Raw genomic sequence first — 122,578 nt, 5'->3', positions numbered from 1 at the left:
CCTCACAAACTCAAGTCCAGGGGGAGCCGCACCCCAATGTCCCGGGCTACCGTGTCCCATGGCACCCCTGTGTCCTGACGCAGCATCCCCACCACGTCCCACTGATCCAGTCCGGGTCCGTGCCCCCCGCAGACCTTCTGTCCCCTGAGCTGTCTGCTCTGCCTGTAGTGTCCCCCCCCCCGGGGGTGGGGCTCACACCGCGCCCCCGTGGTGGGGCTCACACCGCGCCCCCGTGGTGGGGCTCTCACCGCGCCCCCGTGGTGGGGCTCACACCGCGCCCCCCGTGGTGGGGCTCACACCGCGCCGCCAGCTGCAGGGTCCTTCTTCCTGGCGGCCTGGCGACGGTGGCAACACACGGTCCCAATCTACACGGAGCGGCGTGGCTCCCCGTTCTGATGGGGAGTCCCTCCTGCGCCTCCCTTGCCCCCGGGACACCTCTGGGCTCTGCTTGTGTCTGGGGCTCCCAAAACCCCTCCTCGTGGAGCTCAGCCTGGTGCCCACCTCGTGGGTAAGCGCTCGGGCAGAGCGCACGTCCCGAGGATCGTCCCGAGGTTCAGCTCCAGTTCTGCCTGGTTTTATTTTGAACTATGTCTCCGAGTGTTGTCATGCCAGTTGCTGTGTCCCTGCAGGATTAACCCTTGATTTACCGTTGAGGGTGTGTCCTGTATACGTCCCGTCAGAAGAGACCTGCCAACTCCAAAAACACTATCGTAAGAATGTGACTCTCGGGGCGCCTGGGTGGCTGCATCAGTGAAGCGTCTGCCTTCAGCTCCGGTCGTGATCCCGGGGTCCTGGGACTGAGCCCCACATCGGGCTCCCTGCTCAGTGGGGAGTCTGCTGCTCCCCGCGCGTGTGCTCACTCGCTCTCTCTGATAAATAGATAAATAAATAAAATCTTTTAAAAAAAGTGACTCTGTGCGTGATTTTCCTGATTCCTTGGTTGAAGCATTTGGGGGCAAAGGGGAGGGAAGGGCTGGCGCCTGGTGAGCAGGGCAGGCCTGCCCGGTCTGGGGGCTCCGGACAGAGCGCTTGCGCCCTCCCGCGACTGTCCCAGAATGGGGGCCGCCCCGCTATGCTCTCAGGTGCAGAAGGTCCCTCCTGGCTGCTGCCGAGACAGAAGGGAACCAGGACTTGAGTTAAAAGCAAGACAAAACAAAGATTTTGGCTTATCTTTTTTGAAACAAAATTGTTGTCACCCAAAACAACAACACATAGAATTTCCCAAACCTTCATGGCTGTCCATGGCTTTGCGTGGCAAGGAGTAGTTTCCCCGAGTTTCTTTAGCTCACGTGAACAGGTGTTTCCTCTCGTTAAGATAATGAAATGTAAATACACTTTAAAAGATTGTGTAAAGACAAAATGAAAATTCTTTTCCTGGTGACATAGCGAATCAGTGCCCTAACTGTGGCCTCTAGTCCACTCTCCCTTATTGATGCGAAAGCCACTGGGCACCAGCCCGCACCCCGCCCCCCGACAGCACAGCCCGCCCCGTGTCACCCCTGCGGTGCGACCTCTCATCTTTGCGTCGCTGGGGCCCGCATTCTGCAGACCAGAACAAAGATAAAAGAAGACACCACGCAAGCATCATTAAAAGTTTATTATTTTATTTCGATGTCAACCGACGGTGTGTAGTTTCCACGAGGCCCCCACCATCACCGCGCTCGCTGTCTGGGGCGGCCGCGCACAGAGATCCCTCGGCCGACAGTCGGCTCGAAGACATAGAGCGTGTGTGTGTGTGCGTGTGTGTGCGTGTGTGTGTCATGAAATGTGGAGGTTTCGTTTCTGAAATTTTGTTCCTTGTTCCCCCGTAACCCTCTCATCATTGAGGCTGTGGGTTAATAGACATTATATTACGCCCACACCAGGCATCGGAATTAGGACGGGATTACGTGGGTGCGTTGACTACTCCTCATCTTCATTCTAAGGGAGGATGACGCCGGTGTGGCTCCTTGGAAGGCCTCTAAGACGTAGCTAAAATCAAACGGTGGGTCAGTGTATTATAAGGGGAGCACAGGAAAGGTGAGCTCAAGTTAGAAAAGACACGATTTAGAGGAGCCCCCGTCTCTGCTCGCAGGGCCAGCCAGGCCCGGCCCCCACGACGTCCGGCCCGTGACTCAGGACGCGGGCCCTCTGAAGCCCTTGGCCGTGCGCGTCCGTGTCGGGATGCCGGCTGGCGGAGGTTATATGTCCACCGAGGGTTAGTATCTGCCATGCGCACTGCCGTGAGGAGCACCGCCGGCCACCTCCCGCAGTGACCAGGGTGACGCCGCAAGGCCACTCAGAAAACTTCTCCAGTCCCGCTCTGAGACGAGCGTCTCCCTGGACCCTCCTGCTGGGCTCTGGGGGGAAACAGGCTGTTCACAGAAGCCGCTCTGGCTCCCGCCGCGCCATCACCTAATTTCCAAGAAGATCCCGTTTCCCGTTGGGGCCGTGGCCCAGCCCAGCTCTGCCTCCTCGTCCCCTCGCAACCGCGCCTGAGACCCGCCAACCAGGTGTGGTGGGCAGCCGCCGCCCGCAGGCGCCCTCTGCGCCCACCACATGGGACTCTCCCAGCTGCCCGCCCGCACTGCACGTACTGAAAGCCCCCTGTGCCGCTCCCGACTGCTCATCCTGGAGGGAGAGTGAGTGTGTGTTAGGAGGTGAGCCAGGGGCGGGGAGAGAAACCAAAGGAAACAAAGGATGCTCGGATCAGCAGTCCTCACCGCCCGCACGCGTCCCTGTGTCCACAGCGGTGTCGCACGGCAGCACCCGCGAAGCCAGGGGAAGCCGAGTCAGCAAAGCCGGTCCGAGGGCGGAGGGTGAGCTCGGAGGTGCGTCCGTGCCCCTGCGCCGCCAGCGTCCGGGCCACGCGGGCGGAGGGGGCTCTGGGCGCGCGCTCTCTTCGGACACAATGTCACTGCGGACGGTTCTGTCTGCGTCTCCTCCGCTCGGCCGATGGCCAGAACCGCAGGGCGCGGCGCGCCTGGCCCACCGTGTGCGCAGCTCAATGGGCATTAGGCAGGGGGTGTTTGCTACACGTGGGGAACGGATGTGGACGGTATTAAATTCGTAAGGCAGTTGGATTAAGAAGCTGAGGATAGGATTCGGGGACCCCGGGGGAGGGCTTCAGCGTCTCGCCATGGGGGATCCGGAACGACTGTCTCTTCCTCCCTGAGAAGAGGAAACGCACAGTTAGAGGATACGCGTGGGGCCGAGGCCTCTGCTCCCGGGCCAGGATCCCGCCGTGGGACCCCCGCTTGCGGACCATCTCGCCGGGCTCTGAGGCCAGGGCTCTGGTTCCACGTGTCCCAGCACCCTGAGCGCCTGCTCGCCCGGTGTGCCGGGACCCTCGGAGAAGCTCCCGGGTCGCCTGCCCAGGACCCAGAAAGCCGGCACCCACGTCACGCTGCGGGGGGCCGAGACCGAGAGGCCCCTGGAAGCAAGGTGCCTGTGAACACACACGTCACCAAATGCCGCCTGTGCCCTGGACACCGCCCCGGTCACGGCGCATCCGCCACCCTGTGCAGCGAGCTCGGTGACGGAAGCCTAGCGCCGGCGACGCCACCCCCCTTAGCCCCGTGCACAGAGGGAGACCACAGCTCGGATCTGTCAGGCTAGGGCTGTTTCCAGAAGCCCCTCTACATTGTTAAACAACTGCTTTGTGGGGTTTTAGTTTCCTCGGTGAGAACATTTACGGGACTCCAGCCCCTGGAGTACCTGGCCAGCCCCTGGGAGCGGCGGGGCCGTCCGCCCGGCTGGCCTTCCGTGAGCTGGCCCTCGGTGCTGCCCTCCGGGGGAGCCCAGCACAAGTCTGCACCAGCCTCCCGCTTTCTGAGCCCCCCCAAATTCACCTGCACAGTTCCCTGGCAAGTGCGGTCTCATTCTGAAAAGGGGCGGACCCCCTGCTCCCTAGAACAGAGGGCGTCTGCCCGCCATCCTGTGCAGTACAGTCCCGTGAGACAGCATTTCCCCTCCCGGGGCTCCGTCTGAGCGCAGGACAACGGTGGGCATCCGGTGTTATTTCTATGACTGTGCCTGCTCCTAGCAAGTCCCCACCGTGGTGGAAGGAGAAGCCAGCCCGGGAGGCGGGGTGCTTAGCGTCCCCGTTTTCCAGTCCGAGGAGCCAGAACACAGCCCGTTGAGTGACGCCCCATGGCCACTCGGCCTGCGGCGGAGTCAGGGTTCCAACCAGCAGCCCTGCCGGGCGGGTCTCACGCTCTCCTCCCTGCCGGGTTCTCCGCACATTCTAGCAGGTCGATGCCAGCAGTGGGTTGGCCCCGGGATCAGCCGAGTGGACGGGCTGGACCATGAGCAGGAGGTCGGCCTGAGGCCGCGTCTGGGGTAGGAAGGAAGGGAACCCACGAGAAGGCCGTGCGTTCCGTCCCTGCCTTCCCCACCCCCGTGCGGGAAACTCTCAGCTGTGCATTTGCAAAGAAGAAACTGATAATATATCGATGCAGTTCCCTAGTGATTCAGAGAAATGCAGGGTTTCCAAGCAGTTCCCAGCCCACGGGGATGGACCATCCGTGGCAGTGGCACCTCCTGGAATACTGGGAGACCCTCCGTCCCCAGTCACTGCCTGGGAGCCCTTCTCGCCTCTGGAGGGAGTTTTCAATCGACGGTGACCACACGTGTGGGCTCACTCAGCCCTGCGACCACGGCTGGCCAGTTCGTGGACATTTCGTGTAGTAAAATCTCATGAAAGCCACAGTCACTGAATTTGATAAACTGAAGCTTCCCTTGAACCCCACGGAACTCTACAATTTCTAAACTACTTTGTACAAACAGACATGTAGGAAAACACGGAACCGATTGAAGACAAACGGGCCTCACAGGCTTGTGTTCGTCGCCCACAACGAACGTGCTGGACAGGGACGTGGCTGGTCCGCTCGACCTGCAAGCTTCTCGCCCAGGCGAGGTGAGATCCGCACACATGACCCCATGAGTATTGGGGTCACAGACCCAACTATTCAACCATAAATGTGTTAGGGGGCCGATTAGAAAGCGCACTCGCGCAGATTAGAGACCTCCTGTCAAGGGTGACTGGGGCTGAGGGGCCTCGTGCGTGGCTGCCTGAGGCTGAGCCCGAACCGGGGGAGACCAGGAGCCTGTGGGAGGCACAGGTCCTGCCTTCCGGCGGCCCGATCTCCAGCATGATACCGCCAAGCCACGCACAGCAGAGCCTTTCAGTGTTAAATCAAGTTGTCTACTGTGACCCCAGCGCGTGGTCTGAGGACAGGGGGAGCCGAGGGGATGCTCCTGTTCTCATCGGTGACCCAGAACCCCTAGAACGTGCAATTTCCATGGAAACGCACGGCTCCCCCAGGATGTGCCCGCCGGCCTGAAGACAAGTGGTGACGAAGCTTTCACGGGGGCGGTAAGAATCCACGACGTGTCTGTCTGCGGGGCTGGGACACAGCTGACGGACAGGCGTGTGGCAGTGCCCGCGCTAACGTCCCCTCCTACTGGGGCGTCTCGTCTTTCTCCGCCTGCAGCGGTGTCCAACCCTCCCCCAGGAAGGACAAACAGGCGATCCCTCATGAGTTACTTTCTCCTGACAGGGGGCTGCGGGCACCCTGGGGCCTTACGCCTTCGCTGACGCCTTTCCTGCCCTAACCCAGGAACCCTGCCCTGTACGTGCTGGCGTCTGTCTTCCCGGTGACGCTTCTTGAGGTCGGAGAGGGAGCCAGTCCCGGGCACCTTGCAAGGAACCGTGGCTGTTGTTTAGTATCGGCTCTCTGGCCACGAGGCATGGAAGCCTGCAGCCTCGTGCGGATTCACGGGAAGGGGAAACAGCTGCTCGGCTGTCACTCTAACAAGGAAGTAGGTGGGAATGTGGACTCAGACAGCGGTGCCCATGGCCGTACCCCTGTGGGCGCCCTGTCCAGTGATGCACAGCACTCCCTCGAGCCTCAAGTCAGCCTGGGGACTGTCCTGGGCTGTGCAGAAGGTGCGATGTGTCCCCCTGGGGCGTGGGGCATCCCTGTCCCCTTCCAGCCATGAGCCCCGAGGTGTGGGCTCTTGCGGGGACCTCGGGTCCGCTGCCAAGACCCCAGATGGGGGGCTGCAGAAACCCCGGTCCCATCCGGGCTGGTTTCTGCCAGCAACTCACGGCTGGCCTTTCAGCGTGAACACCCAAGTTGTCAGGTGTCAGGGGACCCGAGTGATGCAACCCTCTGGGGGGTCCCAGGGCCTTCTGTGTGGGGGACCCCATCCCTGTCTGACCTGTCTCCTCCGGGGCCTCTGCTTCCTCCAGTCTGGGCTTGCCCCCAGCTGTGTGACCGGCTCCTCGACCCTGGCCCACGAGGCCTTATCTGGCCCCTCCCCGGAGCCGTGGGCAGCCATCCAGAGGCCCTGCCTTGTCCCAGGGGCACTCATTCCAACCACGTTCTGTCTCTCACCACGAGAACATGCTCTCTACACGCCCCCCCGCCCCAAAGAGCATGCGGTGATGTACGGCAAGCACCCGTCCTCGGAGCGAGCCCGACCGCAGACGGACAGGGCGCGGGGGCAGCCATGGGCCCCCAGCTGTGAGCACCGCCAGCCTGGGCTCTCAGCCCGCCAACGTGCCCCTGTGTCCATCTGAGGCCTGTGCTCCTGGGGACGGCGGCTGCTTGTGGGCGGTCCCGTGCCCGAGGCTGTCGGGCGTCCGGGGTCCAGGCAGTTACAGCCCCTGAGGACGGCGTCCTGCAGGCCCTACGCCGGAGCCGGGGCGGGGAGGCCTGGGATCCTTGTAGGCTCCCTAGCCCGCGAGTGTCCAGGAATGAACAGAGGCCAGCCAGCCCCTCGGCACACCGAGAAGCCAACCCTGGGCTCGACCAGAGCCGAGACGGGCGGCCGCAGGGCTCTCTGAGGCTCTGCTACACTTCAGGACCGTCTGCGTCCAGCCGGAAGCCAGAGGGCCCGCCCGCCTGCCGTCCTCACGCTGCCTTCTCACGCCCTGTCCAGGTGTCCGGGCCCTGCCAAGCTCACCCCTGACCATGGCCCCTGGGCCAGTGACCACAGTGTCCATATCAGGCAGCCCCCGTGGGTTCCCGGGACCTCTGGCCGCCTGATCACTGACCTCCCCCGGCCCCTCGGCTCCTGCTCCCTTTCTCGGGGGTCCAAGATCTGAGGCCTTGGCACCAAGGGCTTCCAGACAAGGTCAGCGCCCACCCCTCCTTCTGCAGGATGCGGCGGAGCCTCACGCGGGACCCTCATGTATCCTCGAGGTCCCCAAGGGAGCCTGGGCCACCCCTGCAGACACGTCCCGGTCCCTGGGCCAGCCTGGCAGGTGAACCGCAGAGGAACAGTGTGGAAAGTCTGGACCCTCCCCCCGCCCCCACCCCTCCCCGCCCCTGGCCCGCCGCCAGTGCATCCCTGACCATCAGAAGGGTCACAAGGGTTACGTTACCAGCTTGAAGATTTTGGAGAGCGTGCCCTGGGCGTCATGGGCCCCCTTGAGCCCCTTGTGAGCTGGAGCTCGGCGTCCGTAGCCAAATCCTGGCTTCTGCCCCTCGCCTCCCTGCAAGAGACCAGACAGCACTCAGGGCGGCTGTGCGGGGCAGGGATGGGCTGTGGGGCGGGGACGGCCACCGCTCAGCCGAGGCCCAGGGCCGAGCTCCGTGCTTCTGTGTCGGCCCAGCCCGGGCTGCCGTGTGTTGGGAGACGGGCGCCCAAACTCTCTCAAAGATCGGAGCCGGGACCCGCTCTACCGTGTGGTTCTCAAGACAAGAGCGGCAAGGTTGAGCTAACCCCAGTGAACAGCCTTTGCTCCCCTGCCCGCAGGAAGGGGGCACCCAGCCAGCTCTCGGCCCCAGGGGGCACTTTCCTGGGCCTAAGGCGGCAGGAGGCCAGGCGCCTGGGCTGGGGGGCTCCCTGGCTGCTTCTCCGCGCAGACCCCTCACGTCTGGCCCCTCCCGCAGGGGCCTGCGGGGTCCGGAGCCTTGGCCTTGGCACAATGTGAGGCCTTACTTTTCTAAAGCGGAAGGAGAAGCTTCGGATTGTCTGGCCCGGATGAGCTCTCCCCAGGAGGACCCGGCACCAGCTCCCCGGGCCATGGCTTCGGTGCCCTGAGAGCGGATGTGCGCACCCCCCTGGGGGCCCGGGATCTGGGATGGTGAAGGAGGGAAGGGGGCAGGTCCAGCCAGCAAGCCGTGTCCCTGCCACCGTACACCAGGGCACAGACCCAGGCACCCCGCGGGCTGGACGGAGCCCTAGCTCTCCGCTCCCTCGCCGTGTGACCTCTGGCAAGTGTCAAAGCCACCCTGAGCCTCAGTTTCCTCATCTATAAACTGGGGGTAATGGGTGACTGGGAGGGTTCTGCAAGGTCACAGACACGCTGCCCTGCCAACAGAGCCTGTAAGCTCGGGCATATGCTCGCAGTTGTTTCAGGAGGGGCCGTGCCCGGCCTCCTGGTGCCAGCAGCCCCCACGCACTGGGGGAAGGAAGAAATTCCCCGTGTGGCACAGAGCAGGGCTGGTGATTGCTGACGCGTCAGGACGTCCGCATCCCAGCCTCGCCTACTTTCAGAGCTGTTTTACTTTCAAATGGGATCCTCCCCCACGGATACAAGAAAGGAGTTGTGGGGCTCGGGCGGTGCCAACACAGGGAGGTTAATATTGGCAGAATGGGGATCCCCAGGCTCACACGCCATGTCACGCGGGTGCCAAGCAGGCTGGGGGGTTCTCAGATAAGGTTGCTGCCTGCCCCGTGGCTCTGTCTTCAGAGACAGGCTCTGGGAGTTCAGGTTCTGCCGGCAGGACATGGGGTCTCGCTCGGGTCTGCGCCCAACAATCTAGTCAACGAAATAAACCTGGTGGACCCTCTGCCCCGCCGAGGGTCCCCGCAGCACGCAGGTGTGTCCGGACCGGAGGGAACGGGGATCCGTGCAGTCCCCCATATCCTAAAGGGGGTGGAGGCGGCAGTAGGGAGGGGCGGCGGCAAGTGGAGGGTGGGCTGCCCTGGGGTCCAGAGGTTCCTGTGGACGCGCTCGCTCCGGGACCTCCCATGGAGGGACAGGCCACGGCCAAGCATGCAGGTGCCACATGCAGACACACTTCGCGGCAGGAGCCACGCCTCACACGCCAGCGCCACATCCTCCTGCCTCCCTGGCTTTTCTCCGAAACTAGGAGCTTCTGAGAACAAAATTCAAGGGTGGGTTTCCAGATTAAATAATCTGCTTGACTTTTCGTCCTTTCCAATTCTTGGTTGCTTCTATCTTTGGATAACCTGGAATTTACCAAGAAATGTTTGATATCGTTTAGAAGAAGCGCGGGCGACTTCCGCACCCTGCAAGCCGGAAGGCCGTCCTGTAGCTCGAGCAAATGGACACGCGTGCAAATGAATGAGCTGGGTTTGCTTTGGAAAAAAAGAGAAACTGAAGGAAGATTAGTGGGCTCCAAACGGAGACGCGGAGGGGAGCAAAGGTCCTTCCGGTGAGCTGCCGGGTGCAGCGGGCTTCAAGCGCCCTGTGGGGGAAGGGCCTCCTCCCGGCCCCGCGCGTGGTCCGGGACCGCTGACTCCTCACGCCGCCCAAGCGTGCAGGCCTAGAAAGTCAGGAGGCAGACAAGGGGTCACCAGAACAAGAGCTCCGTCTGCAGGTTCTCTTGGGCTCCTGCGGGCACAGAGAGTCAGACGTCAGTCGGGGTGAGGCCCAGCCCGCCTGCTGCGGCCGACACTCTCGGCGCTTTCGGCAGAGTCCTTCACTTCACTCAGAAAAGGCTCAAATACCCGTGCACGGAGCGTCCCGGCAGATTCCACGTAAGAACGTGCTGGGGCCACGCACGAGCCCTACAGACGCCCCGCCCCTGCTCGGCGGCTCCCCCCGCGCCCCTCCCCCCCCCCGCACCGTTCACGCTTCCCTCCTTTCTCTTTCTTTCAAACGTCACTCATCCGTGTGTGTGATGCCCATTAACTGAGCCCCACGGGTGTGCCCGCCCGGCACGAGGGACTCGGGCTGGGTGTCCAGGGCACACGAGGTCCGGGCCTATAGGTTGTGGTTATTCTTCCATTGTATCCCGCAATCGGCAGCCCGGGCCAAGGAAGAGCCGTATCTGGCCTTTACTCCTAACCCACGTCTGTAGGTCTGGTCAGCACACGCCGACAGGCATTTCCGGCTTAGCGGCCACCGCATGTCACCGGTGTCTAGAAAGCAAGCCGGCCGGCCTTTAAAATCGTGCTGGGCACTTGGTTCCCGGTGTTCCTCAGACGACGTTCCTGGATGCTGAGAGCTACGCTGTGGTTATTGCTACGCCTGGTCTCGTGGCTTCATTAGACCATGTGACGGGGGGTGGCATCGCCAAGGGTCAGCCTGGGGGCTGGGCTGGGGGTGTGGACAGCCCTCCGGCCACAGGCCTCCCTGGGCCTGCCCCATGGGGACCGGTATCCTCCCCCTGTGCTAGAAGGTCAAGAACTTTCTCAGGCACGGAGCCACCTGGTCCGGCATGGAAGCAGAGACCTGTGCCCCGTGGCGGGGTCGGCGGTGGGGGCCCCGGGTTCCCCTCGGGAGGAGAAGGTGGCCCTCGATGGCGTGGGCCCTGGCCTGATGAGGAAGAAAGGGAGCCTCGCGGAGCAGGACGCAGGTGCCGGGCAGCTGTGAGGAGCAGAAGGGAGGGGGAGCCGCGCGGACGTGCCGTGCCACCTACCCAGCTAAATCTGCTGAGAGACAGTCCTCGCCCCTGTGGGAGAGAGAGAGACAGTGATATTGTCATTGAGGCAGGAAGAAAGAAAGTCCTCTAAGAAACGAGCAGCACGGGTCAAGATGGTGCTGAGTGTGAGCAGCGCTGACACCTGCCGGATCCCAGGGCAAGGGCGGCCCAGGGCGGATTCGGGGCGAGGGTGGAAAGGGGAGAGCGAGCTGGGAGCCGGCCCCACTCTCCGTGCGGTTTGCCACAGCCTGTGCTACTCGGGGAAGTCAGGCAGCCGTGAGGGCCGCCCTCTTTTTGGTACATTTAGGGATTTCAGGGAAGGTCTCCAGGCAGAGTGACAATTAAGGACCATGTTCCAAGGTCTTACCTTTCCTTGCGACGGAGGAGGTGTGCGTGGTGTCACCTACAAAGACACACAGAGGCCAGTGAGCAGGGGTGGGAACCTCCCTCCCCCACGGAGCCTCCTGCCCTCACCTGCCAGCTCTCGACCAACCCGGGGTGGCCCGGGCAGTCACCCCGCCCCCTGCCTCCCGCCGCCCCGTTCTGTCCTCGTTCATGGAAACTGTAGGACCTGAGATGCCAAGGCCAGGCAGTTTGCAGAACACTCAGAGAGTGTTCAGACAAGGGCAGGAGGCTCCGTGAGCAGGATCGACCCATCCCACCGAGGTCCCTGCATGCGCGTGTTGCCCCGGGGGTGACGGTGACCCTCCCTTGGCTAAGGTCCTTTCTCAGGGTTGGAGGAAAAGCATTGCCAATACTCAGGAGTGTTCTTGGGCCTGGGGCTCACTTGTCAAACACTCACTCGTCAACACGCAAAACACCCTCTTAAAATGTCTGTGGCACAAAACGTTTAGGGTCAGAAGCTTGTGGTTTTGTTTTTGTCTTTCAGTCTTAGGTTTCTAGAAAGAATGCACAGAAATTAGAGCGTTGCCACGGCCGCCCTTGCGTCCTGCACGCTGTCCCCCGTCTGTTACCGGTTCGTGGGACACGAGCAGGAGCCAAGGTGGACGCACTTCCATGAAGCGAGTCAGAGCGCACAGCGAGGGTGTTCGTTGGGTGGGTCTGCACCAGTGTGTGAGGTCAGGTGTCTGCCACCGCCGTATCACACACAGTAGGTCCACTGCCCCATCTGTGCTCCCCCGTCCACCTCCCTGTCCACAAACCCTGACGACTGCTCCTCTTTGCATCTTGTTAATCTTTTTGTCTCCAGAGTTTTGCCAAGCCTGCGTTTTTAGAGTGCGCGTCTCATAGTACTTTAGTCTCAAAAGGAGTGAGTTCTTCGCTAGAACGCAAAATTCAGTAAGTGGCAGATGGAGTCCGGACCTTGTGACCAGGTTCTAGGGCTGAGCTCCCATGGCCAACCTCACCCTGAGGAGGAGGAGGCATCATGGGGGATATACTCACGTCCCTTTTGGGAATAGACTCAGGCCCCCATGGATTAGAGCTCGGGGACATCTGGAGATAGACTCAGTGTCATCTGGGAATAGACTCTGGTCCTCTCGTATTAGAATCAGTGTCATCTGGTGATAGACTCAGGCCCCCATGGATTAGAGCTCAGTGTCATTTGGGATAGACTCAGGTCTATTGTGGATTAGAGTTTAGGGTAATCTGGGGATATACTTGGGCCCTCAGAGATTATAGTTCAGAGTCATTTGGGGATATACTCTAATTCCATGGATTAGAGTTCAAGGTCATCTGGGGATAGACTCAGTCCCCCATGGATTAGAGTGCAGGGTCACCTGGGATATACTCAGGTCTATTGTGGATTAGAGCTCAGTGTCCTCTGGGGATAGATTTAGGCCCCCATGGATTAGAGCTCAGGGTCATCTGGGGACACACTCAGATCCCTGCGTGCTTAGAGCTCAAGGTCATCTGGGATATACTTAGGTGCCCATGGATTAGAGCCCAGGGTCATTTGGGATAGACTCAGGTACCCTCTGGATTACAGTCAGGGTCATCTGGGGATATACTTTCAGGTCCCTGCATGCTTAGAGCTCAAGGTCATCTGGGGATATACTCAGGTCACTTCATGATTAGAGTCAGGGTCATATGGGGATAGACTCTGGTCCCCTGTGTATTGAATTCAGGGTCATGTGGAGATAGACTCTGTCCCCCGTGGATGAGGCTGTGACTGGGCACCTGCTGTCCCCCCAGGCTTGATTCTCCCTGCCGCCTGCCGCTCCCAGTGGGGTGGGAGCACTTACAATGTTCTTGAAGAAGTGCACTACGGGGTTCTCATCCTGGGGCCGGCCGTGCTGCGGCTTCTGGGGCAGGGAGCCGTAGTGGGCAGTTCTTGCCGCGTGATGTCCATCCTGAAAGAGAGGGCATGGGGAGCTCGGGTCAGGTCCCACCCTCCGCTCTGGCCTCCCTGGGAGGCCTCTCTCCTCTCCTGGAAATGCACCTGGTTTCTTTAGGGTCGGGACCTTGTGCTGGGATGTGACTGCCATGACCCGGGATGCTCCTGGGGCCTGCAGGGGAACAGCAGCCTCTCTGACTGTACCAGGGGTGTCTCCACCATGGACCCGGCACTGGGTCCCCCAGAGTCACGGCACAGGGAAGGGAAGGGGATGTGGCCGTGAGTCCACTGGAGACAGACGTGGGGTGAGTGAGTGGTACGAGAAAGCTATCACTTCCCCGAGCTTCTGCTGTGGATAAAGGAGAACACGCAGGGATTAATGGCGAAAACCCCCACCACGAGCTCCGAAGGGGGTGCGTCCCGCGAACTAGCCTCCGTTCCGCAAAATCAGCGCCCGAGGTCAGAGCACTGGCACCGCCCCAGGTTGGGACGACTGCTTCCTCTTCTTGAGCCGAGGGAAGGCTGTGGGCAGCCGTGCCCGGCCCTTCCCAGCTGAGGAAGTGCTGCAGAGATGACACGGAACGTGGCGGAAGGAGCGAGGCCCACGGCACACCAGCCCCCACGTGCCCCTGCACCGTGGCCCGAGCGTGGCCCGAGCATGGCCCGCACACCAAGCGCTCAGGCAGGCGAGCTTGTGGGACGGACCCCGGGGCTTCCCTCCTGCTCGCCCAGTGACAGGCACGGGGAAGAACGTGAGGGAAATGAGGGCCACGGGAGCGTCTCTGGGGCCGGTCTGGCGTCGGACGCCCAGGGCCGTTTCCGTTCCACGGGCTGAGGTCCCTGCAGGTCCTCCCTTCCCTCCTCAGCTTTGTGCAGCCTGTGTGAGGCCAAGCCCCTCTTCGGGACACACTCCGCCTCTACGGAGTCTACGGCCTCCAGAATGTGAGGCCTTCGGTGGGCCTCACCTAACCAGTGACCGTTGTACCCTGGCTGGGCTGTGGCTGGAGTGACGGGTGCGTGCGCCCAGCACCCACTGTTGGGGACATGCCTGCTGACCCCAGATGCCTGTTTTCTTGCCTCGGACCCCCAGGTCTGCAACTCCGTGGTCATCCTTGCCTCCAGGAACGCGTCTTGTCTCTCTCCAATGTCCCGCTTGCACCCATCCCCCTTCCCAGGACTGACGCTAAACCAGAAGCTGGCTGAGCTCTTCCTCGGCTCGTTCCCTTTCCAGCCAGGACGCATCTGCAAACCCAGTGGTTCTCTCCCCGCTGCCTGCCCGACCACTCCCCGCTTTGGCTTTACAGAACGGAGCACGTTTTCTCTGGCTGGAGAAACCCACCCGCCGCGAACCCACCCGACTCCCAGCAACGCGGTATGTGTGCTGCTTCCTGAGTGCGGGTCTTTGCTCTGACGGCGCGGCCGCCTCGCTGTGCTGTGGACACGGCCCCCACGCCCGGCCGGCCTCTGGGTCATGGGGATCCCGCTCCCTGCCTCCGGGGAGGGCCGTGCGCACTCTCGGCCCGGGCCCTGCGCCGGCGCTCCTTCCTCGGCCCTCTGCCCCGGCCACTTGGCAGGGGTGTCCTGCGAGGAGCGGGCTCCAGCTCACCCTGCAGACCTGGGGGGTCGTTAGCCTCCCGCACTGCTAGCCCATGAGCACCCTGAGTGTGCAGTGCCAGCGGCTGGCCGGGAGCCCAGCCGCTCAGGGGAGGCCCCAGCACCTGTAGGGGAGGCCCAGGGAGCCCGGGGGCCCTGAACCTGGAGGTGTGGGCACAGCAGGGAGCCAGCCGGAGCGGTTCTGTTACTGCTGAAACCCCCGAGCCTTCCCGTTCTAACCAACCGCTCTCCGCTGATGCCACAGGAACCCCAGGAGCCCACTCCTCCTGCTGACCCTCGTTGTCCTGCAGCCCGTCTCCGCGTCTGACTTCGCCGGCCGGTCACATTCAACGCGCACGCCGACCTCGTACGCTCCCCTCCAAGGAAAGAGTGAGCGTGAAATCAAGAATTAAAAAGCAAAACAGATGAGCCAGAAATGATTTAAATTAGTTACTTTAAGACAAATATCTTTTCAGCGTCTCACACATCCAGCAGGTGGTCATTTACAAGGTACCGTCCTAACGGCCTGTGCTAAGGCAGTCAGCCCCCCCCCGCGCACCCTGCTCTTCTCTGCGTTCACACACTGTTCTCCTGCACACCCAGGACTGGATATTGGGTCACAGACGCATCTCACACCTGTAATGGACACGCCTGTGGTTAAACTAGAGAAACGCCTCAAACTTTACACAGAGGTTTTCACAGACGGGACTGGTAAGTCCTGTGACGCGGCTCTCGGACGATTCAGATGTGCTCCTGCTGTGAGCTAGACACGGAGGCGTTCCATAGGTGATGACACTTCTCACGTGAGTTACGCACACCTGCTCTGAATGCTGCAAGACAAATGATGTATTTTGTGATTTTTGCGACGAAGATATTCGTCGCCCATCTTCTGAGGGAAGCATAATTTAAAGGAGGCATGAAGCCGGTACATGGCATTTGGGCTCTGGGAGCTACAGCCATCGGGGGTCAGTGCCGCTCACGGAAACGGTGGTGGGTGTTTATTCAGAATCCGCGGCACAGAACTGAGCACGTGGCACGCGTGAACCGTGTGTTGGACGGATGTGCCAACGTGCAGAGCACTAGTACAGAGCCTCACACACAGCGTCCAGCTGGAACCACGCTTCTCCCGTCACATGCGCGGTGAAGCCCCGCCCCCTGAGCACGGACTTGACCTGGACACCTGGTCGCAAACTGACGGCCACGCAGGGGACCTGAGGTCGTCCCCTGATTCCAACTGCATCATTCTATCTGTCGTGCCCTGGCAGTAAAAATGACATGTAACTAATCACATTTCTACACACTATGCGACGAAGAGTCAGAAGAAACAGCAAAATGTGAAAACGCTACCGTGCACAACAGCATCAGAGAAAGAAACTGTTAGTATAAATGTAGGGAACACAGACGGGGTCTCTACGCGAAACACCAGGAGGTGCTGGGGAAGAGAGCAGAGACCTGAGCCAGCAGGCGGACGTCCGTGTTCGTGGACGGGAAGGCTCAGCGCGGCAAAGGCGTCCGCTCTCCCCAGACAGCCGTCTTTGGGGCCCTTCCAAAGTCCCAGCGGGGTTTTGTTGAGATACAGACAAGCTGTTTCTAAGACTGTAATAGAAATGCCAAGGGACCAAAATGGCCCAGTGATTGTGGAAAAGAAGAATAAAGCTCGAGGACACCCCTTGATTTCCAGGTTTCTATATAGTGCACGTAACGAAGGGAGTGTGGGACGGGGACAGACGCGGATTGACCAGCCCTGTGTCCAGAAACCGGCTCAACAAATGTGACCCGCCGGTTTCTGAGGAAGGTGAAGGTGCAAAGACCGTTCAGGAATCTTTTCAAAAAATGGTTTTGGGACAACCATGTCTCCATATTAAAAAAACAAAAAACAAAAAAACCCTCAACCCAATGACGCACCTTATCCAAAAAGAACTCAAAATGGACTATAGATCTTTATCAACAACGTAAAACTGCACAAATTTAGAAGAAAGCATAGTCCTTAGACATGACATCCAAGGAATGGCCCATAAAATTTAAAAACTCTGGTTTTGCAAAAGACACTGTTTCGAGAATGAAAAGTCAGACTACAGCCTAGAGAAAATATGTGCAAAACACACATCTGACAAAGCACCTGAAACCAGAATATGGAAGGAGCTCTCAAAACTCAACGGTTGAAAAACAACCCGGTTCAAAACGACGGCCCAGACACGGAGTCCATGCGGCGTGGGCCAGGACTGGGACAGTGAGAGGCTGCTCGGCATCGTCAGCCACTAGGAAAATGCAGCTCAAAGCCACAAGAAGGTGTCACAGTGGACGAAATTTAAAATACGGACGATACTAGGTGTTGGCAAGGGTGTGGGGCACCGCGAGCTCTCTCGCCCTGCTGGTAAGAACGAAAAATGGAACAGGCCTCTGTCAAGCAATCCGGCAGCTTCTTCTAAAGTGAACCATTTCCTTCCCGTGGGACCCAGCAACCCTACTCCCTGCTTTGAAGGGTAGAAAGCAAACAATATTTCCGGAAGTCTTTTTTTTTTTTTTTGTAATGAATATATTGGCCAAGAATTTCTTGAGGGAAAAAGTAATTTCAATCTTAAATGAAAACTTATGTTCATTAAAAACAAACAAACAAACCTGCCCACGAGTGTTTATCAGCAGCTCAATTCCTGAACATCACTAATCGGCCCAAACAACCCACATGCTCCTCAGTGGGAGGAAAGGCAGTCGGAGCGGCAGCAGGAAGACGGGACAAGCGCGGTACCCGTGGAGACCCAGAGGCTTCTCCACGGTGTCAGGCTGAGTGGAAGAAGCCACTCCGAGATTTCCTACCTCGTGGACTCATTTACGGGACGTTCTTCTAACGGTTCGACCACGAGGGAGAGCAGAGCGGCAGCCGCCAGGGCGCAGGGATGGGCGAGGGGAGGCTGTGGTGTGGGTACGACGGGAGCGCAGGGGGCACGGCTCTGGGCTGAAGCGTCCTCCCTGTGCTGGCAGCTACACAGAAGGCCACAGGCGTTAAAATTCACAGAACTGCACACAGAAAGCGCATCTGTGTCTCTGTAGATTAGTACCTAAACTGGACCACCGCCATGAGCGGGGTCTGTCCTTATGAAGCCCAGTGTTGAAGAAGACACTGTGTCATCCCCAGGACCGCCCAGCCGGAGGCCTGTGTCCGTGAGTCTGGCCGTCCCTCCAGATGCACCAAGCCCTCGTTTCCCTGCCCCTGGCCCCTGGTGCCCACCACCCCCTCGGCGTCTCCGTGGACGTAACTGTTCCAGGCACCTCGCAGGGGCGGGCTGGTGGGTCCTGCCGTGTCTGGCTGCTTGCAGCCATACCCTCTGAGGCTCGCCCGTGTGGGGGCAGCCGCCACAATTCCCTTCCTAGATCACTCAGGCTGGGTGACGTTCTGTCGCATGGACACACCCCTCCGGTTTGCCCGTTCCTCCATCGAGGGCACCTGGGGGGCTCCCCCCTTCTGGCTTCTGTGCCGAGCCCCTGGCTTGCCCACATCTGGCAATGCCTCTGACGACCGGCAGAAGGGGTGCCCGGACCCCCAGCAGCTCGGAGGGAAGCTGTCGGGCAGGGAGAACGCGTAAGGTGGCCGAGTACGAGGCTAGCGCCCTGCGAAGGCCCGTCTGCCCTGCTGAAAGGAGCGGCCCAGCCACGGCTGGAGGGGCCGCAGGGCCCTCCCCTGGGGAAGTGTCTGGGGCTGACGGTCGGGTCAGGTCAGAGCAGGGCCGGCGTCCGCCCATGCGGCAGCAGGAGCCCCTGGCGGGCCTGGGGAGGCACTTCCCAAACACTGGGGTTTTGGTTACGTGTTAAAGTTTACAGTTCATGGGACGTGGGTACTTAGCCTTTTCTCATGCAGCACTGGAAGGAAGGGGCTCATGTGCTGGGACAGGAGAGACGGGGAGGACGCTGTGTCGGAGGCAGCACTGGCAGGAGGGAAGGGGGGCAGGTCCCGGGGCACGAGGTGACCTGTCGACCCCGCGGACCAGCTGCGGCCAGGCCAGGCGGACGGGCGCGAGGGTCGCGGGCTGGTCACTTGTGGGGTTTCCCCCTCCGTCCCTCCTCGGTCTTCAGCCTCTGCCCCACAAATACTGGTGGCGGATGGAGTCCCCTGGCAGAGGTCCACTGGACGGGGCCCCTGACAGAAGAAGGGGTCTTCTCCCTTAGTTCGTTGTTGTTTTTCCTTTTTCCTTTTTTTTTTTTAGCTCTCAACACGGGCTCAATCCCGCGACCCTGAGATCAAGACGTGAGCAGAGACCAAAAGCCAGACGCTTCCTGGACTGAGCCACCAGGCGCCCGAACGCTTAGTTTTCAGGTCACAGAGTTAGTAATTCTCTGATGAAGCTTTTGTGGACTTTTTTTTGTGAACTTTTGTGTTCACTAAGGTTGAAAAAAGAGGCAAATGGTTAACAGTTAACCCTAATTTGTCAAGACTGGTGTGTCTTGCCCACGTCTATCCCATTCCTGGCGGCTCATTCCCTGCAGGAGGTTAGGAGGCGGAGGGGGCGTCCTCAGGTCAGCCGGGATGATCTGGGACGAGGGGCAGCCCCCTGCGGGGCCGAGAGCTGTCAGAGCCCGGGAGCCCCCGGTCCACGCCCGAGGCGAGGCCGTCTCCACACGTACAGCTGAACATTTTTGCAAGCGAGATTTGAAAAAATTAATCTGCTTATTTCTTAATGAAAGCTTTTGGGCCAATGAGAAAAATAACACAAACTTGTCATACAGAAACGTCAAGATCTGAAAGGTTGTAGAAGAAATTCTATCACCTAGGGATGGCCCTTGTGTCTCGATTTGGTGAAACAGTGTCTGGACCCAGCTCTGCGCACACATAAACAGACAAATGGGCGGGTGCCTTGAAACAGGCTCTCGGTTTGCACAATACTTATGGCACTACCGGGTTACTCTTTCTTTTGGCATCATGACCAATAAAATGACAACTCCTTGATGACAAATCAGGTCTTACCCGCCGTGGGAGGGAAGCCAAGGCACAAAGGGCAACCATTTCGTTAATTTTTAGGGAAGCTGCTCTTTCCTTTAAGCGGTGTCCTTGCACGGCTTTTTTGAAACATTTTTCCTCCGCTTGAGATAATGTCCGTCGCCGGCAGGGGGAGCCCGTGCACCGGCTTCCCGGCCACCGCCGCGACCCATCCAGGCCTCAGGAAGGGATTTTCAACTGCTCCTGATTGATTTGCTGGAGAGCTGGGCGTCCTAACAGGAGATTAGTTTTCACCCGACGCACCTGCAGATCCGCGGCCACCAGACGGAGGAAGGATTCGTGCCTCCGAGTACCACGGCTGCCGCGTGAACACACGAGCGCTTCCCCACGGGCTCGCATTCGGATCTGACCAGAGACAAACTGATGGGCGCCTTCCCTCTCCGAAGAAAATGCTGTTCCCATGAAAACGATGAATATTCACCGTGCCCGGGGTTTGTGCTTAGCGGGAAGAACGATCGTGGCTCCTACTTTACCGCTTACCTTTCCAGAGCCGTCAGAATGTCAGCGAATGAAATCACAGCGAACTCCCAGCCCTCTGTGCGCGCCGCCCGCGGGCGCTGGGCTCCGAGGTGCACCTGGGTGCTCTCCGTTGCACGAGCACAGCCCAGTGAGCCTTGGGGTCCCTGCCCTCCCACGGCCCAGGCCTCACTGTGCTCACTTTTCTCTTCTGGTGAATGCTATTGCCTGAGTGCAGGGCAGGGGCGGGAGAGCGGTCATACACCCCTGCACACGCAGCACAGAGGCAGGAGCTGGGTGACTGGCAAGTGCAGGCCACTAGCTGAGAGCGGTTACGTGGCAGACCGCGGCCGTGTTAGCGCCAGTCCTCTCCGGGGGTTTAAACCCAAACTTCAAAATCGCGTGCATCTAGCCCTTTGTCCCTAATGGTTAAGAGTCGTCCTAATGGGGTGAGGGCCTCAGATACGTCATAATATTAGAATCTCTCTTAAATATCACGAAGGATGCTCCAGCTTGCTTCCAATAACACACAGGAACAACACGTATGTTCCATCCCTCCGCCTCTCTACGGTGCACTTTGGGGGTCACTGATCCTTCCAACCCAGAGTGCGGGCTGGTATCTGCTCCGTCTTTCCTATGGGATGGAGAAAGAAAGGAGCTCAGGGAGCAGTTCCTACGTGGGCCCTGCCCGTTCTTGAGCTCGAAGTCGAGGCTCCTTGGGGAGCTCAGCGCGGCCGGCGCTCGTCACACCAACCCGTGCTCCCGCTCTGGCCGCTCAGCCTGGGCATGGGTCCTCAGCAAGGATCTGATCCCAGCACGGAACTCTGGCCGCTGGAGGCCCCACGCAGCCACCTCACTCTGTCCCGTGGCCCCGACGCCCCCAGGACTCGTTTGTCACCCTGTCTTGGAGAGTCCAGACACGGGGCGCCCAGGGCTAACCCCAGTGATGGTTTTCCTACTGGTGCCATCCTATGTAGCTAAACCACCCAAGTTCTAGGAATTTCTCTCTGTGTCCCCAAAGGATTCCATTCAAAAAGGAAATAAAGCGATTCCACTGACTTTTAAAATACAGGGTGTGTGATTCTCACGCTCACCTGCATCGTTGGTGGGGCAAGAAACGCCCCTCCACTTAACAGGTGCGGCAGCTGATACTCGAGAGCGGATGGGGAGGGGTCGCTGGCTCTCCTGACTTTTGGTCCAGGACCCGGGGCTGCGGCCACCACCCCGAGCCAGATTCTTGTGGGTTCCACGTGGGACAGAGGCTGATGTTCCAAACCTAACCCTTGGAAGCAGATGAAGAAATCGCAGCCTAGCCACACGACAGAAGGAAAGGGTAGGAAGGGAGAACGGGTTTTTTAAAAGTGTAGGATTATTTTATTCTTTAAAAATGTGTAGATTTACCTTACGTTACCTTGTGAAGGTGTGACGGGCTAGAACTAAAAATGTTCCTGTATATAAGGAAAAGTAGTATCTATTGACGGAGTCAGAAGGGCCCGTTAGTGCCCGGAGAGCTGGGCACGTTGTGGCCGCCACTCTTCCCGGGAAGATTAGTTCCGACTCATTTTTGGTAAACACGGAGAGCTGGGGACAGTGAATGCAAAACAGCAGTTGATGAGGTGAGATTTTCCAGTTTGGTGATCGTTTTGAAGGATGCATTTCCGCGTCATTAAGGCTAGGGGCCACTCAGCTCCCACCGAGCCCGGAGGCGCCACGGCTCCCCACGAGCAGCCCGTAAGGGCTGCGCCATCCCGCTCTGTTCGTGGGACTGAAAGCGGCCCCCGCCGGCCAGGTGGGAGACAGACACGTGCCGGGGCTTCCGCCTGTAACCGAAGGGCGGAGCGCCACGGGACAGCCCTGTGTCCTGCCCCACCGTCCACGCAGACGGCTTCACCAGGGGTCCTGAGAGCGACCGAGTAAAGGAAGGTGCATTTTGCTTTGTCGTGCCAGAGAAGTCTTTGACTGTGGGGCAGTCCTGGGAGATTCCTTTCCAGGGAGCCACGTGGTGAATCCACGTAACCTGTTTGGGGCCACGGACCCCAAGGCGCGGCGAGCGGGACGGGATCGCTGCGATGTCTGTCTCCTGGCGCTAAGCCCCAGCATGCTCGTGCGTGACGTTCCTCATGTTTACTGACCACGAACAGCACACGAAGGAACCCACATACCTTCCCTGCCCCCCTCCCGCTTCACGCGCCTTCCATGGCGGGTAGAGGCCCTTCGCGGCCGCGGGCGATCTGCTTTCGGCGGCTTATCCTCCTCAAGGACTCCCTGGAGGCCGCGGCGGGAGCAGCCTCCTCCTTTCCATCCAACGCTCTCCTCACCCCCTGCCAGCCATGCCTGTCCCCACCACAGAACCGCCCTGCCTGCCCCGGGTGCTGAGCCCGGGCCCCCGGGGAAGCGCTTCCGAACCGGCAAGTGCACAAGGGTTACAAGTGTGGGGATAAAAGACGAGGCTGGCAGTGAGGCGTCTGAGCTGCGACCTCGCTCCCTTTCCGGTCCGGGTGTGTCGGGGAGAGAGCCGGGGCAGGGGCGCTCCCCTCGCGCCCCACAAACCCCGTGACTCCCGGGTGTCCCCAGACACCACGGGTGGCCAGACGAGGCTCTCCCGCGGCCTTGGGCCACGCTCCTACTTTCGCTCGTGTCTGTTTCTCAGACGAAGCCGTGACGCCGGATTTGCTCAGACTTCCAACGTGCCTCAGGAGACAGCGTCAGGGCTGTGTTTGGGGCAAAGTCAAGACGTCCCAGATGTCCCAGATGGGGGAGAATTCTTCCCTGTCCGAACAGCACGTGCCGTGTGCCCTGTGCGTTTGTTCCCTGCAAGTTGGAGGATATTTTCGTTTCTGAATTGTTGACTCGAGTGAGGTTAATTAGAGCTGTGAGTTTCTTTCTTCAGAGAGAGCTGTGCGGGGCCAACGGCAGTCTTTTCTCTATTTCTGGAGGAATTTACAGGCAGACCTTTGATTTAGAGGGAAATTTTAGGTTACCTGTCGCCTGGCCCGACAGTCGGTCTCTTCTCCGATCCCGGAAAGGGAGGCCGCGGGCAGGCTGTGCAGTCTGTGGGCACGGCGGCTCGTGGGCACGCGGCTGCCCCTGGCGGTCAGCTCGGCAGGGACTGGCGCCAAGGCCCAGGGCTTTGCCATTAGCAGACGGTGAAGACGAGGGTGACGGCGAAGGCTGCCGTCTGCGGGGCCGCGGGGGAGCGGCGGGGCTCTGACTCCCTCCAGCAAATCGGGAGACGACCACCCTCTGCACCGCAGGGATGGCTCTGCCCGCCTCGGGGGCCACGCAGGGGTCGGAATGACAAGAGGCTGTCCCCCTAGGCACAGAAAGAGACAGCAAGCCCCGTGTCGTGGCCTGATGCCCGGGGTCCAGCTCCGTCATCCTGGGAGGTGGGCGCGGCAGAGAGGAAGGCCACGGAGGGGGACGGGGGTGCCTGTCGGCCTGGAAGTGGCCCTGAGAGGCTCCCAAAGCCACAAGCATGGTGCTGTTTCCAGCCGCCCGCCCTCCGTCTTCTCGGTCAGGCACCGGTGACCTGGCGAGGGCCCCCCTCTTAACGGGCCCTTCTGCCGAGGCGTCCCTGCGGAGGAGCGTGGCTGTGGTGACCAGTGACTGGTGACCCGGGGCTCCAGAGATGCCGCAGCGTCCCTGCCCCTCCCCCGGGGAAACCGGCAGCGCCCCCTGAAAGGAAAGCGGCGTCTTCCCCGCGGGGAAGCTCTGCTCCCCCAGAGTCAGGGTGGCTGGCGCAGGGTCCACAGCCTTCTGGAATGCGGCTTTCCTGATGCTTCCTTGCCGTCTCCAGGGAGGTGGGAGGCAGAACCGGACGTCGGCCCACGCCGCTCTGGTCGGGTGTGCGGCTTCAGGCACCCGGTTTGCAGAAACCTCAGTGAGTCCAATGGGCACGGGAGGCTCTTTGAGCATAAATGTCCAGCGAATGTCACGATGGGCCTAGACACCAAAACGATGACCCCAGTGTCTTTTCTAGGAACCAGTCATCTCTGCGTAGAAGGCGAGTGAGCAGGTCAGGGCTATGGGGTCTGGAACGTTCTCTTTGGAAGGAAAAGACAAGTTGCAATGGGTTTTGCAGTAAGTGAGGGCCTTGGGCCCCCAGTTCAGCTGTGGCGGGAAGTAGCCCTCAGGGGCAGAGCAGAGCGCTGGGCCCCGGGGGGAGAGGCCAGGCCACCCGTCTCCGCCGGCACGCTCCCCGAGGAGCCTGGTCTCTCGGGGTGTCCGTGGCCAGACCGACGGCGTCCACCAGCTGTGTGGCCACGGGGCTCATCCACCTTTGGCCAGAGCCAGAGTTTGGCAGCGGGAGGATCTGATTCAGGAGACGGGGGCGGGGGGGGGGCAGGAGGGGTGTCTTCGGAGGCCGGGAGACGGGGATTTCTGTCTCCCCTGCACGCGGACCGAGCTCTCGCAGGCCGAGCGCACCCGAAGGCACCCCGATTGCTGCTGGTGAGGCCCGAGTCCCCGTGAGCACCTGCAGACGCCCCCGGACGCGCTGCACCTGTCTTCAGAGAAAAGGCCTCACCTGTCACGTACTGTGCGGTCGAGAAGCTGAGGCCCGGAGGCAGGAGCGCACCCCCCACCCCCCCCGCGGCCGGAGGCAGCGACAGGCGGACGGGCAGCCCTAAGCGCCCGGGGCCCTGGGTGTCCGTCCGGAGGCTCTCAGGCGTCGCACGGCTGAAAGGCAGGGCACACCAGACCTAGGGGTGCCCAGGGCTGGGGGGGGCACGGGTTCCCCACGGTGTGGGCAGCCCAGACGGCTACTTCCGCCGTTGTGGGTGCTTTTCCGGTGAGGAAAGGGAGCCCAGCGGTCGAAGCCAGGCCGCAGCCCGTGTCTCTGATTCTTACTCGGCTCTGGTCCGCGGCACGAGCTGTCTTGGCTCCTTGGCGCTCCGGAGTGAGAGCGAGGGGGCTGCCCGGGCCATCTCCGGCCAGGGAGGCCTGGATGAAGTGTCCTTCAACCTCCAAGACTCTAGGAGCCAGGGGCCGTCGGGGTGGACGCTGACTCACGTGGCGGCCACGCACGGAGGGTTGGCCACGGGACCGAGTGTCCTGCGTGAGGCTTGGCACAGCCACGGCGTCATGCTTCACGTGGTCCCCGAGATGGGGACCCCATGCAGGGAGATGGGGCCGGGGGCACAGAGCAGGACACACAAGATAAAAGGATTTGATATTTTCCTAGGGGCCGGCCCTCCAGCGTTCTGCTCTCCGTCTCTCCCTTGGAATTCTCCCCTCTCCAACTTGCCTTTGGGTTCTCAAAGACGATGCCACCTGCCTGCATGGGCTCCCCCTCCCACCTGCAGGGTCACCTTCCACCCCTAGGAAAGCTGAGCTCCGGTAGTTCCGGGACTCTGTTGGGTCCCCTGGAATCAGAGAAGTCCTGGTGGGGAGTTGGCTCGTGGAAGCCACCGACGACGGTGGAACCCATCTGTCCTTTGACGGTTACTCTGCTGTCATGGTGGCTGGCGCTTTCCTAGCTTTCCTGGTGGATTTGAGACTCACGGGGATACAGGGAGGAGGAGGAGTGTTCCGGAAGGTCAGGGCACAGAATGTCTGCTCGGCACTGCTCACGGTCTGGAGTCCCCGAGCCCGGGGGGAGGGCAGCGGTTCGGGCTGAGGGCTGGGAGTCAGCGGCTCAGCTCGGCTCAGCTCGCAGCTCTATCCGGCGGCTGTTATCCCCTGCAAGCCTGTTTCAAGAGCCCTTTGCCCCAGACTCTCAGACAGGGGCACCCTCAAGCCGTTTAGCGCAGCAAAGCCCCGTGGTCTTGCCCGTGGCAGGCGCCGTTAGGTCTACTCTCTGGTCCGCGTGACCAGCCTCTTGACATAATAACGGTTCCCGAGTTGCTGGAGGAGGACGTTCCAAATAATCAGAAGCTCTTGCTCAGAGAGGGCAGAAGACCCTGGTTTATTGATTTTCTCCACTCGAGAACAGCGTGGAAGTGCCTCTCCCTGCAGGAGGGAGGTTCTGGGGTTCCCAGACCGACCTGCCTGCCCTCCGGGCACCCCTGACACAGGGCGCCTCCTGGAAGGAGCTGTGCACGGTGGGGACCGGTCGCGTGGACCACCGAGGTCCTCGGAGGGTCTGCACGGTTAGTGAGGACTTAGGGGAACCCACTGGCTTGGCTGTGTGCCGGCTTTGCCCTTGGTTTCAACTCAGGCTCTGTGTCCGACGTCCTGTCACTCCGCAGACATGCGTGTACCGCACCCCCCACACTGCTGCCCGGCACCGGGCGTGTTTCCACGTTCTCGTGGACGTTCCTGTAAGCCAGTCCAAGTCCCATTTGGGGTTCCCACTAGTTACGGGGTGTCCGTAAATGAACAAAAGACAGATGCAAGAACCAGAGCCCCCAGGGTGTCCTCTGTCCCTTACAGCGCCCCCGCCGGCAGCCACACGGAGACAGGGTCGCACGGACTGTTTCTTGTACGCGAGGTTACTCTAATGCACGCCCAGAGGTCAGTCTGGGGTGAAGCGGGGAGGACGGGGTGTGGCCTTTTCTCTGCCAAGTCGTTTTTTAAAAGAGAGTGATCTACAGTCTACGCTTGCTGGCGTGACCCAGAGAGCACAGCCCTGTCCTCCTCCCAGCAGAGGCCTCTGCTTCTGCCAGCAGCCGTCTCAGTCAGTGGCGGAGAGCACAGGGCACGGAGGCACAGAGTAGCCTCGGGGTGATCAGAGCCCGTGGGGGGCTCGCTGTCATCCGGTCACACACACCAGGCGCTCAGGTGGCCTCACTGAGCGTCCGGGAGCACCGGCCCCCCGGGCAGGGCATTTGCTTTGACCAACGAGCCGCGGAGAGAGGCAAGTACAGAGCGAGTGGCCACAGGAGTGGGACCGCAGCCGGTCCCGCGGACGCTCTCGGGGGGTGGTGGGTACGGTCCACGCGCGCGTCGGACGGTGCGCTTGCAGTGCTGCCTGTCGTCTCCAGGCACGGGTTCTCAGCCTTCTGCACTTGCCCAGGTGACACACTCGGGGGCCCGGCTCGGGTGCCCCCGTCACCTGAAAGCGTCAGTCTGTGGCCGCCAGCTCGGGGGGCGGCCGCCACCGTGCGTAAGTGGTGCTGTGACTCCTGGTGACTTGGGATTCCGCTGGGCTGATGATGCCTCTCCCTATTCCCCTTGCCATCCGTGCCCCGAGCAGGAGACGAGGACCGCGGACAGCTGGTCCTCCATCCCGGCACAGGCCCAGCCGAGCCCAGGTGGGGACAAACCCCCGCCAGCAAACTCCCCAAGGACACACATCATGTGACAAAGTAATTCAACTAGCGATCGCTCAGTGTATGTCAGGCGCTGGTTTTCAAGGGCAACTCAATGTCACGGTGGCGACCGACTCTCTGTGCCCTGGGGCCGTAGAGCCGCCGAGGCCTGGCTGGCCCTGGGGGCTCTTCCCCCACCCCTGTCCCAGACCTGGCCCTTGGCGGTCGTCACCTGTACAGTCTCCCGCCTGGGAACTCAAAGTTCTCCCGAACGAGAGTTTTCCGTCTTCTCACCTGGACCCTCGCTAGCTTCCCTTGAGGAGCTGGCCGCTCGCTTTGCAAACGTGACTCCCCCACGCGCTTCAGTCCTGCTGTAGCCCGTGGGCGGGTGTGTGCCCAGCTGCAGTCCCTGCTGACCGGGGGGACGGGAGGAGCCTGGCGGGGCCAGCACACGTCTTACCTGGTACATGGTGCACAGCCCAGGCTGGCTGCGGGCATGAGAGGGCACAGGGCTCCGTCTCTGCTTGAACCAGGGCACCTGCCAGGGGACACAGAGTGGCCGTTGAGTCCATGCAGTGCCACTGGCAGAGCCCCCAAGTCCTCCGGCAAACATCCCCTCCTGACCGGGCCTGGCAAAACCCTGCGCGGTGAGGAGGGTAAGTAGGGGGTGGAGGTCAGAGGGCGAGGGCGTGCGGATGACGGACGGTGACCGCCGAGGGGACAGAGGAACGAGGAGAGAGAGCAGCAGCAGGCGCCCCCGGCACTCCGGGGGGAGGAACGTCAGAAAAAAAGGAAGAAGAAGAAAGGTTTAGGGGGAAGTTCTGGAGCCCTGAGTCCAACTGTGTGGCCAAATTTTCTTAACATTGGAGCAGGCAGCAGATCTATAAGATTTTGAACGGACAAGTGGAGGAAGCACCTTCCAGCCCAAAGCGACGCGCTAGAGGGCTTGTCAAGTCTACACTGCAGGAGAGAAGAGGCCCAGCTCTCCTGGGACGGGTTTCGATCTCCTGCAGCAGGTGTGGGAGCTTCTGTGTGGGATTTACAGGAGAAACCACCACTGTTCTGCCAGGGTCACTGTGCTCTCTCTGTCGGCCCTCCCAGCTTTCAGATACATGGAGGGGAGAGAGAGAGAGAGGAGAGGGAGGCAGAGAGAGAGAGAGAGGAGAGAGAAGGCACCTTACGTGGTCAGGAGATAAAACCGACATAAAGGATTTCAGGAGATGTCTCGAGTTGGCTGTGGATTACATGGATTTTATAAAACAGGTTACTGGTGGGTTAGGGTTACGTGTGCGGTGAGCGGTGGTCGCGCACAGGAGAATGTTAGCGTGTTCTAGAAGCGTCACTGTGAAGCGCACAAGGGGCTTCCCGAGGCAGATCTGGGGCGAGCGCGCCTACACCCCACCCCTGCTCCTCCCCACGCGACAGCCGTGATTTCTGTCCCAGCAGGAAGGACTGGTGACTCCCGTCCCGGGCGTGGAGTTCCGCCGGAGTGAGACAGTTGTTTCTGTCAGCATCTCGGGGGACAAGGCTGCGGTGGCTTCTGCCTGGATGAGGCCCGGTCGTCCCCACAGGCTGGGAGCACCCCCCCCCCCCGCCCTGCACTGGCGTCAGACAGGTGGCAAATGGGTAGGTCCACGTTATACTCTTGCCCAAAAGGTCAAGAAGGATGTTCTAATCCATGCCCCCCCCCCCCCGTTGAAAACACTGCCCCTTCTTAATGAGGGGACCAGCGCCTTGGGCTGCGTCCAGGTTGCTCTGGGGATCCGTGTCAAGCTACCCGCCCTCCCCACAACCCCGGCACGCGGGGCTCCGAGGGCTGCGGGCCATGCAGGCCGCCCACCCCAGCACGGGGAGGAGCGGGAAGACGGGCGTCCTCTCCTCAGGGGATGGCAGAGGGATGAGGCACTCCGGCGGCCGTGCTCGCTTGACCTCCCGTACGGGTGCAGGAAGGGGGCTCGGGCACTGAGTCTGCCCCACGGGGCTGGCGGGGCGGAGGTGAGACGTGCCCCTCGGAGGAGCCCTCACTGGTGGGCCTTCCTCAGAAGAGGTCCTGGTGCTGTAACTCTTCCTACCTTTATACCACATCCTCCGAAGCAGGACGGCTCCGGGCAGATGAGAGTGGGGTGGGAGGGACCCACAGAGACACTCTTACCCTTTCTGTGGGTTCTACGGTTCCTAACGGCTAACAGGAGCTCTAGGGTGGGGACTCCTCCTGCCAGGGATACGTTCCTTCCCTCCTGGGACACCTTCCCTCCGACGTCAGCCCCAGCTCTCCATCAACCAGTCAGCCTCGCCTGTCACCAAACATCTCATCCTTCGACCAAAAGGAAAACCAGTGACGTTTGTCACTGTACATGCTGTGAATGGACGTAGTGGGCGGTGAGTGAGGACAAGGGCAGGTGAACACAGCCAGATTAATTGTGTATTTGCTTTTATATCTAGTTCGTCCTAGACCCAACCTTATCCATGACCTTCATGCTCACCGGCATCCTCGGGGAGATCCCGTACCCCGCCGCATCCAGATTCCCCGGGGTTCCGAGGGTGCTGGGACGCAGCCTCAACAGGGTGCACAGGCGGGTGGGTCTCCCATGTGCCCAGTCGCCTGGGAAATGCCGCCGAGTGGGCTGTGTCCCCCCACCCCCCACCGAGGGAGAACAGAGTCTACTCCGCACCCACACTACCCCCAGAGCAGGACGGCGCTCTCCGACGAAACTGAACACAGCCAGCGGCGTATGCACAGCCAGGATGGACCAGGACGCCGAGCTGTCCCCGGAGAGAACAGAACAGAGCATCTCTGTGCAAAAGCACACGAGTGAGATACTGCCCTCCGTGCGCCGAGGGGGCGGACGATCGGCCCTACGCTCACCTGTGGGGTGTCACGTCAGGAGCCAGCGAGATCACCCGGAACAAATGCACTTCATGGGGGTGGCACGGGGGAACCCCAAAGAAGACAACTTGAAAAATTCACGTGTGGTTAGTTCACCACCCTTGTTCTGTTGCAAAGTTTAATGAGTGCGTGAAGGAAGAAAGACACACGGAGCAGAAGCTGATCACAAAATCCAACAGGCACACATACACCCGGCAGGAGGCACTCGCCATCAGACACATGACGTGATGCCAGGGTGTCGCTCACACAGGGGTGTGGCAGGACTGCCCGGAGCAGGGCCACTCGCCCTAACGTGGATCTCACCCACTGAAGCCACGGGACCCTGGACTTGGAGGGTCTGGGGACGACGGGCGTCAACTGCCTGCAGCCGCAAAGCCGCCGATCCAGAACCGATCAGAGTGCCGACACTTCATAGAGACGTGCCTGGGGGGAGTCTCAGAAAGCACTGCCGGAAATACACCTGCCACATCGCAAGTTCTCTAGAGGGAGCCGGGCCGAACCTCTTGGCAAAGTGACGCACCAGACGGACGGACGGCCAGATCACGGGCACACGGCCTCGCACGGAGAGTCAACCCGCTTTCATGTGCGTGGCCGCGCTCCTGGGGGCGGGAGTTCTCCACTGAAAGGGTGCGCACGGGTCCCCAAGCCCCGGACTCGGGGGGTCAGGCACCGCATGGCCGGGGGGGCTCCCCCGGCTTCCTACCGCATCCCTCCTGCCGCCTCCGAACGCTGCACTCCCCACAGGATTGCAGAACATAGCTACAAAATCGGGATGTTATGTCAACAACGAAGAATTAAGTGATGGTAGAACTAAAACGTGTTAAATGAAGATGCAGTGGGGAGAAAACCGGGAAACACAACGTGGTGATTAATTTACGAGACCGATTATACCGCGGAGCGGTAGATGACAAATGGCTTTCATCCTGTGTGATCAAAATTAGAGGCACAGAAACAACCCTGAGTGCTGCATGACGGGAGGCTGGGAGCAGGTTACCCGGGGAACTCAGCTGTGAAGTCAGGACAGACAGACACAGCCATCCGTGGGGACCAGCTTTCGTCTGGAGAAATCAGAGAGTGGCCCGTCCCCCAGCCTTCCTACTTGGGGACGGCCCGGGGGCACATCACTGTCTCCAGCTTAGTTATTTCATAAAACCTCACCCTTCCAGATAAGAAGGAACAAGGGCAGTTTCCAAAGCGAATGACTGGTCTAGGTGTTGTCCGCCGCACCCGTGTGGGCGCGGAAGGCGGGGGGTGAGGTCTGACAAGGGGGCAGCGGGCGGGCCGTGTCCACAAAGACCGCATGCACTTTCTCCTTCATCCTGAAGGCCTGCCCCCTGCCCCTGAGCCCCACAGCCCCGGGAACTGGAAACCTGTTCTCTGGAAACCAACAACACAGCCCTTGTTTCCTCCCCGTACAAGGGAGCACGTTCCCCATGAACACGCTCTCCATTCACGGCTCTCAAAAGAACATGCCCCCTCAAGGAATTTATAATGCACTTTCCTTGAAGGTCAGCTCCCTGGCCGCAGGAGGGTGGGCGTGGGCCGTGCATTCCCAGGATGGGGGGAGGGGGGCCGCGGAGGGGCCCGGGGACCAACAGCCCCCTTCCCAGGGGCCCAGCCTTCAGCCTTGCAAGATTCCACCAGGAAAAACCCACCGCAGACGGACAAGCAAAATAATTGCTCCCCCCCGCCCCCCCTGCCTACTTTACACCCCAGGTGGGGTGGCTGATGCTCAGGCCTGCGGGGGGCCCTTTCGGGTCTTGTGTACCTGAGACAACCGTCTAGGAATGACAAATGTGGAAACATGAAATGGGCTTTTAGGGACGATAATCAGGCCCTTTGCTTCTCTTCTTTTCTCAAGCTTCGATCCAAAGATCTTTCTATGCACGCAGAGCAAAGCAGGAAGAGAAACAAACCCACGAAATCACCCGCAGCCACCAGGAAAGACCCCAGAATCCTAGGGCCCCCGTGGGCGTGTGCCTGGGCAGAGAGGGCTTGAAGTTCACATGTCCAGTGTCTCAGAGCAAACAGAGTCCACAGCAGAATAAAGGCTCTGAACCGAAACCAGTTTCCAGTTCTCCACACGGGAAGGCATCGCGGGCCTGTGTTTCCAGGAAGCCGCCATGTGACGATGCGTGCAAACCTAACGGGTTTCTCTGGCATCAAAAGGCAAGGCTGTTCATTTTCAAATCTGCTTTATTCAACATTCAGTACTGAACAGAATTGATACTTCAGAAATCCTAAAACAATTGTTTAAACATGGTTTTTATTTTTTAAAAATCCTAGGAAAATATTCTGATTCCTCTGGCTCCCTGATCATCGGACAATGCTATTTTGCAAAGTTGATGCCTACTTCTGAGATGAATCTTTTCTCTGAAAGTATGAGAGGGGATAAGAGCCTTAAAGCAATGGCCGCTGTAACTCTACATAAAGGAGGAAAAACACGTACCCACGTTCACACAGGTGTATGTGTCCATTCTGAAGTCACGTCACAATGACTGATACCAGTGCATTCACAATTTTAATTTAGACCATAAGCACCGAAACAAAGCTTGTTTTATAATATGCGCTACACAGCGGTTTAATCTTTTCTGCACAGTGTAAATGTTTTCCTGTTCCTTGAGTGAAGCAGGAGAGCTTAAACTTCCCAAACCGGCAAAGCCACATGCACAGGCGGGCTTGGAGGGACGCCCGGCAGCCAGAGTTGGGTGCGGTTTGACAGCAGCGCGCGACAGCAGCATCAGAAACAGGTCAGGTGACCGCCCCGTCGGGGTGAGGACAGACCCAAAGTCCAAGCAACTGTCTACAAACACAGACCCCGAGAGAACCAAGCAGAAGGCCGACTGAAGACACAGCAACTGTTAGTGGCCCGAAGTCACGCAAGTGTCCCGTGAGAGATGATGGCACCTGGAGGCAGATGCCAGGGACCCACGAGCCACACCTGAGCCTCCAGGAGCCCTAATTCCGCCAAACCGCCTTCCCGTTTGTGTTCAACAATTTCACCATCATCAGTGATTTTAAAAAACTGTGGTCAGAGGCTAAAGCAGATTTTAGAAACGCCTTTAAAATTGCAAGTCAGGCCCCTGCTCCCTACTTCACCCAGAAGAATCTTTACGTTCCCAAGACTTTCAGGGCCAGCGCGTACGCGGCCAGCGGGAAAGCCGCATTGTCTGTGTTTTGCGAGCACAGCCAATGAGCCCGGCTGTTTTGAAAAAACCCTCTCTTTCCCGAAGGACCAGCTAAGACAAGATCCGAAAAAGGCGCAGGACACGCTATGCGTTTGCGGCACCAAAGCCGCCTGGGGCAGCCCTCCGACGGACCGTCGCCGCGGGTGCCCCATGCGCCACCCCCTCCAGGGGCCGCGGCTGGGAACTGGGCTGCGATGGGAGCTTTTTCCCTCCTGATACGGTTTGTATCTACAGAACATTTACATAGTGAAACTTCACAGGCTCTCTCTTCAAATCAATGCAGTAACAAAATAATACGGTTTTGATTCATAAGCACACGCAAGGATCCCTCCAGCCCTTTCCCCTAAATAACTCAGATAAAAGACAAAATTTGCTCAAGGCGAATTTAAATTTCGAGTTTGTTCAGAAGTCCTCAATCGTACGATTGTTGCAAGACAACGCGAAGCTGCAGCGCGGACTCTGAGGAAAATGAGCACAACCCCATGTCGACCCCAAAAGCGTGGGCACAGAAGCAGAATCAGCCACAGAGCCCCCGAGTGCGAGACACCGGAGGACGGAGAATGTCCGCGATATGCACAGCACACCCCCCTCGAGATGCAGAATTCAGAATGTCCTCGCCCTCCCGGGCCACATCCTGAAAGCGTCCCCCACGGGGAGGGGACAGAGGCTGAGCTGTGCGGGAATGCAGCGAAAGCAGCGACGCAGCCCCCCTCCCACCCCTGCCCGCGGCCGCGAGCACGGCCAGCACGGCCAGCAGCCGGGTGGCCGAGGGGCTCCGCCAGCGTCTCCGCCGCAGCTCGGCTCACCTGCTGACTTTCCTTCCTCTCCTTGTCAACTAACGTGGACACGCGTCCCGTGCGCCCCCGTTACGCCTCAGAGCTCACCTTGCCCGAGCCCCGCTTGGGCACACCCCTGTCACCGCCAAAGAAGCGCCCGAGGGAGTCGAGGATGCCCGTGTCCCTGTGCCTTGGGAGGAAGGCGTGCCTGGCGTGGTCCATGGCGCTCGCTGACGCCAGGTACTTGGATCCGTGCCTCTGGGAGGGTCTTTTCTGTGACGCCATCACATCCAGGCCCTCGGGAGTGGCTGCACTGTCCTCTTGGATGGTCTGGAGCTCGTCTGACTCTGAGGGCCTGTCTTTGAAGGTGTTGTCCTCTCTGCCCGGAGCATCTCGGGAAAAGAGGCGGATCAAGTGGGGGCGGCCCCCGGGGTCAGCTGGGTTGGCGTCCCGCCAGGCATTCTTTGGGTCCGCTGTGCGCTTGGAGTCTGTCACCGCTGTGTCCTGAGAGGGGGTCCCATTGTTCTGCTCCACATCTGCCTCCCCTGCAAACAACAGTGAGACATGAACACGGGCCGTGCAAAGCAGAGCAAGGGACAAAGCCGCTTTCTTCCAGGGCGAGGGACCTGCCTGTCTCCTACCCAAGCCACAGAGCGTGAGCGGGGCCGGCAGGCAGGCGGCAGCCCCGACGGCTTCTGGCAGGGCCTGACCTGCCCCCAGCCTCCTACCTGTGGGTCTCGTCTCAGGGTCCCTTACTCAACATCTGGCACTCCAGGCCAAGCGCACCCTGCTTCCCACGGAAACGGCTGGCGCGGACACGGCCGTCAGCCCTGGGTTCTCCCATGGCCGCACGGGGACGGGCCAGGACCGTGGGACGCTCCACCAGCGCCCAGGCCAAACGCGCGGGGAGCACGAGGTATTTTTAGCGTGCTTGATGAAAATGGAACTTCCCACGTCTTTCTGCAATGCATGCCCTGAAGAAACAGGCATTTAGAATCCGTTAGTTTCCAGATTCCGCAGGAGGCCTCTTGCTCCAGAGAACTGCTTATTCAGGACATTTCCATGTGGCTTTTCTGTGAGCAGCCCCAGTGGTAAAGTCTGAAGTGGGAACGGCCCGTTCCATGGGCTTCACCGTCCCTCAGCTCTTACACAGACACAGATAGAGCCTTTCCTTCCAGAACGGCCGTACCCCCATTCTGCCCTCAAGGTGTGAGTCAAGTGCAAGGGCACGTCCTCTCCAGACCACCTCTAGTTACTTACCTAGAGAAAATGCGGGTTTACTCACACGTTCCTATAATAGCATCCATCCATCCACCCAAATACCCACCAGTCTGCTCACTGACACTGACCCAACAGCAGCGCGCACTTAACCATGTATCTGCTCAGCCGCCTGCTGGTCACCTGCCTCCCAGCTACAGATCGTCCACCAGCTACCACCCCACCCAGACACTCACCATCCTTCCACCCACCCAGACACCCAACAACCACCCACCGTCCCACCCAGCCGCGCCACCACCCACCCACCCACCTGGCCACCCAACCGTTAGGAAGTGTAATGTACTGAGCTAGATGTTTGGGCTTCGGTAATGAACAAGATGTGGTCCTTGTCTCAGGAACGCTGATGGAAATGAGTGTTATGAAATGACGTGTCCCCAAAATGGCAGGTCCCCATCCTGAACCCTGCCCCTGTGAATGTGAACGTGTTTGGAAATAGGGTTTTTGGTAAATATAAGCATGGTAAGATGCGGTTGTGCCGGAGGACGGTGGGCCGAACCGCGTGGCTGGCGTCCGTATGAAAAGAGGGGCTTTGGAAAGAGACAAACGCACGGGGCAGAGGCCGTGTGATGGTGGCGGGGGCAGAGGGATGCGGGGACGCCAGAAGGTAAGAGGCAGGGGTCCTCCCGGACGGCCGGCAGCGGGGGCACAGCCTTGCGCATACCGGGTCCCAGACTCCCAGCCTCCAGAGGGTGAGAGAGGAAATGCCTGTTGTTATAAATCACCTAGTTTGTGCTCATTTGTCGCTGTGGCCAAAGGACACAAACACAGTGTGTACCTTCACAACCAACCTGTGATAGCTAAGACAACAGAGCAGGGCAAGGGGCTTCAGGGAGGCCCCGTGAGGGACGGAATGAGCGGGCCGAGGGCTCACGGGGGTGGAGTGCGGGTGCCTCTCGGGGGTGGACGCCAGCAGAAGGACCTGGAGCCAGAGGGCCTGGTGAGAGGAGCAGGCGAGTGGGAGGCCCAGGCGCCTGGTCAAGACACACAGGCCTCAGGGGCCAGAAAGGCTCCAAGAGGGACCAGAGACCCCTGTGGGAGGTGGGCGGGACCAGACTTCCGGGTAGAAGGTGGTGGGCACAGGCGGGAGGGACCGATGGCCACGGGAGAGACAAGGGTGAGGCCACGGAGGTCCCCTTGCGGGCCAGGAGAAGCCCAGCAGAGGCAGCGGCCTCTTCCTTGCGTCACACACATTCTCGGAAGCGCGTGCGCCGACAACACGCACTTTCACTAACACATCAGTCACAGAAGGCAGATGGTTCCACGCTCTTTCACCAAAATCACACTGGTCAGGAGACGGTCCCATGGATGACACCCGTCAGGCAGGCGCGATCATCACCCGTGTCTCCAAGGATGAGGGTGTCACCCCCAACGTATGTCCTCACTGTTTGCCGGGGACAGAGTTCAAGGCGGACACCCGGCACTGGGACCACCGTGACCTCACTCAGGCCCCTGTGGGACAGCACGCGGCTGGGAGGTGCGCCCAGGCCTTGGGACACGTCACTTAGAGCACGGCCCGTCGTCTCCGACCACTGATGAACTTGAACCCCGTAAGAGCACGATTATTTCTAATGTGTCTACTAAATGCCTCCCTGCCTCGTAGCCACAGGCCAAGACCACGGCCGGGGTCAAGCTCTAGGTTTTTGCAGGGACGCGTGGCTCATCTATACGTTGCCCCAGAAATAGGGTCTGGACCTCTAGCTCTGCTTTATACTCTGTGGCTAATATGAATTAATGCAAATGCGCTAGAGAAACAGAAGCTGCATTGTACATAATTAAACGCATTAACAAAACACAAGCGCATCTGAATACTAATACTTGTACAACAGTTGGGCTTTGTGTCCCTGAATAGGGCTGTTTGTGAGGCGCAGAGAAGGGCGTTCCTGTCCTAAAAGGAGCTTCTCTGAGCACAGGGGCGCGGGGAGCGGTCGAAATCTGTGGATGCGCAGCATTTCTGGTTGGGATGAGAGCAGTTTTAATTTGTCAATTAATATCAGCTTTCATCGAGTTAAAGCCCGATGCTGAGTTTTTATTTCGACTCTAACTATGGAGCGAAGCTCTTAGTGCACGGTTAGGGAAGCATGGGCTGGAGTCTGCCAGGACACGTGGTTAGAATGCTCTAGCATTGTTCAAATTCTACAGGAACTTGCAATAAAACTTCTTTACCGAAAAAAAAAAAAAAAAAAGCCCACCTCAATCCAATTGCTAGAATGACCTCCAGAAAACTTTGGTGGGAAATGTCCGGGACTTCCAAAAGCAAGGCTGTTAAAATCCCAGAATGGCTTCCCGGGGCATTTCTGAGGAACAGAGACGTCACTCACGCCAGAGTGGCTTCTGGAACAGAGACGCCCACCAAGCAGGATGAGGATACTGGGGCCGCGGCGTGTGCGGTTAGTAAAGCTCACCCAGGTCAGAACCCAAGCAAGGCTCCCGCCGGAGGTCACGGTGGCCCCATTTCCACCTGCGAGTCCGGCTCTCCTCCGCCCAGGGAGCCGGGCAGGCACGCGTCCTAAACCCTGTGGCTTCTCTCCCTGGATCATATCTTACTTGACTTACTTCTCCCCCTGGATCATATCTTACTTGACTTACAACCACCTTCTTCCCTCCCCGCTCCTTTCTTCTCTTTCTTTCTCTCTCTCTATCGCTCTTGCTTTGCCACTGTTTGTTGGGGTCTTACTCCACCATCACTGCCGGTTCATAGACTCCGGCCTCTCTTGCGGGATCCCCTTTTCCCACAGCTGCTGGAAGCCCCTGCACGAGGCCTCCCGGTCCACGCCCCTCGTGCCGGCCCCAAGTGGCTCCCCACTGCCACGTGCACCTGGCAGAGGCTCGGCTGCCTGTTCTTCCGTTCGCGCTCCAACAGGTGCCTGAGCGGGGATTTATTTGAGAGAGAGGCCACCCAGAGCCCCGGGAAGGGAGGTCTTTGCCGCCTGGCCCGGGTGTTCCAGATTCAGTATCGACAGCCCTAGAAGCAGGTGGTGTAGGAGCCCCTCGTTCGCAGGAGGAAACAGACGCAGGAGCGCCGCACAGGACTCGGTGGGGGAGCTGGTGTTGGCCGAGGTCTGCGATGGGGACACCGTGGCTCTGGGGGCCTCGCACCCACTCTTCCTGCCCCGACTGGCTTTACCTGCAGTGAGGCGTTTGCCTCTAAGAGTAAGACTGCACTGCGGGTAACTGGCAGCTACACCACGTGTGGGTCACAGCTGGTTCCCAGAGCAGGGCTGCCGGGGGGAGAGACGGCCTTAGCAGAGAGCCACCTGGCCCGAGTGAAGCGCTCAGCCAACACCCCCCTGCCAACGGGAAACCCAGCTGCACCCACCTGTGTACTCTGCAGGTGCAGGACGGGGTGTCTCCCTGCATGCGCCCTGCTCAGCCACACCAGCCACTGCCGACTTACAACAGGGATGCGCGTTGGCAGAACACGTTCGGGAGGGTTGAACACCACAACAAGCTGACTTCGGGAATCCTGTATCGCCACTCAGGCCAGACGGGCCACCACTGAGCACACAGGAGCTCGGGGTACATCCTTCTCCGTGCTTGTTTGGAAAACTCGCCCTCTGTAACCAGAGCGGGACGCGCACCCAATACCCCTGAGACTGTCTCAAACAATGGGATGACGAAGGGATTATTGTCCTATAGTTAAATACTACGACTTTTTATTTTTGTTTACTTACTTTCTTAAAGATTTTATTTATTTATTTGAGAGAGAGAGAGAGCGCGCGCGCGAGAGAGCAGGGAGTGGGGGAGGCGGAGGGCCCAGGAAGAGGCAGAAGCAGACGCCCTGCTGACCAGGGAGCCCAATGTTGGGATCACATCCCAGGGGATCCCCTGCTGGGATCGTGACCCGAGCCGAAGGCAGGTGGTTAACCGACTGCTCCGCCCAGGGGCCCAATATTCCTACTTTGTAAAGCAGAGTATGTATCTCACGCTCTCCCCCAATGCACCCATGGAAATCAAATTTCATGAATAACTTCCATCAAAACCGTGCATGTGTATGCGTGTGTGTGTGCACATGTGTGCACACGTGCACGTGTGTGTACACGTGTGCGTGCATACGTGTGTGTGCATACATGTGTGCACATGTGCACACGAGCCTGTGTGTGTGCGTGTGTGTGCACGTGTGCACGGGAGAAAAAGTACAGATGTCAAGCCACAGCCCTGACCGGAGAAATCAGAAAGCAGAGGATGGCTGCCGATTCTGCTTTTCTTACCAAGTTGGTGGAGTGGCGAGTTAGTCACTGTCCAGATACCCAGGTTTGCATCTTAATGACAGCACAGAGTGCACTGGGGGACCCTGCCCCCTCACCTCCCCTGCTGGGTGCAGTCACTGGGGAGGAGAGCTTAACCTCAGACCTGCCGAGCATCACGGACCCGCTACATTGGTAAGGGCTGCCTTCCTGCCCTCGGAGATGCTGTCGCTGGGTGGGGACCCAGCACTTTTCGTCCCTTTGCATGGACTTGGGGAGCCGCACCCATGCTGGGCTGAGCCTGTGGGGTGCGGCCGCTGTGGGCATGACCCCGGCTGACCTCCTGGGTCTGCGCCTCTCTGTAAATGCCAGGTCAACGCCAATAACGGCATTTATCCAGTTACTGGGAGCATGACTCGAATGCTCACAGAACCAGAATAAACACCCCAGGAATCATCTCTGTGAGCGCAAGTCCCTCTGTTAAATTGAACTCAAATGAGAAACTTCTACTCTGAAGATGTGACCATGCCGACTCTCACATTCTCTCCTCTGAGCAGAAATCCGGAAATACTACACCAAGGGGTTTGTCCAACAAGGACTTCACTTGGGTTGTTGAATAACGTTTCATCTTCAAGGCTGATCAGGTCTTCAATGAGGCAGAAACAATGAAAAGCCATCATCACGCAGCTGATGAGCGGTTTTGCCAATACGACACTGTAAAGTGTGCAGCAGAGACTCGCCCGCCCAGGCCGTCGCTGTCGGTTTATTTTGCTTCTGTGCACCGTTCCCTCCGGACAGCGGGGCGGACTTCCCGGGCCGGGGACGTGCTGAACCCTCGGGGTGGCAGCCGCCTCCCCATCCCTCTGTCTCGGGACTTGGGCAAGTCGTTACGATGCCTACTAGAGCGTCAAGAGAAAACACGTTAACTGCCACCGCCTCGCTCAGTTTCACTACAGAAAGGAGATCTCGTACTGAAGGACCAGGAAAAGCATGTCTGAATGAAGCTGTAGAATGAATCTGGGTCGCTTCTGGACCCTCCTGCCAAGAGGCTGCTCCGTCTGCCCCCATCTCCCCGGCACTGCCAGTGACCTCCGGCAAGGTCAAGGCTGGGAAAGCACGAGGAAGCCCCGGGTCTCCATGACCCCTGAGACCCAGACCCAATCCCCCTGCAAACGCTCCAAACCCCCAGCAACAGCTGCTTCTACTTCGGACCCACGGCTCTCACTCTGCCACCAACCAGGACATTTCCCCACGGAGCAGCTCTTGTGAGCAGTTCTCATATGTATTTTTTCTACATGACATCCTTCAAATATTTGGACAGAAAATAAAATGTGATTTTCGTTTTGAGGGATCAGACTGGTTTCACCCATCTTTTTATCTTGGCTTCTAAAAGCGTCTCTTCTCAGGGCATATCTAGTTAGGTCCCAACCCAGAGTACAAGTCTAGTTTGTTGGAGTTGCATTAAGATCCCATAAATGGCCCCAAACCCCACAGAGTTCCAACTGAACTGATTTAATGAGTCTGTCCTCCATCACTGGGATTTTTCATCCGAGGAACTAGGACTCTTCCTGGTTCCAAAACACGGGTCCCCAGCCTGCAGTCCAAGCCACCTCCCTGTGGTGGGCCTCATACACTGTGGGCCACCGTCTCTGAGGCCCCAGAGGAGCCCGCCCAGAGTCACTGCTTCCGTATCTTGTTTCGGGCCCATAGGACTGATGACTGCTAAAGGTCAGTGGGACTCCTGACCCTAACCCTTGTACAACAAGCTAGGAACAAGCATTCTTAGACAAGCAGGACAGAAGGCTCCGACCAGCCCACACCACTTTCTTGTCTCCCCTGGATCACGCACCTCGTGCAGCCCTGCTTCCAATACTGTGTGGTACCCATGGAGAAGGGACCCCAAGATTGCAGGGACCCTGCCTGGAGACAGTTCTAAATGGGGCAGCCAGGCCCCTTCCTGGGCCAGAAAGGGCATCCGCACAGTGACGGGGACGCTGGCGCTAGGACACTCGGTGACTTTATCTAAACGCACAATGGCAGAATTCAGACAAGCTGCATGCTGTTTTCCGGCTACACTCAACAGCAGTTTTCTCCTGAGTGATCCACAATCCGCTTTCCTAGCTGCCGGTCCCTTCAGGAAGTACTACCCAAAACTAAGTCCATACGTTGAAATGCGCCCGTGTGTCCTCTTTGTCATAACCGTTCAGATGAATCCTTAGTTTCTAGCTCAAAGTCACAGCGTGACCTAGATTAAAGGGACCATCACTATGGAACGAAGCCACAAAATGGAGGAAATCTTCAGCGATCTCGTCTCCGATTTGTTGTTTTTAAACTCATGCTTTAACTTTTTCCCTCGTATGTTTTCACCTGGTGATATCTTAAGGATCCCCAAGACGGCTGAAGCCATCGTAGAGCCGGGAACACCACAGCTGACCTGAATTCAGGTCCTCTGTGACGGCGGCAAGTTGACAGGCCCAAGTTCACGTCCTTCAGAACGGACGACTGAAGTCACGCGCCATCCCTTACAGTCAAGAAGAGCTTGAGATAACAAGACGGCGGCAAGGAGCTCAAGAGACCTTACCACACCTCAGACCCTCGCAGAAGAGCTCCCACTTCCAAAACAACCGACCGAAGGGGCATCGCCTCCTGCAGCCCAGGGAGAACCATCCAGGAGCCCAGGACTCTAGGTGGAAACAGGACAACACGGACTCCCCTCCAGAAGTCTTTTTAAATCCTGACCGCTGATGTCGGTGGGCAGACTGCGTGGCTCTCCTGGTTCGGGATTCTTATGGAAGGCAGTTTTGCCGACGAGCACATCAGCCTCCGGAGCACGTCTGCCCGCCTTCTGGCGCGTCCAGCCGCGGGAGCCGGTCCTCCTTGAGCCGGCCCGTCGCTCACCGCTCCCAACACCGGCGGCTTCAGCGAGAACCTGCCCCATGTCCCCAGTCAGAGACCGCAGGAGAGCTGGAGAAACGCGACTCGGAGGCTGTGACCCCCGTTTAGAGCTGAGGCTGGGTCAGAGCCCCACCTTCACTGAAGGTATAAAAGGCTTCACTGAAGCCATCAGTTACAGCGGAGCGGAATTTCTAGGCTGCTTTTCCACGAAGGAGGCATTTTCTGTTGCTGTTATTGCCTGTTTTCTAGGGGTTTTGCCTGGACACTCTGGGCCTGGAGGTGCGAGCTCTCCACATTGGGGGAGAGTCCCACCACCAGAGTCGAGGTTACAGACTCTCCTTGGGGTCTTGGTGAGCACTGACTGAGATAAACGCGCTTGGACAGCAGAGAAGCGTGGTTTAGCTCCCTGAACTTGCTATAAGCAAGTGCGAAACTAAACACCAGCCGGCGTGCAGAGGGCGTGCGGTTCTTATCCGTGGGCGTGCTTCACGGCGGACCCTGGGAGCCGCAGCTGCGGGCTCGGCCCGCCCTGCCTCGCCCCGAGCCGCCTCCAAGCAGGACCAGGCAGCCTTCCTGGGACCCTGTCACGGGGGAACCCCTTCTCCCTCCCCTGAGGCCTAAGACCATGAGATGGGGGTGTGGGCGGGGCTTTGGAGGTGGAGGCAAAGACCCCTCCCCCATCTAGGGCCAGAAATACCCCGTTTCTGAGCGAGGTTCTTCACACCGGGCATGCAGGTGTGTTAAGGGATAGAACATTTCGTCCCACTGGTATGACGGGCCCCAGAAGGAGCGTCTTGCCGGGTCTGTTTGTGAACCATCAGCCACTGCCTGCCACGGAGGGGGCCGGAGGTGTCAGGCTAGGCACCAAGTGTGTGGCCCTGCGGGGGGGGGGGGGCTCTGATTAACCCTGAGGCCGGCGCCCCTGGGGGAAAAGCCCGGGGCCCGCAGCAGGAGGCGGCCTGCAGGCTCTGCAGCACGGACCTGGCGACCGCTGCCTCTGCCCGAGCCCCAGCCCCCACCCTGGAGACGGAGGCAGGTGAGGACCCCTTTCCAGCGAGGGGCTGCCTTCCATCGATGGCCACAGGCCCGGCTTGGATGGAGCCCCACTCTAAAAAGACGGTGACATGTGGTGCCTGGGGGGCTCCGTCGGTGAAGCGTCGCCTTTGGCTCAGGTCGTGATGCCAGGATCCTGGGATCAAGCTCCCGAGTCGCCGGGCTCCCTGATGGGCGGGGGACCTGCTTCTCCCTCTGCCTCTCCCCCCTGCTCATGCTGTCTCTCTGGCACACACTGTTTCTTGAATAAATACATAAAATCTAAATAAATAAATAAATAAATATAAAAAAGACGGCGACAAGCATGCTGTCCAGTGGATTAGAGGGTGAGGCGGGCGCCCATGCTAAGTGCACACGACCATGGTGGGGCTGACCGTCGGTTTAAGGAGAAGGGCCACCGGGGGTGCCTGTGTGCCTCTGGCCTGGCCGGGCTGGCCCCTCTCTGCAGAGCAGCTGGCGGGCCGGTGGAGGGGCGCGGGGAGGGGGGGGTTGGGCGGGCGGAGCCGAGGAATTTGTGGCGTAGGCCAGAGCTGAAGAGGACCGTCCTTGTTTGTGGAATACTTCTGTCCCCGGCCCGCTGTGCTCGGGGTCACCAGGGAGGGGACGGAAACAAAGAGGCCCATGGTTGCGGCCTGTGGATTTGCTGTGGCAGAAATTCTGCATCTATGAGAGGCGCGCAGCCGCCCTCCCGCCCTCCCGGCCACGCTGGGATTTCTTGAAAACTTTTCCACAAACGAATCTTATCAACCCACCCATCTCAGCACGAAAGCCTCCTTTGTGTACCCAGAACATATAGTGTTTATTTGCTCTAAATAGCTCTAAATTCCTCCCACAGCAGGAATGGGGTCACGGGAGAGGCAGCCCGGAGGGTCGGGCCGGGCTCCACCATGAGTCCGGGCCTCGCAGGGCCCGAGTTTCTTCGTCTGACAAGGTGGGTGCAAGCGTCCCAAACACAGCTGGCGTCCAGATGTGACCCAGACAACAGCCGGCTCTGCACACCGCTTCTGTGCCACGAGCAGCCTCTGTCGGTCCCCACCGTAGCTCCGCACCTGCCACCAACGGGCCGGAGAGGCTACAAGAGTTCTCCCACGGAAGCAGCATCACAGGAACACCGAGCTGCTTTCCAGGGGGGAGTGCGGCAGCTAAAATGGGAGTATCCCTGCCTCTACGTCTATTCTACCTGGAGGCGGGGCTCAGTAAGCCCCGGGAAAATTAAACTGGGTCTGCACTGCGCGGCCACAGGCTGGCTTACGTCAAATCCAGCTGACTTTGGCTCTTGGTCCCACCACCTACTCTGTGGCCTCAAGCACGTGGGCTCATCCCTTCAAGTCCCGAGGGCCTCCGCTGCAGAGCAGGGCGACTGTTGGCGCTCCCTCACCGCACTGCTCCGACAAGTCCTGGAGATGCCCGTGATAAAGTGTCTTAGCACTGGTGCACGGTGACCGGCCATTAGTCAGGGCTTCTGTTACTGTGGCTGTCACAGTATTTAAAAAAAAAAAACAAAACTCTGGCAATACCTGTGCACAGCAGTAAGAGCCTGTACAGCTTCTACCCGGCCGCCCATCTGCCCCCCACCTACTCGTGCATCCGTCCACCCACCCACCCACCCACTCTCCCATCCATGTATCCACCCACTCATCTACGCTTCCTTCCTTCCACCCACCCACCCATCCATGCATCTACCCACCCAATACACGCTTCATTCCTATGTTAGGCAGAAGTCTAAGAATGGCCCCCAGTGGGGTGCCAGGGTGGCTCCGTGGGTTAAGCCTCTGCCTTCGGCTCAGGTCAAGATCTCAGGGTCCTGGGATCGAGGCCCGCATCGGGCTCTCTGCTCCGTGGGGAGCCTGCTTCCCTTCCTCTCTCTCTCTGCCTGCCTCTCTGCCTACTTGTGATCTCTCTGTCAAATAAATAAAATCTTTAAAAAAAAAAAGAATGGCCCCCAATAATTCTCATAATTACCAAATTCTCTTGGGTAATCCTTGAAAACCTGTAAAAGCGATGAGGTATCCCTTGTGATTATGTTATATCACATTGAAAACAGAAGATTATCTGAGACTGTTTAACCCAACCACAGGAGCCTTTGGGAGGCAGAGAGTTTCTCCGGTGGGCAGCCGACGCGGAGGTTAGAGGGCCTCCCAGGCAAGCCGTAAGAGACGGGCAGCAGCATCTCAGGCTTCAGAGATGGATGGTCTAAGGGCAGAGATGGGGCTCCCGCTGCCGAGGGTGACCCCGAAGACAGCCAGCAAGCAAATGGGGACCTGATCCCAATAACTACATGGGACTGAACTCTGCCAACAACCTTCGTTAGCCAGGAAGTAGATTTGCCCCCGAGCCTCCAGAGAAGCGCCCGACCCGGACGACACCTTGACGCCAAGCCTTTCGTGACACTGAGCAGAGGACACGTGCCAGCCAGCCCGGACTTCTCGCCATGGAGCCAGGAGCCCCAGAAGGATTGTTTTCAGCCACTAAGCGTGTGCTGCCCGGAGACACCACAACAGAGAACGACACGTGGCTACTGTGGGTCGGGGGAGCGGCTGAAGTGAGCAGAAGAGTTCCGACCCCTTGTACAAGCTCTCAGGTTAGGAGATAGGAATTAATCCCACAATCTCATGGACAACCACACCCAGCTTTACAGGAAGGAAGGAGTCTCACCGGGGGAGGGCCTCGGGGCCGGGGGAGGGCTTCGGGGTCAGAGAAGCTTCCCTGTGACGGTGGGCGAGCAAGGGGTCGCTGGACACCAGGGCGCTGGGGCTTCGGCAGAGAAGACAGCGGGCACCAAAGCTGGAGTTGGGAGGGGCCCGGACTGTGGCAGGGACCCCAATGCCATGTGCAGTGGCCAAGGAAGGTGGGAGGAGGTGGCGTCCTACCGGAAGCAGCCTTCGCAGCAAGAGAGCATCTGGGTGCCGCTTCGACTACCTCGCTGTGGGGCTGCGGGAAAGACGGTCACCTGCTGGGAGACCGAGGGCGGGAGGGACATGGGCCTCCTGTGACAACGTGGCATTGTGTGCCGTTTGGTGATAGCGTCACCCTGCTGCTCGTGACTCCTGGACTCCGTCTCGTCCTCCTGTGTGTGTGCGTGCCCGCGTGCGTGTGTGTGCGCATGTGCATGTGCGGGCCCACGGGTGCTGGGGCACGGGGCGGGAGGGGAGGCCGGTGTGCCAGGTCCTGTTTGTGCTTCCACGCTACTACAGGACTTCCGCCCTGTTAGAAAGTTCTGCCGTTACTCGAGCACAGGTTTGTTTCCTTTTATTAGTTTGGGGATGTTGGAGAAAAGACTGAGGCAAACACTAGCTCTACGGGATCGTTTCTGTCTCCCCTGCCCTCCCAGGCCCTCCCAGGCACCCCCCCCCAGCAGCGCTCAGGCCCCCGCGTGTGTGCATTCTTGGATGCCCTCAGGAGCCCCTGGGGGCCCACCTCCAGTCAAAGGTGCCGCCTGCCCAGGGCGACGCCGTCTGTCCTCCAGGCCTCGCTGACCTTGGGCTTGTGTGACCACCTTCCTCCCAGCTCTCTTTCCCTACTTCCAGACTCTTTTCCCTGCGTCCCGTGCCATCCACTTTTGGCCCCCACTAGGCCACCCGCTGATCCCCGTCCTCCACACCACCCGCCCTTGGGCTCTGAGCACCGCATGCTCTCGCTCCTTTGTCCGGAGCAGTAAATAGGGACGTCATGTCTAGGGACGGACTGAAGGCTGAGGGACAGGCAGGGGGGCTCACGCCACAGCAGGCACCCTATTTCCGAGGACTGGCTGATCAAGCACACCGACGTCCTTCTCCAGGGATGCCCTGTATTCAGGAGTGTGTCCAGGGTTTTGAGAGACTGGCCAGTGGCGCAGAGACTGCCGGAGAGCCTGTTTTTATAAAACTCTCCAGCACGGCTCCCAGCGGTCCCGGCAGAAGGTCGACGAGCAGGAAAAGGGAGTGCATTCTGCTGGGCTCTGCAGGAGGGACGCAGAAATGAGTTAAGAATAGACCCTCCAGGAGAGTTCTAATGGCTATGCTGACCGGCTCTGTGACCGCGGTGGGGCATCAAACCTCACCTTTCCCGGCGGAGTGCCGGTACTCTTTAAGGAGGCTGTTCCATACACCTGAGGTGTCTGGGGTCACGCTGATGCCCGACAAGAGTGGGCACATGCCAGGTACTGGTGACGGATGGGACGTGGCCCCACAGGAGGCGTGGGGAGAGCAGGCCACCAAACTGACCTCCTGAGTCAGGGCACGCTAACCAGCTCCACAGAAAGCCACTAGTTCGGATTGAAACACTGTTGCATTGACAGGTTATTTCCAGACAAAGTCAAAGTCATAGCGGCGAGTCATAAGTCACCCATAGTCCCCCCACCAAGACTGCATGCAAATTAAGTGTTCAGACCGTCGTGCAAATGATGCCTGGGTCGGCACCAGGGTCCATAATCGAACCCAGTCACTACTGTTGGAAGACCATTCAGCGCAGCACCCAATAGATCAATGCATCGAAGGGTTCATGGATCTGCATTATTACCTGCACGGAAGTTAAGAGTCTGTGTCAGAATTCTCAGGTTAAAGGACACGGGAACATCAGCTCGGTTTAAAGGAAAGCAGCACGGTGGCAAGTAACAGAGGTGGGCAAACTCCAAAATATCAGCTCAAAAGCACGAGAGAGGCGGCCTCTCCGAGAACTGACGGGACGACGGGTTCTACCACACCCCCTTGTTGCCGTGCCAGGACCACAGGGAGCGCACAGCTCTGTCCCAACCGGCCATGCAGTCGGGCCCAGACAGTCTGACCCCACAGCACGCAGCGAGTGGAGACACCGGCCCAGGTTTCCTGATACCCTATTGTGTACTTTCTCCTACCGCTTCATAACTAGTCCTGGGAATTAGACCAACGGAAGGCCCCAGATCTGTGACTGTCTGTTTCGCTCTGCCTTATATTCCCACCTCCCCAGGGCTTGGAAGGGAGCAGCTGCGATGTATGGGTGCACGCACGTGGGCATTTGTGCTCACGGATGCACGCACGCACACAAGCAAGTGTCCGTGCACTACTCGCTGACCGGAGGAATTATTCACCGGCAAATTCAGATGGTGGGTACTGCTGTTAGCTTCTCATGTAACAGATTTAAGGCACAAGAAGTTTTATGAATGTTTCACAGGCAGAGTTCTTCATTTCTGTTCTATTCTGAGCAGAACTCAACACGGTTTCCCTGAGTTAGCAAGGCAGTCTCATCATCAGTGATGTAGAAGGTGTTGGCAAACTTTGCCCACGACCAGATCTGGCCCATCTCCTGTTTCTGGATAGCCTGCAGGCTAAGAATTTTTTTTTTTAACCTCCTTAAATAGTTTGAGAAGAAAAAAATAGTAGTGCATGACACATGGAAAGGATATAAAATTCAAATTTCGGTGTCCAGAAATAAAGCTTCATAGGAACACAGCCAATGCTCGTTTACTGGTAAAACCATCTGTAGCTGCTTCCAGGCTCCACAGACAGAGCCGAGTAAGCACCAAAGCGACCGTGTGGCCTGCAGAGCCGGAGAGATGGGCTCCTGGCCCCCTTCACAGAGAGTTTGCTGACCTCTGCGATCAGCTGATTTTCAGCTCTAAGAACAGGAGGTATCAGGCAGCGTTCCGAGGATACAGCACCGGGAGCGGAACGTCTCCACCTCTGGAGAAGTCAGTGTGCCGTGAGCCCGGAGCACCAGCGTTTACTTAACTCCTTCTCTGCCCCCAGACACAAGGACGTATGGCTCTACTCGCTCTGCGCTTGAAGCTTTTGTGGCTTGACACATGAGGAAGTTTTAAAAATGTAGTTGTTTTTAATGAATGAAATTAATCACAATTATTTTAAAACAAGATGAATGGGTGTGCTTGCCGAAAGGAAGTCGGCTCTCCGGGATCATCCGTTCTTCATTCATACCCCAGGGCCACTCAGGAACGTCCGCGGGGACGCAGGGACAGAGAGCAATAAGCCAAACTCAGAAGCGGAAGGTACAGGAAGCAGGACCTGATCTGCCCGGCCCGGGGGTCGGACGAAGCTGATTCTTAGACCCACCCGTCACGTAGGAGCCGTGTGCCAGCCACGGGCGGGAGGAAAACGGCGGTGATCGTGTGGCACCCGAGGGCAGAGCAGCAGAGGACAGGCCGGGGGCACGCGCTGGGTCCGAGTCCGTCTGCGGCCACCGAATCCACGTCTCACGTGGGACACATTCGCAAGCAGAACTTCTGGGGTAGGAAGGTGCCCGGGGCCTCCCTACTGGCTCCTGCCCGTCACTGGCCCTGTTCTCAGCACGGCAAACGTCTGGTCACTGAGGAACTTTCTGCACAACATCACGCATAAGCGATACAATTCTAGTGACACGTGAGTCGGCATCTATGCCGTTCACCTCCGTGCTGTTCGTCTTTTAGAGTCGAACGTCAGGGTGATTGGAAGTCACCTCTGACGTGTGATTTCGGCTCAAGTCCTGATCCAGGGTCCTGAGATCCAGCCCCAGCTTGGGCTCTGCGCTCAGTGCGGAGTCTGCTTGTGAGTCTCTCTCTGTCCCTCTGACCCTCCTCCTGCTTATGCTCTCTCTAAATACAGAAAGAAAATCTTTTTTTTTTTTTGAAGAACTTAATGTTATAATTTTCTTATCCTCCTTTTTTCCTCCCCTCTCAATTCTGAAAGTCGTTTGCTAACTATCGGCTGATGGAAGCTGGCGGCTTACTTTGGAAGAGTTACTGGCAGAACGCCAGCAGAAACCCGGAGAGTGAGCAGCGGACCTTACGTTGTCTGAAACCAGTGAAAAGGTGTGAAGTTCCTACTAATCACAGCACTATTAAAAAAATGGTCAAACCTGGAGATACCTGATGTGGAGATGAAGAAACACCCATTCACAATAAAATGGAAATAACTATCACTTTCCATGACCTTTTTGGAACTTTTGCTTGTTAAATGCATAAATATCCAACATTTTACCCACAGCTCTTCCAAATTAAAGGAAGGAGGAAGTAGATGCACAGAACGCAGCCTGCTTTCTCGTCCTTTCAGCCAAAGACACATGTTCCAGAAACCCTGTCTTTGGTCTTCTGAAAAGATCGGACACTCGGCATCGGACCGCCTTGCTGGGGCGTTTGCTGTGGTCCGACGAAGACGGAGCAGAAGTCCAGGATTTAACTGTTTTGACTGGCATCCCTTCTCTCAGCTGAAACACTATTTCCAGTCTGACCACCGGCCCCCAAGAAACAGTCATGCTACTTTGTAACTACTCAGGTTAGAATTCAGATTAATCAGGATGATACTTGTATCTTTCCTTACCTGCTACTGTGTACTCTGTTTTGCAGGACAGGCATAATCCCTGGTTTACGGTGTAACAAATAATTGAATACATTTACAGTTTGGTGAATGAGAGAGTTATTTTTAGGTCTTTTCTTGGGGACAGTTGCAGATCTGTACTGCAGCACTTTCTGTCCCTGGAAGCCAAGGAACAATGGTGTCAAATGTCTGGCGCAGCAGAGACCAGGCTCTTTGCACAATGTCTGCTTTTCACAGCCGGCCATCCGGCACCCAGAGAGTGTCTCCGCCGTGCCAGCCTCGTACCAGCGCGTGACAGCGGCTGCTAGTTTTTAAGGATAAAAATAACTTGAAAACGGTTCAGGTTAAGAAATAGTCAGTGAAACGCTTTAAAACACTCAGGCAATAAAACATGATTATTCAGAGCAAGGAAAGGTGATGTGATGCTAGATAAATGGGGAGAAAAAAGACATTCTAAGAGATTTATGAAAACAGCCTCAGGTGAACTCTCGTCAATTCACCTACTGCTTAAACTATTCTTAGACGTGTGCTGTTTGAGTAAAGTGCATACTAATATACTTCTAGGGGGGTTCATTTTCTTTTTTGGAAATCACGTCAAGACCATTCATCACGATCCTATAGTCAGGTGACCATTTAATTTCATAGGGTATACAACCGAAGAAACCAAAAATATCCCCTATCTACTCATCCAGTCGAAATAGATACTTTTAAAGATTTATTTATGAAACCACAGTGTGTACTTATGATAACCTATTTTATGTTTTATTGCATGAACCTTGAACAAACTGATACTTTTATAAGGGAATTATCATAAGTAGAAAGTCAGCATTTCCACATCATGAAAATAAGCTCATGTCTATATTCGTACGTGGGCTTGCGATACAAAGTTCTCCAACAGAAATCAGTTCCCCTGAATCTAACAGTAACGTTTAAAATCTTCTTCAGAGAGACAATGTGGTGACATTTCCCACCAGTCTTGGGTAATCTCAGAGGTTAACCCGGTTACTGGTCCCTGAGCACCTAAGACACAGTGTGTGATGTGACTCAGAAGGCGGCTGTCACTGCTCGCTCTGATCACCCAAGGCCAGTGTCACTCACAGCAGGGCTGGGGTGGGCTGCCAAGTCCCCTCAGTCTGTGTGTCCACACGAGTCCAAATGCAGCAAACGCACTGTCGTCCTTAGAAAGTCATTTATCGAGACAAAACTTTTCATCTCCCTGAATGCTCTGTGCCTTGTAGCAGACCGAGCAATTCCACGGTGTCGTGACGGGAGCATGTTACTCTCTCTCTGTGCTCCACGTGGGCCCAGTGCCGAGGGAGGATGGAGGTCAAACGTACCGAAGCCGATCTATTCACACCTGCCTCAAACACCGCCTTAACAGATGCCAGCCACACGCCTGAGCGTGTTCACACCACAGTGACCTCAATCCTCCCCAGTCTCTCTGCTTGACTTTTGCTGACCTGCACTCCCTCTAGGGCTCTGCTCCCCCCCCCCCCCCATAGCGCCACAACTGCCCTGGCCTGAGCCGCCGTCTCTGGTCGCACCCTCCCGCCTGTGCAGACCAGCCCCAGCAGGATGTGAATCCCCACTCTGGATGCTGGTGGCCTGGGCTGATGTGCCTGCAACGGCTGGGCTTGGTGCCCACCAAGGTTCTGTGCGCTAGACTTGATCACCTGCTCATGATGCCTCGGGGCAAGAAGCCTGATCTGCGGCAGGACCTGGGGCCGCCCAGACCCACCAGAGTGGCTGGTAACTGCAGCACAGAGGGCAGGGAAGGCCTCCAGGGTGGCCCTGTCTGGCCCGAGGACAACGCAGGGAAATGTCTGGAAAGGCACATTTGCAGAGCTGAGGACCACGCCTGCCATCACAGCTCTCTAGCCTCCCCTCTGCAGGCCTGCCGTCCCCGTTCAGCAGCACCCCTGCAGCTCAGCCTGGTTGTGTCACCACCACACCGGTTCCCCCATGGCCCGATCTCTCAGACCCCGCCATGCTCGGGACCCTCGGCATTTGCCCACCGACAGACCGAGACCGCAGTCCTAGCACCACCCACAAAATCACTTGCTACGGCAAGCGGTTCAGCGACCCTGTCCTGCCCAGCTCTGCCCTCGTCTCCCTGGCCCCGGCCTTGCGGATCCTCTGGCCCTGGGGCTCGAACCGTCCTGGAGAGCGCCTTGCCCTGCCGGTGCCCCCTCTGTGCTCCCCTCCAGGTGGAGGAGCTCCATGCGTACCTCTAAGGCACCTAGACGCTATCTGCTCTGGGAACACACAAAATCGCGTCTGAAATGTTGGAAATCAAATTAACCTCAGCTTGTAATGGAGAGAAAGCATTTGTTAAACAAGAGCCATACACTATTTTTCTGTTCAAATAAATTTACTTCTAGGAAATGGACATGTCTCTCTAAAGACAATTCTTAGGATGGTGGTAGGTTTCTGTATTGTTGTACTGTGTGCACAGGCATGTGTACTGGCGTGTGCATGATGAAGACTGTCCTTTATATGAGATACGTCCACATACATGGAAAAATGGGTGTCTTGGGTCTTCGTATATATCCTGACCGAACTTGTTCCTTTGTGGAGTGAGCTCCAATGCCGGGAGTCAGTCCACATCTTCTTTCCCATCGGGAAAGAACCATTACATCCTGAGAACACTTATGACAAGGGGATCCAAAGAAGTCTCAGAACAGCGAACAGACAAACCACAGCCCAGCCTCTATAATCTCCATGAAAATGCGACAGCCCGCCGGTGAGACCACCAATGGCTGACCTGCTCAGTGCCGGACTCAGCGGGTCGGCGGTGTGCGACGCAGCCACCCGCGGGGACATGTGTGTGACTGACACCCTCACGGGAACACCCACAGCCCCACCAGCCTGGGACACACGTTCTGAAAACCACTTGGATTCACATGGGGGGTCAGGAGGGCCAGGGTCACTAACGTCCGTGAACAAGGACAGACTCCCACAGCGCTCAGGATTTCTGCCTTCTGTAGCCGAGGCATTTTCAGACTTAAAATCACTACCATCAATTTATCTCACTCTTTTTTTCTATTGGAAAAAGTGCCAATGGACAGTGAGATTGCTAACTGGTCAGCGAGCCGGCCGCACACAGACAAAGGAACAGGGAGGAGGCCCCGAGCCCTAACGGGTGAGACGCAGGCTCGTCTCCAGGACACGGTGCTAATGCACATCGGGTTAAAGGGTTGCTTGAAAATTCAGCCTTCGGGGGAAGCACAGCCTGGCGCAAGCCCGAGAGTGGACTTGACGTGCGTGTCATGAAGACATCGGAGGGGAGCGTGCATCAACGCGAACTATCAGCTGCGTGTGCGAGATGCGTAATAACCCACACGTCCACACGGCGGGGCCGAACAGCGAGTCGGCTGCGGAGATCCGCTTCTGCCGCTGTGGAGCTGTTGTGTTTCACTGTGTTCCTAGTGGTGACGTGAAGACCCGCAGCTGCTCTCCGTCCCAGGAGCGTCCCAGACGTCGACCGCTGAGGCTGTCATCTGCTTCTGGGACACCACAGATGTGGGGGCTTACCGCCGTAGGAGCAGAACACCAGTCTCGCTGGAGGCCCGTAGGTGACTGGCTCGCTGCCCCCCGGGGCCGAGCAGCACAGTCACTCGAGGTGAGGGCAAACCGTACCTTGGGGCTCTCCCAACACCAGCCCTCCCCGCCGAGCCGCCCGTCTGGGGTGAGCAGCCCCTCTCAACTTGCCTGGAGGGCACCTGGGGGCATGGGGCAGGTCACGGTTCCCAGAGACTCTGAATGACCATCTTGCTCCTTGAGCGCAGGGAGGCGCGGCTCTGGCAGATGTGGGGGAACGGTTTTCAGTGTTGGAGGCATCGGCTCAGAGAAGCTGAGCTTGAAGGGCGTTGCCCGGTGATGGCCACGGTTCCTGAAGGCGGGAAAAGAAATGTCCGACGCCACCAAATATCCAGGATCCTTCTGTTCCTCGGCTGCCTGCAAGTCGGACATCTTCGGGGACTAAGGAATCGGACACTGAAATGCACGTTTCCCCGGGGTGGTGGAATGGGGTTTGATAAACACCCCCATGCAAACGGCAGAATGAAAATGAGTGTGTACACAGACAGCCCTGCTCTCTGGAGCTCAGCATACAGACAAAATAAAGCCACTGCTCGGAGGCGTCTGCTCGGGAGAACAGGGCACCTGCTCCCGCCGAGACAGCACAGCGGCCGGCAGCAGGGCTCGCGACAGCCGGGCGAGCGAGCAGCCCACACCCCACCAGCCCGTGAGGGGACCCACAAGTCGGGGGCTGTCCGAAAGACGGAGTGGAGCGCGAACACTCGCCCGCACTTGGACAGACCTTAAAAGCACTGTGTTAAGTGAGAGGAGCCAGTGACAAAGGCCACAAGTGTCACGTCAGCAAAGCCGCAGAGAGCGGATTAGTGGTTCCAGGGGCTGGATGCGGGGTGGGGGGCGGGGAGAGCTGCCAATGGCAGACATTTTCTCTGGGGTGACAGCAGTGCTCTCAATTAGAGTGGGCATGGCCAACTCTGTGGACAGACTAATACCATTAATTTGCCTAATTAAAGCAGGTGAACTTTATGGTATATAAATATATCTCCACCACTGTTGAAAACGAAAGCAATTAGGGAAGTCTCCATTTTACTGTGGTGATGCCTCAATGTAACTTTTCAACAAGACGGAAGAGAAATCAGACAATGAAAGGGGTATGCTCAGGTTTTTAAGGCAACTGAAAGAAATTAAAACTTGTTGAGTGTTTAATTCTGAATGCCAGCAAATTAGCTCGTGATTCCGTATCTACCAAATATCTCCGTGTCATGCAATGAAATAATTACCTCTATTACTTGTCAGAAGATGATTCTGAGCAAAAATTATAAACACAGGACTACTGAAAACAACTAAAAAGCTAGAATTCTAATAATTTTCTGAAATGTGACCACCAAACAGCTGGTAAGAAGGACGCTGTCGGTTTGAGATTAAAGACCTGGCTTCTCTGATTTGAACTCCATTGTCTCTATTTGGAAACACACTCCTTCCACCAAAAATCCCCTTGCGGGGCCTCATGCCAGTGAGAAGGGGCTCTCGAGTCTCCCCTGTTCGGGGGTCCTCCACCTGGAAGTGCTGTGTGACCTGCCTCCGGGGTGTCCCGGGGATGACACGGTGGTGGGGGCAAGGCAGGGGCGTATCACAGCGACCGTGTTTAGGACCTTTGGTGAAGGGGGGTGGGGGGGGAACAAACGGGGCCTGATGACTTCAGGAGGTGGGGAGGAGGGAGAAGCCAGTGTCCTCATGACAAGACCACTGTGTCACTGACTTGTCCCCCCCGAGTCACTGTCCCACAGGTACGACAGTCTGCAGATGACAGATGTCCGCAGCGAGGCCCGAGGAGGTCAGAGCGGAAGACACCCATCTACTAAGCCAGACGATCCAAAGCCAGTTGAAAAACGATGTCCAAGAGGCAGGGTGTCCACTGTTTGGTCCACTGCTGTCCCCCTGCACTCCCACGAGATGCAGAATGGAGAACGTCCCAGTCTGGATCCCTGTCACACCCGAAGGAAGAAAACACTGGTCTGTTTTCTGCCTTTGAGGTTCTTGCAAGAGCAGGGTCCGAGTACGGGAAGGAGGCCAGTGTGGCCGGAAGTTATGCCAGATGGTCTGACAGGAGAATTTTGCCCATTCGAGGATGTCGGAGCTCAGATTTGTTCACCTTCAGGAAAGGGTCACTTCTGTTGTCCTACTGGTTCTGCCCCATTATTTCTGGTCAGATGTCACCCATGCAGATGTCACCGGGGAACCCCTGACCACCTCTGACTCCCCGGGGGATGCCCACTCCTATAGCCATGGAAACAAGGACTGTTTCGGGTTTTCCTGAGTGTGGACATTGGCACTGCTGATGCCTAAACAGGGTGACAGCAGCAACGGCAGAATGGACATGTTTTCATTGAGCAATTCTGTCCCCCATTCTCGTCCTCTCTTGACTCGGAGAAGCTACATGTCCCCAGAGCACTCCAGCTCCACGGAAGCAACGTTCCCAAACCCGCTAACTGCCGATTCATCGGGCCACAGCTGGCAAGAACCCTTCTCTCCTGGCTCGAGGATCTTGCTGAGGAGAGAAGCAGTTACAAAAATAAAGACTCAAAAACTCACATAATTTTTGAAAATAAACCAGGGTTCTGAAACACAAAAATAGCATTCTACTTATATTTTAAATGTCAGATTACATGCTTCCCCCCCTTTATAAGCTTCGCCGGAGCCGACAGCCAGCTACCGGGTCCTTCTCTGCACACTCTGTGACTGGATCCCAGCTGCACGGGCTGCCCAGGGGAAGGTTCGTGTCAATGGCTTAGAAATGGCCCCGTTTGAAGAGTCTATGCCGGGTGTGTACAGCGTAACCCAGGGAGAGCTCCTTGAGTGAGTCGAAGTGCTGCCGACTGTCCCAGGCATCGAAACCTTAAGGACCATCTCCCGGAAGCCAGGGAGCGCCACGTTAAGACGTGACTGTGTTCCCAGCATCCAAGCCCCTTGGCCTCTGTCCCCCTAATCTGCAGGGTGGTCTAGGGTTCCCCAATTTTCTCTTTGTTCTTGTGCTTCCTGTCCTCACCCCTACGCAATCACAGATACTCATTTCTCTCATTCAGTTTCGATGAAAATGAGGAGGAATGACTTGGGGGACCGCAGCACCCCTGCACAATGAGGCAGATTCCTATGTAGGGGAGAAGCCGGGACCAGAACCTGCTGTGCAGGGGGAAAAGCCCAAGTCCTTCAGGTTGAATGTCCTGTTCTTTCCCAGCAGAAGCAGCCAGGACAAGGCCACCGCACTCCGCGGACCTCAGAGCGCTGCCATCCCCATCGCACCGAAAGACGAAAGCGCTTCAGTCTTCCGTCCGGGCAGCAGCTGCCTGCGGCCAAGCTGCCGCGAAGCCCTCCAGCCGCACCCCTGCACAGCTGCGGCAGAGCTCGCGTGTCACGCGCCGAGCCGCGAGGCCCACACGGCCTGCCCGCCGTGCCCGCACACACACAGACAGACCTCCACCCACGGCCTCTGAACCAGCTCGGGGGACGCGGGAGACACCTGCCCCCCTGCTCCCATACGTGCATGTGAGCCCGTGTGAATGTGTCCGCGCGTGTGTGACGTGCGGTGTGCATCAGGTTCCACGCCACCGTGGTTGGGGCCACGCTCCAGAAAGACGGACAAATCTCGTCCTAAGATTCCCCCCAAGATCACACAGCATTCTCGGGGTCCCTGTTGTGTTCACCTCACAGAGGTGCCCATCACCCTTGTCTCTCCACCTGTGGTAGGCCACGCTCTGATACAGTGTCACGTTCCAGATATGGGACCGTGAGATGTGACACCTGCTGATGTCTTCGGCTCTTAACAAAGCTCCCAGGAAAAAGAAACTGAACACTAAGACATGATTTTTTGAAGTAACTTTAAAAACGTTTCAGCTAGAGGCAGGGTTAAGAACCCCGCCTTGGTGTTAGATAGGGAGAAAGGTAGGACCTTCCTATGTATGCTTTATATAATTTGGAAAGTCTTGAAATAAAAATGGCCCAAATACACCAAGTCCACCTAACAAAACATTCCGGTTAGGATGTGCCTGAATGACCTCGACTTCACTAGCTGGTGAAGAACACGCTGGAGTCTGTAGCCCTCCGACCTCCCAGAAGCACGCGTCTCTAATGGCCTCTGCCCTCCAGAATGCTCGAGTCTCTAACGGCCTCCGACCTCCAGAATGCTCGAGTCTCTAACGGCCTCGGACTTCCAGAATGCTCAAGTGTCTAATGGCCTCCCACCTCTCGGACCCAAGTGTCTCTAATAGCCTCCAGCCTCCCAAACGCTGCGTCTCTAGCTGCTTTCCACCTCCGGAGCAATAACCTCTAACCTCCGGGACCACATGCGTCACCTCGATTAGCAGCCCGCCTGCCACCACCATCACTGGTACAGGAAGTCACCTGCCAGACAGCCGTGGGATTGCTTCTCTGGATTCAGGCACGGATGGGGAGGTTCGGGAGGCCCAGCAGGGACTCCACTCCGAGCAGGAAGCCTGGCCTGAAGCAAGGACCTGCCTTTCATTCGACCCTCTAGTGGCTGCGAGCCAGGGCGCTGTGGGGTGGACGGTGAGGACAGGACCACGAATAGGCCTCCTGGCACCTGACACGCCGTAGCTCCAAGGAGAAAACCGGGCGGAACGCAACTGCAAAGCGGAGTTCGGTCACGGCTCGGTGTGGACAGGAGCGGGGTCAGGCTGCGTGATGGGAAGGGACAGCTGGGAGTCTGGTTGTATTTGGCCCGTGACGTTGCTAAACCCAGAGCGTACTGTGCTGTTTTATTTTCCTTCCTAAACACGTCATTTTTTCAGTTAAAAAAATATCGGCAGTATAGCCCTTGGCGGAGGCGAGGAAGCGGTTAGGCTGCCCTGTACGGATTCATGGAGGAGACACGCAGGAGAGGCGGATGGAGGGGGATGGCCACCCCCGAGCCACGGCAGCCGGGACAGGTGTGCGTGAGCGCCGCTCTGCCTGCCGGCGGGTCCCGTGCGCGGGCCCCAGGCGCCTGGACCTGGTCCCGGGGGCGGAGGCTTCGGGAGGGGACGGTCCACCGCCGCCCTGCGGCCCCCGAGTTCACTCTGCGAGTTCTGGCGGCGTGTGAGGCGGAGTGGGCAACGGCAGCTTGACTCGGGGAGCAACGTGGCGCTGTCGAACGGGAGCCCGGGGCCGGCCGGCTCCGCAGAGCAGCGGGTCCCGTGAAGGGGTCCACGCAGGGGGGTCGTGCCTCCCTGGGCCTCAAGCTGGGGCCATTGCTGGCCACTGGCCGAAGCCCATCACAGTTGCTATTTGTGCGTTTGTAAGGTCTGTGTTCCCTCTTTGTTCTGGAAGTCTTTCAGTGTCCTATTGTGGCCCGGGTGGCCTCAAGTGACTCCGAGCCACCGTTTCAGGGTGAAGGCCAGGCCCAGCGGGCTCAGGGCGGGCAGCACCGTCAGGCCTCTGTGACTTGTCGTTCCCCCCTGGAGCAAGTCTCCGCGGGACCAGAGTCCCCCATGGGACGGGCTCTGCCAACCCGGGTTCCCGCAGGCGCCCCCCTCCGCCTCGCTGCGGCCTCCTCACTGACCTCACCTGCGCGCCCCGCAGGGAGGTGCTGGGAACGCACGCCCGTGCCCGCCTTGGAGAAACCTCCCTCAGCCCTCCTGGATCCTGAGCGCTGGGACTCTCCACTGCCTGAACTGCGGAGGAAAGAAGCCGCCCGAGCCTCCTGTGACAGGCCGGTGTGGCCTCGGGGAGGGCGAGCCCCGCCCTGCGCCGGCACCTGTGTCTGCAGGGCCTTCCGCCCCTCCTCGCGGTCGGGGAGGGGGTGTCCTGGGGGGGGGGGTTTCTCTGCAGAATGCACTGGAAGGGGGGGGCAGCCACTCCCCATAGGGGCTGTGTGGCCGAGGGTTCACGTTACAGGGAACTTATATGGAAAAACCACAGACCGTAACCAAGCACAATCGTTTTTATGAAAACGCTGGCGTGAAGGCAGTCTTAGCAATTCCTAATGTCAAAGGACAAAACAGACGCACAGAGTTTTGGAGATATTTTGTCAGTGGGAAGAATGCTTACCCACACCAGCCTGTGCCCACGCACCCGTGCACACGCACGCACACTCACTCCGGGAGCACGTGCACCCGTGTTCTGATGCACATCGCTTCTGCGCCGTTGCTCAGCAGCGGCCCTGAGCAGAGCTTCTCACGAGGAAATGGCTCAGGCTGAGGACAAGTCGTCTGGGAGGCACTGCTCCCTGAACACGACAGTCTGCAAGTCTGCCTCAGAAGAGAGGACAGGGCAGCAGGGGGAGGTGGGAGCCCTCGGATCACGGTATGATCACCAAATGCTTGGCAAGGAGACAGTGGCCACGTGGGGCTCCTCTTCTACTAGTGCCAGGGGGGTGCAGACAACACACAGTGGCAGTGTTGGCTCACGGTGGGAGCCAAACTCCCAGCAGCGGGAGGCAGCATCTCTCCGTCCTGGCTCCCCTCCTCTTGGCCAGAGATGGCCATGTGCCGGGCCTGTGGGCTGGGGTCACGGGACCACTTCTGGCCCACTGAGCCTCAGTGGGAGTGATGGACACTGTCTTCCTGCAGGGTATCTCACCCTCTGGCTGCCCACGCCCATGCACCCCCCGCCCCACGGCAGCAGCCTGGGTCCCTGAGTCACTGCTGGGGGAGACCTGCCTGACCTTGCTGGACTGTGACAGTGAGCCAGACACGGAGCTCTGAGATTCTGGTGTCTCTTTGGTGGGCTGGCGCCGTCCTCCTAACGCAGCTCTTTTCTAAGTAGGCTGGTCAGGAGAGCTCTCGCTGAGCTCTCGCTAGACTTTTGGGCATAAACTGGAAGGGGTGGCGGGCTTGCCACCCAGATGTCTGGGGAAGAGTGTTCCAGAAGGAGGGCACAGCCTGTGCAAAGGCCTGGTGCTCCAGAAAGAGAGAACAGGTGGGTGAGGGAGACAGGGGAGTGTAGGAGGTGCCATCAGAGGTGACTGGGGCCCTCAGGGACCCACAGACTGTGGGAAGGGTGGCGGGGCTCTGGGCAGGGAGGGGTGTGCACTGGGCTGTGTGCTCTGAGATGGTCTTGAGACGAGGCTGGGTGCAAGGGCAGAGGTCCGCATGGAAGCAGGAGCCAGATGGGGCTCCTGGAATCATCCAGGTGAGTGCCGGTGGGGATGTGGACCCCGCTGGTGCGTGGGTCAGTGGGTGAGCGCCTCTTCCATGAGCCAGACAAGCCTGCTAGGGTCCCCGGAGCATTAGAGACGAGCGCTGCCCCCGGAAGAACCCCGGCAACACCCCTCCCTGTGGCCCACGTGGCGGAGGACAGAGAGGCTCTGGGTCCTGCCGAACAGGTCAGCTATCTCTGGACACTGGCCTTTATCGTCTCTCCCAGTACCCACACATGCTGTTACATATCATGTTTCTCTGCAGACTATTCGAGGCGGGATGGGTTTCCCTGGAGAGGCCAGATGTTCCGGGACAGGCACGCCTGGGTGGAGACAGTGGGTGGCCGCGCACACGGCCCCTGCCTCCTTCCCAATAAGCTCCGCCCGGGACAACTTTTCTTGATGGCGTGTACTCCTCACAACGACCCAGAGGCGGGTTGTTAGCACCCCCACTTGCACGGGACACCTGAAGCTGGATGTCCTTCCAGAGTCCGGAGTCCACATGCCGAGTTACTCGGGGATACGGCTTCACGGAAGTAACCGAGGGCCGGGATGTTTGTCCAATAGCTCATGGCGGGGGCGGGGGGGGGGTTGCTGCCCCATAGAACCAGACTTCCCAAGGCCCCGAGCACCCACACTCACCGCAGGGGCCCTCAGGCACTGGCCCTGTCCCCCCGGCCACCTGCCGGGTAGCAGCTCTTGGCCAGAAAGGAGTCTGAGCACCCCCAGGGCCTGCCTGGGAACCCCAAGGAGGCGGTGCAAATCCTGGCAGGTGGGTGTGGGTTTCAAAGATACAAAGTAGCAATTCACAGGCAGGCGAAGCACAGAATAATATGTCTCCCTTGCGCCGCTGTTTTAACGTATCTGTCAGACAGAGACATGACAGCTGCTTCTGTCCTCCGAGGCCCCCACGGTTGTGTCCTGGGAGGCGCTCAGGGCAGGGCCCGGAGCAGGAGCTACAGTCTGGTCTCTGTGGCCCTCTGGCCTCTGTCCCGGCCAGCAGACGCTCATCTCTACATGGTGGGGAGGGGGCAGACCAACGGCTGTGACTCTGTGGATTCTATCTGCCCCAAAGACACACTCCATATTGATTCTGTCGCTGGCCTAGACGTGAACGACCGCTCGGGCAGCAATCAAGCCATCATTAGCAATAAATCAAAGTCAGCATCCACGAGTCACAAGAGCAGGCTGCCGAAAGCCATTCTCGGAGGGCGCTGATGACCTTGACAGAGGGACGGTTAACGAGAGCTCCACAGGAAAGCACAGGGTGGGTCGCTAGCTTTCAATTATTACTGAGGGGAGACAGAATTTTGTATCATCATGACTGTTTCTTACTAATTTTGTAGCTTAGTCTAGTAATCAGGATTGATCAAATAGAAATAATATCGGAAATAGCATCTCAAAACGATTTCCTCACGGAAAGGTCCTGGAAACAAAAAGAAGCAGTTTTTTTCCTCAATGCTGTATGAAAACTCCCAGGGGGTCCTCCCGCCGCACATGTCCTTACAGGTCCTCCCCATCCAGAGGGGCGCCCACACCCCGGTCCCTGGCAGGGTTCGAGGGGTGTGCACGGGCCACGCAGGACAGCGACAAGGTGAGGCCACACGTAGGACATGTGCCTCACCCAGTGCCAAAGTGGGAAGAAGCCCATTGCCCAGTTTATTATAATTTTCCTGTGAAACTAGTCACCACAGCTGCCAGGAAAGTGCCCTGCGGTGGCTGACACCACATGGTTGTCTGTGATAAAACCCGAAACGGGAGAAAAGACCTTACAACTGGCTAAACACGGCTGGGCATCCTCGGACGACCGCATGCGGACCCCTTCTGCCGGTCCCCGTGGGGGACAGGGACAGGGGTGCCGTACACGTGCACATTTGCAAACCTGCTCGTTCACTCTGGGACGTTCTCTTATCTCCCCTGCTTACCTGGGAGGAGACCAAGACACGAGAGATGAGGGCACGGGCAGAAGTAGCACAGCTAACGCGCGGCGGCATTGCCTCCCACGTTCAAGGAGACATTAAACACACGGACTGGGTCTCCTTTTCCGCCGGAGCGGCTGGGGCTCTCCAGGCCCAATGCGAAGTTCAACTATTAGCAATCGCCCTACGGTTCACGTGTGTGGTCTTTCCTGACTCGACCTCGACTGTATGCTTTCCGTGTTTTACTGTCTGTGTGTTCGTGGGAGCTAACTGAAGCTTTGTGAGATGAAGGCACGCGTATACACACGTGTATACTTCAGAGATCGTACTTGTATAAGCGTCAGCGCTGCCAGGACGAATACTTTCTTGCTGAACACTAGACATAGATAATTCCATCTCCGTTATCTGAGCGCTGAGCTGGTGAAGGTTTTCCCTGTGCAGCTCCACAGGAGTCTGTCCCTACAGGCCGTGCGCCCCTCACTTAGCCGTGGGCGCCCTTACGCACCGGGGCAGGGAGGCGATGTTCCCATGACCCTGGGGTCCTGCAGCTGGGATCAAGCTCACCAGATGTGCTGGGCACTCATCCCTTCTGCTCTGACTCTGGGGATGTGGGTCGTGTCTAGAAGGAGCCATACTCATCTGGAAAGAGCAGGGGTGCCCTCTTTTGGGGATTTTGCTCCTTCGTCACTATAATTTAGGGACAGGCTTCTGCTGACCTCAACTGCCTCACCTGCCCTTGTTTTGTGGCTAGCGGACTCTGCACGGAGGGATGGCGACCGTTCTGCCTTCCTTGCCGACTGCTTTTCAAATGACGAGGATCGTGTATGACACACGTGTGGGTGCATGGTGGAAAAAAAAGAAAAAAAGCTCGGTAACCGGCCAACCACAAAATGACCTGGTTCCCCAAAGCTCAGACAACACACAGCTCTCCAGGCTACCGTGTTTTCTTCCTCTTTGGGTAACCAGGCAAACAGTCCTAAGTACAACCACACACTGTCAGGAAAAAACATTACAGGAGGCGATGTAGAAGTGTGCTCGAGCGAGTGGGTCATTTAGATGAAGAGAGATCCTTCACTGGGATTTTCCCATGAAACGAAAAGGTGAAAGTCTTCAGGGCATTGCTAAGTACACGGTTGGCTCTGGCCTTCACGGAGGCTGGGGGAGCGTGGCTGGTTTTAGCTGTGCGCTCTGTGACTCTGTCACCCGGCAGCTCCGGGTACCTGCCTGTAGTCTGCCCCTGGCCGTGACCTCCCAGCCCCTCTGATTCCGTCCCTAAGCCAGGACTCTGACCACCTGTGGGACAAGAGTCTTTGCTGACATTCGCAGAGACCTTGAGGACCTGGATCCTGTAGAGATGTGTCAGGTAAAGGATAAGGTCCATTCGTCCGACACGTGGACAACGTGATTGCCAGGAGCCTGAAGATTATCACCACCTGGTTGCCGATGACTCGGGGTTCATAGAACATCGCGAGACATGGGGTTTTTTTTTATGGTACTTGGGGAACTTTTGTCTAGTCAGGGAAAGTGGGAGGCGGCTGCTGACTTCATCTGGAGTGACATTTGCACAACACTTCATAATTTAAAAAACAAAAGCTCAGATACATTTTCCAAGATTAGGCCGCCACGATCGACAGCCAAGATCTACTGAGCTTCTTTTTCCCTCGTCACTCTGCCATTTTAGACTGGGGTTTCTCCGGATTCCAGGAAAGCATCAGGATGGGGGATTATCGCAAGTTCAAGAACAGATGCCCGCCGTCCCGCAGGAACTCCTGGTCTGTGTTAGTCAGGCCTCCATGGGAGCCGGCCGCTCTCGCTCAGGGTCGCATGCCATCAGGTGGCACACACCTCACACCTCCCCTCTCCTGTGACTCAGCCTGGATTCTGGGTTAGCTGCCCGTGGTGTGAAGGTGACCATTACGGATTGTTTCCTGACCGCGTGAGGGCTGCGCACCACGACCCCCACATAAGCGTGCCCAGTGCTCTCACCAGGGAAGTCACAGGAAACTTCCCAGGCGGCGTCTGCTTGTGCCGCTATACCCCTATGCATATGGCCTCTGCATTTTCAATACTGAGAACAGATTCACAGATGACTCATGTGACAAACCCAGGTTCATGCCAAGATGGAAACGGGAGCACAGTCAGCCGTACGCACGGCTCCGTCTCCAGACTGAGTATCCACTGAGAGGGCCGGAGAGGGCTGCCTTCGAAAAACCAAACCATGCTTGTGCCGACTTAGGGAAACACGTATGACAGAAGACCCTTCTTGCCTGACACGATGTCACAAGTGCGTATGCACACGTGTGCAGAGTGTGTCTAAAAGGAACAGGGGGACAGACGCTGTTGTGAACGATCCTGAACGCACATAACCAGAGGAATAATGAGGAAGATGATGTTTGCTTTCAAATAAGTAAGCTTAGTCAGCATCCTTCTAGAAGGTACTCTTGTCATACAGGAAACCTGGAATTGGACATTTTTATTCTGTCGTTTGCTTTTATGTGTTTAATATACATATAGAATTGGAATATGGGAGCAGAGAGGTCATGTAGAGAAAGAGCTTTGCAGATGGACTTATGATGGAAATCATCGACACTCAGATGCTCCATTCAATTCTGCAGACCTCCTTCCCTCAGAACACCTGCGGTGGCATGTGGCCTCATGTACTGGCCTCTTCTCCCCTCTGGTCCTCTGGTCTTGAGCGATGGGGGCCCCACTACGGGAAGGCAGCGGACGACACTCGGGCATCACCCTCCCCTGCCCCTCACCCCCACCGCCGACCAAGTTCTCAGGAAAACCAATGTGCAGCAGGTGTGACCAGCCAAATGCCGATTCCTCTCGCACGGACCCCACTGGTTTCCACAAACTGATCTGCACTGTTTTCAGCCTCTGTGCCTCTGGGTTATGCTGAGTTTCATGACAGTTTAAGATGTCAAGGGAGTGGGCACTGGTACTTCTGTCATTACTGCCGTTTACTCAGGACGGAATCATAGAAGAGAAGGGATTTTTGAAAAACAGCAAACAAATCAGAGATAGGAAAGCGGGATGGCTTTTCCTGCCAGGGAACTGAAAGTACTGAGAAACCCTTTACTCAAGTAAGTAGCGACCAGGCTAGGGAGAGTGGCGAGGAGGCCTGTCTGCCGTGGGCGTCATAATCTGCAGGCACGAGACACTGCCCAAGGGACACTCCCTCTGGTAGCCAGAAAACCGCTCCCTTTCCCTCCGATAGGCCAGCGAGCTCCCTGGGTCTGGGCATGCTCCAAGCTGCCCCTTTGTTCCTACAGCTTTGGGGGTTCTTGGAGGAGAACAGAGCAAGGCACGCGACAGATCTGCGTTGCGTCTCGCTCAGCCGTGTGATCGTGGCAAGTCATGGCGTACCACAGTCCCGTGGGAAAGGTAATTTTCTTAACGTTAAAATCAAACGAGAAGGCATTCATTCTCTCTCGGAGGGGACTGGAGCAGAAATGCTGATGAGTTGTGCCTGCCAGCGGGCTCCACCAAAAAGTAAACTTTTATAGAAAATGGTTATTTTCAACACCTCCTGAGTCATTCTTTGTGGCTGAAATATCTGGGCTCTGGGACAGTCTCACTTCCTGTTAATTCTGTTTTATAGGCCCCGTTAGGTTTTCCACCCACAGTGGTCAAATAAGTAAAGAAATACTCTACAGCTCGGCTACACCTGGAAAGTCTCTGGAGTCTACGAACGAGACGGCACAAAGCACAGGAACGAGAACTAGATGGCGACAGCTGTCACTGGCCACCTGCGCGGTCACGTCGGGGAGGACAGATGGCGGGAGGCTGACCAAGGGGACTTACCCGTATTCCTATGGCCTCTGCATTTTCAATACTGAGAACAGATTCACAGATTACTCATGTGACTAAAAACTTAAAACTTTCCCCAAATGCGTGCATCTGTGCCCACCCGGCCTCCGGTTTCCTGGTCACATACCGAACACCTCGTTGTCTTCCGAGGCCTCCCGGGAGAGCTGGCGCATGTCCTTCTTCTTGTCAGACTCTCCTGCGCTGCTCTCTCCACCCTGGAAACGAAACAGAGCAAGACCCTCTCTTGAGATCCAGACCTTTGTCAACGAGATGGTTGTGATGCCCTTTTCTTCTTATAAAATGCGCAGTAAATCCCCGTCCCCTGCTCGTCGCCCGGCTGCGAGGGTCTCTGGGTTCCGGCGGGCTTTCCGCCGAGGCCCGAGCTCCCGCCTCTTTGCTCTGCCTGGGCTGCAAACACTCTCTGGGGCCCGTGGGTATATTTTCGTACAAAAGAAACAGAGCAGCACCTGGGTGAAGTGCATCGGCCGATCCTCACGCGTGTGTTCTGGGAGCCGAACCGCCTGGTCCCTGTTTGGGGCGCGGGGGGTGGAGGCGTGGGAAGGCGCGGACTCTGAACCTGCCTTCCTTCAATTCCGATCTCGGCTGCCTGGAAGCCAGGCAGGGCCGCCCTGGTGCCAGAAGGGGCCCTTCAGGGGGCAGAGATCCATGCCGATGTCCCCATGGTGCCGGAGGCCACAGAGGAGGGGTCAGGGGCCACCACGGGGCTGGGCTGCCCTCCGGCCTCCCTTCTGCTCTGTCATGGAGCCCTACCAGCTGCACCAGGCGCAAGTTCGTTTTAAGTTTATATTTTAAGGTTATAGGGTAGATAAGATTTGAGTTTCTTCTTATTTGTTTACTCAATTGTATCTCATTAGTGTGACAGGGAACGCAACTGCAAAAGGCCCTGCCCAGGGCACAGTGGGAAGGACTGTCCCTTCCCTCCGCACGTCCCTGCCAACCGCCGCATGTCTGCACCCCTCCACATCTCCGCGCCCCCCCCACATCTCCGTGCCCCCCCGCATCTCCGAGCCTCCCTCCCCGCATCTCCGTGCCCCCCCACATCTCCGCGCCCCCCATCTCTGCGCCCCTCCCCGCATCTCTGTGTTCCCCCCACATCTCCGCGCACCCCTCCCACACCTCCGTGTTCCCCCCGCATCTCCGCGCCCCCCCACATCTCCGTGCCCCCCTCCCACATCTCCGCGCCCCCCCACCGGCAGGTCCTCATCTCTGCCGCCCAGCACCCCTGTCGGGCCCCCCTGCACACACTGCTCTGAGTCTTGCTTTGGTCTGGTAACAGGGAACACTTGCGGTGGCTTCACGTGGCCCACACAGCACCATCTGACCCGCCCTCGTGGCCACAGCGCGCCCCACACTTCGGTTACTCCCACGAGCACTGCCACCAGGCTCCTGCCCGTGACCGTTGACCTGGTTTGCGATTTTCTCAGTTATGACCAGCACCGCGGGAGCTCACGGGCCACAGGCACAAGGGGACATGCCCAGATGCTGGCTCCCCGCGGCCTCTCTCTGGCCTCCACCCTTCTCTGAGTCACTCTTCGCAAGCCTCTCTCGTTCCCTGAGTCTCCAGCTAGGACGGAGAGACGGTGTCCCTCCCGCTGTACATTCTCCTTCTGAAGAGCGCCACGGGCGCCGTCACCAGGGCCGCAGGCTACGGAGCCGGACTGCTTGGGAGTAAACGCCGGCTTGGCTTTTGTTTATTAACTGTGTGACGTTGGACAAGTCACTTAACCTCTCTGTGTGCTTCGGTTCCCTTTGCTACAAAAGAGAGGAAATAGTGACATTGTGTGGTTGCGTGTTGTGGTTGTAACGAGGGTTAGGAAAGTTAGTACTTGTAGGCGCTCTGAACATACCAGGCACACAGGAACTGCTCTATGAGTGTTTGTTAAGTAAACATGGAAACCGGGAAAAAAGGTGACAATCCTCCCTTCTGCCTTGGCTCTGGCACCCGGTTGCCTCCTCCCCTGGCTTTGGCCTGCTTGGCTTCCCCGCCGCCCTCCTTGAGGGACCCCCGTCCTTTGCTCTGTCGGCTCTGGGAGGCTGGAGGGGGGCACGTGGCGCCAGGGGCCTGTGCCAGCTGCAGGGAAGCTCGTGGGGTCAAGCCGGACTGGCGCCATCTCGGGGACACTACCCGCTCCAGGCTCCCCCGGGCAGGGGGACCAGAATGCCTGCGGGGGGTGGGGTGCGTGCAGGGAGAGAGGTGCTCTTCGGGAAACCGGCGGGCGGTCCCCTGAGCCAGGACTTCCGGTCTCTGTACTCGCCCCTCCCTCCCTCCCAGGTCTCGGGGCTTTGAGTGGGGTTTGCTGCTTGCAACAGAAGCCGTCTTGACTAACAGGAGTCTTCTCGTGAGGAAGCCATAAATTATTACTCCATCAGCGGAAAGTCTGGTTCAGACCAAGACAGAGTCCCGGGTAGGGACAAGCACATGCAGGCAGCCAGCAGGTGGGAGAGAAGGCGAGGCCCAGGCGGCAGGGGACCTTGGTGGCCTTGGGGAGGCAGAGGCCAGCCCTCAGGATTCACAGCAGCAGGCCTTCTGCTCCCCATCCCCCAGGTCCCTCTGGAAGCCTGGACGGATAGCATCCCGCCAACCAACATTTGTAATCTTGTTCCCTCAAGTAAATGCGAGCCAGCGTCATGAGGCGTATTGATAATTAACGCCGTAAACGGAGGAGGGGGGAGATCTGCTGTCACCGGTTGGCAGTTAACTAACTTGGTGTTTTCCGAGCTGAGATCCAGTAAGTACTAACAGAGACTAGCGTGCTCCAGCTCACGGCGACTGAAGAGGTAACGGCGGGACGGGAACGAGACGGCATTTTCTAGCATATTGACAGCATGAGGAAAAAGCAACGTCCAGTGTTGGGGGTTCAAGGAAACGGGATGTCTCCAGGACCCGGAATAAACGTTCACAGCCTCTTCCGTGGGACAGAGGACAACAGAAACCAAGCCGACGCTCTGCTTGGAACAGCCCTTCCAGCCTCCCGCCCTCAGGGGCCAGGCGGGTCAGAGTGTGGGGGAAGGTTTCTGGGAGCGAGGACCTCACCCTGCCTGGCCCCTGGCCACTTCCCTGCCCGGCCCCTCAGCTCCCCCTCCTCCTCCCCGGGTGAGTCTGAGCCCCTCCCCACTGCAGACCCCCCGCGGACTCACTCCTCTCTCCCCATCACACTGCAAAGTGTCTGAGAACAGGGATCTTGCCTTATAACCCTCTGTCCCCAGACCTCGCCGGCGCCTGACACCCGGCAGGTGCTGGAGAAAAAACCGTTCAATTGTTATGTTTAAAATGGGGAACTCCTGCTTCAGTAGGGGAAGCCAAACGTGGCTTACCATGTATGTTTCCATATCTCCCTATTTAGTTCTGGAGGAGAGCAAAACTTGAACAGAGAACACGTCTGACCGATTGTCCCATCAGCTGGAGGTTCATGTCCCGTGTCCTGGTGTCACGCCGCTCTGAGGGTGACCTCAATGACAAGGGTTACTGGAGAAGTAATGCCATACATTTAAGCTGCCATTTTTATTCACTGCAGGTGCATTTTTTCACGCATCAACATCTAAAATCAGGATGCCCCTTACGGTCCGTGGTGTCTTCCAGTAAGAAATGGCGACACCTTCCTTCCTGGGGTAAAATTCCAAGAAGTCTCAGCGATGAGAGCAAAAGCTTGATATTTAAAGTGAATCACCCCGCCGCCAGTGACTGGAGGTCGATGACACGGTCACACAACCTCGCCGTCTCTGCACTACCAGAGCGGGGCGACGAGATGCTGGCACTGTCTGGCTGCAGCCGGTGCGGACCGCTGCCCTGTAGCAACCCCGCGTCCACCGTCTCTTTCTTGCAGGGGCCCCAGGGGGACGGGTGGGTGTGTGAGGACAGACGGGGCCTCCTCCCACCTCCTGAGTGATGAGCCCGCAGAGTGTGCAGAAAGGACACGTTGCCCTGGGACATCCACTGACTAATTTCTGTCCAAGTAAAAAGTTTGTTCGGAGACCTGACGCTGCTGCTGTTCCCCAAATATCAAGTGCGTCCTTACGTAGAACACCTTCTCAATGAACAAAATGCCCACAAGCAAGACAAACATAGTCGAGGTGATGTGTGTCAAACATAATGGAATTTTCATGGTCAAGAAATAGGAGCTTCCGGTAAAACAAAACACAGAACACGCAGGCAGGCCAAGAGGGTCAGTCCCCGTGATCGGGGACCCAGAGTGTCACTGCGCCAATGTGTCCCGATTCTCAAAATGTGGGTGTGACTGCCAGTGTCTAAACGTGTTTCAAGAAACTGTGAGACTCTCAAAACTCAACTGGGGGAGTATTTTCTGGTTTGAGTTCCCTGATTGTGTTCTATTCACTCACTCAAGTTCACGGCGCTGGAATGCAGTCCTCTTAGCGGACGTGGTTCACCTCCACCAGCCCCGACAACATCACAGCACCGGGGACCACACCGGGGGCTCTGCCTCGTGCACCCCGATGTGGGGAAGGCAGCAGCCGTTCTGCTCCTGGTCCTGTCTGCGGCTTCCTGGGACATGCCCAGGACCCGCTTGGCTCAGCACCTTCCCGGGAAGGCAGCTCTGTGAGCTGGGAGAGGGGTCGGCTACATGGATGGAGCCCGCCGGAGCTAGAGACGCGATGAGGGGAGTGTCACACAGCAGTAGTCGGCATCTCTGCCCGGGTGACCCTCAGCCCAGGACCCCTGTGCTTCCCCGCTGTGGGCTTCCCAGTCGGCAGAAAGACGTCACATGGTCCCCACACACTCAGAGTTGGTGACAAGGATCCACGGACAAAGGTCCCAGGACCTAGGATGAGCAGGTGAGAAGAGCACATCAGGGAACAGCAGCCATCCCTGACCCTACACCATGGGACCCTGTGCTGCGCGGGCAGGTGACCGAGCCTTCAGAAAGGGAGGGCGGCTGGGGACAGGGCCCAGGCAGGGGCGGAGGGCGTGGCGATCCCCGGTCCGGGGCTCAGGATGGCGGAGACCAGGCTGCGAGCGAGTCCGGCACAGGCTGCTGGCGACCCAGTGCGTCTGCAGGGAGCAGGGCGGACTCTGACGGAAGCTTCTTCCCTCCCTCTCTTGCATTTTCTTTAAGAGGCAAAACATTCTTTTGGCTCTCAGAATCAACGCAGGCCCCGTGCGGCCGGGCTGTGTAGACGTGCAGTTCCAGCCCTTCAAGCGCGTCTCAAAGGGGCGACTGCCGCCGGCACGGGGGGCAGCAGGCCACTGACGAGGTCCTGCCCGGCCACGCGGTCCAGGGGCGAGTGGCTCTCCACACTCGAGCGCCCTCACAGTGAGGACCAGATCGCTGCTGTCCCATGTGGGTGCAGAAACCCTGCTGTTCTCGTTACGGAGAGGGGGTGACACACTGCGTTTGAAACCATGGAAGTGCTGAAGTATCCGCACAGGAAAGATTACCGAGCATGAGTGTGCGTGTGTGTGTGTGTGTGTGTGTGTGAGAGAGTGTATGTGCGTGCGTGAGCCTATCTGTGTGTGTGAGTGAACGTGAGTGTGTGTGAATGTGAGAGAGAGAGAGTGTGTGTGTGTGTGTGTGTGTGCCTGTGCATGCGGGGGGGGGGTAATATAAACAGTTCTTATAAACCTTGTAGTAATTACTCAGCATTTTTGGTTTCTTAAAAATAAAAGGATCATTCTTACTCTTGCTCTAGGCTGGGTTTGGGTAAATAACAGATACTAGCAAAACACGGCGAGCTTTCAGGATCAAAGTAAAGAACATGAAGAAAGATGAAAACTTGAGTCATGGCCCGTCTCAAAGGCATGTCCCTTCTTATGCGGAATCAGAGCAGAATGGGGATATCAAAGCGGGAGGGCAGGTCTGAGTCTAGACCGGGGTTTCTCCATGTGACTTCCTTGACACTTGGGCTGGGTCAGTGCTCGTTGTGGGGCGTAGCTTTCCTGTGCGTCGTGGGGCGTTTCACAGCATCTCCTGCCTCTACCCATGAGATGCTCATGGGACCTTGCTGCTGACAACCAGGAATGTCCCCAGACACTGAAAAAATGTTCCTGTTGGGAGAAGGGAGTCACTCCTAGTTGAGAGCCACTGTTCTAGACAGAGAGAAGTGTTTGAGAGGGAGAGATAATGACAAATCCATTTGCTAGTGTGTTTGCTGTCAATAAATTCTTTATAAAAATACTTTTTAAGTCATCAAAACTCTTTTGAGTTTAATTTGAGAGGAGGGACAACATGACCAGAATAGAGACCTGAAGGTGAGAATCAGATTTAATTTAGATCAAGTGCCCCGGTGTCAGCGGCTCTTAGATAGGAGACGAGACAAAGACATAACACAAAGACATAACAAACTAGACTTCATCAGAATTTAAAACTGGGCTGCAACTGATGCCATCAAGAAAGGAAAACAACAACCTAGAGGGAGAAAATACTTTCAAATCATCTGATGAGGAACCAGTGTCCAGAATATGTAAAGAGCACCTACAATTCAACAACAAAAAGACAAAACACCCAATTTTTAAAAAATGGGCGAGATTTTGAATAATTTCTCTACAGAAGACATATAAACGGCCAATAAGCACAAGAAAAGGTGTCCCACATTATCCACTAGGATGGGTGCAAGCAAAAAGACGGACAACAGCCAATGCAGAAGTTGAAGCCCCCGCCATTGCTCTAAGTGGTGCAGCCACCAAGCAAGACAGTTAACTGTAGAGTTACCTCATGACTCATCAAATCCACTAGGAGTGTGTGTCCGCGGGAAACGGAAACGCACGTCCGCACAAAACTTGCCTGGGGGTGTTCACGGCAGCACATTCTTAACACCACGTGGGGGAAGCAACCCCAACGCCCCCCGGTGAGAGAGTGGGCAAGAGAGTGCAGCGTCTTCCTGCAGCGGAACATATTCGTTAACGGGCCCCTCCCCGTGGATGAGCTTTGGAAACGCCATCCTATGACAGCAGCTGGTGGCCAATCGTCGCGGGGCACAGCGACACAGTCACGTCCGTGAAATGTCCGGGGCAGCCAACACTAGACGGACTGGAAGATGCTGGTCCTGGGGCCCGGGGGGTAGGTGGAGGGGGACGGGCAGGGAGTGCTAGCGGGTGCCGGGTCTCTTTGGAGGTGACAAATGGGTTATAAAATCAGGCTGTGGTGCCGGCTGCATGATCCTGTGAACATGCTAGAACGTCCCAAGTTGTGCACCTGAGACGAGTGAACGTTATGGCACGTGACTTCGCCTCAACAGAGCTGTTTATTAAAGAAGAACAACACGGCCCAGGTAGCCGGGACCCGGTGAAGCCCGGGCAAGGAGCCCTTCCTCACAGTAGCTGGCTCGTCCGGCGTGGGGACCCCGTGGGATTCAGCACCAAGATCCCAGATTGGTTTTTGAAATGTGGGGAATGAAAATTTTGGAAGAATTTATTCTAATTCCTAGGCTGGTTAGTTCTCCATCTGGTGACAGTGACTAATCTGAATGAATTTATGAGCAGAGGCACCGAAAAGCCTTTTTGTCCAGACCTGCGGAGCCCAGAAGGACAGAACAATGACGTGACAAGTCTCCGGGAGTGTGAGGTCAAAGCCAGGCCTCCTCTCCCGGACCTGTCGTCGGAATGGCATCCGGAAAACACGGCGAGCCTTTCTGATGACATGAGTACGTGAAAATCCAGGTTTTGCTTTTTAAATCAAGAAAGTGTATAAGAAGAAATGAAACGTACGTCCACACAGAAACTCGCACGTGAGCTCTTATCCCAGCAGGGCCGTTCAGCCGTAAGACAGCAGGAGGCTTGGACGGACACAGGACGCCGTCCGCTCCACGGAGGCAGCCGGAGAGAAAGGCCACACGTCATGTGACTTTATTCACGTGAAATGCCCAGAACGGGGAGACCCAGGGACAGGAGGACTCATGGTGGCCGAGCGCCGGGGCACGGAGCCTGAGGGGAAAGCAGCACACGCTCTCTCTGGGGTGAGGTCAGTATCTAAAGTTGTCGAGACCGTCCTGGGTGTCTGCGAACACTGAAAACCACTGACCCGTGCGCTGTCAGCGAGTGAGCCGTACGGCCCGTGACTTATAGCTCCAGAGAGCGCGTCTGAGAAGCCTTCCGAGGTCAGCGCGCAGGCGGCTCCCAGGAAAAGGTCCCAGCGCCAGGGCAAGAGACACGCAGCTCCGAATTCAAGGGAGTTTAGCGGAGCCATCCGCTTCCGGAGCGGCTCGTGTAACTACTTAGTGTTCACACCACCGTCTCTGCCAAGACCATTTTGTAGTGTAATCAGGACTGCCGTGTTCTTCAAATAACGAAGGCAAAGACATGAGCTCAGAGCTCGATTTAAGCGCTGACTTTTAGAAGTCGCAGCAAAACAAGTATTAACTCGCATCAGGGTAAAACTGTTTATTGAGGCCCGTTGCGTAACCGGACATACTGGCTTCTATTTTAGGAACACAAATATCTTGGCATTTTTTTCCTGGAAGCTACTGCTCTATCAGCTGGTCCGGTCTTAAGTAAGGACAGTCACATAAGGAAGGGTGTGAGGGGGAGGGACAGACAGGGACAGGGAGAGAGAGACTGGCCGTTCAGGGCAGCTCTTAGAGTTACTGGTAGTGAACTGCACATTCAATTAAAACGCACTAAAGGTAATTCAGGTAATTAACACATTCATTCAGTTCAAAAGGGTAAGTTACATTCCTGAGAGCAGAATAAGGGATGGAAAACTCAGACCTTCTTAGTTTGAAGCTGAATACGTTTCCTTCAGTTTTATGTCATAAAAACCTCAGGGTCCTAGTTAATTCCCCTAAACATGGGACCCTACATAGGCCCGCGCGCGTTCCTGCAACGGCTCGCCGTAACGCGGATCCAGCGGAAGGGCAGTGAGGGCTAACGGTTCTGTTTTCCTGACTGTGCCCGCAGCTCTGTGTCGCTCAGCCCCCTTGCTGGCGAGCGGTCGTGTGGGAATGGTCCACCTCACAGGGCTCCTGTGGACATCCACGGCCCCTGGGAAACCTGCCCCGCGGTCTGGCCCTCGGCTGGCAGAGTCCACACCATCAACCGCCATCATTTATTTTACAAACCTTTATCTCCTATGTTCCATACCTTAGAAAGGTGCAAGTAAAATCATTCTAAGTAAAAAGCAGGTTTTAATGACCATATTAATGCAGTAAGAAAGAAAGAGAGGGATTTCCCCCCCGAAACTGCATTTTGGCGCCTTTGCTCTAAGGGAGCAAGCTGGCACTGCCCACGGGATCACTGCTTGTCTCTGCAGATGCTCTGTTCAAAGCTGGACGCCGCTGTGCCCGCGACCAGGGCGGCAGACCTGCCCCAGCGTGCTCTCAGGGCTGCAGGAACGAAGCAGGCCGCCTCCTGTCTCTCCCCATCCAGCACCAAGATGAGTCACCCGCGCTCCATTATGAGACTAAGTACGCTTCGAGAATTTCCACGCACAAGTGCTGATAGGTCCGACCACCGGAAGCAGTACGACGGATCCCTCATTCGGAAAAGGCGCGTTCAGGAGAAATTTTGTTTTTCAAGACACAGACCTTCTCTTGTTTCATAATTGAAGATAAAATTAAGTCAGAGTGTAGTCAGATGAAGATAAGAGCTACAGAAATATTCTGAAAAACCTCTTTATGGAGCATGTAACTCACCCTACCAGGTCACGTGGCGGCGGAGCCACCCAGGACAGGAGTCGGTCGGACGGCGTCCTCCGGGTTGCGCAGGAAGCAATGCTTCTGCCCCGAGCACTACGGAAACTGGGACTTAAAAAGATCACCCTGTGTCTCCTTGTGTCCAGAGCACAGTTACAGGCTCAGGAACAAAAACATAAAACCCAAGTTCGGTTCTTTTAAACACTGAAGACCTGACAAGAAAAGCATGAAATACAATGTTCCTAAACAGAGTAACTAAATATTCTGTAATCCAGCAATGAAATGAAGAGAGTCTGCATCTTAGAAAGGGCTCATCAGAAGGAAGTATTTATGAATGCTCTTGGAATAGTGTACAAATCTCGTTATACCTCACTTTGAAATGCACTGCAATAAACCACTTTTTAAAAGGATAAAGTGGTCCTGAAGTAGAATAGAAGAGCAAAAATATTTTGCATCCATTTGTTTAATCTGGAGTCTGAGGGGTGGTCCCTATAGCTCTTTTATTAATTTGATACAAAAAGAAGAACCCCCAAGACCCGTGACTCTGGATACAAAGCACACTCAGTTCCACAGCCGTTGCCAGTGAGAACCAGGAGTGTCTCACGCACGATCTGGAGGCGAGAGGAGCACCGCAAGCCCAGCACTCTCGGTGTCGGGGGAGCAGCGAGGCAGGATGGCGAAGGCGGGAGCCCAGCATTTGGCAGACGCGCCTCAGAGGCCCGTTCATGGTGGCCTCACTTCGTAACGACAAGGACACGCGTACGTGCTCCTGCCACTTCCTTCCCTTTCTTCCTCCCTGAGATGAGCCTGGGCCGGGCCACTGCACCCCGTCAGGCCAAGGGCTCCCGAGTGCCCGCAGTGTCCAACAGCACCCCTGCAGGGGAACAGGAGCAGGGCGCGCAGGGGTGCAGGCGAGGGCGGGGAGGGGTCCCTCCTGCTGGCAGTGCTGGGCTCCCCAGAGGGGCGGCTGTTCACACACCCACAGGGGCTCTGAACCCCTGCCGGGGGCCGCAGGCAGACAGAGTTCAGGAGTCGAAACTGTCATCTTTAAATGAAGCATCTGCCTTCGGCTCAGGTCATGGTCCCAGGGTCCTGGGATCGAACCCCGCATCGGGCTCCCTGTTCGGCGGGGAGCCTGCTTCCCCCTCTCCACCTCCCTGTGCTTGCTGCCCTCTCTTGCTATTTCTGTCAAATAAATAAAATCTTCAAAAAAAATTAAAAAAGCATCTTTCTAAAAAAAAAAAAACCAAAAACCAAATAAAAATAAATAAATAAATACGTTTGACTTTGAGTGCAGAACGGCATCCCTACCTCCTAGCACAGAACCCGGGGGACAGCAGGGCCCAACAAGCAGACAAAGGAGAGGCCCAAGCTGGCCTGGTCGCTCTGAGGTCAGGGCTGGCTGGACACCCCAGCCTCTCTCTTGGGTGAGGAAACGGGCTCGGAGTGGACGTGGGAGTCTCAGGCAAAACCCTAGGCAGAAACAAAAGGAGCCCAGCCTTGGGGGTCGGGGGCTGCACAAGGACAGTGCGACGGTAGTTGCAAGTGGGGGTCCAGGCTGAGGCCAGGGCCAGCGAGGGTGGCGGGAGGGGAGGAGCTGCCTGCCCAGATGAGGGCAGCAGGTGCAAGGTGGCCCACGCAGGGGGCAGGAGAGGACAGCCTGGCTGGAGGGAGAGAACGTGCGAGCTGTGCCAGCAGGACCTTCGTTCGAACACATCTGAAAACAACACTGGAGCTCGCCTTTGCTCTGAACTTGGAGACACTGGTATTTTAAGTGTCTTACCGCAATTATGAGGCAGCACACACCTCTATGAATAACACACGTTGCCGTAATCCTCTAGTGCCACGTGTAGTTAATGTCATTACCGACGCGCCTCACTTCCTTCCTTACGACTTGAGTTTGGTTACAAACACCTTGTGCTGAAGTGTGATTAAGAACGCATTAAATGAGAGTCTGTTTTGCAAGCATCAAAAGCCGTAGAAACATAAAAACGAATTTTACCTAGGCTTTTCTTTAACGATATGATAATTAAATTAATGAAGTCACCAAGTTACCAATTAGGAGAACGACACGTTACAATCCCCCAAGTGCAGAACAGGAAAAGGCGTGCACGCAGCCGCCAAGCGCATCCCACGGAGTCTGGGGCTGGCGGGCTCAGAACATCACACACGCACGCGCAGAAAGATAATTTTACACAAACACAGTCCGGCACAGAAAATCTCTGGCTTCCAAATTTAAACTTCGAAAACCACACTGCCAAAGTCACAAGTGAGAAAAGACAAGAAATAACATTCTATAAGCCGGATTTTTCAGTTTCACGTCGTTAAAAGGACCGTGAGAGGATTGTATTGGATATCAAGAAGTCCTTCCTTAAGAAGCTCGGAGTCTTCGTAGGAAAGGACGGGCTCTTCCCAGTTAGTGTCCAAACCGAAGCCCTCTGAAGATGGAGGGACGCAGCGGCATTTCGGAGCCCCGGCGCAGGCTGACAAATGGCGCTCGGCCAGCCTGGTACTGGACACCAGGGCGGCCGGCAGCTGAGTGAGCGCCGGCGACGACGGCAGGGCCGGCTGGGGGGGTGGTGACCACAGGACCTCTCAGGCCTCCCAGAGCGGCTGCCCTGTCCGACATCCACTGACATCGCCGACGGCCCATGCATGACTCTCCGCCCAGCCATCCCCGAGATCACGTTCTCAGCCGGGGGTAAATCCAACACGGAACTTGAACACCGGTTCATGCGCGGCACGTCGTCACGAGCGTGCTGCTTCCGCAACTTACACACCCGCTGAACGACACGCGCCCCCGCTTCGGCGCCCTCGGTGCCGCGTCTGAATACGAGGGCGAGATCTTGGACTACCCTGCTCACCGGACCCCCGCCCCCGCCCCCCCCGGGCTCTCTCACCAGAGCTGAGCGTCACACACCTAGGGGCGGAGTAAATAGGGAACAACACAGAATGAAGTCAGAAACAAGGAAAGAAGGCCCTGTGCGTCCAGCCAAGAACAAGATGAGACACAGTCTGGTTTCATGGGAGCCCCGGGCTCCTGTCTCCGGCCATGGGCCGGCCCGAAGCCCAAGGATGTAACCCTCAACGACAGAGAGGAGGCGGGGCTGTGGGCCGGGTGGCCTCTGGTGCACAGTCTGCCCTTTCCATAGTTTTACACAAAGAATCATTTTACTGCCACATTGTTTCTACTTAATAACCTGTGTTAAAATATCACTTACACCTAACAGCTGCTGTGGCCCAAAGACAGCAGCCGGCAAATGCGGCCACAGTTTCTGATGGGAACTAACTTTGCAAACGAGCCTTTGGGAGCCTCAAGAGCCAGAACGTGAGCATCTCGGGGGTCAAGCCCAGAACGCAAAGCGGGAGCCATCGGGGTCCTGAGCCTGAGCCCGAGGTCCCGGCGTGGCTGAGGGAACGGGTGCTGCACAGCGCGGTGCGTGGCCACGTCCGAGGTAAGGGTGGCCAGGCGGGGGCCGAGTACGCGTGCGCACACACGCGCACACACACACATACACGCACTCTCTCTCCCTGCCTGGCCCGCGGACCCCACGCAGGTTTAGGCTGCCTGAGGCACTGCTTCATAATCAGCCCAGTGTTTTTATGACGGGGTGTCGACGGGTGGCTTTGTTCCTTGTTACTAATTACACCTTATTTGTGTCTTCTGTGATCACGTGTGTTTGTAGACTGGTTGCCGCCCCGACTGACAAAGGTGTGAGCGTTCTCCTGTATCCGATGAAACAAAATACCCACTTCTATTCCTTAAGCATCAGAATCCAGCTTAGGGTCCTGTCTCTACACAGAACTGTGACGAGGGACTGTCTCTGGGCCGGTCCTAAGGGCATGAGCACTGCTGACTCAGCACGTTCTAGGCTCTGCTGGAACGTAAAGCTTAGTCGGACGGTTCTCTAACGTCAGTCACAAATTCTGCATCTCGGGATGCCTGGGGGGCTCCGTCAGTGAAGAATCTGCCTTCGGCTCAGGTCATGATCCCAGGGTCCTGGGATCGAGTCCCACATTGGGCTCTCTGCTCAGAGGGGAGCCTGCTTCTCCCTCTGCCCCTCCCCCTGCTTGTGCTCGCTCTGTTTCTCTCTCTCTCTCTCTCTCTGACAAATAAATAAAATCTTGAAAAAAAATTCCACATCTCGAACAGAAGTGTCACCAGCATCCCCAGCGGCGGGCGCTGCGGCCGTACCCCACGGGGCCAAACCCCCGGCTGGCGGGTTGGATGTGCTCCCCCTTCAAAGGTGGCCCTGGTTCTCTGCAAGCACAACTGGACAAAACCCAACTGTGAAAAGGTGTTTCACGGTACCTTCGGCGACCTGTTCTCAAGGCAGACACAGGCCTGCTCAAGAGTTTTCCAGAAGTGAAATAAGGTTATTGCCTGTGACATGTTTTGGAACGTTCCTTTCCGAGGGCGTGTTTTCCACATTATTTTATTTCTCCTTTTCAGGCGCTCGCTGCAGTTCTTTCGGGATAAGTCAGGAGAGTCGACCGTAGCGCGCCTTAAACCCCGAAGCCGTCCGTCCCAACGTGCGCTGTTGTACGTGCACAGGGCTGAGCTCTGTCCCGGGTGGAGCGTGGGGGACACAGAGCTGCGTGCTGAGCGGGGAGGGGCGTGTGCGAGGACGTGCACCGGCTGCGGGAGCGGAGAGCGCCCCGGCGCCCTCCTGGGCAATTTCTGGTATCTGTGTGTGTGTTTGTGCTTCTCCAAGGATTTCACTCTCTGCATCCAGTAGGAGCTTCTGAACGAAACTCAATGACTCTGAGAGAGACCAGAGTTCTTTTCATTGACAAAACGGGTCGACACTTGGTAGGGTTTCAGGAGGTCTGAGAACCAAGGTGACCTGGACGGAGGATGCAGGAGACCGCGCTGCCCCTCCGCACGTGTGGCTATTGACATCTAAAGTATTTAAAATTCGATAACATTTAATATTTGGTTCTTCAGGTTCTCTAGCCACAGATCACCTGCTTCTTGGCCACCTGTGTCCGGAAGATCGTCCCATGGTCCGCAGTGGAGGCGGAGAGGACTGCTTTACTGCGTGCGTGCGTGTGTGTGTGTGTGTGTGCGCGCGCACGCACACGCTCATGCACGTGCGCGAGTGTGAGCTAGAGAGACACAGACAGGCCGGGGGATACAGAGTGAATTCTGGAACTCTGCAGAAGACACGCTACCACGGACGTCGGCCGGAACCTCACTAGGGATTTACTCCACGTGGCTGAGGTGTTTCCTCAATCTGGTACAGGCCTGCGAGGATGTACCTTCCACGTTCCAGATCCCTAAGCTTTTAAACAGATATGATTCACTTAAAAATGACCCGAGTTCTCAAAAACATTTCTTTATGCGACTGGCCCAAGAAAACAGAAATTACACACATATGGGTCTAACAACGGCCCAGGTACCACAAGCCCATCAGAAAGGTAAGTATTTCAGGTGAATTCAGCACCCAGTGGCCGCACAGCCCCGCCACACGATGCTGCAGGCTGGGGTCGGGGTGTCTGCAGGAAGTGGCTTTCTTCGTAAGCCCACTTCCATTCTGCGAAACAGCTGTGGTGACAGCGTCACTTTGCATCAGAAGTGTAGGAGGACGTGTGGCATCGGGAGGAAACAGCGCCACGGCGTTTGGAGGTCTGAAAGGCTCGGCCTCAGTCCCACCATGCCCCTCTCCCCGTGGCATGGACAGCACCCTGCCTGGGGTTTGCGGGCTGTCACCCGGCTGGGGCTGGCGGGGGGGGGGGGTCCCCTAGGCACACTGCCCATGGGCTGTGCGGGGAGGGGATGCTGAGGACACAGCCGCCAGCAGAGCTCGCACGAGCTGGGCCTTCAGCGAACCTAATTTCTGTGTGGGGAGGAGAGATGGCAGCATGGAGCCTCTCCCCCTAATGATGGCTTCAAATAGGATGACTTCCCACTCCAAGGCTGGTGCGGCCAGAAGAGAGGCTTCTAAATGGGCGAGAAGACCCGGCAGCGTCCCACAGCTGGGATGAGTTGCAGGATGTAGGACTCCGTCAAGGAAAGGCCTTGAGGAATTACCCCGTGGACGGACCAGGGCCGCCCCCCGCACAGCTGGGCTGTCAGTCCTTTCAGAAGAGACAGATTCTCCCACCAAAGCGAAGGCGGTCCACACGGGACGGGAAGTGCTGTGTATCCGCAAACCAGCGTCCCGTTTCTCAGGGTGTCGTTCGTCTACCGTCTGGAAGGTCTCGTCAAGCGAATGCGTTTTGATGATGATTAAAGACGAGGATGCCTTTCTGGGGGATGTGGTTATCCCTGGAGAGGCAACAGGCGGGTGCATACGGCCCGCGTCTGGGCGCACTCGGCTCCGAAGAACGGCGGGGGTAGCTAATCGGTCTGACTGGAAAACCAGGCGGAGAGGTCACTCCCCACTGCGAGGTTCGGGCGTGAACCTACACTTTGCAGGCGCTCAGGTTTTGGTTTTCGGTGTGGTATATTTTTCCTTAAGCCAATGAAATAGAAACATCCAGAAACATGGGGAACTTGTGAGCCAGGTACAGTAGCAGGGAAACGCAGTCCCACGCTGAGTGAACCCCAAACCCAGGGCAGCCCAAGTAACACACGTCATCTCTCTCCTGCGTCTCTGCGGTACACGGACCCGACACTGAGGGCCGGTCACATGCAGATCCCACGCCGAGGGCCTGCTGCAAATGGACAGTCTCTCCAGAGGGGCAGGTGGTCCAACACCTTTCATTCAAGCTGACAAAAGGTCCTGAATCCCCGCCGTAGCCAGGTGAGACAAATGTCTTCTGTCCCTTGGCCAGGTTCCCTACCGGGCTCCCCAGGGCCATCCCCCAGGTACAGCCTCCCCAAAGGCAAGGAGGCTATTTTTAGCTCGTGGACCCAGTTTTCTTCCAGGATCCTCTGTGGGGGAGGCTGCTGAGCACGTGGCGAGTCTCAGCCAGACCCAGGGGCTCAGGCAGCGAGTGTGGGTGTCCTCTGGGTCCTCTAGGGCCGCCAGGGCGCGTCCTTCCTGGGTCTGTCTAATCCCCAGCATAAACAGGGACCAAGTGACAAACTGCTGATAAGTCAGCGAGCCAGCACCGTCCGGAGTCTTAAAAACACAGGGAACCAAAGGCAAAATAGAGCTTTTTTCATTTCCGAAGACTGGGAATGGTTCACGGAAACAGTCCCGTGGCTCCTCCCGTGGCTGCGGTCTTTCTCCCTCACTCTCACCCCCAGATGCTCTGCTCCGTGCCGGGGCCACGGGAACGGGGCTCTCAGCCGCCTGGCCTGCGTCCTGCTCCACCAGCCACTAACGGGCAAGGGTGGAAAGGCGGCCGTCTCTCTCTGCCTTCTGGAACACACCCCTCCCCCTGGCATCCCGACGTGTGCTCCCCAGGGGGACGGAGAGGGTGGTGGGAAGACCGCGAGGTGCTGAGTCACGGGAGAAACCCAACCCAGAAGGTCCTGCTGGGAGGGGACTCCTTCCCCGGCACTGGACAGAGGCCGAAGCTGGAGCCCATGGTCAAACCCACCCCATCACGGGACGGGTCCTCGGCAGGGGTGCGGGAGGTGAGGGCGGGGGCAGGCGAGGAGAACGGAGGTGAGACGGCCCCGCAGAGACCCTCCTATTCACAGGTCAGCCCGGGACCCTGACACAGACACTGCTGCGACTGTCCCCCACGTCCAAGTGGGCCGCACGGAACCCCTGCGGGAGCACACAGAAGGGTGCACAGCAGGCAGCGGACCACGTCGTCTCACTCTATTCTGGTGCCCTACGTGCCACGGATCATCTCAGACACTCGCTCAGAAAGCTGTGCGCGAGTAACCTTTCTCTCCGGTTACAAAAACAAAAAACAAAAAAACTTGCAGAGCTTTACCATGTAACGATCACCAGCAGACACCAGTGTCCTTAAATCCCCAATTTCTAAATCACCCAAATGTTAAACTGCAGCTTTCAGAAGCAAGAGTGCACGTATGGGCCTCCCTGCTGCTCCGCCGTCTTATTTTGGGAGAACTAACAAATTAAGAGCATGTTTCAGTGACTCACAGTGTCAAACACAGGAGAGAACCGTGAGTCACAGAGTGGTTTTTAGAACTGGGGCCACGAATCCATCGTCAGGAGCCTGCGGTCCCCCGGGGCTCAGAGGCGGCCGGTCCGCACGGGCGGCTGCTGTCCACTCTCACCTCCGGGGGACGGAGACGCAGCTCCGGGTGTGGACCCCGCCCCACCCGACTCACATCTAAACGCCACTGCCGTTAGAACAAGGTGATCAGTCGTCCGGTTTGGGGTTTAAGAATCCACAAGTCACCCCCCCATTCAGTATGAACTAAAATCATTGATGTGCTTATAAAATCAGTCCCCCCGTCAGCGGTGAAGGGAGGATTCCAAACCGATAAGGACGTGACACGCAGCGAAGTCCCTTCCAGTTCCTCTTGGGCCGGAAATCATCTGTCAAGACACTGGCTAACGCTGTAGCTCATGAAGGCAGCACAGGAGCGAGAACAGGGGAGCCCGAAACAAGTCTGGAGAAGGACCCGCGGCTGATGCAGGAAAGGAGTCCAAGAGGAGCAGAGAAGGACCCCCTGCCGCTCAGGTCCCGGTCATTCATTCCGAACCCTATGGCAAGCGTGGCGGAGGGGCTGTAGCGGCTGCTGCCCAACCCCGCCCCAGGGCGTCTGGAAGCACTTCCTTGTGCAAGTGGCAGAGGGGCGGCCCGCCCTCAGCTCCAGGACGGTCGTGAGCCCCCACGCGTCCTGACTGTCACACACACCAGGCTCTGTCGACGTGAAGTACCGAAGCCGGGCAGCGATTTCCCGTCCCTGCCCCCACGACAGGGAGGGTTCCACATTCCACACACAGGGTCAGCCCTGTTTCGGCATCACCTAAAATGACCCTCGATGGCAGAGAAGGTCCCAGACGGAGCATGAAGCCACCAGGTGCCTGGCAACCGGTGGCCCCGGGGAGGTCAGGAGCCAAAGGCTGAGCCTCTGTTCTGACACATGCCAGGGGAGTGTAGGGCCGCGCAGAGAACCGCCCTCGGGAAGAGGAGCCGATGCCGATACAATGAGGGGGACGCCATGCGGGAAACACGGGGATAATTTCTGACGATCTGGAGGGATTTGGACCGTTTTTATGTGCATTTTCTCCTTTTGCTTATCTGTACCTTCCAAGCATGGTAGAGCGACCGAGTGGACAGGGACGGCGGACAGCGGGCACCGGAAGGGCCAGTCCAGTAAGAGTGTTGTGGGTTGGGGTCCGGGCCAAGACGTGCGGGTCTTGGTCTCTGTGCTCAGGGCCGCTCTAGACGTTTCTGAGATGGGGGTAATATCCCCCCCGTTTCCGAGGGAGCCCTGCAGCTGCAATCGGTATTTGGGGGGTTGTGCTCCGTGACAATCGGCTCCCTTCTTACCTTGGTGCCCTTCTCCGCGCTCAACTCCCGCTTTCCCGCGTGGTTTCCCATCCTGCGCCGATGAGCTCGTCAGAAGCTACGAGAGAAACACAAGGCGTTGGCTTTAAAGCTCGTACCCTCAGAGTTCCTGCAGTTTCAGAGCCACAGTCCTGTGAGATACACCTTGCCGGTTTCTGAGACGAGAAAACTAAAACCCCGACAGGGACACACCGGAAGCTGTATTGGCTCGTTCCACCTCGGCTTCTGATCCCGACCAAACTGTGAGGACGTGGGACCCCAGCCAATCCCCACGCCCTGTTCAGTGACAAAGACCCCTCAGCGTGTTTCCTCATCCTGGACAAGGAACCCGAGTCCAGACCCCTCGTGGGTGGCATCCACCCCGTGGCGTAGCGCCGGGGCGGGTCCCTCTCCTCCCAGGTGCGCTGAGCCGCGCTGAGAGCAGACAGGGCGACACTCCAGAAGAGGAACGGCCCATCTGGGCCCACTGTTACGGGAATCATGGGGGCACAGAAACTGCAGGGTCAGACCGAGGACGGCTCAGCAGACAAGTAAGTATCCCAAGAATGTGCACAATCTGCCAAGAAGATGAAGTTGGCTTAAAAAAACCTGCTCCTCATCTGTTTTTTTCTAACATAAACTTTAGCAGCAAATTCATGATTTTTCACCCCAGAAGGCACAAAACTGGAGAATTTACCCAAACTCATTGTGCACCAATGGCTCACCCACCCCCATCCTTGGCTCTGCGATGACCTCCAGGACCCCTCGCCCCATCACCGTTGACCAACCCCTGGGCGCAGGTGCTGGTGTTTAGGGACAGGTATAAAGTGTCATTGTCCACGAGGAACTCTTTCTAAACAACATGTGAAAACCATGTCCCTGTGGAACGTGAAGCAGCTGTCCTTGGAGGGTACAAACGGGAAGGGTTTCTAAAACGGTTCATATGCCTGGATAAAAGGAAAGTCTGGCTCCCCAAGGGGGGAAAGGGAACTTGCTTAAGATCTGAATTTTTCCAAAGTCTCCCATAGTCCTGGGTGCCTCTGAGTGACCACGAAGGATGCCTTTGCCCTTCTCCACGAGGACCCCGACTGACGGCTGGATGGGCGAGAAAGGAAGTGATGACATTTTCGAGTGTCCCCTCCCAGGCTGTGTGAGTCCCTGAGCAGCTACGGGGTGGAGACCCTAAACAGCCAACGCCTGTGGAGAGAACAGCCTTCCCGCCTCACGCTGTAAACGGAAACCGGCCCAGGCGATGGCATGTCCCGTGAGAGCCCGGGAAGAGAAGGTTTAGGTGAAGCGGCGATGATGAGTTCCGGCAAATCCAAGGCAGCTGTGGTGGCAATGAGACGTCACCCGCTGAGGAGAACCGGTAAATTCCGCACGGTTCATGCATGTGAGTGAAGAAACCCCTTGTGTTGAAGAATGTGCGCTTTTAAGGATGCAAGTGTACCTCTGCAGGTCCCTGCGGCCTCCAGGGTGGTTCCACCGTCTGTCCACCCAACCATTTAAACCGACCGTCTCAAAACCCTCGCGGGAAAGATGGAGGTAGGGCACACAGTACTTCACTTGACGGGCACAGAGAGGGAAAGAGAACTTGTGTTTGTCCTCTTGGGGTCTACAGATTAGTCAGCGAGTGTGAGTCGGTGTGTTCTCCCAGGAGACGTGGGTCTGAAAGCAGGGAGCAGCCGTCCCTCTGAAGTTTGGCTACTTTTCCATTCCTTGTAGGGTTTTAACTAGATATCGAGAACTTGCCAGATGCGTAGAATACACACACTAACAATACACTTAATATCTGTGGATCGCCCTCCCTGTTTTAGAAATAAGAATGGGTTGTACAAAACTAAACACAGACAATAACGGGTATTGTTAAATGTCTATACCACCCAGAGCAATCTACAGATTTCGTGTGATCCCTACCAAAATACCAATTGCCGTTACACAAAACTAGAACAAGCGATCCTGAAATTTGTGCAGAACCACAAAAGACTCAGAATAGCCGGAGTGATCTTAGAAAACAAAACTGGATGCATCACAATCCCAGATTTTGAGAGATATCACTGCACAGTACAGTCGTAATCAAACTAGTATGGTACCGGCACAAAAACAGACACACAGGTCAATGGGATGGAATAGAAAGCCCAGAAATAAAACCATGATTATATGATCAATTAATTTTGACAATGAAAGCAAGAGTATGTAATGGGAAAAAGACAGTCTCTTCAACAAACGGTGTTGGGAATGCTGGACAGCTCCGTGCCGACGAACGGACGGACGACTCTCTTTCACCACACCCAGAAATAAAAGAAGAAAACCCCGAAAGTCCAAGTTGTTGGTTTTAAAAGAAATTAACTATTTTTGCCCACGTTCCACAGAATGGATGAAGAAGATGTGGTCTATATACGATGGACTATTACTCGGCCACCAAAAAGAACGAAATCTTGCCACTTGCGACAACACGGATAGATCTAGAGGATAAAATGCTAAGTGAAATAACTCAGAGAAAGACAAACGCCGTCTGGTTTCAGTCCTACGTCCTACGTGTAATTATAGAGACAAAACACGTGAACAAAGGGAAAAAAAGAGAACAAACGGAGAAACACTTAACTTCAGAGAACACACAGACGGTCACCGAGGGGAGGGGCGGGGGAGGGGCCAAACAGGGGAAGGGGAGAAAAATGAAACATAACTTCTTTTTTTTTTTTTTAAGATTTTATTTATTTATTTGACAGACAGAGATCACAAGCAGGCAGAGAGGCAGGCAGAGAGAGAGAGGGGGAAGCAGGCTCCCCGCTGAGCAGAGAGCCCGATGCGGGGCTCGATCCCAGGACCCCGAGATCATGACCTGAGCCGAAGGCAGAGGCTTTAACCCACGGAGCCACCCAGGCGCCCCAAGACTTAACTTCTTTTAAAGCCAACAACTTGGACTTCCAGGGTTTTCTTCCATCTGAGCGTAAAGAACCTCACGTTACCAACCGTGTTCTCCCCTGGGCAAAGCATGTCCTGCCCCTCACCCCTACTTCCTCCAGCCAGCGTCCCGTCCCCTTCTCCCCAGAGTGATGTTCCCTCCTTCCAGAAAACAAATCTCGAAGAATCTAACCTAAATCAGAATCCTGTGGGGTGTGTAAGTATTTGGGGGCTTGTGGACACAAGTGGAGCTCTTTTTGGACAAAGGGCGTTTGAGGCTGAAATCCAATGACAGACGTGCGCCCCACCCTGACCCTCTTGGAGAAAGGTAATGCTTCGTCCAAGCTGGTCTGTCCTGACCCAAACTTCCTCAGACTTCAAAGCAAAACTTGAGGCCGCACTTGGGAGTGTTGTTCCTGAAGGATTTAATCCGTATTTAGAAAGCTCGGGACGACCGGACCTAGGGTAGATGGACGTCACAAAAGTCCAGGCCAGACTTCTGAATGCAGAAGCAGAGCTGACCGCCTCTCGGACTGATAGCAGAATTTATTTTACATGTACCATTTTGTGCAGGCAGATTCTCGCATTAAATCGCAACGTGCACCCTGGCCCGAAGAGAACGACAAGACATACGAGGTGAGAAGTGACGTGGGAACGTTGATGAGAGCCTTCGTCATGGACGGGGCCTTCCAAGGCACCCGAGGATGAGGGGCATCTCGTAGGACTGTGGGCAAAGCCACAGCACGCATACGAGTTTGGGCACCAGCTTTGCTGGGTCTCACTGCGCCCTCACGAGCTAGCAGAGCGGGAACGCACGAGGGCGAGGCCCTGGGACGGGGAGCTCACTACTGCCCGCCAGCCTCCCGAACACGCTGGAAAGAACCAGCCGCAGACCAACCAGTGGGACGCTGGCCGGTTGTCTTTAGTCCATTGCATTTTTTTTTTTGAGTTTACTTATTTATTTTTTAAGTCCTCTCTACACCCAGCGTGGGGCTGGCACTCCACGACCCCGACATCGAGAGCCGCCCGCTCTCCTGACCCAGCCAGCCGGGCGTCCCTGTTCCATTTCATTTCTGCAACTAACTGAACAGGAAGAGCGGAATTCTGGACGTGTGCGACGCTGCTCGGAGGCCCGCTGACTCTGAGGAGTCTTGAGTAACGAGAGAAGCTTCTTGTGAAATCATAAAAAAGGGAAGTGGGGGTGGCCGGGCGGGGCGTGGAACTGAGCACAAGACCTCGGTCTGCACGGGGCGGGGGGCTGCCTCACACTGCTTAGGTTCACGTCCCGTTCCAGAGGGGAGGCCTACACGGCCCCCGGGGTTGCTGGAAATTTCCATAACACGTCCGTGGGCACCCACGCCGCAGCAAGCTCGGCGCCCAGCACCCTGCGTGCGCCGTTCAAGGTCACAAGGCCGATCGTGCGGCCTTCACGGTTCAGACTTCACCCCTCCTGCAGCCGACGCCACCCGCCGGCCCCGTGGTGGAGATCCTGAAGGACCCCACGGACGAGCCCCGCCACGGGCGGCCGGGAGTGCAGGTGCGCGGCGGGGCAGCCGGGCGTGAGGGCGCGAGTGAACACAGGGCGTTGCCGAGGACTGGAACCGGCCGCGTCTGGCTGGGCTTCTGGCACGTCAGAGCGAGGTGCCGTCCAGGCCGGTGCTGTGCGACACGGGGCAACCAGCCCCACCTCTCTGAGCCTCCCATTCCTTCCCAGCGGTGAGAACGAAGCAGCCGTGGGGCTGGTTAGAGCGAGGGTCAGTCTCGTCGCTGCTGGTTTCTGTCCTCGGGTCCCTCCCAGCAGGTGCACGTGATCGTGGGGGTGGGGGGTCGAGCAGCCGCAGGACCGCACAGACTCAGCCTTGGGCATCCGCTCAGACTGTCCAGGTGGAGGTTAGAGCGGGGGTAAGAACACCGGCAGCCCCTGAGCAGCCCAGGAGCGACGCCTCACAAGAAGCCCGAAAGGAGAGCTCAGGCCCCTTGGGGGACCAGCCTGACCCAGGAAGTTAGGCAACTCGTGCTGTTTCAAGACGGTGCTGATTGGGACGGCAAGAAGGAGAAGCCCGCCGACAGCAGCCGCAAGCGACAGCCGTCCCCGGCTTCAGGAGAGCCTTCGGGTCCTCGCCCCGTGTAAGTTCACAGGCGGGAAGGTGGCGGGGACCTGACGGTGAGACAGAGAAGGTCCGAGACATCGCCCAGACCCAAGCGCCCCGGAACGCAGGGTTCCTGGGAGCACAGAGCGGCCGGGGAGGCCGGGGGCCACAGTGGCCGGTCAGAGGCGATGTGGGGGCCACTCCCGCTCCTCACCGCCTCGGGGCTCAGAGCATCTCCCTTCCAAGTCATGTAATGACGGGAACGGCCCTGTGGCTTTGTTTCCATTTCACAGCTGAGAAAAGAACGTCAGGAAGACCGAATCTAGCTTCGAACTTCCTAAAGTTCATGACTTTAGGAAAATATTTTATTTAAAAATTGGGATTTTTAATGTATTATAAATACGTCTTACGTGGAAAAAATCATTACGGGCCTAACATATACATTTCTATATTATTAATTGGCACAATACAAAGAAGACAGACCTGCAGCGAGCAGCCGTGAGAACAGGGATGGCGGGAACCTGCGCCCTGAGGACACTTACGTGGGGACACGCGCCGGCTAACGAGGAGAACAGGGACGCTCCTCAGCGGAGGTCGGAAGGCCGCGGGGTACGGTAAGGTGCCGCACCGACAGCGCAGACCCCGACCACACAACTGACACCCCCGCCCTCTCCTCCCGTCCCTAGAGAAAGGCTTGTAGTTCCATAAGGTGCCGGACGCAGAATGAGACAAACGGCATTAATGACGACCCCGAAGAGCTAATCTTCCACGTGTCTCAACGGGAAACATTCAAATTTCTTCTAATAACATTTTTTAAAAGTAAATAATTGCACCTCACACTGAGTAGGGAGCCAGAGGGCTGACGCTGTCCTGGGTCTCTGGTGCTATTTCAAAGCAATGTTTTCCCATTCTGTGTGCACCTGCCAACGTGTGGGCGTGGCCAGGAAGCACCCCAGGGGGACTTCACTGGAAGGACAGGCTGGTGTCTGCGCTGGCCACAGAGGCGGGTGGACCACTGAACCCGCGGGGAATCTGGTAAAACCTACCCCCAGGAGCCGCGGGTCCTTCCCGGCAGACGGGACTGTTAATGTGCATTTATGACAGCAGGATTGAAACACCCCACCAGGATGGTAACTTTTGGTTTCCTGATCTTTTAAATCTATTAAATGGACTTTGGCGTTAACCATTCACGGAATTTTTGCTTTTCACTGGACTCTAAGGGTCACCAGACCAGACCTCACCACTGCCGCTCCCACGTCACTGGGGTCCAAAGGGTCCCAGCCCCTGGTCACCAGGGCCCGACAGCGGCCCCCCGGGACGGAGCGGAGCCGTCACTCGCATTGACTGAGGAACCACCGGGCGTGCAAGAGCATGTCGTCGTGTTTCGGGGGTGGTCCACCTGCACGTTCCGGAGGACGGAGAGCGAGGCAGGCATCGTGGATTCTGGGCCTGTGCGCAGCAGAGGCTTATTTGACTCTGAACTGTGGGTCGGGTACTAAGAGGAAAAAGTGCAGAATTTAGACGGATGGGGTGTAGTGGGCGTACCTCAGGAAGGGGGTCACCAGAACGAAGGTAATGAAGCAGGAGGCAGTGACATTTCCAAAGGGGCAGCCTCCTCTCCTTTTTGGGAATGCTCACCTCGGACAGAAGGAACTCCCCAGAGAGGGTCTGGGACCTGGCGGTGCTGGTGGCCGGCTCCGTCCCCTCGGGTGACTGCGGCATCCCACGCGCTCTTGGGGGGCTCCAGCGCGTCGGCCGGGCACAAGAGCCCCACCCGGAGCGCCGGCAGCTGGAACGGAGAGGGGGGCGGGCACCTGCAGAGCGGAAGTACCTGCAGCCCGAATAACACAGAAGAAGCGAGTAACATGCTCTCCCGCCCTGGTCCTCCCTGCAAACCTGGGAGGGGAGCCGGAACTTCCTGGACTGTTGGGGAAAGGGCTGGTTAGTGTCTGACCAGCACCTGAAGCCAGGAACCATGGTCAGAGGCTAACAAACCCCAGCAGGGGCCTCCTGGGACCAGCCACGGGCCGTCTTTCCCGGCATCTCCCGGCCGAGCCCAGGCAGGGACTCAGGCAGATGGTGTTATCCAGGTAGGTATGTGCACGCCCCTCAGCCCAGAACCCCGGCTCTGGTAATTAGCCGTGCCTACACCATGACCACTGGTCCACAAGTGCCACATGACTCAGCACCCAGTCCGTGGCTGTGAGAAGAAACACACACTCTGGGCATCGCTCGGGGCCAGAGCTGGTGATCACAGGACAGAACAATGTGCCCTCGACTCAGTGCATCTCTCCACCCACCTCCGGAACAACTCATCATCCCTGATCCCGGGCGTGATGGTTCCTGATGGTCACGCACAGGGAGGATACGTGTCGGCTCAGGCTGTAGGTTTCTAAGTGGCATGGGGCCAAGAGTCTCGTCTGAGTCTTAACTAAACTAAACCTGTGTTTCTTTCTGGAAACACAGAAAACATCTGAAACTTGAACTATTGGTCTAAAATGTTCAGATTCAAGTCACCAACCCCTATGGGGCCCCACGGGAGACAGCAGATCTTACTGCATCATGGTACTGGGTGACTTCTTTCCAGAACCTTCCAGATTCCAATCAGGGAAAAGCATGGTGCCCCGCGTGGTCATCAGCCCATCACAGTCCCGCCAGAGACATGGTCAGAGGCTTCCGGTGGGCCCTGCCGCTGCTCCGGGGTGAGCCTGCGCGTCTTGAGAGCCAAGGGAAAGATAAAGAAGGCGGCGAGGGGCCGTTATATTCGCAGGAAGGGGCGGGAGACGGTCTCGGGAGAGCAGGGTGTGTGGCCGAGGCGGGGGTCTGGCGTCAGGAAGCTGACAGCAGCCGACAGGACGGGGTTACCGTGGGCTGGGCGCTCCGTCCACATTTCAGAGGATTGTTTCTTTGTCCTCTCCCCGCTCTGCTGAGACACGGCCCTGGCTGTGCTCGTCTTACAGATGGGGAAGCTCGGAGGTCGGGAAGGTCGGGGGACCCTAGGTCGCGCACGGGAACCACACGGAAGGCCTCCTCCAGAGATCCAGCTCCGGCTTGGCCGCGAACTGACAGGGCCCCAGACAAAGCATCTTATTTCTAGGAAAGGATTTCTTGAAGCCTGAGTCTTGGGTTTGTTCAGGAGAAGAGCTTCACCCGGAGGTCAGCAGGGGGGCCCCTCGTCCCGCACCTCACGCCGCACAGCCCGGCTCTCCTGGGTCCAAAGACATCGATGATGACCTCACAAAGCCTTCGTTCCTCACATCCCTCTGCGTGAAAACCACCGCAGAGCCTCGGTGAATAATGAGGGCTTCCGGGAGTACATCCTGCGACGCAGCCCCTTTTAAATCTGTTACTGAGAAATGGCATTTAAGTAAGTAATTACGTCAAAGAGGCTGAGAGTGCGACGAGCGTGTCGTCAACACGAGGCTGCCAAGAGCTTCCGTCTTGAACGCGAGCTTTCCAGCGGACTCTGCACGGCACTGGGTTCCTGAGTGGTATCTTTAGGACTGAAAAAGACCCATTTCCTTTCAGAAGGCAGTGGTTTAGTACCACGAGGCTGAGGCCTTGGGATTTTCTTGCTCCATCAAAACCAAGACTGTCCAGGATGGCCCTTTTACAGGACACCCAGTGCTCACCCCGTGCGTCACTGTATATTATGTATTATATATTATATATTACAACGCATCTTAACCCTTTCTACTCCTTACGAATTACAGCATTTCCTATTTGACCCCCTTGGCGGAATTTAAACGAGGCGTGGTGACATCAAAAGACAGGGCAGAACCAATCTAAAGAAGCAAAAGGGCGTGCTGGCGTGGGAGAAAACGGGCGGCAAACCTGGATTCTGGCCGCATCTGCCCTCAGCAGCAAGGCGGCCCCGGACGCGTCCGCCGGCGTCTGGGAGCCCCACCTGCTGTCCTTCTGGGGAAGCGAGGGGCCAGGCGGGGGCGGCTCGGGGCCCCACAGCCAGGGACGGCGCTCCGCTTCCGCCAGCGTCTGCTCTGCACACCCAGCATCTTTACGCCTCGAGCGCTCCCCGACGAGGACTAAGCAAAGCCGCCCACGTTGTGTCAGACTGTGACAGCTGGTTTCCCGAAGTCAGAGGCCAAGCCCGGGACAAGATGCTATGAAAACTCACTCCTGGAGTATCTACTTGGTGCTCGGCGCCAGAAGGAGCGGCAGGAGAGCAGGCGAAGACAGCTGGACCCTGTCAGGCCTGCAGCACACAAACACACCCACACGAGTGTGTGCACACTCATGCACGCCCATGCACACGTGCGTGCTCACTCTCTCCCTCTTCCGAGTTCTAGGATGCTAGGGTGGCATCCGCACATGTTCTCCAGCCTGTCCCTTCGGCCGGGAGTCCTCAGACGTACTCTAACCTGCTTCTGCCTCAAACCCTTTATAGAATGAGGCAGGGTATGCCCAGGAGAGAAGCCCACACGCGGTCGGAGGCCCGTGCCAGAGCTCCGTCAGGGGGAGCGGGTGTAACGGCCCTACAACGAAAGTGGGGCTTTTGGTTTGCACACTGCTGCGTCCCCAACACCATGACAGCGACTGGTATGTCGTAGGTGCTCAGGAAATGCCCATTAAGTGACTAGGAGAAAACGGAATGAAACCAGGAAGCCATCCATCGACCCAACCAATCACATGTGCTCACCTGCCCACACACACACACTCTCGAGCAGCACGTCTGTGCCTGGAGACCCGTCCTTGGTTTGTGGCCTCACACCCGACCAGACCAGCACGTGATCCGTGGGGAAGCCCAAAGGGTGGGGGTGGCCGGGAGGACCAGCTGAGCCGGACGGAGCAGCCGAGGTCTACCCAGCCTGGGGCACCAAGAGGAGAGCCAAGGAGCCAGGGCCCTGAAGGCCCATCCAGGGGCGGAGTCCCCCCAAACACAGAAGCCCTCGTTCAGAAGGCGCCCAGGACCCCGCAGACAGGAAGTGTGGGTAGATGGCTGGGGTGCTGAGCACAGACAGCAGCAGCCAGACTCCCAGCCCCTGCCCTCAGCTCCAGACGGAAACCTGCAATGCCTGCTGGCACAGGGACCAGGAGGCACGGGGGGTGGAGGGTCTGGGTGCCCAGGTCCTGGACGCAGAGCCCTCGGCCAGATCCCCGGAGCCGCCGCCCGGCCCACACGTGCTGCGCGAAGGGGCCCATGGCCAAAGGCAAACCGACTCCTCTGAGGCTGGAATGGGGACGTAGCACGGAGTCGGGGACGCTGCCCTTCGGGAGGCGAGGAGGACCCGGCGTCAAGGAAGCGCGCCCCTGTGCTCAGCTCACGCATCACCCGTCACATCGGGTCTGGGTTACAACATGTAGAAACAATGCACTAGTGGACTCAGGGGCTGGGGGTTTGTGTCTGAATTAATTACCTGTTCAAGGTGCTAATTTAGAGATTACGCTCTAGTAAACGTTCATCCAAATGTTGCTGAATAGAAACACTTGAAGCCAGGTCGATCCAGGCAGGCCCCGGCACAGCGGACTGGCCTCCAGGCGGGGGGCAGCCCGGCTCCCTGGGCAGGGAACTCAGTAGGGACCCTCTGTGCGCGAGTCAGGTCCACGGCTGAAGCTGCACTGAGACCTCGGCTGCTGTTTCTCCTTCCTTCCTGAAGCCCACGGGCACTGCGCGGGGCCCGGACTTCGCCTGCTTTGAGGACCGAGTGGACACCTGCTGCTTCCCTCCGCTCGCTGTCCCGCCGCCTGCCTCGGCCTCCGGCACACACCACCCAAGGTCCGGGATGGTCTGTGCAGAGACCTCCGGAGCGCGTGCCCAGGGAGACGACGTTCAGAAGAGGATGGGGAGACCCTGGGGTCTGGAGCCCGGAGCAGCCTCCTTCTGGGCCCCCCCGATGACGGGTGTCATGGTCATGAGGTGTCACTCACGGAAGGAGGTCAGGGGCGAGCCCTGTGGGTTGACTCCAGGGTACATTTTTCAAATTCCTGTCTGAGCCCAAGTCTTGAAAGAAGAGAAGGTCCGTCCCAGAGGCGCAGGCTCTGAGACGACTACCACAGCGGCTCGCACGATACCGCCGCCTCAGGCCGGCCCTGGCTTCGGGGGCAAATTCAGTTGTTGCTGTTTCTTCAGTTGGTTTGAAATCTTGTCCAGTTTTAATCTAGCTTCACAGTAAAATGTACTTTTCCTACAGCACACTTACTTAGGTGTGGCTAACCCTCCAGACACGTGTACTTCTATTTACACTTAGTGTCAGGACAGTTACCTAATGCGGCTTTAACTGCAACGTTTCGCAGCATTTTCAGGAAGTTTCCCTCCAGGTCTGAGCACTGCCATCCCCCTCCCAGTCCCCACCACCAGTCTGGAGTGAATGAGGTCGGCTTTCCGTATCGGGTCTGAATCCCTCTCTCCTCCAAAATAAGTCCTGACATATGGAAATCAGGACAGAATAAAAGAATCACCATCTCTCTTCTGGGATGGTGCCCCCTTCCAGGGAGCAGTACGACATGCCCTACGGAGGCTGCAGACGTGTCCTGCCTGCGCCGACGTCTGATCTCTCCTCTCTAGATTCCTGGGAAGACAAGTGCGGTGGGTGCCCACACTTCGTAATCCTCCGTCTCAGCCCTTCCAAGGTTATTACATCTTCAGACACCAAAGGAACCAGAAAAAAAGCAACCAGGGCACCCCCACTGCACCTCCCCCGCACACACATGCACACATGCATGCACACACACATACAGGGGCAGACACACATGCGTGCACACACAGAGACACGCATGCAAGCATAGATGCACACACAGACACACACGCACAGACGCACACGTGCATACACGCAAACACACATGCACACAGACGCACGCATGTAGACACACAAGCATGCATGCACACACAGACACACATGCATGCACACACGCACACACAGAAACCTAGTTTTTAAAATATAAGTATCATATTTATTTTATTAAATTGCTGCCTTAATTTATCCGGTCTGTTAAGGCAACACAGTAAGCTGAACAAGTCACATATGATGTTCTTCTGACGGGGGAAGAACAGAATTGGTGTCTTCCTCCCGGAACTCCGGACCCTGCTGTGCATCAGTCACATGATGACGACAGGACCAGCAGAGTTCCGCCAGCTGCGGATGCTGCAGATATGAGCCCCACACGCTACGCCAGTGACACCAAGGCACGGAGGCCATACTTGCAGTTTCCCAGGATGCACACGCGTGAGGGAACACTTAAGCCCCGCGTCAGCAAGACGCTCCCGAGCCAGGGATCAGAGGCCCCGCTGCTAAAAGCTGAGCAGGGAAGGAGGGCATCCCGGAGACAGACAGCCCGGGATGAGCAGACGTATAAGGAAGCGGGCCATGGGGCCACAGGGAGTGGCGTGGGGCTGCTGGGGGAGGTTTGAGGCCCAGGGAGTACCCCGGGTCCAGGACGCCTCTGCAAAGCACGACCTCGTCTCCTCCCCCTGTGGAGTGGTCCCGCTCTCCAGGAGCCCCGTGGTGCACTGTCTGTGTGCAGGGCAGGGGCTTTGTGGTGGGAAACCCGTCTGCGTGCTTCCGAGTCCCCTCCTCCTACAGAGGAACCCTCGGGGCAAGAGCCACACCCACTGTACCCCCGCGGGCCTGCAAACCTGGAGCGGGGCGTTCACGCGCCCCAGTCCGTGGATTTCAAAACTCCTCACGCGCTGGCTGCGCTTGGGAAGCCTGCGGTGCCGCGCGGTGCCTTCTGCTCCCACAGCAAGGTCAGCAGGAACGTCAGGTTTCGACGACGCGGGAGAACACGGGCGGAGAATCCGAGCACCATCGTCAGAGATGCTCACGCTTACTAGATGGAACGGCAACGCTGTTCTCGGAGAGCGGGATGTGCGACGGACGCGAACGATACCGATGAAAGTATAAACGTATAGAATGTTGTCGTCCCAGACTCCCTCCTTCCACCATGAAGTCATTTTTTCAGTGAAACGCAAGACTTTGTTGACCTCATTCAACACATGTCTGCGAGCACGTGTGTGCACATCTGGATAACCTCGTGGAGACGAGACCGACCCTCCCGCGCGCATCACCAGGCCCCCCTCCGCTAGGAGTGGGGTGCTTGGAGTTTACTTGGGAGCTCATTAAAATACGTACTCCTGCACCTGGTCCGCAAGACTGTGGCTGGTGAGCCGGAAACGGGGCCTGGGACTCTGCATTTACTAAGAATTCCAGACGCAGTGATGCAGGCGGTAGGCAGACCACCCAAGGGCAAACGGGCGTCGGCCCTGCCCCTCAGCCTCACGAGAAGACACAGAGCCGGGCTGGCCGGCGGTGGCAGACACTTTGGTGGGGAGTGGCTAGCCTGCCACCACGCCCCTCGTGCCCCCGTGGCCCCTATGCCCCCTGCTAGCCATCAGGACAGACCCAGGGAGATGGTTCTCTGTGTGTGTTCGGTCTCTAGGCTTCCCACCAGACTCTGGGGGAAGAGCTACAGCGGAGCGAGTCTTCTGTCTGTCTAGGCTGGTGGTTGATGGGGAGGGGCCTCGTGTGTCTGCTGCGGGAGCTGTGCCTGTACCTGGCTGCTCGCTCCCGCTGATGGGGCGGCAGTGACAGACATTCCTAACGGGAGGGGAGGGCAGGATGTGGCCGGGCCGGCACCCTGGGGTGCAGGGTGATCCCACGTCGCCTGACCCCACGAGGCAGGGACAGCACTTGTGCAAGGTGACTATCTGGTGGTGGACACAGCCGTCAGGGGCCCTGACCTTACCTAAAACACCGGGGCAACCATACTCACGTACCCCTCTGACAAAAATCAAACCCTCACCCTACTGAACTACAATATAGAGGAGTCATTCTCTGAAATGTGAATTTCAGAAAACACCACCGCAGGAAGACATGTCACACCCATAGGGCCCACGTCTCAGCGAGCCCCACTCACAGGAAGTCACTGTCCTGCTGGCTTCCAGCCGGGTGCTGTGGGGTGGTGCAGACAGGGAGCCGCAGGGTGGTGGAGCCACGGGGAGCCGCGGGGTGGTGCGGACGGGGAGCCGTGGGGTGGTGGGGACGGGGAGCCAGGTCCCGAAGGACAGCACAGCTGTGGGCCACGGTTCTGTCCCCCGCGGGCTGCGGGCCGGACAGGGCTCCATGAGCGAGCGCGGGCCCCCCGCAGCAGGGTGCTCACAGTGCACGCAGTCCCCAAACGTCAAGATGGTCGGCACTGTATGTTGATCGCAGATCAAACCAAAACCCAGCGTACAAGTACAACCAAGTCACGTCTGTTCACAAAACAAGCGTCGACACTACTCACTGTCTGCTACATGGTTTTAAAACTGGGAAATAGAAGCCAAACCCAAGCCTTCATTTCTGCATAATCAAAATCCACATGCTGTTAAAAACCACTGCATTTCATAAAATGTCCTAAACTATTTTTGTGTTGTTGATTTTGCAATACATATGAAGGAAAAGCATCTCACCCTGAAGAAAAACAGCCAAGGGGCTCAGAGCAGAAACTCACTTCCTGTAGGAAGGCTGTGGCTTCACCTCAGAGACACCCCCTCACACACCCTCCTTGTCACCATCTACGAGCCACTGACCCCTTTACAAAGCCAGTGTGAATTCTGAGGCGGGGTGTCCTACCGCCATCAAGAGAGATGTTCTCGAGTTCCTGCAGGTGAAAAGTTGGACTGTTTTCCTACCTAATTCTTTCCAAGAGGAGCTGTTTTGCAAAAGCCCCTGGTTTCTGGGCACTCCCCAGGTGCTCGTGTGGCCTGCTGGGGACAAGGTGAGATCACAGGCCTGGGCCTGGGGGCACCACCCAAGGGTGGCTGGGGAGAGTGAGGGCAGCCCTGTCCTGATCCGGGGCCTCTGACTTGTGAAGGCAAGTTCTGGGGGGCTGTAAGGACCAGAGATTTGGGACATGTGTCTGAGACCTTAGACGTGCCACTCGACAGGTCTGCTCCCCCCAGAGAACTCGGGCTTCTCTGGGGAAGGGCCCTGCTGGATTCAATGGGTGGCAGAGGGACCGCGGAGAAGGCACATGGCCGGGCTTCCCCATCGGGACGCACAGCCTTCCTCCAGGGCCCTGTGGGCGCCATTAGTCAGTTGGTCTGTGTCCTTTTAGAAAACAAATCTGTCTCGGGAGAGGGGCAGATTAACGAGGCCTTTAATGGATTTTATGTATGTCCTGAAAACACACGTATTATGAAAGAACAGTGTCACATAAAAATCAACTCCTGGGTTGAGAAATTCAGAAGATTAAGCCTTATTTAAAATAACATTCAGGGGGCGCCTGAGTGGCCCAGCGGTGTCTGACTCTTGATCTTGGCTCAGGTCTTGATCTCAGGGTTGTGAGTTCAAGTCCGATGGTGGGCCCCATGCTGGGTGTGGGGACTGCTTCATAAAGCAATTAAAAATAAAACAAATAGAATAACATCTGGGGAGCAGAGTGGTTGCCCTCTTTGTGCAAAGTGCTGCTTTAACCTCCTGAGGACGAAGGTATCAAGGAGCAATGTCCCCAAGACCACCGCATGGACTCCAGGTGTGAGCAGGTGTGCGTGTGTGTGCAGAATTGTGGGGGGTGTGTGCATCAGAGTGTACGTGTGTGTCCATGCTGGCCATGAACTAGGCCGTCAGACACTGAGAAAGCCTCCCTCTGCCTCTGTCCTCCTCTGCGCTCTGAGACCATCTGTCCGTGTCCTTTCTCCTCTTTACGTGCCTGTTGGTATATTTTTCACATTCGTCTCTACTATAAAACTAAACATGAAATTTGTTTAACCACTTACGAATAAAACCTTATTTTCTTCTTTTCCTTTGGAGAATGTTAACCCCTTCACTCTTCGGGAAAGTGAATTAATTTTAAAAGAAATCAAAATCCTCTTGAGAGTTGCAGACCTAAAGGAGCCTTGTGAGCGGAAAGACGCAGGACGCGGAGGAGTCACCACGATTCCAGCAAGACAAACAGTAAGGGGACTCGCTCTACCCATTTTGAAGGTTTACTGTGCTGCCATGGATATCAAGCCGGCGTGGTGCTGGTGGCGGGACAGACACCCGGATGAGTGGAACAGAACCCAGAACCCAGAACCGGACCCACACAAGTATGCAGAAGTGACTTCTGACAGAGGAACAGGGCAGCTTGACTGAGGAGTGACCTTCTGTTTGACAACAGCCCAGGAGCGACAGGACACTCATAGGCAACAGTAAATCAAAGCAAAACAAAAAGCCCTCAACCTACACCTCACACTTTATATACAGATGAACTCAAAAATGGACAAAGACTTAGGTGTAAGATGCGAAACTACACTAGGTAGGGAAAAAAAAAAAAAAAAGAAAAGAAAAAAAACAGGAGAAAAATCTCCAGGACCTCAGGCTAGGCAGAGCGTTCTCACCTTCCCCCACCATTTCAACCCATGAAAGGAAAAATTAATAACAGATCTCGTCAAGCTGAAAAACTTTCTCTCGACCAACAACGCTGTGGAAAGACAACTACCAGAATACAACTGCCGACCGCCGGACCACTGTCTAGAACACAGGAAGAACTATCGAGACCAAGAGCCCAGTGAGAACATGGGCACGGACGTGGACAGGCTGCGCACTGTAAGGATGCACAGATGGTACATACACGCAGGAAATCTTCAACGTCATTATCCGTGAGGGAAATGCAAATCAAAATCACGATGTCACCACACATCTCATGATAGAACAGCTAAAATAAAAAGTAGCCACGGTGCCAACCGCTGTCGATGTTGTGCACATCCTGGGTCCCTCCCACCTTGCAAAACAGTGCAGCCATTCTAGAAAAGAGGATGGCAGTTTTTTACAAAGTTAAACATGTGCTTGCCCTATGACTTAGCAACTGTACTCTTTGGGCATTCATTCCCAAAGAAATGAAAGTGATGCTCACACAAAAACCTGTACAAGGACGTTCGACACAACTGTATTCACAATAACCCCAAACTGGCAACGATCCAAATGCCCTTCAAAGAGGGAATAGCTAAAACAAGCAAACAAACAGCCCAGAATGGTGACGCGCGCATACCACGAAACACGGCTCAGGGATGAAAAAGAACATAGACTCAGCTTGAACAGACCTCAGGGGAATGGCGCTTAGTGAAAAAAGCTGATCGAGAAAGCCTGCGTATTGTATGACTCCGTTCATACAGCATTCTCGAAATGAGGAAACTACAGAAATTGGGGAACAAGATGCGTGGTGCCAAGGGCTTGGGGAGGGGGAGGGGACAGCATGGGCTGTGGCCGAAAAGGACAGCGTGCACAGCCCACAGGTGGAGCTGTCCCACCAGACTCTTGGTGACCACGTGATCCAACCAATGTTTTTAAGTTCAGGTGGCAAGAAAATCGCCGATACCCTCTGCCACCGGGCACTCACTGCCACCGGGGACCCTAGCAGCAAACCTGACCTTCCCAAGCCCCGCGGGGCCAGTCAATGCCAAATCCCAGAGCAAGCTCCTTGTCTTACACTGTCTCACCTTCGGGCAGAATCGTGATACATCAGAAAGACTTCCAAAGTGGATCTGAACCAAATAGCTTCAGTTTCACCCTGAGTGCATAAAAGCAGTCATTTCAGAATAGTTAAATCCTTGAGAGTTCTTGCTAACCAGCATTGTACGGTCACTTTTAACTGGATTCCTTCCCTTCAGGTTTTTGTTTGTTCCACTTAAAAACATAAAACTGCTACTGGGCCCTTTTCCTTGTCTGGTAGAAACATGTTATTAGGCTGACGGCCTCCAGCAGGTCCCCTGGGTGATCCTTCAAGAAGGGCTGCTCTGGTCCGGGCTCCCCCGCTCTGGGCACGAGGCAGTGATGTCCCAGCAGGCCCCACTGCCGCCCAAGGGGGCCTGCCAGTGAGCCTTGCTGCCCACTGGCCCCTGACCTGTGGGCCATGGTCTGGAAAATGTCTGGGTCCCTGGTGAGTTACAATCTCAAATAACCACAGGTATTAGGGTGCTCCGACACCTTGCTTCCTCCGAAAAACTCCTCCCAGCCAAGTGCGGGTGTCCCTCCCTAGGTCAGCCAGGGGCCCCCCCCAACCATGTTTACACGCCTCAGCGCGCACCCTAGCCCCCTCACGCGCCTGCTACCGCCGCGGAGCTGAACGGCACACTCCTTGTTGACTCTCACGTTGTCGCAATTGGAAAACACAGAACAGGAACCAGAATGCGCCTATTTCCTGCCAGAGACTTACTGAGACCCCGAAGAAACTTAAACGTTTTGTAAACCCCACTCTGCCTTCCGAAACTGAGGGCGAAAGGGGACCTTGAAGGAAACCAGGAGCTGTCACCAAGCATCCCAGGAGACCCAGAGCCAAGGCGCGTCAGCTCAGTGAGGGCAGAACACATTGTGGGGGCCACCACCCACCGCGCAGGGCCCAGGCGGAGCGCGCGCCCCCAGGTCACAGGCGCCAGGCGCGCAGGTGGCCGCAGGTGGGCCCAGGGGGCTGCAGGTGGGTGCAGGTGGCCGCAGGTGGCCTCAGCAAGCGGCTGCAGGCAGCGCGCGCTGGCGCTGGGACAGGCCCGGCGAAGGCGGAAGCCAGGCGAGTCCCCAGTCGCCGCCCGCCCTCTCCGCGATCAAAGAGAAACTTGCTTCGTTCCGGGGTGGGGAGCGGGGGCGTCCGCGGGGCTCCGCGCGTGGAACTAGCAAGCACTTAGGACTGGCAGGGACCCCCAGCCTGCCCTTCAGCTCGCCACCGGCACCGTCTCCATGCCGCCAGGAGCGGCCTCTTGACCTTCCTCACCTCTCACCCCTAAACCCCACCCCCACCGCCACCTCTAGGCCGCGCGCCCTCCCCGCGACCTGGCCTCGGGGCCTGGCCGGAGGCCACACCTGGAAACCCGTCGGGTTCCAGCGCCCGCCGCCCTAGACCGGCGCCCACACCCGCGCCCACCCACTCGCCCGGAGGCCTCGGGCTGCCACCTGCGCCGCTGCCCAGGACGGCCCCGCGCCCCGGGTCCCGCCCAGAGTGCCGGGGGCCCCCGCTCCGGGGCGCGCACACCGAGCCCGGGGCCGCCCCACGCCCCCGCCGCGGTCACCCACCTCGAGTTCGCCGCTCCGAGGCCGAGGGCGCCGCGGGGTCCCAGGCCGCCTCTCCGCAGCCCGGGCCCCACTCGTGGGGAGCCGGCCCCCGGAGCTAGCTGCCGGCGCTGCCTTCCGGGGAGGGAGACGCGGGCCGCCGGGGCCGGAGGCTCGTCCTCGCTGGCGCGCGGCGCTGACTGAGGGCGGCTGCTCCGGGGCGGGCGCGCACCCCGCCTCCCGCCCCCGCCGCCCGGGCTTCCTGCGAGCCAGGTAAACACGGCTGCCGAGCGGAGCCCGCCCACCTGCCGCCCCGCCCCGCGCCGCCTGCCACCCGGACCACCTCGGGGACCGCCTGCCGACGCGGAGGGCCGCGGACGCGTGGGGACCCGGGCGCAGAGTCGGCGCCGGCGGGGCGAGGCCGCCTTTGGCCGCCCAGAAGCCCCGCTCTCTGAACCTTTCCTGGGGCTAAACCTCTGAAACTACCCCCACCCGCCATCGCTGGGAGGGACCTGAGATAACGTCGCCTCCACGCCCCAGTCCCTTTTCACAGCATGGGGACTCGGGTCCGGAGCTTGGCCGCTGGCCTGAATCCACCCCATCCCCGGGTCAGCGCCCGGGTTAGCGCTCCCGGGGCCGCCAAGCCCGGCCTTTGGGAACCCTGGGTGATGAACTTTGCATGGATCCTGGCACCCGAACAGGTTCTTGGCTGGAAAACGCATGTTTCCGCCGAGGAAGCAGGCAAGGGGCACACACAAAACAGACCAGCAAATGCTGAGGGAGGAGGGTGAGCCCTGGGTCCTGCCCTACTCAAGCATCTGTTGGCTTGTGGGCAGGGTCAACCTCTCATTGCAAAGGAAGCCTGCGGTCTGGACACTGGTCACCTGGACGCACGGATTTGGTGGTCGGATGGACTTTCCCCTGTATTCTTGGCCTCCTCCTGGCAGTGGGAAAGTAGAAGGGAGGAGGGAGAGCCAAGATGCTGGCGTCCTTCCTGATGCGGATTCCGGGTCAGTTACTGAATCTGATTCCCCGGAGCCCGCGGGGACGCGGTCGTATATGTTAGGAGAAGGGGGAAGTCCGGTGCTTGGCAAGAGGCAGGGAGCCCTTGTCCCCTGGGCCAGCTGTATGCGGCTTCAGGGCTGCCCGCCCCAACCAGCTGTCCTCATATTCCCCGGGGATCTAGCAGCCACGCTCGGATGCGGGTGATTCTACGAGAAATACATCCACGGTGACAGAAGTGTTGAACCTGATCCCTTCCTCAGGAGAGACAGGTGAGAGGAGAGAACATGATGTTCCCGACTTTGAATGGGAGCCGGCAGGGGCCGTGGAAAGGGGATGCTGGTTGTGCCAAACCTCCTACTTTGTCTGCCTCTGTTTCAGAAATGGACAAACAGGGTGGGAATAAGGGAGTCAGACACACAGTATGGGCGCACATGGCACCGAATCAAATCCGGGAGGCTCCCGGCTCCCTGCTCCCTGACTCAAACCACTCATCACAGCTCTCACCCCCCACCCCCTGCCCCAGACTTCTTACAGGTCAGGCCAGGGCCATCCGGAAACTGGGCTGCTTCTGGATGCCTGTTTCGGCAACACAAAGAGCTTCTCCCCCCAACAGTTGTCTCTTTGCTTCTTCCTGGGGTGAGTGGGCCGCGGAGGGCCTGGGGTCCCTTGAAGGAAGACTTGAGCGAGGGCTGGGTGGTGGAGAGCCCCACGGGTCGCGCAGAAACAGCGTCCTTCACCTGGCACACCGCGCCGCCTCTGCTGATCTCTAGTGCTTTATAGAAAATTCACATACGCCCACTGTCGTCCCTGCAAATGTCAGGTTTGCCAGTTACAACTCTTTTTAAAGTATTTATAAAATCCCGCTGTGCCTGTTGTATGGGGATACAGTGCCCCCGGACTCACGTTCGGGGATCTGCCAAGCGACGTTCGTGCCAGGGAGACTATTCAGCAGAACAACAGATTGGCGTTGGGAAGACCCAGTTCTTGGGTCGTCCCCTCCCTCCGGAGGCGGAGGCTGGGGCCAGTATCTCGTGCTTTACCTGGAGACGGCCACACACCTTAACAAAATACAGAGGTTCATTTTGCTGAATACACTTGAAAGGGGTCTTTGGACAAGGGAGGGGGAAATGAGCCATGCCTCATGGCCTCTTTGACATTTCTGAGATCAAGATTGCGATTCCCTCCGACCGGCGCTGGCGGCAAATGATGAGGGCGGCCTTCACCGTTCTGCGGGGGGCAGAGCCGCACGACTGGCTGAGTGTGGGACACACACAGTGACTTTTGTTCTGTGGAGATAACTACAGCTGACCCAAGCAAAAGGAAGTAAACACATTAATCTTAATAATTGTCGGGAGACCGGACTGCATGCCTTTTTGAGTTTGCTTTGTTTTCCTCATCAACAGACTTAACTTTGTAATTATATTTTCGCTGGACAAGGACTGAACTTCATTTTACATCCTGCTTTGTAATGAACAATTTGCCAGTGATATTCGCAAAGCCGATAATTTACCGGAATAGGGTTGAAGGTTGACTGTTTCACCATAAATTCCCGTTGGTACGTGGATAGACTCTGCTCAGGTCACAAGTACCAGTAGACGAGGGGCGTGAACTCCAAAAGGGCAATTAAAATAACTCATGTGGAGAAGGAAACACTTGAGAGCTCTAGACCACAGTCACACACGCAACAGCCCCACACAGCACCCCTAGACTCCTTCCCCAGCTGTGGCTGTCCCCGCAGCACCCCCGCCCCCAGCCCACGCAGCCCGTGTGCAGAGCACGGCTGCATGGGCACCTGGAGTGGCCAGGGAAGACCCGGGGTCTCTCTGCGCGCTCCCCAGCGTGTGCGGCCGGGTGGGGAAGGGATCAGGCAGGCGGCTCCCCCAGCAAGCTCGGAGGCATGAAGAGCTGAGGGACCCCAGGGTTTGGGGAACCGGCTGGTGCAGGAGAGAGAGACAGAGCCAGCAGCAAGGCAGAAGCAGTGGGGTGAACACCCCCCGTCCTACCCCAGAAATGCGGGGTTTCCCGAGCCAGCACAGGGCTGGTGGCCTGGGAAGCTTCAGACTGGTGGTCTCCACCACTCCGGGGAGGTTGGGTGAGTGGCAGGGACTAGCATGGAGAGAGCCCTCTGTAGACTACGGCAGTAATACTTAGCAGATCCTGCTTGGGCCTTTGCTGATTCCAGCAACAAGGGCTTTCCATGCATCCCCGAGTCCTCAAGGCGGCTGTGGGGGGAGACCTGCTTCCTGCGTCCCACGGGGCCTGGGGCTGCACGAGGGCACAGCGGGAGCAGACATCTTGGGGCCCGCATCGCGGCCATGACTGCGTTGCAAGCATGTGGCCGGCACCTGGCACCGTCGGCCGTGAGAGATGCTCGCCGTGGTTACGGAAAGGGCCAGGGTCAGAATTTGGCGGCCGACCCACACCGGCCCCCCGCTGAGGGCAGATGGAAGGCAGAGCCCCTTGGGACAGGCAGGGCAGGCAGAGACGTTGAGGGAGAGGCAGGGGTCTCACCGATAGGCACTGTGGCGCCCGGGTGGTCTGAGGGAGGAGGGAGAGATAAGGGTCTTGAAGGGCAGGTGGGATGCCCAGATAACACGCTCCGTTAGCAGCCTGCTGCCTGGTAGGATGTTTCCCTCAGCGGGGCGGACTCCTCCTCGCACAGCCCCTCTCCCCGCCCCGCTCCAGGACAGCCTCCACAGCGCAAGGTCTGGCGGGTCGGCGTGCATCTCTTTGGTGTCCCCGCTGTCCCAGCGATTACCCCACAGCTCTGTGCGCCGGCGCTCCCCCGACGGAAGGGTCACGGGCGGATAGAGGGCCGCGGAAGCAGCTGCCCGAGGAAGATAAGGGCCGGACCCTCATAAAGAGTCGAGGGGAAGAACAACACCGGGAAGGGGGTCGTAAATGCCGACAGAAGCCGCGGAGATGTCTCGGCGGTGGGGGTGGAGGAGCGCATGTCAGGAAATGGGGACCGCACGTGTAAAGGTCCTGGGGCGGGCGGAGTTAAGTGGTCAAGGAATCCCAGGAGCCCACCGTGGCCGGGGGAGAGGGAAGTGGAGGGAGTACGTTAGGAAGAGACGGGAGGTCGAGCCTGTGGACGCTCCGCGGAGGGTCTGAGCCGCTGGAGGGGGTGCTGCCGACAAGGGAGGGGTCCTGAGCGCCCCCGGCCACGCCCGTCTGGTGTCTGAGTGGAGACTGAGTGGGTGTGTTTAATGGGGGGCGGGATCTGGGTGGGAGCTTGGAGGAGTCATTTGCAGAAGCTCCACCTGATATCATAGATGGGGCAGGTGGGAGGAGGAGCCGGCCAAGGACTCTTGGGAGGAGGCCCACCTGCGCTGGGGGCTCCCGGGACCCCGGGCAGGCCTTGGGTCACCTTCGCCAGGACCGGGGTGACAGCCCAGCAGGAGTTGGGGGCAGTCTGAGACAGTGCCTGCACACCCTCCTTTCCGGGAGTTCGCTAATGGGGGGGGGGAGCAATGGGGGGGCGGGTGAAAGTAGCTACTGTTCAGGATGTGAGAAAGGACAGCCTGTCTGAACACAGATAGAACCTTCCGGAGGGAAGGGCCCTTAGCGGCCCACGTTCCTGTTTGAAAGTGCTTCTCGAGGACTGTAAATATCTCTCCTTTAACCTTTCCTTACACTCTTCAGTGCATGTTTTGCGGGGCCCAAAGCTCATAAAATCTGGGAGCCCTTTTTAAGAAACAGAAGACTAGGAATGCAGCGAGGTATGGGGGTCGGGGAAAGACCCTGCTGTTTCGGCTGCACGAGCACCCAGCAGCCCCTCTGTGGTCTGGTCCCGGCAGGTGGACGCCCTCATTAAACAGGGGGAGCCCACCGCTGGGCGCATCTCTCCCAGGCCTGTGGACCCCGCGTTCCTGTGACTTTGTTTCTTCCCAATCCTAGTGGGATGGGACTAGGGTTGTTTCATACTTTATGAATCCTCCCGGCCTCCAGGAAACCTTGTCCCTGGCAAGTCTGTCCTGTAACACGCTCGCCCCTACCCGTTATGAGGATATGATTTTGTATGTGACGCTCCCGGCTAACGACAGGTGTCATCCGGGTAAACGACACCCAGGAGTTTTAACTGAAATGAGTGCGTACTCTTTGTGATTTTTACTTATATTACACCCTAAAATATTTGATACTAATCGGTGATACGAAAGAAACCCCACCATTATTCAATTAACCTGCATGTCTGCGTTATGTCTCTGAGATCAAACATTTATACGAAGCTGTTCTTATGCTAACCAAAACCAACAACTTCGGAGGTCGGTTTGGGTCAGGAAAATAGACTCTGCTTCAGTTTGGCAGGATACGTACCACAGGCTATTAAAAGAATGGAAATGAGCATGGAGTATATGGGATCATCGGTGATCTCTCTGTGGTAGCCTAAGATACAATCAGGTCTAGAAAAGCAAAAGAAAAGCAATGTCTTCTATGCCAGAGTTGAAGAAACGTTTCACTTCCCGAAAACCCTGGGTCCTCAGAGCTGACCTTTGTAATTACGGAAATCCACGCCTCCTGCTGCTGCCCCACCCCCATGCCCTGCCCCTCGCCTGCCCACTCCGGAGTCCTGTCCACCCCGGCAGGATCTCACTGACCACCCAGGGCCCACACGGGCCTGGGAAGCATCCCGAGCCCTCGTGTTCCCGCCATCTCCCTCTCTCCTGCAGCGGCCTTCCCCGGTGGCTTGGCTCGCCAGGGCAGGGCACGTGTCAAGGAGAAGGAAAATGTATCCTCCCTTGTGGCTGAGGTGTGGGGCTGTCCCGGCAGATCCAGTGCCATGACCAGGACCCAGTTTTTCTCTCCCCCATCTCTGAATTCCTCAGGGTCAGCTCCATCCGTGGGGAGCATCGCCCCGCATTATCCCTCGGGGTGGCTGGCAGCCCCGGGGCTCCAGGCTTTGCCCTACGCGTCCAGGAGTCATATGGGCTGGGACCGTTTTAAGTCTTGGGATAGTCCTTGGCCTGAACCAGGGGAGTGGGATTCCTTGAGCCAAGGCATGGGGGCAGCTGCCGGGCGTGCACATGCTTCTGGAGATGGCACCCGGTGCTGAAGGTGGGGACTTTGGCCTCTGAGCAGAGAGGTCCGCAGCGAGCAGACAGCAGGGCTCACCTAGGGCTTCTGCACGTGCTCTCACCTCCGTCTTCCCTGCAGTGAGGCCAAATCTCACCCAGACTCACACCAGCTCTTAGCTCAGGACTCCAGGTGAGGCCAAGCCCTCGCACTCCATCGGGGGTAGCTCCTGGGGATCTGGGGTGCTGTGGCTGCCCCCATTACCACGGGAGAGGGAAACAAGGGCGAACTGTTATGAAGGCTCCCATGGAAAGGGGGAGAGCGGCAAACCCACGGCACTGAACATTTGGGGATGGACAGAGCGGCCCGGGTCCCCGAGTGGCCTGTGTCCGGGAGAGAATCCCACAGGCCTGGGCCCATCGGTCCCTCAGGGACTGGCCCTGGGGGTGCCCCTTCCATCACCACCTGGTGAAGCCCCCTTCTGGCCGGAGAGATGGAGAGCCCGGGGGTTTGCCTGTGAGGCTGGAGACCCCGCTGTGGGTTTCCGGTCTTGCTGGCGGTACAGTCCTTTTTAATGAGTTGGGCTCCTGCCCTATTTGTTTCCTGTTGTTTACGTAATAATGAGCAGGCCAGTTTCTCAGTCACTGCGTGTGAGCAGTTCGCTGGGGCAGGAACTCAACTCCTAGAATAAGCCCTCCCTCTGCCCCACTTGGCATTTGAGTGCTTTGCCTCAGGGCCACTCAGGTAGAAGGTGGAGGGCGCGTCCTCCCTGCCCAGTGGGGTGGCCCTGCCGGGGGCTGAACCTCCACCGCCAGGACCAGAGATGAAGGACAGCCAGCTGCCTGGGAACGGCCTGAAGATCATTCTTCCTCTCCGCCTCCACCTTCCTCTCTACGAAGTTCCTGCTTCCCTGCTGACACTGGCTCAGCCCCGGTGGGAGAGACCCCTGCAAGGCTCTTGGTCCCTGGACGGCCCCTACCGTGGATTGCGTGCTGTAGGGAGACAGGTTTTCAGGACAGCACGCCATCATCTGCGTCTCCTCTGTCCGCAGCAGGTGGTCAGCATCGAGGATCTACTCCCTGAGGGCTTAGCGATCTCCCAAATTTGGAATCGTCCTGCCGTTCCCAAATCCCGCAGCCGTCTGTCACCCAAGTGCCAACAGCCAACCAAGGTCGTTTAGCCCTCTGCTCGCTTTAAAAGGTCGGGGTGGCCAATCGCTGCCCACCTCCAATACAACCCGTTCCAGATTCATTCCGTACCAAGCTGCTCGAACGACACTGCTGGAGCAAAGTATTTGTTGGGTGCACGTAGAAGAAAACCAACATGGACAGCAACTTGAGCAACAAAAGAACTCTGTTGCATGTTGCCCCAGAAAGTTCAGGAAGAAAGCTGCCTTCAGGTGTGGCTTGACGTGGCAGCTCAAGTGCTGTGACGAGGGTCCCCTTTGCTCTCTGGGCTTCACACCAGAATGTCATTCTTTTCCCCCATGCTTCCGGCAGTGCAGGTGCCTCATTTGGATTCAGTCTTCAGATGAGACCCTGGAGCTTCTGGTGGTGCCGGCTGAGCTTGCTTGAGCCATGAGGACCAAAAGGGATGGCATCCCTCCGGCTGGCTTAGGAAGATGTTATCAGCCCCACCAGGAGCAGCAACAGCTCCCATTTACATGCGACATGCACGTGAAGGAGATTTTTGTCATGGTGACACACTGAGTGTATCGTAGTAAAAGCATGGACACAGGAGACAGGCCGTCCGGGGCCAGCCTCTGTTCTCCAACGTGTGACCTGGGGTGAGCAGGTTAGCCTGGGCGTGACTCCATCCCTGCACTTGTGAATGGCGGCAATAGTTCTGCCCTTATCCCTCCGGTTGTCCCGGGGGTCACGTGAGATGGTGGGTGTGGGGTGCCCAAGCAGGGCCGGGCACCCTGTAAGGGCTGGCTGTCTGCGGTGCACCCGTGCATTTTAATAAGCACCGGAAATAAAACTGTCAGTGAAATGATCATGCGGGATGTTCACAACCAGGCCAGCAGGTTACACTGGACCGAGGCCATAAGACAAGAGACTGATGAGGTTAGGCAGGAGTAATGAAAACGACCTCCTGTTTCCGGGGAGACAGAGTGCTGGAGGGGCTCGGGATGCTCGCTCTCGTAGGCAGCGTGAACATTCTCTTTGAAACGCCGCCGGCCGCCTGCACAGGATCTCAGAGCTGGTGACTTGAAATCACAGCGGGAAGCGAGAGAGAGATGCGTTGCCGCGTCAAGAGTGCTGGGGACAGCCCGGGCACACACTCCTTCTCCCCTGAGGTCCCTGTACCCCCGAGCCACGTCAGAGCCGGTGGGTCCCTCCTAGCCGCCCGAGGAATAGGACCGAGGCCTCGTGGCACTTGTCGCTGTCGCCTGCACACACGTGCCCCAAGGCTGTAGAGCATCGAACTCCCGTGGGGTGAGGTTGCTCACTGGCTAAAAAACGTTACATTGTTAACATTCAGTGGGGGCTCTTAGGGGGCTCAACCTGCCTTTCCCAGTATTTTCTGGTCCTGTTCTCTCTCTCCGCCCGAGCCCCTTCTCTCCGTATATCTACATATATGTATATGTCTGCAAGTCATACCTTACCAGTGGGTCTGAGTGCTCATGCCATGGGCTGGGAATCGGTGGCCGGCCCTTGGATGGTGGCCGTGCCACTGTGGGCCGCTGAGCACCGGTGATGTGTGGTCTATCTGCTGAGTGGAAAGTGCACTCCAGGTGCTGAGGTGTTCCAAGATGCTTCTCTTGCAAACCAGGGGCAGCTAAGTGCTCATGCCCCGGTGGGGCTTAGGTGGGGGTCCAGAGCCTTCCCTGCACTTCCCTGCTGGTCCTCGTGCTGACCCTCGGGGGCCCGGAGGGATGGACAGTGGGACAACGGTTGACCAAGTGGTCGCTGATCAAGGAGTGATTGGAATTGACTTTGACCGCCTATTACACATGGTGTTACCAAGCACTACCTGCTTATGGTTGAAAGTTGGAAAATGCAGAGACATGGGGCGCCTGGGTGGCTCAGTCGGTGAAGCATCTGCCTTCAGCTCAGTTCACAGTCCCAGGGGCCTGGGATCGATCCCCACCTGGGAAATCCCTGCTCAGTGGGAAGGCTGCTTCTCCCTCACCCTCTACCAGCCACTGCCCCTGCTTGTGTGCTCTCCATCTCTCTCTCTGTGTCAAATAAACAAATAAAACGTTAAAAGAAAATGCAGAGACATTTTTAAAGAATAAACAGCTCCAGATTATTATTCTCCTGAAACGTAATTACTCGGGCATAGTGTGCATTTTCTCCTCCAAATGTTGTCTTTCTCTCTGTATGAATAAAATTGTCATTGTGCTGGATTATTTTGTCCTCCGCTTTTCCTACTTAGCAGAATATCGTCAGCTGGTTTTCCCCTGTTTCCCACCCATAGAGAGATGCCAGCCTCCTCACTGCCCTCGTGTCTCGCATCCGTCCTCCACCCCGCATGCTACACGAGTATATGAGCGCAGAGCCGGCTGCTAGAGTAACACCTTGAAACCAAACAGAACGAAGACGTGTGTGTGCAGACCTGTCCTCCGCTGTCCACGGGGAAGGAAGAGCTCTCGCAGGGAGGCGTCCCGACACTGAACTCTGCAGGTGGGATGTGAGTCCACTCCGTGTCCGGGGCGGAGCTCGGAAAGACGCCAGGGCGGGAGATCACAGAGCAGGACACGTGCTGACGGTGAAGGACCCCGGCCTGGGGGGCACGTCCTACCTCACCACAGCTCCTCGGATCCGTCATACTCTGTCTCCTGAGTCACGGGTTCTCTTCAAGGCACGACTTCTCATCTGCAGAGGAAAATTACGGGAGGTCGTGAGAGGCAAGGAAGAGAAAGTGCGCGAAACAGAAGGGAAACTTTGAAGGACTAGTAGAACTACGGGTTTTTGTTGTTACATAAGAGTAAAAAGTCTCTGCTTTGTGAGGTATTTCATCTACTCAAGCGCCCCAGAAGAATCACACTCCAAAATGGGCAAATGCACACATGACCTTCCCGGTGACAGTCATGGGACAGACGTGGCTGCAACGACCAGTCAACCTGAATCAGACGCCAGTGGCCTCACGGAGCACGCGCGTGTTCTCACTCTCACAACGGACCTGCCCTGACCCCTGCTGTGAGCAAAGCAAATAAATAAATAAATAAATAAAAAGTGCAGATTTACAAAGAAAAATTTAAAAACCACAGGATTCTTTCAGTGATTCCTCTGTAGCTCAGTTGGTGAAGCGTCTGCCTTCGGCTCAGGCCCTGGTCTCAGGGTCTTGGGATGGAGACCCGCATCGGGCGCTCTGCTCGGGGGGAAGCCTGCTGCCCCCTCTGCCGCTCCCCTGCTCGTGCTCGCACTTTCACACTCTCTCTCTCCCTCTCTCTGAAATAAATAAAATCTTTAAAAAGGTAAAATAAAAAACATAAGATTCTTTTGAAAGAAAGGTCCCTTCATTCATTTTAAGTGAATTATTTGTAATTCCATTTTATTTATTTATTTGTTTATTTTATTTATTTTCAGCATAACAGTATTCATTGTTTTTGCGCCACACCCAGTGCTCCATGCAATCCGTGCCCTCCCTAATATCCAACCACCTGGCTCCCCCAACCTCCCACCCCCCGCCCCTTCAAAACCCTCAGGTTGTTTTTCAGAGTCCCCAGTCTCTCATGGTTCACCTCCCCTTCCAAGTTCCCTCAACTCCCTTCTCCTATCCATCTCCCCATGTCCCCCGTGTTATTTGTTATGCTCCACAAATACTCGACCATTCTCTTACACCGTACACAAAGATAAACTCAAAATGGATAAAAGACCTCAATGTGAGACAGGAATCCATCAGAATCCTCAAGGAGAACATAGGCAGTAACCTCTTTGATATCAGCCACAGCAACTTCTTTCAAGATATGTCTCTAAAGGCCAAGGAAACAAAAGTGAAAATGAACTTTTGGGACTTCATCAAGATCAAAAGCTTCTACACAGCAAAGGAAACAGTCAACAAAACAAAGAGGCAACCCACGGAATGGGAGAAGATATTTCCAAATGACAGTACAGACAAAAGGCTGATACCCCGGATCTATAAAGAACTCCTCAAACTCAACACACACAAATAAGATAATCATGTCAAAAAATGGGCAGAAGATACGAACAGACACTTCTCCAATGAAGACATACAAATGGCTACCAGACACATGAAAAAATGTAATTCCATTTTTAATTTGAACCCACCTTTATGAAATCATGGATGCCGTGGGTTTAGACCCAGAATTCACAGCGTCTTGTTAACAACGCCATGCTGCGAGGCGTGACAGAGGTGGGATCTGTGAGGAATAAGGGCTGGTGGAGAAGCCACTTGTCACCCGCGTCAGTTTCTCTTCCTGTGACGATATCTTCTAGGAAATGGCGGCTTGATCTGCAATTTCCACTTGGCATTTAGAGGGTTCATAGGTGTTAGCTAGAGAGAGGCCATCCCGCAGATCTCTTCCAAAGAGTTAATGATGTTCTTCCTGGGTGCGTCTGACTTGAGCTACAATGATCTAAGTTGGGAGATGAGACGAGTATGTAGTAAGTCGACGGAGACGTGCAGGTAACGCTGCTCAAGTATTCGGTGCAGACTCTCCTTACCCCCCAGGAGCGTGCTGGGGGGCGTCTGCAGATTCGCCCGGAGCCTCTGCGCCCCGTGTGCCCCTGGAAGTCCTGCCCGCTCCACGGAGTGCACACGCCCCCGTCACAAGGAGTCAGATCCTCTAGGTTAATCCTGGAAGTAACAAAGGCGGGGTCGAAGCCGTCCTGCTGCTTCTGGCCACGTTAGCCACACAGGCAATTTGTCCAGGGCGCTCGGATCATGGCTTGAAAAAAACGGACCCAATGCCATAAAGAATTTGTTTATTAAGACAATGTATCTCGGTACATTCACAGGGCTCTTATCCTTGCAAAACCCCTCGGAGGTGGATTATAAATTGATTATTATTCCAGTGGGAGAAGGGGATCAGTCAGGGTTCTCCAGAGAAACAGAACCAATAGGAGGCAGAGAGGTCCACGCAGGGGTCGATCCATCGGCCATCTCCCGCGAAGGTCATTTCAAGGGTGTGGATCACAAGCTGTGGAGACCAGTTCAGTCCGGAGTCTGCAGGCCTGAGGGCAGGCTGGGGACTCGGCAGAAGCTGGTGCCGCAGGCTGGGCTGGAAGTCTTTCTCCCAGAAGCCTCCGTGTCTGCGCGGAAGGCCTCCAGCTGGTAGGATAAGCTCCCCCCACGTTCTCAAGGGTCATCTTCTTAGTGGCGACAGCTTGAAGACATTAATCGTGTCTGCCGAGATACCCGCGCAGACATAGCTAGATACGGGTTGGACTGAGCAGTCGATGATGGAGGCTAGTCAAGTGGGCATAGAAACTCTACCCCCCTGGAGGCGCTGACCGGTCCCCCAAGGGAACGCGGGGCCTATGCAGACTTCTGTCAGCGGCTCAGTTTATACAAAGGCTCTTTCCCCCACAACTTTAAGGGTCGTGGTGAATTCAGTGTTCAACTTCCATGGCTGGGGGATAAACACTCAAATGTTAAAATGTATTTTTTTGTTTGTCTCCAACTCTTTATGAACTTTAAGGAAATAATTGCCTTCAGGATAGACATCTGGATGCTTTTAAAAAATAGCGTTTGGAAGAGCTGAGAGACAAAGTGCCGGGACTCGGCCTCAGACGTGTGCGCCCGACGCGCGGGAGCGTGATGTGTTTTTTGTGCTAATGTGTGCCTCCGAACTTCTTTAAAATGCCAAATTATTCTCTTCTGGGAGGGATGCAATCAGTTCTCTGCTGACTATTATAAAAAATGTAGATAAAAGCAAAATTTCAAAGGCTGTTCTACAAAAATTATTTAATCATGTCTGGCTCATCGTGGAAATTTATACGAGGTGTGTGTTGATGGGTAGCTGTACTGTCTGGGCTTGGCAGATGCAATCATCGCCGATTTTATGGAAAATGCCATGTATTCCTCTGTGCAATAGACACTCTCACGGAAACAGGGGGCAGCCAAGGGCAGCCTCACACGAACGCAGGATCCAGTTGGAGTCGGGAGCATTTAAAAGGTCGTCTCCTGCCTTCCTCCAAAACACAATTTTCTGTGGGCTGATGATGGAAAGTCTGACGTTGTAACATTGTAACTTGATTTTGAAGCTTGATTCATGACACCATGCAAATGCCATAGGAGAGGCCAATGAAATGCAAGCTCTTCACTACTTTCATTTCCCAGGAACCGGTTTCGGATCTTTCCTGATCTGATTCCTCGAGGGGGGAGGAAAGGGCACTGGTGGGCCACACTCCTGGGGTGGTGGGCTCGCTGTGAGCACCCCCTTGCTTTCCCACCTCCCTGTTTCACCCAGAATAAACCAGACCATAAGTGCTTTTGAAAACCTAGAAACAAAAGTATTTCAGCATAATTTTTACAACAGTAAGTGCTAATGATGGAAAAATAAAACAACAACCCTACAGGATGCAGAAAGTTCTGGAAGTGAGGGAGAGTGTGGAGGGGAGCAAGCTGTCTCAGAAGCAAGGCTGGACAGATAAGAGAGGGCAGATCACCGAAGTCGAGAACTGAGATTTCACACTGATGGTAACTGCTAAACATTAAAAATTCTTAAGTGGGCAATATAAGATCCTATTTGCAGGGAAATATGTAATACCTTTTAACATTTCCACACACCCTTGAAGCAAACATTGATTTCTGGAATGACCCTTCTGGATACCTTGGGTTTTGTACAAGATACATCGACGCCTTTGTAGGCTAAACCCCATTTCCCTTCTCGTCTGCCTCACCTTGCACCAACTTCTTCAGGGGGCGTTGGCTGGCATGGGGGAGAGGGGCACCTGGGGACAACAGCAGTGCCCACACTTCATGTTTACTTTTAGGAGAAGTGTTCAGGGGGAGGTGATGTTGGACTGGATGCCAACCCAGATGGCCCAAGGATGTCCCACCAGGCGGGAGAGCTTTGGAGAGCCTCCCGGTGGCTCCTGTAAGTCACCCAGACATTCTACTGGATTCTGGATGAGTTCGCTGACCCTGTCCAGAGCCTGGGCTAGGAGGGGCCCTCTGTACCCGGGTCTAGGCAGAGCCTGGCTCCCTCTGGGTCTCTCTTAGGGGATTGTGGGCATAGAGGAAGGGCTCTGACTGTCAGGGACAGCACCGCAGTGGGGCTCTGGCCTTGAAGGCAGAGACTGGGAACTGGTAGGGACAGCTAGTCTGCAGAATGGGGAGGAGAAGAGACGGCAGACCCAGAGGTATTAGAATGGGTGGGCATGGCTGTGTCTGGCCAAGGGCAAGAAGAGACCATTCAGCCGGAGTCCACTAGCCCCGGGCTCCAGCAGCAGCCCAGATTTGGTTTCTGGGTACCCTCGGTGTCTGCTCAGAAAACGCAGTTTTACTTGAGCTCCTTTGAGGAAGAGCTGTCTGGTTCTTACATCCTGGCCACCGTTTATTAGCTGGAAAACTCCTGGAGACCCATGAAATGGGGCAATTAAAAAAAAATTGGCAGCCTGGGAAAGTGTTTTCCATAACCAGACCACTATAAAGTTCGATTATTGAGTTTTTTTTTTTTTTTTTGGTTAGTCTTATTTACATTTCTGTCTCTTCTTTGTCGTTTTAAGAGCAGGTCTAAGAGGGCACCTGGGTGGCTCAGTTGGTTGAGCCACTGCCTTCGGCTCTTGTCATGATCCCAGAGTCCTGGGATCGAGCCCTGCATCGGGCTCCCTGCTCCGCGGGGAACCTGCTTCCCCCTCTGACCTTCTCCCTTCTCATGCTCTTTCTCACTCTCTCTCCTTCTCTCTCAAATAAATAAAATATTAAAAAAACAAGAGTAGGTCTAAAAGAGTCTGTTTTCTGTGGCATGTTGTAAACAGTTCATAAATATTCATAAATGGAGCAATAGACTTTATTTGAGTCAAATCTTGGCAATTTCATGTTTGGAAAATGATTTATAATAATGTGTGGCCTGACAGTACTCACTTTGGAATACACACGGAAAATCATGAAAAGCTGGAATCACACACACAGAGAAGTAACATATCATAAAATACTGCCAAATCCTTGGGTATAATCCTTTTAAAAAGCTTAAGGTCCTGTTCTGTGGAAATATTTTTTAATCTTGTTAAGTTTAATGTCATCATTATGAGAAATAGATGAAAAGATATTACCATGGCCATTTATTTTTTTGATGCTTGGAAGCCAAATAAGCAATGGGAGAAGTAAGACTTTCTCGTTGTCATTGATTTCTACATTTAGACGGGGAGATATTCGAGCAACGCGTGCCATCAAAGCATTAATGGAAAAATTATAAATGTCACCTGTATGGTAGCTGAGGGAGATTCTTTAAATGATCGGAAAGCTGTGACGTTCTTGAGAGCATTTTTGGAACCCATCCTGTGGAAAGCCTGCGTCATAAAATTCAAGCCCCCGAGGACAGCAGGGGCAGAGCGCGCCTGCGGGGGGGCCGGCTCCGAGCTCGCGGGCTCCCGGGTGCAGAGGCACCAGCTTTCCCTGTGCATGGCCCGTCAGCCCTTCCGGAAGCCCGGGCTGTGCAGGCTATGCGGTTGCTTCTCTGTGCGTGTGATGTCTGTACATTGTCTCCCCGTCTCCACGACATGCAGTTTTTACACAGAGTATAAAGTTTATAGGCCGTTCCACACCGTGCTTTCTTATGCCTACTGTTGTAGTAGGCCTCGAGGAGTATACTCATTTCTCAACATCGGAATAGAACTTGGTTTTATGAATGCAGCACCATTTAACTGGCCAGTTCTATCAGGACCCAGTTAAGTTATTTCCATTCCTCCCTAACAGGTAAGCTGCAAAGAAGTTCTTTGCACCTGAGTCATCTTATACACGGTTAAGTCTATCTGTGGGGTGGTTCCCGGGTGACAGGGATGTGTTCGGGGGTTGTTGGGAGGGTGACTGCCTGCTTTACAGGTGATGAAGGGCCAACCAGCCCTGTGCTACCATCGGAGCCTGTCCTCTGCCTACTGCTAGGAGCCGTTTGAGGGGGCGGCCTTGGGAAAGCGACGTGGAGGACATGGAGGACATCTGGATGTGGCTGAGTCCGTTAAGGGTTTTCTACAAACCTGAAGATGTGGCAGGTGGAGACCTCCTCGCCTTGGGGCCCAGGACAAGCCCCGTAGGTAGTTTTCCTGGCACTTAGACCTGCCACCTGTTTGTGTGGGGTGCCCTGCCCCACCCTTGGGTCTCTCCCGCCCTCCAAGTCCGGGGCCACTTTGCAAACCAACAGCTCATACTCTGTGTTAATAATGTTGCCAAATTGCCTTATTCATCCCACGGAGTGTTCTCAAGCTTTCCTCCCGAGCCAGCCAGGCTCCTGGGGGAGTAGCTACTGTGTGTGTGACGTCAGCCTCCTTCCCCGTGATTAGTTCATTTTATATGAATTACCTGCTCAGGGCCTTTAGCCATTTTTTTTCTTTGAGTTTATGGCCTTTTTCTTAGTACTTTGTAAAAATTCTGTTTTTGGAAAAGAAGCTGTATGTGTCGTGAGTTGATAAAGAATGGTTCTTTTTGCCTTTTTTACTTTGTGGGGATTTTTGCTCTTTTTGAAAATATTCATTAGTTCTGAGATCTAAGCTTGTGACAATTCTTGGCAGTGACAGATCTTTCTCTCTTGAAGGACAGGTAAGAGCGATAAGGTGTTGATGCTGTTTTGAGTTAAAAACAATACGACTTTGTCTTTGGAAGTCCTTGAAGGCAATTGTAAAAGAGGGGTTTCCAAAATGTTTTGGGCAGCATCCTAGACATTTTACTTCCCAAGCGCATGATGGTGAGAGATGACACACTTCCGTCGGTGTACAAACGCCATCACAGCTGTTACAAACAGTTCCTGTGATGTTAGAGTCGCCCGGCAGATGTGTAGGTGTGTCCAGGTTAGTGACCATGCAGTGGGCCAGAGCACGGCCTTCCCGAGGGGTGCAGCGAACGCTGGGCCAGCCAGGGGGCCGTGGGCAGAATGGTGGCCTGCCGTCTCGGGAGGGCTGGTGCCATCTCAGGGCCGTAGAGCCTCTGGACACTTTAACTGGGGACTTACAGGATCCGTTTTTAATTTTATTGATTGATTAAGTGAATGAGTTTTTTTTTTTTTTTATTGGCTGAGGTCGTTTTGGCAATATCGTGGGTTGATAAAAGGGATGTTTGAGTCCTATCTTCTGGTATCTGTGAACGTGATCTCGTTTGGAAATAGGGTCTTTGCTGATGTCACTTACTTAAGATGACATTATGCTGGGTTGGGGTGAGCACAAGCCAGTGGCTTGTGTTCTTGTAAGAGGGAACTTTCCACCCAGGGAGTGGAGACAGGAGGCCTATTATGGGGTGGGGGGTGAGGTCATAGTGTCACAGCAAGAAGCCACAGAGGCCACCGACTGCTGGGGGAGGAGGCGGTAAATCGTCCTTCCTCACAACCCTGTAGAAGGAACCCGTGCTGCTCACGGCTTGATTTGGGACTTCCGCCCTCCAGGACAGTGAGGCCTTCAACCCACCCAGGTTGTGGCCTGCCCTTAGGACAGCCCGGGAAACCCGCGTTGGCACGCAGCA

General features: G+C 56.9%; 1 protein-coding gene across 2 annotated transcripts; it reads right to left on the bottom strand.

Annotated features, from left to right (window-relative positions):
- Positions 1 to 1,588: 1,588 nt before the first annotated feature.
- On the bottom strand, positions 1,589 to 105,197 carry MBP (myelin basic protein). 2 transcript variants are annotated; one of them, XM_080821992.1, is made up of 9 exons: positions 105,005 to 105,182; positions 86,035 to 86,110; positions 67,187 to 67,274; positions 34,092 to 34,528; positions 12,812 to 12,919; positions 10,975 to 11,010; positions 10,605 to 10,637; positions 7,373 to 7,483; positions 1,589 to 3,150 (listed from the first exon to the last, which is right to left on the bottom strand). In XM_080821992.1, exons 2-9 carry the CDS (start codon positions 86,083 to 86,085, stop codon positions 3,106 to 3,108), a joined length of 909 nt encoding a protein of 302 aa, XP_080678118.1. In that variant the 5' UTR covers positions 86,086 to 86,110; positions 105,005 to 105,182; the 3' UTR covers positions 1,589 to 3,105. The 2 variants fall into 2 exon arrangements, with proteins under 2 accessions (XP_080678118.1, XP_080678119.1); XM_080821993.1 differs by lacking the exon at positions 10,605 to 10,637 and having other exon boundaries at positions 105,005 to 105,197.
- Positions 105,198 to 122,578: the final 17,381 nt, after the last annotated feature.

This window comes from Martes martes (assembly GCF_963455335.1).
Source record: "Martes martes genome assembly, chromosome: 13".
Classification (NCBI taxonomy): domain Eukaryota; kingdom Metazoa; phylum Chordata; class Mammalia; order Carnivora; family Mustelidae; genus Martes; species Martes martes.
The sequence above is the reverse complement of the archived record's forward strand: the minus strand, read 5'-3'. Positions and strand labels throughout refer to the sequence as shown.

Bases quoted from the DNA above. Each gene is read 5' to 3' on its own strand.
- MBP (XM_080821992.1), bottom strand. From the start codon at position 86,085: ATGGGAAACCACGCGGGAAAGCGGGAGTTGAGCGCGGAGAAGGGCACC. The intron at 34,529-67,186 runs GTATGTGACCAG...TGTTGTTTGCAG, and splicing joins GGAAGACAACGAGGTGTTCG to GGGAGGCAGATGTGGAGCAG. The intron at 12,920-34,091 runs GTGAGCTCTGAG...CCTCTCTTTCAG, and splicing joins CCAAGCGGGGCTCGGGCAAG to GATGGACATCACGCGGCAAG.